This window comes from Lethenteron reissneri, chromosome 25 (genome assembly GCF_015708825.2).
Source record: "Lethenteron reissneri isolate LAM-NWPU_2019-01 chromosome 25, ASM1570882v1, whole genome shotgun sequence".
Classification (NCBI taxonomy): Eukaryota; Metazoa; Chordata; class Hyperoartia; order Petromyzontiformes; family Petromyzontidae; genus Lethenteron; species Lethenteron reissneri.
In genome coordinates this window covers 7,004,575-7,117,495 of record NC_083803.1, presented here as the reverse complement: position 1 = coordinate 7,117,495, position 112,921 = coordinate 7,004,575, and the positions used below count along the sequence as shown (strand labels likewise).

The 112,921-nt window shown below is 43.5% G+C and overlaps 1 protein-coding gene across 4 annotated transcripts; it reads right to left on the bottom strand.

The window, feature by feature from the left end:
- Positions 1 to 852: 852 nt before the first annotated feature.
- On the bottom strand, positions 853 to 110,419 carry LOC133347126 (disheveled-associated activator of morphogenesis 2-like). Of its 4 annotated transcripts, XM_061559116.1 has the most exons (28): positions 109,984 to 110,419; positions 92,626 to 92,733; positions 83,372 to 83,611; positions 69,331 to 69,420; positions 56,102 to 56,176; positions 55,334 to 55,428; positions 46,639 to 46,777; positions 41,029 to 41,223; positions 39,821 to 39,931; positions 38,982 to 39,085; positions 37,797 to 37,863; positions 37,303 to 37,420; positions 35,759 to 35,897; positions 33,065 to 33,123; positions 32,571 to 32,761; positions 31,397 to 31,660; positions 30,980 to 31,087; positions 29,259 to 29,288; positions 27,651 to 27,757; positions 21,134 to 21,218; positions 18,612 to 18,718; positions 15,613 to 15,701; positions 13,633 to 13,801; positions 11,660 to 11,767; positions 11,040 to 11,100; positions 9,686 to 9,817; positions 6,620 to 6,790; positions 853 to 5,878 (listed from the first exon to the last, which is right to left on the bottom strand). In XM_061559116.1, exons 3-28 carry the CDS (start codon positions 83,564 to 83,566, stop codon positions 5,669 to 5,671), a joined length of 3,219 nt encoding a protein of 1,072 aa, XP_061415100.1. In that variant the 5' UTR covers positions 83,567 to 83,611; positions 92,626 to 92,733; positions 109,984 to 110,419; the 3' UTR covers positions 853 to 5,668. The 4 variants fall into 4 exon arrangements, with proteins under 4 accessions (XP_061415100.1, XP_061415099.1, XP_061415102.1 ...); XM_061559115.1 differs by lacking the exon at positions 92,626 to 92,733 and having other exon boundaries at positions 854 to 5,878; positions 109,984 to 110,418; XM_061559118.1 differs by lacking the exons at positions 29,259 to 29,288; positions 92,626 to 92,733 and having other exon boundaries at positions 854 to 5,878; positions 109,984 to 110,418.
- Between the last annotated feature and the right edge of the window lie 2,502 nt (positions 110,420 to 112,921).

Below are 112,921 nucleotides of genomic sequence, written 5' to 3'. Positions count from 1 at the left end.
CTATTTAAGTGACTCGCACCATCGTTTCCACTGCCCGCGCCAGATGAATGGCACCGATTGCAAGTCGACTGTGCTAACCATTACACCACGGCAACAGCCCTGATTAATACTATCACTGTGCAAAGTCATTAGCGGCTTTCATTAGAAAACAACATATCTCCTCGTAGCTATGTTGAATTTTATTGACTTGAAGGTCATCAACAGGGGGTGGGGGGGCTTTGCCTGGGCCGTACAGTGAATTCTTTAAATTTTGGCAGATTTTTTTTTATCAGACCTGTCAACAATGGTCTTCTGGTTTTCGATATCAACTAAAATGCCCTCATCTCACTTACAGACAGGCACTGCTGTGCAGGTATGGAGCTGCATGCTTCGTGAAAGGGTAATACTGTACTCGGAAGGATTCCAGTGCAGTCGACTCATGGTAAGGGGTGGGGGGGGGTCAGTTTTCAATTTGCACGTGGCACAAAAATGACCCAGCGTGGGTTCACCAAAGAGGCCACATTGGGTGCCTCCTATGCAGTTAATGCAATGATTGATGGCTCTTCATACCATTCACATTAACTATATTGGACACACCTGCAGTGCGCGCGCTGTACAGTCCTAGCTGGCTCGGTTTTGCTCCACATGTGGACCAAAAAATGGAGCCCTAGTGGGACTATGTTTATACGCGCTTTGTATTAAGTTAGCAAAACGTAGCCGTGAAAATTGTTGGGTAAATGAAGGCATGAAACGCACGATTGGATAGAGCGCAAGGTCGTTTTCCGTGGCATTGTTTGTGGTGAGAGCCTCGCGATGGTTGAGTGGCTGCTCGACGTCACTGTCGATCATGAGCAGTCGTTGTGAATGCTCGGACAAAAATGTGACAGGCAGCCACAGTTGAATTGTGTACAAGGGCTTTATTAAGCTGACGGGAGTTTAGGCTTCTGTGCCTTAAGTGCGTTAAATAACAGTGTGATATTTACAAAGGCGATCAAATACGAAAATCTAAATTTGCTAGATAATAAACTTGTAAAATACAGAGCAAGGCAGTTTATATATCATTTTAAGTCAAAAGCGTAACATTTAAATAACCTTTTTAACCAAAGGTAAAATGCTACGAACATTTTTGTTCAAACCAGACTTTCACGAAAGCCAGTCTGGCTGGAAGCCACTGTTTTTGTTCTGTGTAGACTACAACACTTTAATAACAAGCATATTAATTTTAACGTCCAAAGTGTCATGCAAATGTGTCTGATAAAACGCAAAGCTATTCACAATGTGTGCTTATAGATGCATCCATTACTTGCAGCAGTTTGGTCTTATTATGACAAGTTTGAGCCCCTTTTACGCGCCTCTGAGCCTAAAACGTGGACAACACATGGTTTGAGGATTTTCATACATTAAGTAGAAATACGACAGCCCAACACCAGCGCCGCAGTCATTCTTCTCAATGCCAGGAGTGGGGTTGTCCTCTGTACACATGAACTGTATAAGAACAAGGATTATCCAAAACTCAGGACTATCCGAAGCTTGCAGTATCCAATGTTAAAAGGTCTAATTTTACGACGATCACTCAGCTGAGCAACATTTACCCAACGTCAGATGACAACATTATGCAAGAAAGGGAGAGTGTCCTGAAGTGCTGGATAATCCGAAAGCTCAACTTGTGCATGAACAAAGCACCATTCAGGCCTGTGTTTACTCAAGGTGGCTTGGCACTGCAAAGTGGTGCACTGTAGACCGAGCCACTGCAGATGACAGTCTGTCAACACAGTGGGGGGAAAACATTGCCACATGCACAGATCAACGTCAACGATGAAAAGAGTGAATTTTACCACCAAAGTGTCCCAGGATCAACAATACCAACGCACTGCGATCATTTTGCTTTATGCATGAATGCAGTGCACAAAGCCAAATCTTGACTTTGCACTTTGTAATAAGCCCAAGTGATGTGATTTCTCCAGTCAGCACCAAAAAAAGATGACATTTTAACAAAGATAATGTGTGAACTGTGAGTTTAAGTTATCATGAGGTCCAGGGATTGATTTAGCTTGAGGTGTCCACCACACCCCCCTTAGTGACTGTCAGGAGTCAGGGATTTTCGGGGGGGGGGGGGCTGAAATATAATCCATGAGAAATGCGATCCCTATGAGATCTGAAATTATGTTTGAATGTTTAGACCTCACGTATGGTTTAAATGTATTTTTTATTATCTTTGGATGCAATAAGAAGCGTTTGCTATTAGTGACAAAAAAATCCACCAGGCCTGACACGAGCCTGTCAAAGTTACACTTCTTTCTGACTTTGAAATGTCACGATATTATGTTTGTTATACATTACATATATGTGCACAATTAGGATTACGTGTGTATGTAATTATTGTAATACTGTTCTTATTTAACGACAGCCAGTCAACAAAATGGCGTATCTCCATTTGAGCGTGAAGACAAGTTGAAATTCATTCGACACATATTTTTTTAAAATACTGATTAAAACAATACTGTATAAAAAAATGCACAAAGACGAAACTTGTCGACTGAACGTGTCTTCGAGTACTATGAATCTTCTAATGAATTTTCAAGTTATGTTAATACATTTTATCCATTTAATATTGAGTCGAATTGTTACCTTTCCAACGAGTATGCAATAATGAACACAATTTTTAACAGCTTGTCATAACTCGGCATTTAAGTAACATTTCTAAATTAAGGATATAATTTAATAATTCACACGTCCATCTGCCTTTCACATTTTGGCAAATGTGAGTTGTCTGCACTCTTGTTTCATGCAATGCTCCGAATATCATAAAAAATATACTTATTTGAAGAATTTCGTAGTTATGACATATATATAATTGATTTGAAGGCATTATTTTCAACCTTAAAACTGAAAATAACTGGCCATAGCTTTCACTGCGAGTGAAAATGCTGAATTACTATTTGGCAAAGAAGCATCTTCTTGATCCAACATGAAAAAGCGTGCTAAGCACACAACACGCATATGGCTCCGTGTTGTAAGTGCTGTGGTTGGAAAGATGAATACAAGATATTGGACAGAGATCGTTATCATTCTCCACATGCTCGCATTCTGTCGGCCGAGCCAGCTCGACACGGAGTTAACGCAAAATTCAATCACGTTCTTCCTCTGCGGCATATGTCACTGCCCTTAATGAAATGAAAATAGGAACACATGCGCGAGCTTTCAGGAAGTCAAAGCACCCTTTCGGCGGAGATAAGGGCACGCCTCGAAGCATTCCTTGTGCCATTTCCATTAAGACCATTATTTACGTGAGTTATGAACATCATAAATTTAACGTTGTGTTTTTGTTCACCGTTTGCCAATGTATATTTCAGATGCTGTCATTTTCCAAATGTTTGTTGCAACCATGGTATTTTTTTGCCTCCTGCTAAGTTGTGTTGCAATCAATAATTGTAAATTTGGTGGTCGTTAAACGAAGACAGGCACTTACTATTCCTTAATTCTCCGTTGTGCGTGCGTGCAGTGCGTGCGTGCGTTTGGCTATGTGTATACACAGTGACACAAAAGGCACCATTAGGCTAGTCCACGCTCACCAACTACCACTATCCACTACAATGCTTAAGGAAAACATCTTTGTATCGAGAATGTTGACATCGCTGCAGAAAAATATACACTCAAACATACAAATTATGTTGAAAAAATAAAAACTATTTCAATGTGTGTTCTAAATGCACTGATTATACAAAAATTTAAAATAAATTGAGATTCACGCACTTTACATACAAACTTTAAAGAAAAAAAACCTTCTTAAGAGTGCACTTTAGCTCAGGTAAATCCAGTACCTTTAGAACATTAATTTGACAGTATTTATTATCACTCTCGAAACAGATTTCCAGGCTTCTCAAATCCTGAGATGCGAGATGAGTGAGCGGTGGAGCAATGTTGCTGTGCAGCCCAAACGAGTGAAGTGACCTTGGCCTCGGTGGTGTGGCCTCGGTCCCAGGACTTGTCTTGACACTGGCATCCGCCAAGAGGATCTGGCCTTGATACCAGCCTCAACCTAAAAGGCTCCTGGCCTTGACCTCGGCCTTGTGGCTTTCGGGCTCGACCTCGGTGTCTTGGATCCCAGCCTTGCATCCAAGACTGTCTTGAGCATATTCCTCAAGCCAAGTGATGCCTTTTATTGTTTTATGTCAGATGTATTTTTCCCCAAGAAAGCAGACATGGCACATACACCTAAATAGGCTATTCTTGACCCACTTGTTGTGGCATCGGTTCCACAACACCAAAGTCCATTTGCAATCCGGGTTTGAAATTTTAAATATAATCTCCTGTGCACCAGGAGAAAAACTATGTAAATCTTATAGAATTGCTGTCAACAAATACTCCATTCAATGCTGGAGGTATGCACATTCTAGCCCTTGTCATAGCACATATACATGTTTGTGAATATCTTGTTATCGAATGAAAATGTTTACACACCACCTATGCCACCTTTTTTGATTGAGAAATAGCAATTACCTCTGGATGCACCTGCTCATTCATGGAAATGTAACAGACAAAAAAGCATGCGCCCCATGTGAAATGGAGTTAACCAACAGCTTTGTTGAGGCCTTGTGCAAAGGCTTCTCTTCATGGCTTTCACACTTTTTTAAATAAAGTGTTATCCTTCTAATGCTTTAGCTCTTAAAATACTTTTAGCAGATAAATATTATTTTTCATAGAGAACATAACATTGTCAATTCAACTACTGTACGCTTACTTCCAATACACTGATCCTTTCAAAAGTTCTTTGGTGTAAAATGTAATAAAGTGGCGATGACTTAAATGAAAACACTTGACTCCTTACAGTGAGGGTCAATTTGCTTCCAAAATTAATTAATGCTAACAGTGTCCTGTGGTCGACGGTGGGACCAGTGAAGAGCAACCTTCCTGATGCAGACTGACGTGCTGGCAACCTTGTGGAAATGAAGCTTGAATTTTGCCCACAAACTTGAGGAACGTTCTATTGTACTTTATTTATTTATGCGTGCAAATCGCATCTTGCTTTTGTTGTTTCGGGAGTCGTCGTACTTGCCCAGTTTAAACAAATCAAGTCTCTTATCAGATGAAGACCGTGGCGCTGGTTTCTTTACGTACAAAGCTACACAAATGGCTATTGGATTTGGCGAAATGTCTTGGCTGAGCTCATGCATACAATGAGACTTGCGTTAGCGGGGTGTCGTTGAAAGGCAGTGATGTACAACAGTATCTTTGTGCTCATTGTTTGTGTTGCAAATACTGCCGGCCAATATCCTCCCATCAATTTTCAAGTGTCCTTTTTGAAGATCTTTTTCTGCAGCATGGTCATATATGTCCAGCATCCAACCACCCATCACCTTAAGTTGGAAGGGTGGGTGAGAGGAATTGGTAAAGGGTGGTGATTACATTAGACAGCAATTGGGCCATTCCTTCCTGCAGCTTCATCTTCAGTTCTCATTTCAAAAATCATCCCTGGCTGCTGTTTCCAGGGATTCTCTTGCAATCATTTCAAAGGCCAGCCTTGGGCAGACTTGCAGGTTCATTCTTTACATCGAAAAGTTATTTATCCACTCTTCAACCTCCAGTTCACTCATGCCCCACCTTGTCAATCTGCTAAAGCCAGCAGGCTTCCTTTGTTTGCTCATCCCACCCATAACATTCACCGCCTCACTCAGCTTAGCAGCAAGCTTTAGCTGAGCTTGGCCAAAGGCCTCTCCCTGCTTGCATCCAGAAGGATGTTCCCCGAGCGCTTGCGGTTGCGCTTCAGCTTGGAGAGGTCCTTGTCGAAGACCTCGCCGGAGCGCAATGCCGACACCAGGTCGTCGAACTCGCCGCCCTCCTCAGTTGAGCCCTGCCGCGCTTTCTTGGCTCTCCGCTCCCGCTCACGCTGCTCCTTCAGCTGCAAGCGAACGCACGCACGCGCGGGTGAGCCCTGTGGACAATGGCCTGTCGGGAAGTCTTCAGAGTGCCAATAGTTTTAATTAAATTACTTGATTTCTTATCTATCCAACAGTATACATGGGTATACTGAAGTTAATCAATCAGCAAGTCACATGTGGTGTGGTAAAAACGAACACACTCCCACCCCTTCCAGGGCATCTGGCTACCATTGCAGAAGAGGTCAAAACGTCCTCTACAGACCCCTCCAGTGAAGGCTCTTCTGCCAGCAGTGAGCATGTTGCAAACAATTGCAGGACTGAACCTTTACCTTTAAAAATATATATGGATCATAACGTTCATTACCTTCCAAACCCCATTAATGCTGTCCATGCACAATACATTTCCATGAATACGTGTGTGTTGTGTGTGTATATGTCTTTGTTTGTTTGAGTTAAAGTGTGGGAGCACACTGCACTACAAACCCGGCAGCTTGAATACAAGTCCCAGCGATGGCTAACATCAATGGCGATTATCCGAACCGGTCGTGGGCCTCTACTAGATCAACTTAACCTTAAATATGTACCTGGTGCAGTACGTGTGTGTTTTTGGCCACAATACCCCATTACGCAACGTACCATCTTAAACGGGTGCTCCCTATCAGAACTTTCGCCACGAATCTGTTAAGGCTATACGGGCGATATTTGTGAGCGAGTGAGAGGCGTGTATCTGACGGTGCACGGTGTGTGTGGCACGAAGCTACCTGCGCCTCCACCCGCGCGCGCCGCTCCTCCTCCTCCTTGCGACGCCGCATGGCCTCCAGCTCCAGTCGGGAGTCGCCAAACGCCGACAGGAACGCGTCGAACGTTCCGAAGAACTCCTCGGGCTGCGTGCGCCCTCCCTCCTCTCCAAAGTGTGACACCGACTTGTTGAACTGAAGACAGAACCGGGAAAATGGACTCTAACTCACAGCCCGAAAGACTCTTCCATTGAGGCTCTACAGAGCTTTTCTCTGGTCGAGGTGCTTCTGCCAGCAGTGGCGCAAGCTGAGCTATTTCAGAACTGCACCTTTACATTTACCCACACGACAAGAACAATGTACTCACATGCCACCCTATGTGCCAACTGAAGACAGAACCAAGCAGCTAACTTTAACTCACAGCCTAAACAAGAACAATTACTCACTGACCAACCCATGTGACCCATTAAGTAAAGGGGCTTTGGGAAGTTTACATGCAGCCAAAACCCAAACACTGTACGAATATTTTTTAACGTTGGTTAATACTTGCATTGTCCCATGATAATGCAATTATGTCATGATAATGCATGAGACCAGGATGGTCTGGGGCATTAGTGTGACCATTTTCAAGAGTGACCTGGAGCATTCGTCTGCTGGTAGGTGGGAGATAATTGCTATCTGTAATCTCAATGGAGTAATTTGCGAGTAATTTTCTCATTTTGGCAAATGTTGGACCCTGATACCCACACAATGGCCTACTCTGGCGAATATTATCATGGGATCTGAAACGTCCACTGTGAAGGAAACAGTGCATATTTTATCATTACGGTAATACTCAGGATGGCTGCTATATTTAAACCGCAAACCTCTGCAACACGTGGCGAACGCTCTACCACTGGGCCACATCACTGCCCAAATGCACTCCAAGTTGCAGTACAAGTGTGTGGCTGTGGCTCTTGAGAATGTTTCACCGAAAGCAGTTTTAAAAGTGTCTTCTCGCATTTTATTGCTGTAAAAGTATTTTATCACGATAAAATATCCACAACACGTAATTAAGGACGAAAATAAACCCACATTTTTGTATGCAAGCGGACAAGCAATTTAGGAAATCCCCAAATCTAGCCCCTAGTCATTCAATCACACTGTAAAACGTAACCCTGGGAATGCCGAATCACAAATGATTACGCAGTCTTGCAAGCGATGGGCAAAATTAACTCCAGAGTGGATACTGACAAGCAGCAATAGAAGCAGAGAAAGTCAGCGAAAGAGATCTCGAGATGAAATCAATGAATTCGGAAGCCACGAATGGACAGAAGCAGTGAATGAAACGTAAGGAAATAAAGACATTTGGGAAGGCCTTTGGCAGGCATTGGGAAGTCATAAACTGACAACAAAAGGGAAGGCTATTAAATGCTCACCTACCTGCGATGGCCACATCCCAAGGAGAAAAAAATGAAAACAACAACAGTCGTGCATCTAAACCCCAGCACATTGCATCGTAATAATCAAATTAATTATATATATTACCATCATAAAAAACACATACATTTTTATGCTACATCCAGACACGGGCTTTTTGGCAAGCGGTTTCTGCTGAGCCGCAGAGTGACCGGGAGTGCACGGGACGCTGCCCGGCTGGTGCACGGCGTGAAAAGGCCAACATTGGTAGTAGGAGGGGGTGATGTTGTGTTTCCCGTGTCCGGTGAAGAGCGCTCGCTGTCTTCCCTGTTAGGATTTGTTTTTAGATTTTGCAGCTGTTGGCTGCTGAAGTCGGGCCCATTTGCTAATCCGTGCTATATTTAATCTTTTTCTTTCACTATTTGCTTGGCCACGTTCCTTCTTTTACGAGCCGCATTTTTTAGTTCCTTGAAAACCAAGACAGTAAATACATTCTAAAAAAAGTTACTGTATAGAAATTTCATCTCACCAAGTATATCCATGAATGTCTAAATGTATCATAAATCTGATGTGGCAACAAATATTAGCTGCTGCCGGGAAAATAGCAATATCCAAAATTGAGAATAAAAAAGACTTAAAGAAAAATGACTTAAAACAAGATACATTTGCCTCCCGAGCAAAATCATTAACCCTCTGTAGCCTGGGAAGATGGTAAGAGTGTGAGAAAGGAATGTGGCTGTCATCACGAGGAAGTAGGGAGGTCTAGGAGTTGGAGATGATGAAGATGAAGGAGCTAATGACAAAGATGCATGAAGATGCGCATGCTTGGAATTACACTGAGAGAAAGGAAGAATAATACACTGATTAGAAAATGTTAGAGACAACATATTAACCGTGAAGAAAAGAAGTGGACCCGTTGCTGGAAGGGATGATGGTCAGAGGTCGAGACTAACAACAGATTGGCAGCCAAAGATGAGGCACAAGAGGATGTCCATTGTGGAGACGGGGCGATGAAATCGGCTCGTGTGCAGGAGCTAGGTGGATTGTTTGATTGTGAGATGGTGGAAATGGCGATGACTTGGGGAGGCCTTCATCCAGCAGTGCATTGGTCATGGATGATGATGATCATGAACGACCCATCAACCACATTATTCATCCTTCTTTATTTAAATTAGTAGATGGAGGGCTTCATTTCTCAGTGAATATATTCGAGGTCATTGGTAGATCAGAGCAGGGATGTATGTGACGATTTTGGGAGGACCTTCACCCAGTGGTGGATAGATCATCGTCAATAGTGGTGAAATACGGATGACAATGTGATTCTAGATTTGAAGCTTTCGTGACTGCAAGGATTCATACTCTTAGGTTTTTTCGGTAAAGTCACGTAGATAAAAATAAATAATAAAAATAATAGAAATTCTTATATAAATAAATTTATACATCACGACGTTTCGGAGGCAACACAGGTCTCCGTCATCAGGTGATACAGTAAATTTGGCTGTGACGGTCCCACCTGATGACGGAGACTTGTGTTGCCTCCGAAACGTCGAGATTTATTATTTTATTTCTATTATTATTTTTATTATTAGTTTTTACCTACGTGACTTTACCGAAAAAACCTAAGAGTATGACAATGTGAGTCAGGGAAATGGGAAGAAGGAAAGGCAATGTCAGAGTCTGCGCTGATCTTGCCTTCTCCCTGGCCTCAGTCAGCAGATCCTCCAGCTCGGAGAAGCTGAAGCTTGCCACAGTGATGAAGTCACTCATGACGGAGATGAAGCGATCGCCGATGGCCGAGGCGTGCGTCCGTTGGAACTCCAGCTCCTGTGCACACACGCGCAGAGGCGGGAGAGACACACGGGATGTTAAATAAAATAGTTCACAGCGAGATTTCAACGTGAGCCTCACAGGGGGGGTTACTGTGTAAAACGTTGTTGTTGTCAGTGGTATTGCAAGGCCATAGCACAAATTATATTTGGGTGAGACACGTGACTACGAATATCAGATGCTGGGCAGGCTATATTACTTAATGATATCACAGTTGTTTGAAACAATTAAGGTTAGTCGATTGTTTACAATTAAAATAATTTTAATATGATCTTGAGCTGGAGCTGATATTTTATGAACAACCAGTTTTTTTATGAATCAAAGTGCCGCCACGGGTCATAAGCCCTGTGGAGATGACTTCGTACAGTCTGGCTGCACTGTCTCCTAACGGGGCATACAGCAGGATTCATGCAAAAAAAACTATTCCAATGCTTTCTGTAAATGATGAGAAATTTTCCAGACAGAAGACTGCGCGGAGGCTGAAAACAAATGAGAGCAATAATATGCACAAAATTTGATTTACATGGTCATAATATTGGCTATTTTAAGTTGGTGGTTTAAAACAAGGCCGTAGGAATTATACACATAGTTTAGTGACGTCACGCGGCATTACGGGAGGATCGATTCGGGATGCATGTTTCGTAAGGATTCACATTGGTGGTAGCGATGTACCCATAGACCTAGCACAGACCAAACTAAATAGTGCCCCATTAAAGTAAAAATAGAATATATGGAGCAGATTAATATTGATTATATACACTTACGAATTATGATGTGACAATACGGTGCTTGCTAAGTGCCCTCTAATTGAAAAACGACATTCTACTGATGCACACATCTTAAGAGTCGTGTGCGTGATTCACACTCGGTAAAAGATAAAGGTGCAGCCCTGCAATTGAATTGCCACTCTTTGCGGTACTGTCGCCTACTCTTCTACAAATCTTGGAATAGGCGGGGAGTACCCACACTTTACCCCACCGCACACGACCTGTTAATCGACTAATTTTGGTGTACCCATTTATACTGCAAGGTGAACAAGTGAGAGGATACTTTTCCATTTGTTTCAACTGCAGCGCCGGGATATTGGACTGGAGAAAAATATTTCCAGCTTATGTAGCATTTCTTGAACGATGAGGTGGGGTCCATTCCGGATGTCACACAATTATTCAACATCTCTGCAGCAATAAAATATTAGCCCTTTCACGTGTGACACACTTACAGCTTCCACGGCTTTCAGCCCAATCTTGATGTTGTTGATCTCCTTCTCCATCTCCGTCAGGCTGTGGAAGACAGGCAACTGACGTGAGACCAACATCTGTGTGGGACTCTGGTGGGGGCAAAGCATCTACAGAGCGTCTGGGGGAACTGCCCCCCGCCCCCCCCCACATATCCCACCCAACCCCTATGCAGAAGTCTCAGCCCCCTGCTGAATTCTTATAATCAAGTAAAAAAGTGATTGTACAAAATATTAGCACAACTAAGAGATGTGCGTCGTAGCGTTTCACCATATACGCAGGGGGCGAGAGCCAGGGCAGAATGCGTCACGAACAAAAGCAGATCAAAATCATAACTCATTATGCCGAGCATTTAATGTTCGTTTAAACATTGTTGAACGTTTCGCTCACTCTCGTAGAGAAAGAACGACTCAAAGATGCTGCAAGGAACCACAGGCAAGTGGGGGAAGGAAGCCATGTGATGAGCCGCCGCCAACATTGATGCCGCCACCCTCCTCTCGCCCGCCACCCCGTTTAAGCAAGGTAACACGCTGCAGCAGGCTTGAGCGACTACACAAACGCAGCATGGTCCGTGACCACGTGGCGACACATCCGTGGGACTCACTTGACTTTGGCGGCCTCGGGCACGTGCTGCAGGTCATCAGATATGCCCAGCACGTCCGGGAACTTCTTCTCCACCACGATGATGAGGTAGTGCAGCAGGTTGATGTTCCTGCCGCACACAGTGGGATGGGGGGGGGGGGGTCACGCGGGTGCCGCTGCCGCCGCCACCACCTTTAATGTGAAAGGTCGATGCACTGAAGAGTGCGGATTGAGCATCGGCGGCGCATGAAACCCACTCGGATTTCACGAGACGATTTTAATGCCCTTTGCTGCCAGATGAGAAATAAAGTGTAATAAAAGTAACTTTTTTCCCTGTATTCAAGCAAACTGTACTATATTACGTCAACCGACTCTTTGTCTCGCGCAATATTTGTAGGCAATGCTAAAGGCTTTACAGACTTATTAAATTACCGACATCAAATATTTCAGTTGAGTTGTAATTTTCAGCCTCTGTTTACAATGGAAGACCCCGCTCAGAACAGGATTGACAATGCAATATGGATATATGCAAACTGACAAACTTAAATCTGCCATCAGATATTAGGTGATAGTAAAAATATAAAAATGTAGCTCTCTCTTCTTGGAACCGAGTAAACCCAAAGTGCAACAAGAAATGAAACACGTATAAATTTCATTTACTACAAAACACGACACCTAATTTAACTTAATCTAACATTCATAAATAAAGGGACATGAAACACATAAATCTGTTTAACAGCCAAGCGTTACGCACGTACTCACACGGACAATGGGTCTCTCTTTTATTTCACGTTCATAAATTTTCACCAAACCTTGCTCGCAATGATAGCAATGTCTCCCCTTGCCCCAACATGCTCATCACCCAGCTTTCTAAGCCACGAGAGGGAAATTCAATACAACCATCAACGCCGAGGCATAAACTCGCTCAGACAAATAGCATCATTAGAAGAGGCATAAGTACGTTCCAAAAAACACTCGCTCGGGCGGTATGAGCATGTCAGCCGAGGCTGACGGAGAGGTAACATGAATTGATGCATTGTTAATCTTATTGTTTACTCTTTCAGACTCATGTGGCCTATGCGGGGACCCAAGCAGCCAGCAATGGAAATTCGTGTCAGATGAAGTGAGCCATGCTTGGCGCCTGGCAAACCTTCAGGGTCCATGTTTGGAGAAGTAGGGCGGGGTTTTTTTTCATGTGGTCTAAAGCTTTGATCATGTGAAGTGCACATTTTTCTAACATGAGGATACCATTTTAGGTAAATTGCTTATACAGTTAGAAGTTGAAAGAAGCTGAAGTAGAACTGTACAGGATAACCAGTGTCATTAAAGAGTTCAACTACCAGGGGCCAAATCACCCTGAATGCGATCGACCTCGACAGATATCGGAAGCTAAGCAGGGATTTTGAGCCTGGCTAGTACCGGGATAGGATACAGCCTGAGAATACCAGTTGTCACAGGCTCAGGCTGCAAGGTGGCCAGAAGATTGCAAAACAGCAACGGTTGTTGAGTTCCTCTGGTTGGTGCGTTGAGTGTTTAGACCCTCATATGCGTGGTGAATTTTCCCCAGGTAATCTAGCTTCCTCCCACAAAGACGTCCAACGCTTCATTAAGAAAATGGCCAAACGTGCCAATACAGGACTCTCCTGAAAATAATAATTGAGACTCGGTGAGGTTTTTTTTATAAACTAATAAAGAGCATTATTATAATTATCCTACAGGGTGATGCATTCATTGATATCCCACGAAAGGAATACGGCAAAGATTATAGAGAAATCAACACTTCATTTTAATGCCTCTGCACGTCTCCCAGTAATCGCAATGCACCAATTACATGTTTTGGGCACTCCCCTATGTGGACACAAAGCCATCGCTCTCTGAATATCAAATTTACATGTTGATTGGAAGTTTACAAGTCACACTGGAAATGAGTGGAGCATCTGTACGTGGATCACCCTGTACATTTTGTTACGGTGCCGAAGGCTCGGGAGTGCTCACTTGTCGGTGCTGGACTTGGTGTCGGCGATCTTGTTGAGGCTCGAAATCTTGAATCCGTAGGCGTTGCCTCGCTGGCCCTTGTTCATGTAGTTCCCCAGCGCCAGTACCAGCTCCAGCAGCTGCCGGAGGCGCCGGCTTCTTGACACCTCGCGTGATGCCAACAGGATGGCTACAGATGTGCAAGGAAGGGGAGGCAGCGGGGCGTGGCACCAGAGGTAGCAGTGAGCTTCAGACTCTAAACAAATGATAAATGCTCAACAAAATGAGTAACGGTATGAGATTGTTTTGTCTCCTGTGAATTCTGCTCTGGCTCTCGCCCCCTGCGTATACGAGGAACGGATGCAACCGCCATCGTTTAATTGCATTAAACTTTGCGTTTTGTCCAGCCTCCTCCCAACCAATACAGTTTGCACATCAAATGAGGCTTGCAAATCAAAAGGATACTGCAGAAAATCAGTCAGCGTGTGTATGTATGTGCGAGCAGTCATTGAAGCTTGTGGAACACAGTCATTATGACACTGTAAGAATGTCGGCCCCCTCCAACCTCCTGCTGATGCTATGGGGCTGGAGAGGCACAAGCAGAGATGCACCCTGGAACGCAACATGATAAATGTTGTTTTATATATAAAGGTAAAGATGCAGCTACGAAATGTCTTGCTCATGACAATGCCAGCAGAAGGGCTGCTCTAGATTAATCTCTCTCCAGGTTGTCTTCCCTCCTCTTCCACACTGGCCTTGGAAGAGGTGGGGCTACCCACACTTTACCCCGCCACATGCCACCACCTCCTGATCAACTAACTGTGGCGTTCCCATTTATATTGTGCGCGCCACACACAGGGAGGCATAAGGCCTTGACAAGAACACAAGCACCGGGTCGCAACAAGACTCGTAATGGAAAAAATATCCGTGCCGCGTTATCAGACAATTGAGTGGCTACTATGTGAAGGATGGATGAAGGATATACTGTGGACCCTAAGCTCATTACACCACTTTCCCTGCACTCGCCGCCATGAATACAGAGATATAATTAAACGATGGCATGAAGGTCAATGGAATGCTCAGAGAATTCCATACGTGCCCTCTGAGATACGTAATAAAAAAGTCAATTTCACAAGACGACTAAATTTACATTTATTTTGCTAGACATGCAGTGTTTATAACCATACTAAACATTCTTGGTAATTTTTCTTCATTTTTCATCCGTAACTCATTTAACCCAGTAAATGTGCACATAATACAATACAATCATAGATTTATAAATAATACAAGATCCAACAAATTTGGCATAGTCGTGGATGGGGCACACACCCCTATGCTCCCCACGACTTGTTTAAGGACAATTTTGTTTGGTAAATTATTTTTCTATTCATCAACAAAAAAGCACTGAGCACAACACATCGATACAGAATCAATATCACTTTGAATGAACGATGCTCGCAGAAGCGTAGCCACTCTCATCAAAGTATTCTTCCAACCACTTATAAAAGGGAAACTGCAGGGAGGGGAGAGGGGGCAATGGGGGCTGGGGGGGGTGGAACCCACTCAATTCGTAAGATCAGCGAAGGATATTTTAAAGAGATTTATCTTTGGAAGACAAGGAATAAAAGATTCATGACTACAGGGCAAATCAGGACATAAGCAGACAGTATGGCAAGAGAGTGAATGAAGGCACTTCATGGAGACAGACAGGCAGTCATCGCGAGAAGAGGAATGTCTTGAGCCTGAAGAACTTGAACAGGGGAAGGTCTCAGCAGTACGGATGGCCAAGAGGAGGGAGGAAACGCATGCAATACAATACATGGGGTTACATCGCAGCGAGCTTGTATGTATGTTGAACTTTTCTCACACGTAGCTAACCGTGCTAACCTGAGGTGCGGGGGAAGGACAACAAACTAAATACAAAAAGCAGTTTTAAAGAAATGAGGCTTAGGAGTACAAGCCGCATCATGAGTCACATGACATCACATGTTTGTGTCTCACCTTCCACCTTCGGCTTGCACTCCCCAAGTCGCTCGGCAAACTTCTTCTTGAAGAAAAGCGCCTGTAACCGTTGCTGGTAATGAGGAATCCTGTTTGTGAAACGGACACACACGAACACGCGCGTGCACGTACAGATAAGCACAACAGCATATAAGGCGTATAAACAGAAATCCATTAGTGAATACAGAATTGTACTGGTGTGGACAGATCCATATAATTAGTTACAAATAATTCTAGATTTGAAGCTTTCGTGACTGCAAGGATTCATATTCTTGGGTTTTTTATTTTACTTTTATTAATTTAAATTTTTTACCTACGTGACTTTACCGAAAAAACCCAAGAATAGTTACAAATAGAGCACAAAAGCAGGGAATTTTTACGCGAGCAGCCACAATAACGCCCAATGGCAAACACGCGCAAACACAGTCGCCAATGACATGGTTCATCACCGCACATCGCAGGGAAACTTCTCAGAGCTTCCAAGTCCGGATACAGAGACGAAAATCCGAGATCATTAGCGTGATAACTATTGACTTCCGATCATAAAGCGGAAACGATTTCCTCCCAACAGAAAATCCCCTGGCCCTCAAACGGTCCAGGTCCCAACCATATCCCCTCCACTCTTTGCACACACCCCCCCCACCACCAGTAAAAAAAAAGTGTATACACATGTGTATGAAACAAAGATGTTCTACCCCCAGTGAGAAGGAAAGTTCGCAGCTATTCAATAAGAATTTGATAATAATCATAATCCAGGCACCATTAACAATTTGAAATATTAATTAAAAAGGTAAAACGCATAAAAAACACACCGAGTTCTATGGCACAAAATGTGAAATAAATTGGGTACAAAACATGCACCTCGACTGGATTTTTAATACAATGCAGGCGTATTCGTAATCCGGTATTTATTGACTTATATTGCATTGGTCGATTCGTCCTTGTCGCTACATTAACAGAGCGTATAAATTCTCGCCGTGTGCGTACGCGTGCGCGAGTGTGGCGTGCGGTGTTTAGTCCACGGAGGCCACAAACAGACCCCCCAGAAAAAAAACACAAACTCCATTGCCAGCAGCCTGGCCAAAAGCAGCCACCACCCCCCACCTCCCGCTCGGCATCAAAAGGGGCCCCCCCTGCTGAGATCAAGAAGAAGCCTTCACGGCTACCGCCCAGCACAGCAGCAGTGCCTCCATGTCAACTGCCGACAGCCGAACACCCTCCCATCCCCCCACCACAACATTTTCTGACCAAATTCACGTTATTTTTGAGTGCGCATTTTTCAGTACGGTGACAATAGCCAGCCGAGCGCGTAGATTTAGAAGGAACGGTGTGGGGGGGGGGAGATACGTCGATTATGCCGACAGTTGCAATCATAGTCATAGGTTTTTACCCTTTCAACTGGTACAAAAACTGACACCTTTATACACCTTACAAAGCTGTCAGTTTTTGTACCAGTTGAAAGGGTAAAAATCTATGACCATATTTTGCCACTGGTAAAGGAGGTCTCATATTGTAAATGGTTGCAATCATGTCGATGAAGAAAACTTCAAATACAGAGTGGGCCCATGTTCGAAGTCAATAGCCAGTCGGTGTGTAGATTTTCTAGAACAATTGCAGTACAGTGGAGCTCCTCTAATATGTGACTGAAGCAGGGGAGGGGGGTGGTGTGAATTTTCCAGATCCTCTTTATAATCTACCCAATAACCACCGGTGTGGTGGGGGCACGTTATAGTGGCCTTGATGTGGCGACGATACTACGATGTATTGTATGATACAAGGCCCACGATATACGTATCTTCTGTCTTGCATAATATCTTCAAGTAGTTGTTCATTTTTTAAAATATCGCATTTTTTGGCGAAATATTTGTGATATAACAGAATAATTACAATTCTGATGGAATAGCCGTGCTATTCAATTCACATGCTTGTTTTCCTGCATGGTGATCTACAGTAAACCGAGGCAATCGCAGATGTTAATTTATTTGTTTATTTCTTGTGTTTCCAACAGCATGTGCGTCATAAGTGTTATAGATTGTAAAATGTATTCGAAGACTCATGGCAGATTTAGGCTGAGAAAACTGCAGCTTAAAAACTGAAGCGACCTTTATCTCTACTGGGAGTAAAGAAATGCACGGAAAAATACATAAACTAAGCGGAATGTAATCACAAAGTGAAGGGAAATTGGTAATTTATTTTGTATTACACTCAATATACAGTACTTATTAATTATACCCTCGTGCGCACAGGGCATGGTAGGCGGCGCCTCAGTCGCGGTGAGTTCTCGGCGCCGGTGTGGCGGGTGTGCTGCTCGGCATAGTTGGTGTGCCGCACGGTGTGGTCGGTGTGTCGCTCTGAGTGGTTGGTGTGCCGCTCTGAGTGGTTGGTGCGCCGCACGGTGTGGTCGGTGTGTCGCTCTGAGTGGTTGGTGTGCCGCTCTGAGTGGTTGGTGTGCCGCACGGTGTGGTCGGTGTGTCGCTCTGAGTGGTTGGTTTGTCGCTCTGAGTGGTTGGTGTGCCGCTCGGAGTGGTTGGTGTGCCGCACGGTGTGGTTGGTGTGCCGCTCAGCGTGGTTGGTTTGTCGCTCTGAGTGGTTGGTGTGCCGCACGGTGTGGTTGGTGTGCCGTACGGTGTGGTTGGTGTGCCACACGGATTGGTTGGTGTGCCACTCGGCGTGGTTGGTGTGCCGCTCTGAGTGGTTGGTGTGCTGCTCTGAGTGGTTGGTGTGCCGCTCGGAGTGGTTGGTGTGCCGCTCAGCGTGGTTGGTGTGCCTCTCAGTGTGGTTGGTGTGCCGCTCTGAGTGGTTGGTGTGCTGCTCTGAGTGGTTGGTGTGCTGCTCTGAGTGGTTGGTGTGCCGCTCGGAGTGGTTGGTGTGCCGCTCAGCGTGGTTGGTGTGCCTCTCAGTGTGGTTGGTGTGCCGCTCGGTGTGGTCGGTGTGCCGCACGGTGTGATGGGTGCGCTGCTCGGCGTGTATAGTTGTTGTGCCGTTCGCTCGGTGCTCACCTGCTCATGTCAAAGAGAAAGCGGTCGGCGCGGGCCATGCGCTCGATCTCGTGCCGGTGCTCCTCCAGCACGTCCACATCGCTCTTCTCCGGCACAAACTTGAGCAGCTGTGAAGGCGATGGCGGCGGCACAGAGACATTGATGGCACACGAGAGAGTTAACTCAGTAGACTCGCAATGATCGGAGCGTAGAAACGCGAAAACGGTGCACGCAGCACAAGCAGTGCGAGACGAGATTATTTAATGGTTCGTGTGAATTGGACACAAATTACATGCTCGTGTTATGTTTCAGCTCAGGAAGTGAATAATACTGCACAGACTAGACAGAAAACACTTAAAATATTTGAGTATTAAATCAAATTGTTACAATGAATAATGTAATTTCATTGTGGGGGGTGAATGATTACATGCCTATTAACTACCGGCAGGGATAGTCACATTGCGAGTGAAGGATTCAAGGTGTCTTCTATCTCAAACAACGCATGTGCATATGTTCATTGGTGACCCTAAGACAGTGGTGTGAATTCCATATTTCCATGAGAGAGGGGCCACTATATCCACGGCCAACCACTCTCACAGCAGTGCTTATGTTAACCACACTGGAGTTGATAATAGCTGAAGGGGCCTCCGATAGGAAGTTGAACTCAGAACCTTCTAATTTGTCAACTGAATAATACTGTAATGGCAGTGTCACCAAGGCTGAATTTTATCACGAAACTAAGTTAAAAAAAATCACGCGATATTATCACTAATGTTTTACTACAAAGCAGTTTCGATTGAGAAAATAATTCTGAGTTGTATTCCACGTGGCTTTGGATAACACATCGTTTTAGTTTTGCTATTAACTTCACAATTGTGTCAAAATATGAATTTTCCATGGCTTAATTCCAGAAGTTAACAAAAAACACAGCGGCCAAGTAATTTGTTATGCAGTGTCCTGTGGTCTAACCAACTTCATCATATTCCCCACAAGTTATCTTAAACTGTGAGCCAACATTTTTTCCAAGCAGCGATGAACAATACTCGTTCTAATCTTTCTCTTTGCTTAAGTTGAGGTTACCCCCACTTGCATGCCCAACCATCTGTCCTTTAAATAATAACCAACATGCACTCAAAGTGACCTAGTGTGCAGATATTCATGTTTGACAACTAAAGCACAGATTATTCGTATAAAAAAGGACAAAAAAAATGTTTTTCTCAAAAAAAATTCTTGGAAATGGGCCAACCTTTAAATTTATATGGCTTTCTAAAAAATGTGCTAAGTTTTTAGCTTTATCGGATGGGAGGGCTTCAGTAAGAGGAAACCGTCAGTATTTTTTTTTAATGGCGAGAGCTTGCCAAGAATTTGGTTACATAAACGGTCCAAGGAACAGCTTGATAAAAACCTAAAGCATTTAAGCCTCCGCACGATGCTCGAGTAAACTTTCAGCATCCAGACTCTGAGCAAGAGGAGCCACGCGGCTTCATTTGTTTGTCTACAGCCGTGTAAAACGGAGCGCTGCATGGGCACAATTAGATGATTTCGAATCTGTACCACATGGTGCCTCTGGTCAACCCCATCAGTGTCATTTCTATTTTGCCTCCCACAGAGAAATACACATGTCGGGTTCCATGACACACTCAAAAAGACCACATGGCCAAAAACGTTGATTCTTCCTTTCTGTCTATTTAAACATATGCTTTTCATATATACGTGTGCACCGTTATCTATTAAATATATATATAAATGTACAAGACATGAAGCACGCTTTGGTTATCCACAGAAACAAACATGCGCTTCTACCCTGCAGTGCCTTGCCCCACTTACTTTCAAAAAGGTTTTGTGGTCAGTTTGGCTTCTAGTTAACACATGCGGGGTCCACGTACCCTAGCAAGGAACTAAATGTACACACATGGGTGATTGATTAACCACTTGCACCAACATTATTTTGAGTTTTTTTTTGAGATTCCACAAAGAGCCCCGGTTGTTTATAATGGTTAGTCTCAACTTTAGCGAGGCTTAAGATGATGGCTTGCAGGAATTCGATGCTAAGTTACGTCACTTGCGACACCTCCGAAGACAGCTTAACATTTAAGGAGATGAATCCAGCAATGGGTAAAGACAGGACAAGGAGGTAGGGGTGGGCTTCCTGACACTGGGATGACTGGGATTGCAGAAATTTCCCCAGGAGCTCTATGTGGAACATGCCATGGTGTCAGTGCTTGACAGCACATGGCGGGGAGGGGGTGGGGGGGTTCACGGCCTTGCACTTGGTCTCAACCTCGTTTTGTGCCAATTTGATGTGAAATTCAGAAATGTCCCTTGGGACAGACGCTGCGCCAAAGACATTGCTTTGGCCGGACATTCACGCGTAAAGATAATGAGAGAACGGCTCCAGACCAACATGAAGGTACATTGTGATTGATGGCGATGATGACAATGGCGACAGAGCATATTATACATCTATGATGGTTACAGTGATTATTAGGATACTGTTGTTGAACTTAAATACCGATTCGCATGTTGACAATGTAAATACAAACCTGCTCCAGCATATCTTTGGGCAGTTCCTCTTGCTCGTCCATCCTCATCAGCGCTCGCTTTATCTCCTCATTGGACATCTTCAGCCTTAAGGACAACAACACATAAGCCTTGTGAACAACATAACCTCCCAGCTATATTTAACTGCTGCTTAATACAGTTAAAAGTACGAGAGCACATACAACACACTGAGGATTTTAAATCCACTATTTACAGTGAGTTGTGAAGACACGTGTGCTTTTTACCAAAAACATTACCGCTATAAAATATTCCACCAAATGAAGTTGTGATATTCAAAACTGCCAGATGAAAACAACATAAATTAATGGTAAAAAATGTAAAGAAGCACACCCCAGCAAGTTCTTGCTCAAGCCACTGCGAGTGGAACGGCCTCCACTGGAGAGAGCTCAAGAGGAGCCCCTTCACATGTATTTGACTTACTCTTCCACACACTGAACAGGCGTTTTAGAAGTGGCAGTACATACTCTTAGTTTTTTCGGTAAAGTCACGTAGGTAAAAATTTAAATTAAAATTAATAAAATATTTGTATTAATATTTTTAAAAAATTAATTTTAATTTCATTTTTTACCTACGTGACTTTACTGAAAAAACTAAGAGTATGAATCCTTGCAGTCACGAAAGCTTCAAATCAAGTGGCAGTATACCCACTTCACCCCACCACACGTGAGCTGCCGAACGACGAACTGTTGTGTACCCATTTATAACTCTGGGTGGACAGAGGCAGAGATATTGAAGGAAACTTCATTTGCCGTGTCAGAAGATCGCACTGGGAACCTCTGGATTGCAAATCAAGGGCGCTCACCATTACACCATGGCAGAAACCCAAATATATTTACTATATATATTTGGGTATTTATATTCACATATAACGGGGGTCGGCAACCTTTCGAAGTACAAGAGCCATTTTTTGGGGTTTTTGTCTTTGACCAAAATATTTCGTGAGTCGCATCACACGCAAAGCTACTTGTCCAAACAAACACAACAGCTGAAGAGTCCGAAGGGGACAGCCAAAGAGTCGCAAGGGGGCAGCCAAAGAGCCTCAAAGGGGCAGCCAAAGAGTCACGAGGGGGCAGCCAAAGAGTCACAAGGGGGCAGCCAAAGAGTCACAAGGGGGCAGCCAAAGAGTCACAAGGGGGCAGTCAAAGAGTCACAAGGGGGCAGCCAAAGAGTCACAAGGGGGCAGCCAAAGAGTCACAAGGGGGCAGCCAAAGAGTCACAAGGGGGCAGCCAAAGAGTCACAAGGGGACAGCCAAAGAGTCGCAAGGGGGCAGCCAAAGAGTCGCAAGGGGGCAGCCAAAGACTCGCAAGGGGGCAGCCAAAGAGCCTCAAGGGGGCAGCCAAAGAGTCACAAGGGGGCAGCCAAAGAGTCACGAGGGGGCAGCCAAAGAGTCACAAGGGGGCAGCCAAAGAGTCGCAAGGGGGCAGCCAAAGACTCGCAAGGGGGCAGCCAAAGAGCCTCAAGGGGGCAGCCAAAGAGTCGCAAGGGGGTAGCCAAAGAGTCACAAGGGGGCAGCCAAAGAGTCGCAAGGGGGCAGCCAAAGAGTCACAAGGGGGCAGCCAAAGAGTCACAAGGGGGCAGCCAAAGAGTCACGAGGGGGCAGCCAAAGAGTCACAAGGGGGCAGCCAAAGAGTCACAAGGGGGCAGCCAAAGAGTCACGAGGGGGCAGCCAAAGAGTCACGAGGGGGCAGCCAAAGACTCGCAAGGGGGCAGCCAAAAAGTCGCAAGGGGGCAGCCAAAGACTCGCAAGGGGGCAGCCAAAGAGCCCCAAGAGGGCAGCCAAAGAGTCACGAGGGGGCAGCCAAAGAGTCGCAAGGGGGCAGCCAAAGACTCGCAAGGGGGCAGCCAAAGAGCCCCAAGGGGGCAGCCAAAGAGTCACGAGGGGGCAGCCAAAGAGCCACAAGGGGGCAGCCAAAGAGTCACGAGGGGGCAGCCAAAGAGTCACGAGGGGGCAGCCAAAGACTCGCAAGGGGGCAACCAAAGACTCGCAAGGGGGCAGCCAAAGAGCCCCAAGGGGGCAGCCAAAGAGTCACGAGGGGGCAGCCAAAGAGTCACGAGGGGGCAGCCAAAGAGCCACAAGGGGGCAGCCAAAGAGTCACGAGGTGGCAGCCAAAGAACCACAAGGGGGCAGCCAAAGAACCACAGGGGGGCAGCCAAAGAGCCTCAAGGGGGCAGCCAAAGAGTCACAAGGGGGCAGCCAAAGAGCCACGAGGGGGCAGCCAAAGAACCTCAAGGGGGCAGCCAAAGAGCCTCAAGGGGCAGCCAAAGAGCCACAAGGGGGCAGCCAAAGAGCCTCAAGGGGCAGCCAAAGAGCCGCATTTGGCTCCGGAGCTGCAGTTTGCCGACCCCTGACACAGAACATCAATGGGCAAACCAATGAGAAACAGGAGACAGCAATGGATAACTGCGATGGAAGGACACAGGGAGCTGAGGCTGCTGTGTGAGTGATGGGCTGTTTTGCCTGCACGTGGATATTAACAATCCCATGACAGACTGCAGAGACAGCACAATACATTCCGTGTCATGGGACTCATAGAAGAGTCATGTTCGCAGTTACAAAACAGTGTCTCCTTGTATGCAGCATAAACAAGGTCACTTTGTAAAACCAAAAGTTGTGTTCTAATGTTAATAACCGTACAGAGGAGATACTTCCCATCACCAACCCACACTGACCAACATGGTGAAGTATGGTCAAACATCCAGGCCTTCATCCCATAGTGGGTAAATTATCGGCTGTACATTTGTATTGTTAATATATACAAAGAAATACATTTTACACTATTTCATATTAGAAAAATAGGAACAGTATTTTTTTTATTACAAAATAAAAATACGTGAATAGTTACAAATAAATTCCCACAGAAAATTGCGGAATTTTTTTTTCAGCAGTCTCTTTGCTCGGTGACTGTGCCATAATCTAGCAGCAAGGCCACATCTGACCAGGACAAAAGTAGCAGCTGCCACTGCTGCCCAGAGTTGGCAAAGAGTTTGAAGTCTCATTCAAATGTGACATTTCTGTACGTGCGCCAGATTCTGTACTGGAGCGCATACAACAATTACTGAAAACTGCTAAACAGTAAAGTTACGTGAAAGAAATGCAAGGATTGAATGCAGTTTTATTTACAATAATATTCAAAAGGTGTCCCCATGCTCAAATGAATGAAGTGGTAATCAACTTAATTTATAGTGGTGAGAGCCATTCTTCTCATAGGACAACCACGTTGCACAAAGTTATCACAATCATAAGCTAAGATCATTCGACTGCAGGTGGCACAAAGTAGCAATCATTATAGCAATCTTCCTAATCTTCTTGGTTCTTTCGGTAAAGTCACGTAGAATGGAAATACCGAAATAACCAAGAAGATGAATCCCTGCAGTCACGAAAGCTTTAAATCGAAACCTTCCAAATGTTAGTATGATGGTGCTCTGCACATAGAGCCACCTGGCTGGAGAGAGCACACGTCTGGATCAGTGACGACTGTAGCCATGCCTCCTGCCACTAAGTGTGAACAGAGTGGCTCTGCGTTGACCTCTGTGAGGTCACTTTGTGCAAACAGGGCTGGGCGTGTCGGCAGACTCCCCAAGCTGCCAAGCAACCAACATCCCATGAGTCGTGCCACAAGGCAGCTCGGTAGCCGGGCCAGACCAGGCCAGACCGGGCCGGGCTATCACATGAAACGTCACGTGCAACACAGCACCCTGCTCATTCTCCCTGCTCTAACACACGTCGTCTTTGTTTCACACACACAAAAAAAAACACAACTTCAGGGAGAAATCTGTCGTTTCAAAAATGGGGAATGAGGAACGCATGTATGATCGTCACAAGTTGGCTCGTCACACTGTGTTTTTGTGAATGCCTCTGTCCAAATGTTTTCTTGGAAGTGAATTCAATATTTTGAGAGAGAGAAAAAAAAAGCCCAATATATAATTAAATGAAAAGTGTCTGTATTTGCAAAAAACAATATTATTTATTTTTTGTACTTTTAACAGCTTGAGTGCTTCACGAAGTTTGGCTGCCAGCACCAGATCAGTCCCACGTGCACAAAGAGTTTACGCAGAAGATCACACAAAATATGTTGACATTGCTTCCTTAAAAACAAGTCCACTGCTTCATTTGGTATTACATAAAGATGGAAACTAGCAAATAGTGCTTGAAACTATGCACAGTAGTGGTGCTCGTCCACTGGGGGCCCTAAGCAGGATTTTGAGGGTGACCCCTTTCAATCTATGTAATCCTAATCAGATGATAGAAAATATGAAGGCAAGCGATATTAATGTAAGATAACATATATGTAATGAGATGAGAGGAGACGCAGACAAGATAGATGTGAGAGAGGATCCTGTGTTTGGTCTGTTAATTCTAGATCTGAAGCTTTCGTGACTGCAAGGATTCATACTCTTAGGTGTTTTCGGTAAAGTCACGTAGGTAAATAAAAATAATAATAAAATAAAAATAATAGAAATAATAATAGAAATTAAATAATAAATCACGACGTTTCGGAGGCAACACATGTCTCCGTCATCAGGCGGGACCGTCACAGCTTAATTTACTGTATCAAGTGAGGCAAAATTCCAAGAGACAAGCTCTTAAATACAAGTTAAGGGGGAGGGGGGGAGGGGCTTATCTGAATGTGGTAGCCAATGAATGGAACGTGTTGGGGGGTGGGTGGGGCTAAAAGAGAACAATAGGTGCACTTGTTGTTGTTGTAACCGGTGTTGGTTGACAATCCAAATACAAAAAGGGGAGTACTGTTAAACGCTGGGGATGTCAACACTCGGTAAAGTAGAATAGTAGAATAGTACCTGTCAAATAATAGTACCTGTCAAATAAGAGTTTGTTCTGTTAATGATCTTGTTATGCTTATAAAGAATTTAGCTTTAGCTGATATTTCTGAAGAGGCTATAACCTCCCTTCTCGTGGCACAGATGATTACAGAGGTGAAACTTTTTTCTATTTTCTAGTTATCCCATTGCACCATTAATCGATGGATTGATTACTCATATAATGGGATAGCCCAGCTGAATTTGCTTAATTTATCACTATTATTATGCTATTACACTTTTTTAGGAGGGTCCTACGAAGTTTAGTAGTAGGAGGCGATGGATGCTGTGTGCATTCCAAATTTAGTAGTCTGCAGGCGATTTTTCAACATTGGGCTGTTTTGGCCAACACCAATTACTATGCATGTTGTTTTTATTGACCATGCGAAGAACATGGAGAGCCTAGAGGAAACCGATGTTGAACAGGGGGAGAAGCATTAAACGTATTACTTATATATAACTGCACACAGAAAGGCACCCCAATCGGGAATCCCACCTCGGCCCTCCTTGCCATGAAGTGTTACCACTTCACCCCTAACAAAGCAATAAAAATAGGTGACTTTAACCCGAAAGTGCCGTGCTTAAAAAAAAATGTATCTAAAGACAATAGACCAACTTCTTGGTTCTTTCGGTAAAGTCACGTAGAAGGGAAGTAATTAGTTTTATATTTATTTTTATTATTTCATTACTTCCCTTCTACGTGACTTTACCGAAAGAACCAAGAAGATGAATCCCTGCAGTCACGAAAGCTTTAAATCGAAAAATACAATAGACCAACGTTGTGAGCTGCTCACTGCAGAGCGTAACCACGTGCCAATTTGGGCAGTGGTGTTGGTGAGGCCTTCAAGACAGTGGTTAATGACTTACGCAGACCTTGCCAGGTTGGCCGGACCTGTGATACGATTGCCATCTGGGCGTCCACTAAATTTAAACCTACGCTTTGGATGTATCCAGATGTTTCAATGAATATAGTTATTTAGGTATATATTTAATACAGTATATATGGGTACAGGTAAGGTGTTGTTTTACAATGAAATATGATATTAAAACAATGTTTCTACTAATGTTATAGTGATTCACATTGACACACTTCAATGCCTTTCACCAATCTGCACTGGCCAGCATCGCGAAATATGGCCAAACAACCCCTCTGATCTACGAACACTGCTTCATGATTATTACTATTAGTTTAATCATGTCGGAGAATAAATCAAATTGAAATCTTCAACTTACTACCATGGCTTTATTTTGGTGATTTCGAAAAGTGTATTGGTTTAGCCATGTTTGTTTGTTGTAGTACAGAGTTAGACTGATGGCCTTAATCTAAGTTGTCTTGTGGTTGTTGTTGGTTGTTTGACTTGCATCCCACTGGAATTTTTGCACACAGCGTTGGTGTACGGTGATTTTTTCTGCAATATTTTGCTGTCTTTTCTTGGATTTTCTGTTTGCACTTAGTCACATATTCACTTAAGATGTTTTCTTGTTCATGTTTTTGTTTTTTGTTTGTTGCGGTTGCACCCGATTCAAGAGCCGAATGGCTCACAGGGCTATACCTAATAAATGAACTTGAAAATGAACTTGAACTTGATGCACTGGTAGTAGCTCCCCCAACTTTCCCAAAGTGTGGCCTGTGCCCCTGGCGCTGGGTGTGACATCATGACGCACGGCACAACACTTACTTGGAGAGCAAGATGACACAGTTCTGAGCCCGGCGTCCGTCGATGACGGACAGTTCTTTGGCTCTCTTGTTGCCGTGGTGAAGGTCCTCGGTTGAACCCAATTCCTTCTGTCATTTCAAATGAAATTCAAAAACACATCAGCTCTCTTCTTGTTGAATTAACAACCTGCTGCGTAGCATCAAAGCTCCATCGGTCAAATTAGGAGAGAGTTTCTTTTGGCCGGTGTTCGCAAGCTGGAAGTACGATGGTTTCTGCACTTGTGAGGTGTATGTGGCTGGCTAACTAGGCACACAAGCAGTGAGGCAACGGCGCATATTTTTCAAGATAGCCGATATAAAAAAAAAGACAAAGCATTACATTTTTACTTATAGTTTAGCATTTTTACGTTTGTTGTATTAGATGGCGTTCAGAAATACATCCATTGCGTGTATGTTAGTTAATCGTATTGATCTTGACAACATTGAGTTGTTTGAAACTAGGTATTTCGTTTGGTCTTTCGCTATTTGATGTTGTTTAATCACGCTAGCCACCAAACATAAACACAGAGATAAAGCAAAGAAACTCATACTGTACTCTCTTTTAAGAAAAATCTAAAATAGACGTCTGCATCGGAGGATAAATCAAGCAAAACATTGCTCGTAAATGCATTTACTTTTAATAAGAATCCAATCAGATAAAAAAATGAGCCTTGTTTGAGGGGCCCAGGAGGTGGTCTTTTTCGAAGCAGAGTAAATTAAATGCAATGTCTTTTGGCAGACTGCACCACCATGCATGGTCTGAAAATTAGAAGCAGTTGTTTTTTTTGTTTGGAGAAAAGTTGTTGATATTCAGATTATGACATTTTTTTGCGGGAGTTAGTGCATTGCACTGCAAGCTACGGTCTCCCACACAAAACCCTGAAATGAGCTAAATTGGCTTCTAATTGGCTCGCGCGCTTGGAAAGAGCCTTTCTTCGTGGACCGTTGGACGGGCAGCATTTGTCCCCAACGTCAAATGAACACTGCTTTTCCTGAAGGCTATTAAATGCATTAACAGGGCATCTGCGGACCCTAAAAATAACGAAACATTTAGGTGTTTTTTTGCTGTGAGCCACCTGTAGTTTTTGCTGTATGATCCCAAAGCACTCACCACAATGTGTACGTGACTAATTAAGAACAAAATATTTCATAGAAAAAAAGGCAATGGCGCAGCCCTGAAGTCGTTTGCTCACACCACTGCTGGGGGAACAGCCTCCACTAGAAGGAGCTCTAGAGAGCCCCTCTGGAGTGTGTTTTGGCCTACTCTTCCACGCTGGTCAGGTGTCTTGGAAGAGGTGGGAGCACCCCACAAATTACCCCGCCACGCACGACCTGCCGATGTGTTGAACCCACTTGTACTGCTGGGTGGACGGAGGCAGGGAGCGGGGGATTTAAGGAAACATGTCCTATGTGTCAACAGCTGTGTTGGGATATGGATGTGCTAATCATTATTCTACCTCCAGCATCAATGTAAGCCCCCCACCCAAAAAAGTAATATTTGGCGATGCGTCTAAAAGGATGCAAGAATAACTATTCATTGCAGAGCTCCGCTTGAATAAAGCATAGCACAGGCACAGTTGGCAGAGCTTACCTGTTTCAGATTATTGAAGGGCAGCAGGTCCTGAGTAGCAGGCCAAGGCACACAGGAACAAGACATGCAGCGTTAGCTTGCAAAGCAAACCGGCAGCAGCGGCGCAGAGAAGCATTCCAGAATGAGAAAAAAAACCTCTGCTGTAAACAGCACACAGGCCTCCCCTGCCAGAGGTATGAGGGCATGATAGCAGAGCGCTCCGGAAAAATAATTTCATGACAGCTCTCTGTTAAAAAAGGGATTCTTTGACACTTGCATTTCAGCCATCGCATTATACAGTAGTTGTGTTAATGTGTTAAATGACAGGAGAGAGGCAAATGCCTCGAGCAGCAATATGCAATGAAGGATAGAAATGCAGCGCAATAAACATCTGCACTGATTCAACAAGCTCCTTACGCTGCATGGCAAACACCGATCGAGTTAAATATCACGCAAGCTGCGATTCTCTTCAGAGCAGTAAGCACGCAGAGGTGTCATTGTTCTGAGCGAGGACAATGCACAGCAGCAAATGTAGGACAAGCACCGGGATAGTATGCGAAGCCGAGGAGACAATACGAATGAGCGAGCTTGTCGCTTATTGACCGCGGTGTTGGAAAAACTTGACGTCCCATGCGTCCTAGATTTGAAGCTTTCGTGACTGCAAGGATTCATATTCTTAGGTTTTTTCGGTAAAGTCACGTAGGTAGAAAATTAAAATTAAAAAAAGTAAAATTTAAAAATAACGACGTTTCGGAGGCAACACAAGCTTCCGTCTTCAGGTGGAACCGTCACAGCACAATAGCTGTATTAATTTAAATGTTTTACCTACGTGACTTTACCTAAAAAACCTAAGAATATGAGTCCCATGCGTCGTGGGAACGAACCGTTTCCAACGACTGCCGATTTAAATTGCTACCATCAAAGAAGGCGGCTGTGGACGCGACGACTAATTCGTGATGTCATCGCACCGGACAATCTGCAGTAAGTCCTGCAAAGCTAACGCCAGCGTTTTTAAAGAGTGCATTCACACAACGTATTATGCCGCTGGGAGTTAATAAAGATTCCGCATTTAAATTTTTGATAAGCTTGAACTTGTCCTGTGTGCACTGGATTGCAATAATATGCAATCACTTTGAAGTTAACTGCAACATACATAATCACATAAACGCTCCGTCCGTTCATTGATGCAGCATCTGATTTTTTTTTTTTACACATGCAAGGTTAAAAAAAGACATTTAATAAACTGGTATATAAACTTAAACTTTTAATTAACACCATACTTTGCTTTAATAAACATGCGTGATTTGTAAAAAGAACTTTTATCTTTAAATGACAAACAATTATGTTGGCCAGCGTGGTGAAGTATGGTCAAACGTGTCTCAAATAAGCCTCCAGTTCAATACGACACGAGGAGGCCTTCCACCAGGAGTGGATTGCCAAAAGGCTGTCTTTACATTATTTAATGAATGATTATTGAACCAAACCGCTGTGACCACAGGGGAGGATTACTTCCTTCACAATCATCACAAAGTAAATAATTCCCTCTAATTGCGAATTGCTCAGTTTTGTATAACAAAGGAATTTGACCTATTTAGCACTTGCATTCTCGTAAGGTGCAGTGCCCTTTTACTTTTAAATACAGTACATCAATTAAAACGGTGAGGTCACGGTCATTTGCAACAGAGAGTTATTGCGTGCCTGTATCCAGCCCCTCTCCTGGGTAAGCGCAGTGCTGCTGTTACCTGTTGCCGTTGGTAGGCCGAGAATACCCTCTCAATGTCCTGGAGGTCCAGAACTCGGAACGCTCGCTGGTCGTCCAGCTCACTCCATATTGTGCCATCAATTTTGTTCTGCAAATCACAAAAGCATTACAGTATTATTAAACCAACCTTGAGACGTCGCAGGATAAGAAGTCCACACTCGATTTCTAAATCAAGCTTTAAATCCAAGACTTTCACACTCCTCTTTTCCATCAAAACATCAACCAGGCATTCAACAATGGACTGATTGTTGTGTATGAAAGAGCAGAAATCCGTTTGGAAAAGTCTAAAACATTTTTATATTTTTTACCGGAGCGGCTGGGATTTGGATTCCGGCCCGCTCACGCTTGTGAAGAAAAAGCCCCAGGGACAGCTGCTTGCGCCAGGCCTTGCACTCACCTCTGGCAGCTTGGCCCAGTTGAAGGACTTGAGCGGGTTGGCTGGCTGGGGAATGTTCTTCTTTTTGAGGACGGGTGCCGCTGGGGCCACTGCAAAGTTCATGCCGAGTGGAGGGGGCCCCGGGGGGAGCGGAGGTGCCCCCGGTGGGGGTGGGGGCGGTGGTGGCGCCCCCATGCCAGGGAAGGGAGGTGGAAGTGGAATCCCCATGAGCGGCGGAGGAGCCGGGGGTGCAGCAAGGCTGGGGAGCGGGCCCGTGATGATGCCCTGCAAGCACGCACACGGCCGCAGGACAGCGCAGCGCCCCAATGGCATCATCTCATTGCACAGCTTTGTCTCCTGAAAGTCAATATTCCACAGGTTTTAAAATTATTTTTCTTCCAAAAATTATTTTATTGAACAAACGATTTAGGACAACAAAGAGAACCTGTCCATGTCATGTGTTTCAATAAACTCTATATCCCTGGTGTCTACTTTCTTAACTCGAATAACCCTCTAGGGGAAGGATGGGGTGGGGGTGCGGGGGAGAAGGAAAATTAAATGGAGGGGGAGCGAAGGGGAGGGGTGGGAGGCGCCTAAATTCCAGAATAAATTATCTTAAAAATCAAAGTTACATTTGTATTTAAAATGTTACTGTTTGGGGTAGAGAGATGGTGCAGAGATTCATGCACTCCGCTACGAACGAGGCAATTTGAGTTTGATTGCCGGATGCGGTTAATGCCATTATCTAAACCGGTCACCAACCTGCTGTATGTATGTTGAACTTCTATCACACTGTACATAGCCAGCCATGCTAATCGGAGGTGACCAGCGTGGTGGAGTATAGTTAAAACAATCTGCTTGACCGACATGGTATATGGAGGCCATCATCCACCAGTGGATGGACAAATGGCTGTATGATTGTATGATTGTTGTTTTGTAGCGTTTTAAGTGCTCTGAGTTGCTGACGATTCATTGATATAAGCCTTCGGGCCTGAGTGCAGCAGCTGTGATAAATGAGAAGATAATGAGATTGGTTGATAGTGCAGAGTCAAACAGACAAGCAGATAGACACGCATATAGGCAAACAAGCAAAGGAAGACAAACAGAGGATACTGCCAGACATACATACAAACATGCAGACAGACAAGCAGGGAGACAGAGAGACAGAGAGAGAGAGGAAGGGGCCGTCTCTCACCGTGTGCCCCATCTCCTGCAGCTTGGCGCTCAGGGCCGCCGTCTGCTCGCGAGCGACGCGCAGCTCCTGAGACTCGCGCTGCAGCTTCTCCTTCATCTTGTTCAGCGTCTTCATCATGTCCTCCTTCTCCTGCGTCTTCGCCTCGCACTCCCGCTCCTTCTTCTCCAGACGGCCCAACAGCTCGCTGTGCTCTGCGGGACACATTGCTCCGTGATTACGGGTGCACTAAAGGGCACAGGTGCCTCTCGCCAAGTCACCCGACCCAGTCGCAGCAGTGGGTGACAGTGCAGCATAAATCCATTGCAGAACTGAATTCCTAAGCGCTCACATCTGTATTCCCCGCCTTCATCGAAGCAGACTGACTAGAGTGGTTAAGTATGGTCAAATAAATGACAAGGCATGGGGAGGCCCTCATCCAGCAGTTGGATGTAGGTTGTGTAAAGGCAGAGGTGTAATGCATCCACTAATCAGGAGTATTTAAATCGCAAGATTACCTTTTCGCATTTTTTCAGCTTGTTCTTTCCACTGTTTGACTTCGTTTTCATTCACCAACCTGTGAATGAGTGATTGGCATTTTAAAAGTGCATAGGAAAAAAAAGTCTTAACAACAAAATCAGTTTTGGTCAATAGCACCGTGTTTAAGACACATATCTAATGCGCTTCTGAAATACTGGATTTTCCTGCAGAATATTTCCGAACTTGTTTGCACGCGAGGAAATAACGTAACGAAGGTTAAATTAATTACGCAATTTTACCGCTTGACTTAATCTTATTATTCGACACATATATTCAGTGCCATTTCCTTTTGCAGTCGTATCCTGCAGCATTGCATAGCGGTGTCTTTGAAGTTGCACTGCTAGACTAATGAACTATATGCCAATCTTCTTGGTTCTTTCGGTAAAGTCACGTAGAAGGGAAGTATTTAAAATAATAAAAATAAAACACAATAAAATAATTCTCACGACGTTGCGGCCACAACGCAAGCAGCCGTCCTCAGGTGAAAAACAGGTCTGTCGGGGAGACAGCGTCTGAATTATTATTATTTTATTATTTCCCTTCTACATGACTTTACCGAAAGAACCAAGAAGATGAATCCCTGCAGTCACGAAAGCTTTAAATCGAAATATATGCCAATCATAGACCAATGACACACTGAGCGACAATGACATTGGCCTCAGACGCTGCTATGTCAAGGACTGGAGGACGTAGCTCCCTCATGAATGGGCTGGGCCAGTCCATCGGCAAGAGGGAAAGAGTTTCCCTCGTTGAGCCGAGAACACGCATCGCAATGCGCCGAGCGTTATGATAAATTGACATTTTGCAAGGTCAGATGTATCCAGCGAGGACGTATGCAAACAAATGTTTGCATGAGTAATGGCGGCATTAATAGAGCGAAGCACATTTTAATGACTTGACTTTTGACATTATCACGTGGGGGTTTAGTGTTGCTTCGAAGTAGCAGCTGGAGAACGTAAATTATTGGAATATTTCTTTGGGTTTTAAAAACATGCTATCTGCATCAGCGATGCTTTCCGCGTGATGTAATCCAATGATAAATGATGAAAGGGGCGGTGGTGGGGAGGGTGAAGATTTCAAGCAAAAAAACTAAAGCGCCTTAAGAAAATTACACGTAAATTGGATGAGTTGAAATAAACAGCGACAAATCTGCTTTAACACGTTTTTATGCAGCCTTAGCCTTTTACCATTTGCCATTCAGCAATTTCCTGGGTTCATAAATTCCCCAAAGTGCATTGAGAAAAGAGGGGCGACTTGGAAGGGAGCACGTCACGGCACACGACGGAACATTCGCGTGCCAGCTGGCATTTGACAAATGGGTTATATAACAATCAAGAACCTTTTAAACTTTGCTGGGCTTAAGCCCAAATCTGTAAACGTGTCCTTGTTGGTTATTAACGTTCTGTAAACTAGTTTTGTTCTTGGACTTTCCGAACAGCTCTAATTGGGAGACCCACGAAATAATATTTTTTTCCCTTTAATGACCAGGGCATGCTCGGACGCAATCCGCAAACGAATAAGCAAACACCCGTTCGCCAATCAAACAATATAAAATTCCTCTCTGCAAGCGCTTACACTAGTAGTTTGACATTCTTGAACGAATTAACTTTCCGTGGAAACATAACTCGTGTAACAGGAACGTTCGGGCAACAGTAACACCATAACAAGTGTTGAGACGTTGGTTCCATCTCCAAATATCATTGTTGGCACGGCGAGTATGCGAGCAGAGCGGAGCAGAGGACGGTGGAAAACATCTGTGGGGCGCGCGACGCGTGCACGTGATGGACAACGGGAAACCTGGCGCTCAGCCTGGACAGGGGCAAAGAGGGGGAGGGGTGCTGAGAGTGGAGGGGGGCTGGGGGGAGGAGGCGGAGGGGCTCGGCAGTGCCTCAGCGACAGGGATACAAGTCGGGGAAGGTGCCCTTCCAGGTGAACGCTTACCCACATGCTAATTGAGGCAGACTCTTAGCTCTTTCGGTAAAGTCACGTAGGTAAAAAATGAAATTAAAATTAATAAAAAATAAATAAAAATTTACCTACGTGACTTTACCGAAAGAACTAAGAGTATGAATCCTTGCAGTCACGAAAGCTTCAAATCTAGAATTAATTGAGGCAGCTTCCTTTGTACGTACGTATGTATGTTGAACATCTTTCGCACCGTACGTAGCCAACCGTGCTAATTAGAGGTGCAGAATAGAACTGCGCATTCCTGTGTTGCTGTACCCCCGTGTTTGCCTTGCCCAGGAAATGTTTTCCCCCCAGGGAAGAATTATTTACAGGTCCTTTGGAATGTCCTGTTGATACGACTGGACTGCCATAGCAATGTGGAACTTTTGACTGCTGGTTCAGGGCTTCTAATTGAGATGAGCATTGTCCTACACCTGTTCAAGCAGTGAAACACTTGGAATGACAGTTAGAAAGAGTTAGAGATGGCACAATCTCTCCTTTTCTTCACGTACGGCGAGTGGACGAAGGGTTTAGAGGCCGTGCAGTATTCGTGACATGGTGTGGCCTCCAGATGGGCACTCCAACACGGTAAGAACCCTGCAGTGACGGCAAGTCAGAGGCTGCTAGCTAGTAACCGCAATTACGCATCCCATCGTTAGCCCAGGAAAGAAGCTGTGGGACGATGAGAAGCACAACGAGTGAGCCAGCTGGCGAGCGAGCGTTACATGCGGACGATGTTCTTGACGTTGAAATTCTCCAGGGGGGCGACGTCGAGGTCGTCTCCACGCTCACTCTGCAGGACGATCTGCTGCAGGATGCGGTCGAGCAGCTGCCAGTGCTGCACCATCACACTGCTCTTCTTGTCTGCGAATGGCAGAAGAAGCGGCACCCTTCAATTAGCACGTGCACGTGATTCGCAATAGATTTTTTATGGTTCCATCACGTAATGATCTGAGCAAATTTGTGCGATTAAAACCATCCACCTCTCGAAGCAGTCAATTTTTTTTAGTTGTCACGTGAGCTAGCGTTTAATGAGGCAATTGTTTTTGTATCAGCTCGATGGTAAGTTGAAGACAAATTCTCATAACAAGATTTAGCAATTAGATACGACTGTTCATTTGAAACTGCATGAGGAGAAGATCCAGCAAGTCACAAGAACAATCCGGGAAGTGAGAATGCACACGTAATCCTGCATAGGTAGGCGCGTTTGCGTAGCACACATACAGAAAGACAAATATCCCCCTGTAAAGATGACACGAACTGTAGGGGGTGCAAGTCCAGTTAGCGAGCACCTTTCAAGGCCAACTAACCTCTTCAGTACTGATATTTACACTCCATACTAGGTACTTATTCAAGGCTGATGGAAAGTCCGTGACTGGTTTTGATATCACATGTCACTATCGGCTGTGGTTCATAGTGCAGTGCGCTAACCACTATGCCACCACTCCAACACAACAAAATATCTTCCACTTAAGCATCTAGACTCTCAAGGCAGGCGGTGTTCGTGACCACCTATTAAGGCGAACACGGCTCATGAGTGCGTGGTGTGGCTCGCACTATTGCTGGCCACACAAATCTGTCACCCTAGTGGTGATGTTTACACATTAGAGGGAGCACTGATTTAAGGCTAAGTCGACCTAATGGCAGCTTAGGACAGGTTCAGATTCATGTTACCATTAACCAGCAATCAAACCCAGGTCACCATGTTTATAGCGCAATGTGCTAACCACTCTGCTGCAGCTCCCTGAATACAGGACACACACACGCACACACTAATGCTAAATAAACACACTCGCACGGGCCCTCACACACGGACACGTGATGGCCTATATACAATGTAAACCGCCCATCTGCCAAGTGTCAGCATGCTTCACTGTGACCTCTGCAACTTTTGTATCCCTGGCAGTACCAAGAGACATATGGAAAGTCGTAATTTCTCCTTCTTGGCGAAACTCAATTGCACATAATTTATTTTAATTATTTTCTGCCAGGGTTTCTGTGGGCTTATTAAAAATGTAGAGCATATGCCAACATTGTTTGTGGCAGCCTTTGACGATATCCATTTTTCAACAACATTTAGCCTCGCTTTGTCATTCAAATATAAACAGCACGCTTTGCTCTGACCACGTTGGGGAATTTAAATAACACCGCTCGATTCTGCTGCTGGTCTCGGCGGTCGGCGCGGCGTTGCAGTCTGTCTGAGCTCAAGGCTGCACATCTCGCCATGCCAAGCCACATGAAGACAAGCCTTTGCCATGGCGGTACCCACATGGCATGTGCAGGCAGTGGTAGAGGATGGACATGAGGTGTGGGTACGCCTCCGTGAACTTCAGCTTCCGCTTGATGACGTCGAACATTTGCCCGGCACTCTTCGTGTCGATGTGCATCTGTGAACGATCCAGGCACATGGACGCACACCGTAATGGGAACTCGCTTTTATTTAGTACCACCACCTCAGGGCCATACATGGGAGGCAAGCACCACCTCAGTGGTCATTTTGAGCAAGAAATCACTTTTTAATTTAAAGCTTTCGTGACTGCAGGGATTCATCTTCTTGGTTTTTTTTCGGTAAAGTCACGTAGAAGGGAAGTAATAAAATATTTTATTATGTTTTATTTTTATTATTTGATTACTTCCCTTCTACGTGACTTTACCGAGAAAAAAAAAAACCAAGAAGATGAATCACTTTTTACTTTGCAAACTCATATTATCCAGTGGCGGGGCTTCTAAACTTGGCGAACAACGGACAGGAGAGTCACTCACCATGTCAAATCGCTTGGCCAGCTCGGCTTCATCCTCGTTCCGGATCATCTCGAAGAAGTCCAAATGTCTGCAGTGATTCGCGCGAGAGAAGCACAAAGTGATTGGCAACATGGGTCTCCATGCTGAGCAGAGCGGTCTCAGGAGGTGTTCGTGTCAGTGCCACAAAAAGCACACGAGCAATCAAGTTTTCAAGTTTCATTTATGAGGTATAGCCCTGTGAGCCATGCGGCTCTTAAGTCGTGTGCAACCGCAACAAACAAAATATGAACACAGAACATCTTCAAGCGACGACTAGACAATTTGTTTGATCCATTGCACTCACATAACCTAACATTACTTGATTTTTGTATCACAAAGTTTACCTAAATGTATAGCGTGTCGTCTAACACTTTAATAATAATAGAGATGTATAAGGTGCCAGTAAACAATTGATCTCAGAGCGCTATACATATACAAGAGGAAACATTTGTGAGAGGTAACCGGGGAGAGAAAGACTAAACAGACAAGATAGGGAACTACAGAGAAAGAGAGAGACGAGGCCTTTTTAAACAGGTGGTGGGGTCTTTAGCTAGGACCTAAATGTCTCAATCGACTGCGATTTCTGATCTTCAAGGGCCAGCGAATTGCAGGGCCTGGGCACCATACAAAGCCCGGCAATGACCTCAAAGTTCTGAGCCTGGAGCGTGGTCACGCTGAGAAGGGCATGGTTGGTAGACCTCAGAGATTTCGGGGACATTTAATTGGCTAAAATACCACGGGGGAACTCATGATGGTCAAATGTCAACATTAGTAGGGCAGTTGCCCACACTCTGTTATCAAAGTCACAGCTGTATGGAGACGGTGCACAGCTGGGACCTATCTGACACATTTCATGCCCTAATAGTGATTAATTTACGGATACCTTACTGATTTCTAATGGCCCGATTACTCGTATCTCAACAGAAAACTAAATAGTGTAAAGTGATAGCTCCATATCTTACAGAGGGGGAGAAATATGAAAATGTTGAATAAGCACATTGAGGTTGGTGTGAGACATGTAAAGGATTTGAAATAAAATGTTGTTTTATATTTAATGTTTCCCTACTATGTGAAGGGAGCATCTATACATACATTACCCTGTATATATGCAGGGTATACATTGGTTATACAAAGGTAATGCCAGGCACAGCCTAAAAATGAGCTTACCGGTCCAAAGTGGCATTTTCATGTGACCTCAGCTTGTCAACCAACGACTGGATCCCCAACATTAAAAACTCGTATCTGAGATGAACTCGGAACTCCATGTTTTCCTACAATATAAAAAAAAAACAGAAAACAAAGTCACCACAGTACACACATGAACGTAGCTACTTACAAAAGTAACCGAGGAAATACGAGTTCTGAAAAATAGATAAATAGATTTCATGTCAGCAGGAAGGGCACAATTAGCTGTGAGGATCTATTTCATGGGCGTACTGCGACGGTACAGATGTTGATCTTATTTACATTCATGGCTTCATCGGTCATAATACAAATAGCAAATATCGGTACGTGCTTTACATTTCAGTTGGCTTCGCTATGCTCAATCACAACAACCACTGACAGAAGTAATTTCTGGGTAGAAAGACATATATTAAATGAGGAATGTCTCAAATGGTTGGCACAGGAATAAACATTTTAATATTCACACTATATAAAAAAAAAATGACGAATGTTAATTAGAAATGCAAACTTAATCTTACAAATACAAATCTAGTTCAGATTTTTTTTTTACAAATGATGAAGCTTCACATTTAAAACTTAATGTATGCAAACTAAGAATCATATAAATCCTGCTACTACAAGTGTTTTGCCCATGAGAACATAATGAGCACCAAAAGATGGCATTGACAAATGTTAACAATAACGCAACACCAATTGGATGCATGTAAATTATTTGTGTATGAACGTGACTATTCAATGGCAACGAGTATTTCATTTCGCGACCGTGGGCACAGGCAGGCTAAGCAGTGCTATCGCTCTTGTGCGTGGCGATCGACACACACCTGTCCCGTTCCAGCGTTGAGGATGGCGTTGATGAAGGACATGATGGCTGTTTTCAGGCTGACCTCGTCACGGTACTTCCCTGTGTTTCTGTCCAGTTCGGTGATCAGTGTCTGTAATAAAAAAAAAAGATTGCCCCATGCACTGGCACACATCGCTCGACTTTTGGTTGTGTTAATCCTTTGGGGTGCAGGCCACACACGGCTATCAACAGGGACGTTTTCACCACTATTTCTAGCATATCAGCATCAACAGTGGCATACCTACTGAGTATGGAGGTGGTGAAACTAAACGGGGCCCATGGGTTAGGAAAGGCCCAGTTACTGGCCTACGAACAGTGGGGAAATTGGAGAAGGTGGGTGGTGCATTTCATTCCTTGTACCAGGGCCCATGTCAACCACAATCAATCAATGTTATTTTAAGACAGGCCTGAATCCCCTTTTAGACAAAGGTTTATTTTGCAAGAGAAGTTTGGGATAAAACGAATATTACATCCAGTTAATTGTGAACCAACCCACTGCTGAATGAAGGCTTCCACATGCCATCATCAGCAATAGGGTTTTTTTTAAACCATAATTCACCAAGCTGGTCAGTGTGGGTTGGTGAAGGTGGGGCTCATAGACGTAAGAGCAAAATACATCACAACAACAGATGTTGCTGCACTGTCTGATGGCTGCAATTGTAGCCCCGCAACAGCCTATGGCACCTGTTAAACTCATGATGGTCGCCCATCCTGGCTCAACCCCAAATTCTGGGTGAATTTATCAGAGGGTCAAGCATGTACAACACTTAGATTCCGAAAGTAATATTGAACAAACGTGAAGTTTGTGCGAGAACGTAGCAGCAAAGGCGAGGGCTGGTGCGAGACGAGTTTTGGCGAGGGGAGCAAGGTGGAGGCCTGGGCTCATGATGTGAGGGGAGGTTTGGCGAGGTGAGGGTATTTGAGGGGAGAGTTAACGAGGGGAGGCTACGGTGAGGGGAGGGCTGGTGATGAGAGGGGGGGGGGGGCGAGGAGAGGGTTGTCGAAAGGAGTGCTGTTGAGAAGCAGCTTGGCGAGGTGAGATTTGGCGAGGTGAACGTTGGCGGGGTGAGAGTTGGCGAGGGGAGGCTCCGGTGAGGAGAGCGTAGGGTGAGGGCAAGGTTTGACGAGCCAAGGATTGGAGAGAGGAGGAGTGCGTTGAGTGCTGGCACGGGGGAGCGAGTGCAGCACCTGGAACCGCGTCCTCTCGGCGGCGTGCTGCTGGTAGTGCAGCATGGCCTGCAGCACCTTGCGGTGGCCGCCTGGCACAAGGCACACGGCGCCCAAGATCTCCAGCACCGCCACCTTGGTGCGCACGTTCTCCGAGCTCAGGCTCTGCGAGATCACGTTGATGCTCTCGGGGTGCGCGAGCACGTGCGCCCTGCCCTGTGAAGACAGCCCACACCCCGACCCAGCGCGTGTGTCAGTGTCCGCGTCCTGCGGATAGACTGGCCCCTGGGAGAGGAATGTGGAATTTTCATCACAGGCTCAGGGCTGGGGCTGGTGGAAATGGGCTCCGCTCCATATTATTTTTTAAGCAAAAGCATTTCTCGTAGGGAATAAGGACATTTAAGGTGCGGTGAATCATTTCTAAGTGTTTACATAGGAATTGTCTGTCAGTGGTGATTTACTTGTTTGATGGAATGACTCTCAGGAGGCCACGAGAGTATTTATATTAGGGTCCTCTGTCTACCTCCACAGAACAGTTCACTATTCAGCACAGGCGTGCGTAAATGTCAAAGTCATGCACGTGCACGTTCTCACAACGTAAACAATATTGCAGGAAAAAACGGACAGTGAAATGTGTCCTGTGTAGCTCAATAGATTTTGGGTACATTATTAAATAGATAACAATTCAAAGCTGTTCACCTTTTCCACTTCTAGATGAAGGCCTCTCATGTCTCATCGGTTATGGGGGTCGTTTGACCATACTTCACCATGCTGGTCCGAGCAGGAAGGGGGGGGGATGCCCAGGACCGGATCAGATATCAATCGCTGCTAGTGTCAGCCATGGCCGGGAATCAAACTCAGGTGGCTAAGTTCATAGTGTAGTGCGCTAACTCACTGCACCGCAGCTCCCCAGGGTAATTCCTGATGATTATTTTCGCCACGAGTATGTACATTTGTAAATTAACAATGAACCTGTGGCTGGCAGCCGTATACAGTTACCTTTAACTGTCATAATGTTCAGACATAACAAGATCCGTTCTGCCAAAAAACACCCGCTTTTAAAGCCATCGCTAAGCAACGCCATCTGTTGAAAGTATTAGGAGATGTTGTTATTCCTCCCGCTGCAGGTTATGGTGTTTGTCAGATTCCCAACTTGCAGTGGTTGAGGAAATGCTGTGCGTGTGCCTCAATGCCAACTGGGTGTTCTCTTCAGAAGCCATGAAGAACAAATGACAAGCAAATATCTTTCATCCCACTCATTGTATGGACTGGTTGCTTACTACACACATTCATAATACAGTACAGTAGAACCCCTCTTTACGACCGCCCCTGTTAACGACTAATCGCTTAACGACAGACCTCCATAGAGCTCAATGTGGAGTGTATAGTGTAGTGTATAGTGTAGTGTATAGTGTATAGTAGAACCCCTCTTAACGACCACCCCTGTTAACGACTAATCGCTTAACGGCGGACCTCCATAGAGCTAAATGTGTAGTGTATAGTGTAGTGTATAGTAGTGTAGTGCCTCCATAGAGCTCAATGTGTAGTGTATAGTGTAGAGTATAGTGTAGAGTAGAACCCCTCTTAACGACCACCCCTGTTAACGACTAATCACTTAACGACGGACCTCCAAAGAGCTCAATGTGTTCGCTTACCGACCATTCCCATGTTAATGATGGGCTGTTATAGGTACAGTAAATATTAATTAATGCATGAATTAACCATGCTTCTTTTAATATTATGTATTTATAATGTTGTTAGTATCTTTATAAATTAATATCAATAGTTTTAATATTATAAAGATGTTCTTTGGGTGAAAACGGGTAACTTTTCCATGCTATCAGAACGAATTAAGCCTTTAATATGTATTTCCTATACTCACTTGACGAACGGTTTCGTGGAACGAATTACAGTACTGTCATTAAGAGGGCTTCTACTGTACACTATTACAATATAGCAATACATTATACACTTTTATTTAATTTGTATGAATTGCATTTCTGCTTGTTTTAGAGCTCACAGTAATGGTGCACTTTATTTGAGTCTGCAGACTTTTTCAGGAGCGTATGTTTAGTTATTTCTGTATGGGTACTCAAACAAACCGACACGTACATTCTAAACTCCATACAGACCGATTCACAGAATCCATTTCTGAACTGCCATCTACTGGCTACAGCACATTATGTATTATTAAGTACCAGTTATGAATCATCATCATCAGCAGTCATGATCAATCCACTGCTGCATCAAAGCCTCAAGTCGCTACCACCCAGCACCTGCACACAAGCCGGTCTCATTGCTCCATCTCCGTGGGGCTAACGTGATATCCGGTCGCTTCTCCTCTTTGGCTGCCTCTGTCTCAGTGGTTGGTCTCAATCGCCAGCCATCATCCCGTCTAGCGACACGTGTCCTGCCCAAGCCAACTCACATTTCTTTACGAGAGGAACTCACATGACGGTGAAAGAATTCACGCGCGTATGAGAAGTCAAGGTGGACCCGACACCATGTATCTCGCCATAAATGTCGAAAGAGGCAGGAGTAACCACAGATTTCCTAATCATTACAACAAATTGCTGCGATTACAGAACACAGTCCACTCCCGCATTCAGAACAAGACGGGGGTCGTACAGCGTGTTGTTCTGAATGATGGAATTTCGGTCGACGTTGCTGGGAGCCCCTTCGGGAACTGACGAAGCAATAGAAGCCACCATCACGCCGAACAACACGCGACAACAGCCTGAACACAGCACATCTCAGAGCGACAACACAGCACAACCGTGAAAACTCACACGACCGGTCAACCTACGTTCGCACTTGATGGGCAGAGGCGGTTGGAGACGAATGATCTTGAGGAAGAGTGTTTTTTTTTAAAACAGCTGCTGATCCCGGTGTCAGAGTTGGGAGTGTGTGGAGTAACCACAGGATTTCTAGCCTAAGAGGCTGGCCGTGGCATCATCACAAGTAAAGTTTGGGGAAAAACCTAAGAGTTGCGCTTCCTGTGCTTCGGCGAATTGTTATTATTTGTACGATTCTGTGACTTCCCCCTCTATCCGAACCTTTTTTTAATGTGAAGTCAGAGACCACGTGAGAGTGTTGTTCGCACGCTTAAATGTTCACAATGCACAGGAGTGAAATCACACCCAGAAGAGATGTATCAATGCATCACGTGCATTGTATCAATGATGCGTTGTTTACAGGCAAGATGTGTACAGTTCGGCGGATTTTCCTGGGCAGTTTATAAAAATCCCCACACTTCTGCTTCCTGAACAAAAAGTTCACAATTACGAAAGCGTTGGAACTCCATGTGTATGTGTGCGACTATTTTAAAAAGAAATACTCAAGCAACCACCCATAGCTTAACTGGGCTCAAAAGTATTGAAACACCAACATATGAGACCACTGTTAATACACTGCTGGATGTATGCATGTTGAGCTTCTTTCGCACCGTACATAGTCAACCGTGCTATTTGGAGGTGTGAGGGCCTCCAACACACCGTGTGGGTTGTGAGGGTTATTTGGCCATACGCTGGCCAGTCTTGTTTGATAAATGCGGGGAACACAGATACGGCAGTATAGAAGTACAGGACAACGATGGCTTTTGCTTCACTGCCATCAGTGTGACAACTCGCTGAATCACGAGTCGGGTGAATTGTTGTACCTGTATCGAGACGACCAGTGATGGTCTGATCAGTACAAACTTGGCTTAGTACCCGCCTCTCTGATTAGCACGGTTCGATTTAAAGCTTTCGTGACTGCAGGGATTCATCTTCTTGGTTCTTTCGGTAAAGTCACGTAGAAGGGACGCTGTCTTTCCGACAGCTCTGTTTCTTCACCTGAGGATGGCTGCTTGTGTTGTGGCCGAAACGTCGTGATAATTTTAATTTTATGATGTTGTATTTTAATTAATTATTTTATTATTTCCCTTCTACGTGACTTTACTGAAAGAACCAAGAAGAAGTTCAGCATACATACATTATGCTGTCTTCCATCGCTGAACTTTTGAACTTATGTACGTGTGCTGTGCCCTCATAGTGTGCACAAGGCCAGTATTTTTTTCCCCAGAGGAAACCAAGGCACTGCTTTCAATTACCAGAATACTTTACTGCATTTTGAGATTCACCTATTACAATCTGGAACTATTCACACACACACAAATCAAAGTGCGGTCTTCCGTAGACCACTGATTAAGCAAGTTCGTGATTGTGTTCAAGCGACATTTAACTTTACAGCATGTCTGGTAAATCATCCGTGTTTATGTTAGGGGGAAGTGGACTGTGTGGAACGGGTGAGGTCTAGTGTCTTCTCTGTGTTTACGTGACCTTTGTAAGATACGTGTTTGGGTACCCCTTTGCTCAAACAGCTCTCATAGCCCAGCTGAGTCGCATAACGCTAACGTTTTAACGTCAAACTCCTCGCGTAGTGTCAACCTGCTTATACCCCACCTTCATTCAAAGCCACGTTTTATTTTCTTATGTATTTATATGATACTCAAGGAGGTTATAAAGCTTGAGAGAAGCCATATTTGTCAAGTTCATCACCATTATCAGCAGCCATGGTTTATTCACTGTTGTAAAAAGGCCTCTCCAAATCGTCACCATCCCTTATATCTCCAGCACCTGCACAACAGCTGATCACATCACTCCATCTCTACAACAGTTGGGCCCTTACCTTCTTTTGGGAATTTAAATTTCAAATGTGCACACATAAGCACGGAGATATACACTAAGAGACCGAATAGTAACACTTGTATTAGGGAAAAAGCACCAATCAAAGACGTAATTTTCATTGTTATGGATCATGGATGGGCTTGGGCAGGCCTCATCATGGCTGAAAGAAACGCTTGCCGATAGATGAGGCTGGTGATCAAATGGTCGCCAAAGGGGAGAATGCGCCTGAGAGAACAATCATTGTGGAGATGGAGCAATGAGATCGGCTCTTGTACAAGAGTGAGATGGACTGTAGCATCGCAGGACCATTGAGGGATGACGATGGTGTGGGGAAGCCTACATCCACTAGTGGATAAAACATGTCTGATGATGATGACAAGAGAAAATCACAGTTACACCACCGGGCACAGGTTACTGGACAAAAAAAGGCCTAAACTGCTTTAAACATGGGGAAATGCATATAAGTAAGCACACGTACGTGACATTAAGAATAAATAATTGCGCATGAAAAGGGAAGATTTGGAACATCTATACAAACTAACAGTTGCAACATGGATGAATAGCTGCACTGGGCATGAGCGTTTAATTGGTCAGGGTGCACATGTGACAGCCGGATATGAGGCACTGCATTTAAAATAGATTGATCAACACACTTCATGGTCACCGCACGAGCTCCAATGCCTGATATGTAAACTCGAAAAGTCTTTTGTGTTTGCTATTCACCATATTTTTCAGACAAAGCAATTGAATGGCTCAATCACTTACAAGTCAAATCTCGTATAGTTGCTCTTCATATGCCATATGAAAGTAGAATAAGGAGTATGGTAACCTTTTAAAACTGCAAACAAACCTCGCGAAGAATGCCATAAGAGAGAAACAAAGCAGGAAGCTCACAGTCGGCTGTTACGTGGGCGACGCGGTGGCGGGGTGGGGTGTGCGAGGTTGGCCGCCTGAGCAGACCCACCTGTGAGTTGTTCATCAGGGCCTTGATGCAGCCGATGACCGATGTGTGGATCTGGCTCTCGGCCGTCTCATAGTCCATTTTCTTGAGAAAGTTCAGGAGGCAGGAGAGGCCATCCAGCTCGATGAAGCGCGTCACGAACCTGTGGCCGGCAGCGGCCCGTGCGGATTAGCAAAGCAGACGGAGGCAACATGTTTAAAAACCTCGCCAAGGAAGTGGGCTCAATACTGGGGTCAAACGTCTTACAACCAACAATCATACTACTTTTTAAAAACAAATCCATGCCTCGAGTTTCCTGGCTGGCTGCTGGCTGGGTTCCTCTCCACCCCAATAGTGATTCTGTTGTTAGTGGCTGTGGGCAGTTGTCACCAAAAACTAGTTTGGTAACTGGCTAAAACAGGATTTTCCGAGCAACAATAATCATTGCATTGAAACAGCGGAAGAAGTTCGGAAGACATAACAGATAGCGACACCAAAGAAATAGGAGTAATGAATATAGAAGACTGACACGGTTCATTTAAAATTGGTCTAACCTTTCAATTTGTGCTCCTTTTAATGTCATTCTTTCACCATAATTTTCCTTAAATCCTAGAGAATGTAAAACAGCTCCACAAGAATATTATCTTGGCCTTTTATTACGTAAAAAAACAGATTCATTTTTGTGGTACGAGTACAGGATTGTGAGAAGAGTATGAAAATGACAACTGTCTCTTGTTTTTCGTTGCAGAGAAACGGTTCTCTCCCTGCAAATTCAAAACTGTTCTTTCATTTCATAGCGAGACTCAATAAATACTACTCTTTGTTTTTTTCGGTAAAGTCACGTAGGTAAAAAATAAAATAAATGAAAACAACTAAATAAAATCACGACGTTTCGGGCGCAACACAAGCGCCCTTCTTCAGGTGGGGACAACGTAGCGAAAGCACAACCGGTTAAGTGTGTCTAAGAGATGGCTGTGACGAGGAATTATATAGTCACGGGGGATGGAGAGAGGGGGGGCATGGTGAGTGTGTGGGCGGGCTGTGGACTGGGAGGCAACGATGTAAGGAACGGGGAGGGCATTGGGAGGCAACGCATGGAGCTCAAACTGAAGCTTTGTGATGCAGGGGGCGGAAGTAGATAAGAAAGCTAAGATTAAGCAGCCTTGTGTTATGCTGCCGGGGGGGCAAATTAGAAATGTGCAAGATGAACACTAACATGTGGTAATGGTGATGGTCGTGTGTCAAGCTGGGGGTAACAGACTGGGAATAAGGATATGATTATGAAAATAAATCTAAACTGGCTGTCTAGCAGTAAACTGCACGGCAGCTAAAGCTTAATTTGGTTAATTACATCCTTCCAATGATTGCTCAATTTGAATCCCTCATCTCGGTTGAAGTTATGTCTATGTTTGTATATCTGGAAAATGGAGATTTAATTGAGTTGTTTTCATTTTATTTTTTACCTATGTGACTTTACCAAAAAAAACAAAGAGTATGAATCCTTGCAGTCACGAAAGCTTCAAATCTAGAATCAATAAATACTGTGTAAGCCAACAATATAAACGTGGTACTCTCATGTATAAATATCCCACTGATTTATAATAAACCTCTTAATTTCTTCTCATCAGCTGATTGAATTTTACAAAGTAATGGCTCCACATCTTAGAGAGGAGATAGCTAATACGATGCAGTCATACTTTCTTAGAGTTATTTTGGTAGGGTTTCTATAATTACATTAAACTGTATTATGAACCCAGCAACCTGAATTTCTCAATCAGAATCTTTATTTATCCTGGAGAAATCTGATGAGCTATGAAGCTCTTTTTCACAGATGTCTCGTAGGGGCGGGTCAGAAGGTTACACAACAATACAAAACAAGTAGAGGAAAGGTAATAAAATGTCTATAAATAAAAAAAGCTACAACTAAACTATATTTATTTTTACCAAATATATATGCATTTTGAACTTCTTTCGCACCATACATCACCAACCATGCTAATCGGAGGTTCAGGAGGGCACACTGAGCTATTGCTCCTCTTACAGAAGCCACTTGGCCACAAACAATAGCTCATCGAAGTGGCTTATCGCGTGAAAATGTACATCAGCCAAATAATCTAAATGCATGTTTCAAAATGTGCATTCCTCGAGTCCTTGCCACAGATAACATCAGTGGCATATAATACGTGCACTACCCGTTACCAACGCAACATTGGCCAGCGTGGTGAAGTATGGTCAAACAAGCCCCCATTACTAACCGAGTGTGGAAAGGCTCCCATCCAGCAGTGGGTTCACAAGGGACTGTCAGTACACTTGGGAGTTCATCAGTGTGGTAAAATGTAACGAAATCAAATGTTATTACGTTATGTTGCTGTTAAAAAACCACTGCATTATTTATTGTCAAGTAGACAGCAGACCTTAAACCGGGCACGAAACACATTCCTATAATGGTTTTATAATATAAAACATGCCTATTATGTTGTACGTTCGAGGTTTTTTTAATCTAAATTTTGGTTTTTATTTTCCTATTGACATTTTTGTTGTAAACTTTGTCAAATTAATACAAACAAAAAAATCTGTTATAAAGCAAACACACACACACACTGATTTTAAAAGTCTTCATATCCCAATTCGTTTTTATCTTTCATCAGATCAGCAATTATATAGAAGAAACATAAACAACGTGTATGGGGACTTTCCAATATCAATAAAGTTGTGTTTAGCCAAGCTGTCATGTGAGGACCTACATTAGTGGAGCCAACACATTTTTCTTCTAAACTGCAGATGAGAAAAATGTCTGCGAGGAGGAATCTGCTTAATCAAAATGGACAGAACCAGCCATGACCTCGATGATTCATCCATTGTTTCTGGAACACATACTTGCGTGCATCATACTTCTGGTAGCGCTCACGTTTGCCTCATTTACTGTCAGATCAGCAACGTTGCTGCGGTTTGAGATACTATCATAAAAAAAAAACTCATTTGTTGCTCATTCAGTTTCAGAGTCCAGGGCAGGCCAAACATGTTAAGAGTGGACTTTGCACAGGCAGAGGCAATGACACGTCATGAGGGAAGGGAGGTTAGTGCCATTAGCCTGTAATCTTCACAAGGTCACATTTTTCGTCAACAAATCTCCCCCAACCACATATCTGTCTCTAGCCATCGCAAACTGCCAATGGTGGCCACGCACACCTATAATACAGCACTGTGGAGGTGACAGGGTTGGGGGAACACACACATTGTACCGTAACTCCCCTCCTATTGGGCTTTGAGGAGGTGCCATAACCTCGCTTTCGAGGAGAAGGCGGTACCAGTAGGTGTGGACTAATGTCATCTGTCCTGTCTATTTGTAATAGATTGTTGCCTCTTTGCATGCGTGGGTTTTCTGTGGGTGCTTCGGTTTCCTCCCGCATGCATAATTGGCTGATGACATCTAAATATAAAACGTACAATGCAGGATCCTCTTAAAAAGGTCTTGGACTCAGTATGTCTTGCTGGGTAAATAATGAATTACATCATGGGATCTCCTTTGCCAATACCAAAATATGAGAATAGGTTTTCCCCTTTTTCTGGCAACAAAACAGATGTTAACATGTTAAAACACCAAACTGAAACATTTTACAAGGAATCATGTCTGCATTAACCATAATAAAGGGAAAACCTATTCTCATATTTTGGTACTGGCAAAGGAGGTCCCATGATGTAGCTGCTAAACCCCGAGCTCTCGTTACTCTGACAATGCTTGTCTTTGTGCTGTACACCTTTTGGCATCCTCTGGTCTAACACTGGTTGAGACTAGGCTCGAAAGAAAGCTGTCTCTGGTGTTGAGCAATCAGTTTCAAGGACAATGCATATATTATTAAAGTATCTTTTTTGTTTGCATTCTGACCGCAAGTATTGTGGTTAATACAGACATGATTCCTTGTAAAAGCTTTCAGTTTGGCGTTTAAACATCTTAACACCTGTTTTGTTGCCAGAAAAAAAGGGAAAAGCGATTATCAAATAATTAATTATTATACATTTACCCTCTCTGTCATTCAAATAAGTACTATATCCCTTTCCATCCACCCAGCCATCTGTCCTGCGAACTCTCTTCCCCCATTGAAGTCTAGGCTCAATACTTTCCTCTTCTCCACTGTTTGACTAGCCCCTCATATAGAAATGTACAGTTTGACACGTAGTAGGCTTTCGCGACCAATATCATCCATAATCGAGTTTTTTGGGTTAGATCGTGTAAATATAAATGTATCGTTCAACCCGTCACCACCCGACACAGCCAATTGGTAAAGGTTGTCACGTAAACAAAACATGCCAATTCGTTACTAGTTCAGCACACCCCTGTGTTGGAAAGTAAAACTCACAACATTTACAAGCCGACTACGACGTTTCACCAGTAATTACTACTAGCATCATCAGGTGGACAACCAGAGTTGTGGAGAAGTCCTCCTGCTTTAGTCTTAAATAAATGTACAGATTTATGCAATTCTCCCCGTTACCAGTGCATTCCACATAGAGAAATGCAGCAGCAGTTAGTGGCTACATACATTTAAATTGTATAATTACCTACTATAATTACTATGTAACACAATTTTTGTTCCTGGGTAGTAAGTGTTATTTTGTAATTGCTTATGCCTCAAAGGTAAAGAAAATGGCTATTATTCCCCAGAAATTTTGCTTTTGTGACCAGGACTTTACGTGAAGAAATGACACAAATGCACGCGTTTTCTCATTCAAAATAGGTACATTTTTAAATATCACTGTCCTGGTCACAACACGAGACCTTCATCCAGCAGTGGACTGACATGTAACATGTGACACGCTACCATTAAGGTTGACTCAATAACTGAGCTCAAGAAACAGCTGTACCGTATTACGACTCCAGCACTGATTCTGCCAATATCTTGGTTTTCTATGGCAATTACAGCCACCCCCGAACACACCCAACGGCTGAGTAGCAGTGACATGGAATCCCAATGCACTCGTAATCCCAAGGCTGCTGGTTTTGTCCTCTATCATCTGCCCACAGCACTCGTTTGAGAAATTGTCACATTTGTTGCTTTATTCATGGACTACGAAATAAACCCACTCTATATTCAAATCAACGCACATAACAGCAAAATGAAATATAGTTATTAGTTTACGACAAAACAAATGTATCGGTTCCCATAAATTAAAGATGAATGAATATAAACGGAAAACACTTCATGAGCGAAATGAGAGTGAACACACACAAGCACACACACACAACAGAAATATACCCACACACGACGAAGAAAAATATGCCCTGTACAGGTATGTAGATTGTTAGAGGAAAGTGCTGTTAACATGCTCTGAAAACGGCCAGCATAAGAGGGGGTGAGGTGACCAGTACCACACCCAGCCAGCCACCTTTGTCTGCTCCAATACTGATGATTACACACCAAACCAGATGCTCAGGTCAAATGAGTACCTCACACACATATACATATACAGTACCAGCATTCATCAATTTGTATAGGAAATGCTATTGCAACTATTCAAGAGTCGTGCAATCTTTTTATACATCTGTAGTGAGTCCAATTGAGTCGCAGACGTTGTCTTGGGAGCAACACTATTTATTAAATAAATCAACATAACGTTAACACAACCTACACTTGGGTGTTGAATGCTCATCTAGCCACGCTACGGCAGAACTAGACACGGTTCGCTATCCCGGCCCGGACCACAAGCTGGGTCCCGGACCGCGTGGCGAGAGGCTTCTTTTACCCGACGTGGATCTTCATCACCAGCAACACGAAGAACCCCGAGCCCCTCACAGGGCCCCCATTATATCTTCTTGGGCTGAGGTTGGCTGCGCCCCTCGCCCCGCCCCTCGCCCCGCCCACCTTCTAGATCTCTCAAGCTCTTTCCCGAAGGCTCCCGAGAGCTCTTTTAGACCACGTGACCGCTCAGGGGCCCCCGTCCACCGGTGGCCACCCTCCAATATCATCCGGTCACGTGTCGGCAGGTCAATCAGCATATCATGCCCCAACGTAACCCTGGCTGGCTGACACTCTCTTTCGCTCCCTCACCAGGAGCCTGCACCGCACACTGTACGTGGTGCCTCTGCGCTGACCAACGCTCACCCAAGCCCCGCTAGGGCTGGTACTACGCCCAGTAAGCGGGCTACACGTAATGCCAACACATTATCCACCGTGACTTCATAAGCCCGGCACCACACAGTGACAATCACAGTCACTACACATCTGTCTATACACAACCCCTGTACGTTAATTTCCTCTCCACATGTAAAAGTGTTTTAAAGGGCTGCCTGGCGTGCACTTCGGGCTTCAATTTGTCGGAACAAGTACATCTTGCTTCACGGTCACAATAAAACACCGTGTTTTTTTTGTGTGACAATAAAACACTTTGTATTTTTGTGATGCAAAACAAATGCATATCTTTTAAATAACAAGTTTTCCTCGTGTACAGTTTCTGCCAATCTATTTCTGAATTTGTTGTGTGTGAACACCGTTCTGCCAAATAATGGCCAACGGCTAGTCCCACGATTCATAGTTTCAGTCGGAGAAAATATGATTTTTTTTGGGGTTTCAGGAGTTATGTTTTTTATTTAAACTGTGGCCTGCACACTGTATTTGTACAATGCATTTTCACTTGTGGTAAGTTAATGACTTACAGGGAAGCTGCCGTGCTATATTGGTTAGCACACTGAATGTGCAAAATTCTTAAACCCCCCCCCCCCCCCCCGCTCCGCTTCTATCCATCTGGCAGTAAAAATGGAATGGATACACCATAGATAGTCGTTCGGCAGGTCCTTTGTGGTGGTGTAAAGTGTAGGTACTCCCACCTTTTCCAAAGCTTCTGGCCAGCATGCAAGAGTAGGCCAAATACTGTTAAGGGGCTCCTTAAGTGGAGGCCCTTCTGCCAGCAGCGGCATGAGCAAAATATTGCAGGCCTGCACCTTTACCTTTATAAAGGCTCACAAGCCACCTGCGTTTGATGTTCACCTCATTCAGCTATGGGGGAAACCAGCCTGAGCAGTGGTTTCCTATGGACAAGGAGCAACAGAACCCTGCCTCGGGTTAGAATGGCCATGCCTCCCCTCTGCTTCAGTGGGTCTCTCACTCCTTCCATCCCAAAAAAACCCAAACCTATTGAGGCACAAAAGTATCCCACAGTCCACCAAGGCAAGGCAGGGCACAGCCTCGTATTGATGTGGTGCTTCTCTGTAGGACACTCGGCCACATAATTCCCCTGGCTTCTGAGGCATCCCTTGGACAGGATTTACTCCGCATTTTACTGCACAGGAACCACTGTCTCCAGGCATCGAGGAAAACAGAGAAAAATACCCCTCCCCTGGAACTTTGAAGGGGTAATACTATTATATTTGAAAAATTGCCAAAGATATGCTTTTTTAAGAGGGTATGTGCGTGCATCTAAGTTGAGAATGAGGACAACAGCTCATGGTGGCTCTATAAAGCAGGGACATTTCCAAAATACCACCATGTCAAATTGTTTTCTAATTTTTAGGGCAGTGTTTTTGATAGATGTGCCAAGTTTTGTTATTTGTGCACCACTGCGAATGCAGCAACACATTTTTTCTAATAAATGAGGCTCTGTTCCCAGTATAGATTTCATGCAATACTTGATTACAGAGAAAACAAAATGTATAATTTGTACTGCAAATAATAAACCATTATAGTATATGTATATGCATATATTATCAACAGAAATCCTTTCTGCTGGATTTCTAAATTAAAATTTTAAGAAGGAATGTGAAAAATGTACTGTCGTTAAAAAATGTATAAATATGGAAATGTAATCAGTGAGCATGTTTGCAAATGTAATAAAAGTTGGATTATTTCACGAATAATTGAGAATAGTATGTTATAATCCAACGAATATCCTTTGGTTCCCATAACACAGATCTGCTCGTGAGAACAGCAGGACTGCAAGCAATACACCTGGGGCTCCGTCTCCATGGAGACCCCTTGCAGATCAGAAGGTCAGGGCCCAACTGTGTTGCGGGATGCTACGCTAGGGACCTCAAATTAAAAATCCTTCGGCACAGCTTTGAAACATGCACCTGGCAGATGCAGAAAACAGATGTTGCGGGGGAGGCATGCAGTGACATTACGACATATTTGTTCCAATTTAGCTCACACTGGCAGCAGTCATGCACGTTGGGTGCCTTGCAAACCCACTGGTGAATGGGCCACCTGCTCAGCGCAGGGTCTGTTTCCCCAATGTATACATATTTAAAATATAGTTTCAAGAGCAATGACTTTATTTTTACCCACATTTTGAGATTTAAAAATATGCTTTTAAATGTGTTTGCTCTACCAGAGGTGTGTTTATAATTTGTGACATGGCGTGCAAATGGAACGTGGGTTATTATGGTTGTAAGGTGGTTTTAAGAAGATGCTTAATTTCACAAGTTATACATAAAAGTGGCAACATTTATTCAAGCACATGATCAAAGGGTGCCATGACATCTACACGGAAACACATCCGACCGCTCCTTTATATAGCAAGTGTTAAGTTTGTGCAAAATGTCAGTGAGTCAATTCATATTCTGCCCGTGCAAAAAAACGGAAATGTTAGCAAAACACTACACAACACGTTTGTTAAAATACCTCCAGCTCCTTTTCAGGCCCTGTTGTTTTCTCTTACCCTTTCCGCCTCAGCCTTTCCTCCTGACCCCTCCCCTTCCTTCCATATTCCACCAGTCTGCGGGCCTTACCTCATGGGCTGGGTGCGCAGAGCAGTCTTCAGGCCCTCCACCGTCTTGTTGCGTGTCTCCACCTCCTCCTGGTTGTACGCAAACATGGACTGCATCTGGGGGGTGGGGGGGGGGGGCGCAGCCACACAAGCTCATAGGTTGTTTCCTCTGCAAGCGTCACCATTGGGAGTCCAATATGAATGTAATCTTGGGGGGCCCCCTTTCACTTCATAAAATACTTGTGAGGTGACATAAAATACGGAGACCAGATATAGAGATTTCGATTTAAAGCTTTCGTGACTGCAGGGATTCATCTTCTTGGTTCTTTCGGTAAAGTCACGTAGAAGGGAAATAATAAAATAATAAAAATAAAACATAATAAAATCATTCTTAAATAATTCTTATTTTATTATGTTTTATTTTTATTATTTTATTATTTCCCTTCTACGTGACTTTTTACCGAAAGAACCAAGAAGAAGATATAGAGATGTTGTAAGATGATGAAAAAAAGTAGGTGAACCATATTGTGTCTCTACGTTAATTAAGTTGTTGTGTTTATTCGCCTTTTTATTTGAGAAGATATTTGATGCATCAATATTGTTTCATGAATCCGGGGCCCCTTGAGCGAGCAACTTGAAATCCTCCGCTTTTGCTTGGTTTGGATATACTTTGCACGCCACTTACCACCAAGGCCAGTAATAGCAAATACCACCGACTGAGGACTGACTTTGCACAGCCGGCGCGTGCCGTGTACGGTAAGCTCTGCTGCTGGATGTGGGCGTTGCTCACCGTTGCCATCTGGTTAAGGCGATCGATGTAGTAGTCGGGCCAGCTCGTCGCCTGTCTATTCGGGTCATCCTGTTCCTGCACTCCACAAGACATGGCGATGCAATCAGTGAGCAAGGACCTTATTGGTCCACAAGCCCAAACCAGATAATTCACTTGTCGGTGCCACCCAAGGTGGCATCACTTTAGTAGTTTATTGATGTGGCCAGCAACAGTTTAATACGTGGTAACTATTTGCAATGAGTGGCTTATCAAAATAACCCACTTTTATTTGCCAAAAAATAAATCAGTGTGACTAAGATGTGGTTCCAATTCCTGCTCTGGCCCATGAACTATATGCACACATTTTACGCACAATGTTCAATATAAATAACATATTTATCTATTGTGACCTTACTTTCTAGATTGATGAATGTCATCATCATCAGCAACAGCAGATATTGCCTATCCACTGCTGTTTTAAGGATGTTGATGATTGGAGAGACACAAAACCAACTCTTAGAGAGCAAGATGTATATTCTTAGGTTTTTTCGGTTAAGTCACGTAAGTAAAACATCAAAATAAAAAATAAAATAAAAAAAATCACGACGTTTCGGAGGCAACGCAAGATGTAACCAGCGTGCATGATGAGACGCAATCATTAGACTAGTGGGGGAATTGAATACTGCGCTTTATAATTGTTTACAAATGAGATGTTAAATAATGGCATCATTGATAGGTGGATTCATAAATAACCATAGTGGAATTTTCCAAACTTGCAAGACAGTCTCGCTAAGTTAATAATCAGTCGATCACGATTTTAATAAATAATGGGCAGCAACAACGACTGCAGTGGAAAACATAAAACTAGTCAGTGAATTATTCAGGAATATTTCAGTGAAGCATCACATTTTTACGCCACACACATACGCTACCCTTAAAATTAATCTTTAAAAAAAGTGAAATATTACAGGAAGTGCGATGTTTCAAGTTGCACGTGAATGAAACTGGGCCATGTTTGTTGACTGGAAGCACTAAAGATTGATTTACAGCAGCTGAGAAGAATGATTAAAACCACACACTGTCAATAGCACTGAGCACAAGTTAATAATGCAGAAGCCTTCTCACGCTTCATCTCATCACGCGGTGCACGTTGAGAGATTTAAACTGAAAAAATGTTCAAAGGGGAAAAAAAGCATACCTAGTAGATTTATTACCGGTATGGTTCTTCCATGCAGTCCCAGCGCAATACATTTCATGCAAGGATTTTATTAATTAAATTCTGTTTGAATTGTAACATTGTGAAGAAATTTAACACGTGAATAATGGTAATCCGCATTCACTGACGTTAGCAATGGATTCTGAGATTAGAAAAATGTAATGTTTCCTTTGAGGAGGGCAAAGTCACACGGCAAAAATGCCCCATTTTATATATCTTTAAAATAGCATACTCTTTTATTCCGTAACAACCATTTGAAATACTTTTGACCATGAATGTGCCCCCTAAGTCTGTTGTCACATAATGAACATACATACCAGTAATACATATGTATACGAACTCTTCATGAATGAGTATGAACAAGAGAGAAGCAAGCTGTGAACAGGAACGATCTGCTCTTACTCGAAATACTTGGCGTTGCGTGCGATTAAATGTTTGCTGTGTCTCAGTGACTTCTATACCTGGCCATGAGCAAAGGTTTTGATGGATATAGTAATTCCTTTCAGCAATAAAACATACGCTTCACAGTTAATATGTACACCTCCGTATGTTCACAACAGCAGCCCTCAGGAGGCCACACACGTGGGGGAACGTCAGCGGAACATTCCCCTTTATGAATGAATTGTTTTTATTCAAGGCAATTCTCTCCCTCCCCTGAAAAGTTCCAAAACCCACTGCACTTCAAAAACCAGGGAACACGCCCCTGAAAATCCACACGCAACATTTTCATGTGCAAGCCATATCCTACGTTTGCGGGAGCCAAATGGAAAAGTGGAAAAGTGGATAACTTAAGACAGAAGTCCATGCCATGGCAACACCAGTATTTTCAAGTCCGAGCCAAAGGAAAAGCTAACGGAGCGTGCTACTGCTGTTGTTGCTGCTACAGAGAACACACTGACAAGCATAGAATGTAGTGAGCACTACGTTATTAAATTATCCATTGCAGCAGGGCTTCACAACTTGCTTGATGCAAAGCGCATTGTGCAGTTTTTTCCAAAAAAAATAAATGCTAGGAAAAAAATACTCACACTGACATTAATGGAGGGCACAGTACAGCAGTGGCAGCAAGGTCTGGGAATTTATTTTTGTGATGGGAAAAGTGGGAGGAAAGTGTGTGTGTGTGAGCTAATATTTTTGTACAGCTTTATTTTTTTTTGTCTCGTTTTTAATGTTTTAGTTTCGCCTGTTAAGGCCTTAAAAACACGTTTTCGCACTAAATATAATATTCGTAACACAACGGATATATATAAAACTGACAACATTTTAATATACAGAATGTAAAATATTGTCATTGGTAAATCAGGCAAAGGGCCTCCTACATTTTGGGTAAAATAAGCATGTGTGTGGTGTGCCGAATTGGAATTTCCGGTGGTTACTGAAGCTGCGTATAGCCTATGCGTTGCATTTTTTTAATATGAACAAAACTTGATTTAAAGCTTTCATGACTGCAGGAATTCATATTCTTTGGGTCTTTCGGTAAAGCCACGTAGATAGAAAAATAATAAAAATATCACGACGTTTCGATCGCAACACAAGCAATCGTCATCAGGCGAAAACATATAGCGGGTGTGCTGCTGAAGCAGGATGTTATATAGGTTTGAGATGGGTGCAGCCCAAGGGTAAGTGGGCAGGGCTAGAGATGGAATTTGCATGTAAATGTAAGACCGGAGCGCTGATATACCTCCACAACGACGAAGCTGTGGAAGTGGCCATTGTATTGAGAGATTAGCATGTCAATCTGTTAATGTAAGATTAGCATACTCTTTGGGTCTTTCGTGACTTTACCAAAAGACCTAAAGAGTATAAATTCCTACAGTCACGAAAGCTTTAAGTCAAGATTTAAGATTAGCATGTCAATGTAAGAAAACCGGGCACCACCCAAGCTGTGGCGGTGGCCATTGTATTGTGAGAGATGAGCATGTCAATGTAAGAAAACCATCGCAACGGTGGCTGTGTTATTGAGACATTTAGCCCGTGCAGTGCATGCTGTATACACCACAGTATTGTAATTATTAATCAATATTCGCCCATGATAAAATCATGGAGAATGCACCCAATCTCAACAGATCTTGGAAGCTAAGCAGGGTTGTGTATATGCTTGGATAGGAACACAATGTAAAAACTGGTCGTCACAGGGCTACATTGTAGGAAGCAGAGGACATTGCGGCAAAATCCTTTGTTGTCATGTACTTCTATGCTTCCACGACTGTGCTCGCCCGCCTTCATCAACCCGCACTGATCAGCATGGAGAAATATGGTCGAACAACCTCCACGGATCGCATGTTGTGGAGAGGCCCTCCTCCAAAAGTGGATTAACAAAAGGACCTAAACATGTACAAAATAGAACCGATGCTTACTTTACAAATGTAAACAAATCAACTTAACGTGATGCACTCACCACACCGCCACCAAGCCAAAGAGACTAAACTTATTTACAGCCTGGCACGGTCACACATATCTAATTTACTGACATACACCTTCTCTAAGAGTTTCTGGGTGTTGACATGTTTAATGCTGTACCTGACATGCACTCTGCTGTGGCAGAGGACACGGCCCCCGTTTATCGCACACACACTCTCCCTGCGGCTCGCGTTGAGTGAGCAATGCGAGGGACGTGCCTCCCGAGAAGTTTGTTTTTTTACGGGCCTGGGTAGCTCAGAGCTCATTGAATAGTTTTCTTTTTTATGAGTTTGCTGGTGAGCATGGATGAAAGCAAAGGGTCAGATTGTTGGCTGTTAGGGAACATTGCCTTTGCAGTTATTTGGAACAAGGTCCACAAAACCCAGAAACTGTCGGGCAACCTGCTGCCAGTGCACGACACGATGAGACTTTAACAAGCTGGTATAACAGTCTATTAAGTGAGCCGCTGCTTTCTAATTTAAAGCAAATTTGGCCAATGCAGCAGTGAGTGGCAGTTTCCCTTTGTTGAAGCACACAGGGAGATTTTAGCCAAGTGTAACATTAAGAGGGCCAGGAATCAAAGAGGGCCAGGAATCAAAACTCGGTCTGTGAGGTTCAGAGCTGCTCCACGGCGTGACCTTAGTTCATGTACACGTTTAAAAACGTCCACCACGGCAAGTTTTTAACTGCATGCATTAATGGAAGTAATATTACCCTTTAGGTATGATTCACAATAAAACTTGAAAAAATTAACATGTTCAAGTTTTCTAAATGTCATCACGTTATGTATAATTACTTGGCTTCAGTTGTGCTACAAGTTAATCTTCAGTCGACAAAACATATATGGTCCCTGTTAGACTTAACCTCGACCTATCCTTGGTTATATTTAATAAAGACAGAGGGAGTTAATCCGGCCCATCGCTGTTCCAGAGCTAAACCTAGACCATCTTTTTTGGATGAATATGATCGTTTTGCTCCCATTTTGATTCATAACCAAACACGTGCAATATCGTTTGTCATGTAATTAAACAAATAACATTATGCCCATTTTTAAAGCAGTCTTTACGAACCCACTCTTATGAAATACGGAGATCGAAGCTTCTATGAACATAATACAAATTAATGAATACGAGTAATATGCTGAACTGTAACGTAATATTCATTAAGTTGTTTGGGTTAGATCACGTGAATGTGTCGTAAACCCACCTCCACCCGACACAGACAATCAGAAAGGTTTGTCACGTGAACAAAATGTGCCAATTCGTTACTAGTTCAGCACACCCCTGTGTTGGAAAGTAAAACTCACAACATTCACAAGCCGAGTACGGCTCACATCGGTGTTTTAGAGAGCAAACCCACAATATTTACAATTAAGTACGATGCTTCGCTGGTGATTACAACCAGCCTCTTCAGGCTATTGAAGAAGTGTGACGATGTCTTCCCGTTTTCACTCTGAAATACGGTAATGCGATGTCATCACTGTGCACCAATAACTGCAGAGGACCAATGTTTTTATATGTAAAAAGATTATGGTAATATTAAGTTGTCAGTTAATCAATATAATCAGGTAATAGGCATGCAATTAACGATGTTTGTGCTGTGTGCAAGGCACGTGTCGTCAGTAATTTTGTACTTATTTCAGTGAAAATGGCTGTGCCGGGTGGAGGTGGGTGTACGAAACATTTACGCGATCTAACAAACAAAAAAAGCATTATCATGAATAACAGTGTTCGCTAAAAGCCTACGTGTTGAATTTGTCACCTAATAGTTTTGATCATCCAAGTCACTTCCGCTGGCCCTTGCACGGGACTTTGATTTTGAGACTGGCGGTGCCTTCGGCCCATTGTGTTCCTCCTGAGGTCTAGTTTGGCAACGCGTTGCCAGAAATACATTCAGACAGTGCTGCCAGGCATAAGCACACCCAGCAGCACCATGAGAAATACTGTAAGGCTTTGTTATTTCTGGATGGCAAATCAGATTTGGTCTTAATTACCGCTGCAATTGCCAATGGTTTCAACTTTCACGTGACCCAGTTTCGCTCCCACTCGTACACTGCACCACTGTTTACCTAATGAGCTAAAGCATCTGTCATACTCAGAATGCAGCAAACTTTTTCACGTGGTCAATTTTACATTGGACTAGAGTTTTGAACATTATTTTTTTAAATCCATGTTTAAATACAGTGCAGTACTGTATATGTAATGCGCGTATTAATGTGAAGCTTTCCATTCCATGTTTAAAGCAATCCTATTATCTACACATTGATTTTCTATAGACTGCTCAAGTTAGTTGAGCCTGGATAGGGCTTGGATGGGTCAGCACCATGCATTCCAGGCTATGGGGCTGTGCTAGGCAGAGGTTAGCAGTATTGCAAGATCCATTGTTGTATTGCCCTTCTCTGCTTCTGCCTACGCTCCCCACCTTCACAACCCACGCTGACGAGTGTGGTGAAGTATTGTAAAATAACCCCCCCACGAACCCACACAGTATGGCGAGGCCCTCCTCCAGCAGTGGATTTGACCAAAATGAACGCACATGTTCTGAAATTAGCACATGCTGCCAAGAGCCATTTCGTAAACAGCATTTAAATTTGTGTCTGTTTCTTTTGGACAGTCTTCTCATCAATGGTGGAATTCAATTCCCCCCCCCACCATGTCCACGAGACTTGACATAAATAAGTATCCAAGCTGTTCGTATGTGTGATGTCCTTTAGGAGGATGCGGGAGGGACAGCAGGTCGTGACCCCCGGATTGGCTACATGCTGCTAATCACGTCACATGGAGCTTTGAAGATCAGCACATGGCACGGGGAAGGCCACGCCCTGAGCACTTCACTTGTCCAGCCCAGACACAGAAACGCCCCTGGTTTAAATCCACCCTGCATTCTTTCCCCCCGAGGGAAGCTTGTCGACAAGGACAGATAAAGGAAAATGCCAGTGGCTGTGTTGACTTGTTCGCCAGTCACATGAGCTGAATGTGTATATTGATTAAACGAATAAAATCATGTGATTAAGCATGTGATGCCACCTTCCCGAAAAAAACGAAACGTCCTGCAGGAACTTAAAAATTACAACCATGACATAATTTACAGACCTCAAAAAAGAAAAGTTGAATTAAATATCAGTTTAACACGTAGGCTTTCGCGACCAACATTATTCATAATCAACGTTTTTGGGTTTAGATCGCGTTATTTATAAATGTGTCGTAACCCTCCACCACCCGACACGGCCAATCAGTAAAAAAGTGTCACGTTGACAAAAGACAAATAGTTCACTGCTTTAGCCCACCGGTGTGTTGAAGCGTGAAACCACAACATTTACAATTTTTGAGTACGACGTTTCACTGGTAATTGCATCCAGCATCATCGGGCAATTCGCCAGAATGGCAGATCTGCTTCAACACCCTGGTGGGCTAAAGCAGTGAGGGTTACGACACATTTATAAATAATGCGATCTAAACCCAAAAACGTTGATTATGAATGAATTAAATATCATTGTGCAAACAATGATGCCAATTGACCATGTTGCTGGATGTGCTCACATTTGGCACACACAAAATTAAGAATTTGCAGACCAAAACTGTTTACAAAAGCAGCATAATAAACTGTTGACGATAGAGTTTGCGTCTCATCTGGTAGCAATATCACAGTATTAAAGCACTCGCATTCAGCAGATAAAAGCGTCCATAAAAGGGCTAAATGGCTATAAGATCAACGCTGCTGCATGACAAGTGTGTAAAAGCAACTCATCCAATGTCACATTCTATTTCATTTGGCAGATTAGGACAGCAAAGCTCCCTGGGCTGTTTTGCATCTTCAAGCAGTGTCGCGTTTGAGATTATAAATATATAAAGTGCACAGCCTCGGACTCTGCACTTGATATTCCTCCAAAACAAACAGGCGCCCTCTCCATTGCAGTTAACCATCTGACATCACCTTCAGCAGTTCTTTATAGCAGATCTGCTGAAATTTCACACTGCTGTCATGATACTGGGAAAAGAATCTGTGGGAACAAAATTGAATTATGCTACTTGGGTTAAGCGTATGCATGGGGGCAAAAAAGCAATTGGTTATGCTGCGAATTTTGCTGTATCAGTTAAGGAACGAAACAGTGATACCCGTGCCTAAGGCATGTGCGGGGCTGGCCTATGTGACCTGTCATTCCATTTACAGCTTCTTGCACGACCCCTGATCTTTCCAGCAGGCAATACAGATACTCAGTAAGTAACCGTTAAGCAGAGGTCCGTGTGCCAATGGAACTATCTCATCTGGAAAAGGCTTCATGTCTTCCAGCTTTATTTCCACCTGCAGATGTATCTCACGTCCAGTTTTGAGAAGCATCACGCCACTGCTATTACTTCCATAATCGCTCATGCCTGACCATCCATACTCTTTTCAGAGGCTAACTATGTATTGAGAAAGATCAGATGCTAGCACAGGGCTTGGGAAAGCAATGTAAGTCGTGATCTGCATGCTTTATTATGTGGAAATGCCTCACCCTTAAGTGAGGGATAATGTATGAAGTTAGTTTCATTATTTGTTAAATATCATGTAAGATCGTTTGTTTTTTGGTTTAAATCTCTCATCTTTGGTTACATTTTGGAAATAATTTTGGGCAAGCAGAATACATTATTAGCTCCACCATTGCACTCAAAATGTCTGCGTGTTTGATTTCTAGCATTATATAAAAATGTTAAATATAAATGCAGCACATTATTTAAAATAATCAAGTAAACAGGCAAAATATACATTGAGTGCCATAAGCAACTGCCAAATTGTCATCTAAGTTTTTCCTTTTTTTTACATTTGCATTCATTACTGTCTGGCTGAAACACACAACTATAACATTGTTGATGGCCACCAACCTACATTAAAACAAACCGGCAGTAATTCACATATATATATTTTTGCCATTCACATCTTAAATTTGTTAATGGAGCTTTGTCTATAACTGTAGACTGGCTGCGGGCCATGCGATTAGTGTGTCTGCCTCAAGCTCGCTAGGTCAGATCACTTTCTCGGATTGGCCCTTTCCCAAGCCAAGCGCCTTCAATTACTGGGCACCGATTGGTGCTCGGTGCAGCATGGGCTTGGGTGCAGATGAAACACGATGCCCCGAACCAACCATCTGCTCAGGTGGTGGCGATGGTGGGGTGGGATGTAGGATTGCCTAATTTAATGTGAATTTAAATCGAGTGAGTGTGAGTTCTGTGTTGGGCTGTGCAATGCTAAGCAATGTTTTGGAAATGTAATTTTAAATACATTCATATAAAATCCCAGCCATTCCCAACCCACGCAATGGATGAAGGCATCTCTTCATTCATTGATGTCCTGCCTGACCATACATCATCAAACTGGTCAAGTTGAGTGAAATGTATTTGTTGACCTGGGTGGAAACTCATGAAGACCAGGATCCCCTTATTTTCAAGAGTGGCCTGGGTCACCGAATCCGATTGGTGATGGAGGTGGAGGGGGAGAGGGGCTGGGCCGGTTCTGATATCACTCGCCACTGATGTTCGTTGTGGCTGGGAATAGAAATACGGTTGCTGTGCACCCGCTCCACATGCGTATACTGTGTGCAATATCAAAACTATGGGCAATTTCAGGTATATAAAAACAATTGGAACTTAACAGTATCCCACTGACATTAGTTTATTTGTGGATTTGACAATGGTCATGACCGATTGACATTATTCACCACATCGACAGCACATTTAACATGATGGGATAAATGTCCAAATAAAAGTTTATGGCTCAATTCTAATCACTTCATAGTTTCTTTATGCGTTGGAATCCTTTCCTCGTGGGCACAAGCATTCCTGCCAAAGTGAATGATTGGTGATTTAAAAGAATGAGGTCAGGCTGATTTTTAAGAAAATTTTTGGCCAGATATTACATTTGTAGCAGAATACCTAATACTTTATTCTACATATATCAGGAGTTCTGCGTAACACAATATTTCCACATTTCTCTTTGAACCTAGTCCAATGGTCAGTATTACCAAGTAACTCAATTGTCCATCAGTGACTTGTAAAATGAGTGTTTGCCACAATTGTACTTATGCTCTGCTGCTCGCTCTCACGCACTGGCAGTTTCTCGGACAACCTCCTTTCTTCGTTGATCTGGCAGGCCCATAAATTTACAAGCGCCAAGCCACAAAGGGGGTAACCGGCAGAGCTTGAGAAGGGACTCTTAAATATCGGGAGCATTACCAAATAAGACCAACTAAAATGTGCAGCCCAATCAAATCAGCTGTAAACACCGGTAATGAAGGAGCTTGAAATTCTTTAAGCGTGCTCATGGGAGGTGGGTTTGTAAGATGCGCACGGCATGGGGATGTAGTTAAATTCCACAGGAAAGAAAGAACGTCTTCCTATGCCTTACTGAGGGGTCCGTTTGTAATGCTGTTGGGTAGGCTGTTTACGTTTACTTGTATAATGTTTTTCTTTCTCAAAGTCATTCATCAAGCTACTCCTGCGTGAATGGCCTCCCCACGGCATGCTGGTCTCCGGAGTTGTTTTTATCATAACTCATCACGCTGGTCAGTGCAGGTTAGCAAAAGGGCATGCTCATGACCAGTTCGTTTATCACTCACCACTGATGTTAGCCATGGATGGGCAATCAAACTTCGGTTGACGGGTTTGTAGCACAGTGTGCAAACCACTGCACCACCGCTTCCTTCCCACATTACAATTTATAATTTATATAAAATATATTTTATTCTATATACCTACAATTTTTTTTAAAATGTGTATTGTATTGTTTACATTATGGTAGCATACATTACGGTTAATATATTATGTGTACATTGCTGCAGATAGGATAACACTTTTTTAATGGCACATAAACACAATGTCTATATCCAAAAGTATTTGTCGGGAGGTCACATTGATGCTGTTCACACATCCACACCATGACACTGGAGGATGAGGCCAGGCCAAAGAGCCGACGTGTTGGGTAGGTGCTGTGCCAAGTTTCCGTAGGCTGCTTGGGCCGTGCTGGATCTGCCCCACGATCCTATTCCACTTTTACTCTGGCGCTCCTCCACTGCGCACCCACAGTGGCAGCCATACAAGGACAAGTGTTCTCTCAGGCTACCAGCGTTGTTGTCTACCAGGCTAATGCACGCAACCTTCCGAGGGAAACAAACTCATCAAGAGAGCTGGACACTAAGGACTATGCAGGCCCCTTAACTTCAACAGATCTTCTTGGTTTTTTCGGTAAAGTCACGTAAAAAACCAAGAAGATGAATCCCTGCAGTCACGAAAGCTTTAAATCGAAATTCAACAGATCTCTATTCTTCACCATCATCAGCCATGGTCAATATATCACCAGATGAAGGCATCACCATGCCATCGCCATCTCTCATGATTCTGCAATCTATGAATGCACCTAGTGCCTACACACGAGCTGAATTGATCTGTATTGGTAATGGCCAAATATATACAGTTGTAGTAGGCTGACGTTTTGAGCATTTGTCCTTCTTGAGGACAGGATAAGAAAGAGCATGCAGACTCATTCGTGATTGACTATGACACTTGACATTGTGGGCCCCTGAGAAAGCTATGCCATTTTAATATGGTTTGTATAAAACCAGAGCCGAGCAGTGTAAAGTGATTTTTTATATTACAATTTCGTTTCCCTGCTCCTTTTCTCTTCACTGTGGAGGGCCACTTCCAAAAGCAACAGCCGACCATATAATATTTTTTCCGTTATTACAAGGCAGTGTCAATGACTAATGTGGTCAGTGTTTTCGAGCTGTACGTTGCATACCACTGCCAACGCAGTACTTTAATTTATTTATTGGTAAGGAGGGGCGGGGGTGGGGGGGGCTTGTTCGCCCGGGGTGGTAGGATGGCTGGACGAGCGCGGGAACGTTTGCGAGAACTGCGCACCGAGTGAAGCCGCCAGAGTCAATCGGCACCACTAGTAAAACACACAGCCTGCTCATTCATTTAGTGCCACAAACTTCGCCTCCTGTCCACACCCAGACACCCGCGGGAGTCTGCCGGGTCAGGAAAATCAGTGTGAAAAAAACACGGCGGTGTTAACACAACTTGTTCTTTGCATGAGCTGTAGTTGTAAGTGCTGCGTAAAAAAGAAAACCCATCATAGTTTCCATATTGAAATTGGCTCTGCAACTGTATTTTCTCGACATTAAAAATAAGGCCATTCATTACTCCCCAGTTTTAATTAAATACAAGTACTATAGCATTCAAATGTACTTTCCTGTGTCCCTGATCGTAGTAATTGACTAAGTGCTTTGTGATTTAATGACAAAAAATTTGTTTCAGGAAACAGTTATAGAATGTAAAAGCTTTTTTTCTCTTGCTGCGCATATTGCGTATGTTATAAACACTTTAATATCAAGGTACTAAACTGGTTAGTCATATAATAATTTTCTCGATATACTGCAATGGGCAGACAGTAGATCCCAATGTGTAAAATAACCTTCAGCTGCTGCGTTTTTATACACGGACAGTATTATATTGGTATGTGTACACATGGGATGCATCTCATAGCAATGGATGAATTACTTAATCATTAATGGTCTCAAAAGTGCTGGAATTGCATAAAAATATATCTAAAAGCTGACAATCCTTCTCTGCTATTGAACAGAGAACAAGCAACAACCCTTTACTGCTGCCTATGAACCTGATTTTACTTCATCACCATCAGCCATGTTCAAACCAATGCCCGGCAGTGGTATTCGTATATAACAAATGTTGTTGCTTAATAACATTATATCCACTTAAAACTAATTTATTACGTACATTAATTCAATCCAAAGCTATAGATGTGACATTTAAAGATGGAATTCATTTTTGTTCAAAAACAATCCAATGTATAATTTTATGGTGTTTACTGAGAAGGAAAAAACTGCAAAAGGTAGCGTCAGATTTTGGAGGCCTTCATTCAGCAGTGGATTGAACATGGCTGATGATGAAGAAGAAAAACAAACGGAAGAATAAACACGTAGCAATGAATCACACAGCCACATATTTTGTTAGCTGTACTGAAAATGAGAAGTGCTCATTGCGACCCGTTAATCCTCAAAACACATGCAGTGTCGAAGGCGCAAAAAAAAAAGAGTTAATTTAATTCATTCATACAGCGTGTGCGTAATTGCCGAGCCATGCTAATTTTATAAAAACGAGTGTTAATAATACATTTTATGAATTGAAAAGTTTAACTGAAATCTAAAGGCTCTCTGAATTTACAGAACGGCCCAGCAAGATAAAAGCTTCGGAGTTAATTTAATTTTGCAGCACTTCTCTCTTTGTGTTGAAAGAGACGATTCCAAGGACACAACGCTCATATTCACTGGACGATGAGGTAAACCTTCCTCGCTCGATGAAAAATGATTAGTTCTCCACCTGACAGGCAATTCTCCATCACCGTCAACACAAGCTACAACACCTCTTCCAAAACGATAATTTAAGGCCCTCTCTCCCGTGCCCCCTTGCATTTTTTTTGTGGTGCCGCAAAAAAAACAGAGAATCCATTATTCACCATTTTATGGGCCACCCTGTGGGGCCTCATGATGCACAGCAAAAAGCACCCTCAATCTTACCCTTGAACATACAAAAAACGGGGACTCTGCCCCATAATGGGAGCCAGATTTCGGGAGCCGCACCTGTTTCTTGCTGCAGTAGATCTGCCACTTCTTCTCTGCAGGCAGGGCGAACATGGCCTCACGGTGCTTCTCTGGGAGGTCCAGCTCATCCTGTGGGGACGACGGGTTTGGGGATGGAGGTGAGAGGACAGAGAGGACGTGATAGGGTTACAATTAACGTTTTTGTTCTCATGAATCTATTCATATTTGCAACAACAACAACAACAGGAAAACACAGCTAATATCCAGGCAACCACGATGAAAATTTGAAACTACAGGTGCCCTTAGCTGTGATCTAGCAAAACGAAATGGAAAAGAAAAGCAATAGAGAGAAAAGTAAGAATTGGAGGATGAGAATGGAGAAGGAAAGAGATAAGGGCAATATACACACAGCAAGGTGAACCAATGAAAACAGCAACAAATCAACAAAAGAAGATCTTTCTGTACAGGATCAATGAACCCTGCGACAGAGTCTTGGTGAAGGTTAAAGTTAACGATTCGCATTTATTAGGCATGTCACTCTCATCTCAACGATTCCAATTCCTTGCTGTCGTCTCGCCTTGGGAACCTCCAGTGACAGATAATCCAGTGTAGTTATAGTTATGCGTTTGCGAAATATACAGAGGGGAAAAGTGAATTAAAATTAAAATCATCAGCCATGATCTCTCCACTGCTGGATGAAGGCGTCCCCAAGCTGATACCATCTCACACTGTCTTGATAGCCTCTGAACACGATGGCTTGGCGAGGCTTTCGTCCAACAGTGGATTGATCATGGCTGATGATGATGCAAATGGTGCTATTGTGCATCGTATGTGGAGATGCTACAAAACACACTCACTGTGTACAGGAGCACAAAAGGACCACCTACATTCCTACTGCAATTGGCCTGCATTCACAGCGCCCATGTAAAGGACAGCACTCGCCACTCACGCCGCACCGGCATCAAGGTGTATTCCTAAACACAGCGAGAGTAATGCGAGGGGTGTGCAATAAATGAAGAGAAGCGGCATATTCAAGCATAAAAAGCACACATGCTCAACACACACACTGCAGCACACTGCAGCGCACTGCGTGTAACTATAATATGTAACATGAAACGCAATAGAATAAACCTTATTCCACTACAAATCCACGAGCAAAAAGACAAAAAGTAATTGACACACTGATGTGTTTAAAAGTTCCATTTTGTTGGGGGGGGGTATTTTCATCACACCTCCTGCCGTTTCCTCATTCTTGAGTTTGTCATGATGATCACCATGATTCGTGGGTGAGCTGCGGGTTCGGCTGATGCACGCGCACATGCACACGTGCTGGCTCACGGCCAAACCTTGCCGAGCCTCCATAGGCATCCTGGAATTGTGTTTCACGCTCTCGCTCCGTAAAGCCACAGGGACTCCCGAGCGGACCCAAGTCCAACTGCCTGTGCATGTAACCTCACATAACACTTGAGCAGTTTTAGGAACCGTCCCCCTTCAAATGCTGTGTAATCTTCTTGGTTCTTTCGGTAAAGTCACGAAGACCTGGTCTTCACCTGAGGACGGCTGCTTGCGTTGTGGCCGAAACGTCGTGAGAATTTTTATTATTTTATTACTTCCCTTCTACGTGACTTTACCGAAAGAACCAAAAAGATGAATCCCTGCAGTCACGAAAGCTTTAAATCGAAAAATGCTGTGTAATATCACAGAGTACAGATCATATCATTCAACGCTGTCAACTGCGAATTTACTCCGCTTTAAATGTGGGGGAAACACCAAGAATAATCATGGATAAGAGGAAGGTTATGGCCGCGACGAAAGGTAGTTTTGCCAAACGCGAAAGCTTCCGTGGATAATAGTAGGAGTCGTGAATAATTGGGTCAAGGATAATAAGGTCATGGATAAGAAGAGTTCTCCTGTATTCAATCACAGGAACGAAAATGTACGTGTTAAAAAAATACTAATCAGATAAAAAGTAAGTATCTTCAATTAATATTAACAATAAAAACCCTGAGATGCATGATGCGCACACGTTATAATTGACTGTCATTGTATTTGAAGCGGCAATAACGACTTGAAAAATCGCTCCACGTTATGATTTTTGTTCTTTCATACGGGTTTGAGTGGTGGCACAGTGGTTAGCACACTGTGTTTAGATTTATTCCCGGCCATAGTTAAAATGAGTGCTGAGAGTGACATCTGCACCGATCTCTTGCGCCACCTCCTTCACCGACCCCGCACTGGCCAGCAAGCTTGGTCAAACATTCCCCAAACCCCACAAGACATGCGGAGGCTCTGACTTAGCAGTGGATTGATAACGGGCTGTGGATTATTAATATTGCTGCGAATATTTTCATCTCTCTTAAAACAATTTAGTAAAGATCGATGAGCTTGTTTTTTGTACTTCAAAGGTTGACGTGAAACCTTCCGTGGACCCTTTAAGGAGGCCGAAAGACAAATGAATCCGTGGCACCTTCGTGTGACGAGGGTAACAGAGGTAATGTCAAAAAAATAAAGTAGGAGCGCGGTGAGATGAAGTAAATTATGGACAGAGCAGCAGGATGTGCCTGAGCACTCGGAACACGGGGCAATTCATTACCCAGGCTGTGCCAGTGGGCATAAAACCCGAGCCCAGATCGACCTTTGGGCCTCACCACACGTCATCTCACCTGGGGGCTTCAAGAAAAACCAGACGCATTATCGTCTTTTAACAAAATGTCATACACCCAAACGTACATACAGTACACATTTTGTGCCTCTGCAGATTTTCATTCAAGCAAAAACATAACGTCATATTTTTCCTCTGCTTTGGGAAGTCTGCTGTAAAAAAAAATGTATGTCGGTTCGTTGCAGGTGATGTTTGCTGAGGCGTGTTAATGAATGAAGTTGGTGCTTGTCTGGATTTCCTCTGGTTGCCGGCCATGACTAACCCACAGCAGCAGTGCGCAGGTACTGCACATAATGCTGCAAAAAGCACAGCACCTAATTAATACAATGTGGAAAACTAATCTTTCTTTACATCACAACCAGAGCTTTGGATCTGTGGCTCAAGATATTACTGCATGCGAAAGAGCGCCATGCTATTTTAAACAACCCCCAAAGCCTCAATTTTTAGGCCTGCCCCCAACTCTCTATTTTTTCTTTGTTCATTTTCCTGGATAAAAAAAAAACAGGAGTTTCATTTTACCAAGCTGTGGTATGCTGCCCAAGCCACCTTCGTTATTCAAAGGTTTCTTTGTCAGTTTGGTGCACCAGGAAAAAAAAAATTGTCATAACCAAAAGAGCAAACATATTTGAAACTTGGTTAGATTTGTTATGGGAAACAAACATTCATATTAAAGTTCAAGAGACATTTTTACATTAAACACGTGTTGTAAAGTCTCCAGTTAGAACGAAGCTAAAATGGATACAATATTTATTTATTTTAAAATGATGCATATATAGCACATGTATAAACAGCTCTTTGATTGAAGAGTTTATTTGAACAGGAGACAAAATTCTATCCTTTGCATTATTGATATTGTATTATTTTATGAGCAAGGAAGAGGAGGCCAACATATCCTTTGGAGGGGCTCTCTAGGAGGGTATAGAGGGCCTCTAATAGTGGAAGCTCCTGGAGTGAAGCCTCTTCAGCAGTTGTGGCCAGACAAAGCGATTGCAGGGCTGCACCTTTATCTCATGATCATACTGCACGCGTATTAAAATGTTGACAACTGGAATGCTGTGGATTACACTTGTCAATGACGTTGCAGGTTCTTTACAATCCATTTTCCACTAGATAGCATGCTTTTTTAACACCTGGTCCAGTGGCAGATGCATTTAACAATCCAGTTGCACCAAAAACATCAAATTCATAAAACTTTACATATTTTGTCAGAATACAAATCAACGAGAAATTACTTGTCTAAACTAAATACTCTTGAAATTCAAGACACTCTTAGGAGTGGAAAAAATATATAAATACGTACATTTTCAAACACGATGTAACACCATATTAGGCATGAACGTCAGGAAATGTTACCGCAAAAAGCAAAGTAGTGAATGCTGTTTGGTCTGCGTGCATGGTGCCAGTTACCGCTAATGGCCAGCAAATGGAAAATGACCAAAATACAATCGATGGCTTTCTCCTGATCCAGGCAGAAACCCACTCGCATGTCTCTGCGTGCTTGCAAATTTTACTGGATGGAGCCCATGTGTGTCAACACATTCATGTGCCCGTAGATGTTTCTTTCCCACACGTGTATTCAGGCCATGCAAAGGTGGGTATCCGAAATCAAAACTGCGTAAAGCATCAACGATCATGTAACAGCACTAAAACCCACACCTGAAACAGATAAGGATGATTTTAAACTACGTGGAAAAAAGACAAAAAAGTTCCCAAAAATAGAATAAAAAAACTCAAAGGAGGTATACAGAAGGCAAGAAAATATTGAAGAACAAGACAAGAAAGGTTTTTGTTTAAGGGTGGGAGGAGAATAAGCCTGGCTTCCTGGGTTATCTGCCTTCAGAGATAAGAAAATAGGGGGCAACTGCGTAGGGAAGAGTTCTCTTGAGGTCTAAGGTTCAGCACTTTGAACCCCTGGCCTAATAGCCCTGATAACGTTCTGAGAGCACACCATGATAAAGCGGCTCCATCTGACCGCTGGAAGAAGTTAAAGTGCATGTCATCACGCTATTCTGAAGAAGGCCCATTGTGTGCAGGTGTCATCGCCGATATATTACCTGCATACAATAAAAAGCGTGGCCTCCTAAAGCAACACAAAGCTGCCTTGTGTAAGCGCTGTATGTCGGCACTAAAGATGTAAAGCTGCAATACGCCCAATGCCATCATTGCTATTACAAAACAACATATGAACTCCATGGAAACAAGAACGAGGCATTGCTCATCTTCTTCTTGGTTCTTTCGGTAAAGTCACGTAGAAGGGAAGTAATAAAATAATTAAAATAAAACATAATAAAATAATTATCACGACGTTTCGGCCACAACGCAAGCAGCCGTCCTCAGGTGAAACCAGGTCTGTCGAGGCGACAGCGTCTGAATGAAACAGCACACGTGCTTGGAGCATATATATAAGCTGGGCTGGAAGGGGGGGGGGGGAAAGGGCGCCTTGACAAAATAATTTGCATATCAAGAGGAATTTAGCATATTTATGGGAAATGCAGGTATGTGATTGCTCATCTTCTTTAGCCAATGCCGAGAATTCCACCTTAGCAGTCTTGCCGTAGGGTTAACCGATGTTAAGGGCGCCACAGTGGCCAGATATTAACTACTTTGCTTGGAAAACAGGAGGCCATGTGTTCGATCCTGACCCTGATGCCTGTATATTTGGAGTTCATATGTTGTCGCCGTGGTCCCGTGGATTTTTCTTTAGGTTCTCCGGTTTTTCCCTCCACATTTAGAAACATGTGTTTAGAGTATTTGACTGCTATAAATTTCCACATGATAAGCCACTTTGTTAGGCTATCATTTGTGGGCAGGTTACTTCTAAAAAAGAGCTATGTTGCTCAGTGGGCCTTATCTGGTAAAATAAACAATAGTTTGGTAGTATAGTTTATAGTTAACTTTCTACAACGTGTATACTCTTTTTATAAACTCTCAAAAGGATAATTATTGGTTGAGTCAACTTCCTACCAGAATTTGAACTTGTGCGAGTTTGAGAGGTCCATCCAATGTGGAGATGGAGCAGTGAAATCAACTCACGTGCAAGTGCTAAGATGGATTTTTACATCGCAGAACCACAAGAGATGGCAAGGGCTCACCATCCAGCAGCGGATTGATTGACGAAAATTAGGATATTGTGTCTAATTATTGAAACGCTGATTGAAAGAAACACAGTCTATATCCAACATTTACGTGGCTTAAAACAAATGTTTTTTTTAGTCAAGTATCACAATTGGACAGTTGACTGCAACCCATGTTCCAGGCAAAAAAATAATAATGAACCCTCGGAATGACAGAATAACAGGTAGGCCACCACCTGCAATGGGTTTTACTATTTTCCTGACTCCCAATGTTTTGTTTCCAAGTCAAATGGGGCATTCAAATCTGACTTCCTTGCACTGTGCTAGTCCCGGCACAAAAACGCCAGGTGCAGACAAAGTGAAATGCCACCCTGACCGAATGATTCATGGCCACAGGATTAACATAATAACGCTGACAATGGTGAGTGCGCTTATGAGCATGTGAATGTGTTATTGGCGAATGTTATTGGGTTTTTTTCTGCAACTTTACCTGGTTACTCATAGTAAAGATCAGTGACGTGGGTATAAGGTCATTATAGTGCTGTGGCAGAAAATTCCCAAAGTATACGGGAGAAATAAGTACTTGTGTATTGAGGAATAAAGAAACACACTAGCACTCAAATAGACCATACTTTTGTTTGAAGAGGAGAGGGAATTGAAAATAGTTTATACATAACATTGCATTCTCAATCTGTGACCAATTTGAGGCACATGGTCAAGCATCTTCTGACGCCATCATAAAATATTGTGGGATGACTGGCAAGAGAGGACATACTTTATCTTTTCCATAACTCATGAGCATTAGCATGGCGAGAGACACCATGCAATCTGTAACATTAATGCCACTTTCCGATTGCAGATCCCATTAAAAAAAGACATACCTGACCTCTGCTTATGGAATGCATTATATGTTTACAAATGAGCATGCATACCTCCTTGTTGTTTCCAAATAAGACGTGCCCTGTACACATTCACCGAGGATATACAAAATCCCAGATACAGTATGGCAAGCACTTCCTAACCACCTCAAGCAAAAGGCCCCCAATGAATCCACTGTTTTTAATTTTCTCCCTCTCCCTTTCCCGCTCTCTCCCCACTGCAATGCCAGATTAAATTGCTTTACTTTGGAATGTCAGAATATAACAGGCCTTTTGTTCTCGTCTCGCCAATGTGTACCCAAGTAAAACAGTATGACCGCAAAGTCTTAAGATTGTGTTAATAATGCGATTCTTAAAATACAAATAATAACAATAATATATTTTATAGTAACGAAATTAATGTTGTTGTTTATTTGAAGTGTAATTATGCGTAAAATTACGAATGATAATGAGATGTGTTCAAATGTATTTTTGTCTGATATGTACGATTTACATAAACCACTATTGGGGGAGCGGTTGTGCAAAGGTTAGCACACCGCACTCTGACCCTGGCGACCCGAGTTATATTTCTTACCACTGCTAACATCATCACTAGTAAATAATACGTGAACCAGGCCTGGACACTCCTTCCTTCACCAACTCACACTCACTATTTTGATCAAGTATGGACAAACAACCACCATGCTCGATCCACATTGCGTCGGGAGGCTTTCATCCAGCAGTAGCTTGTAAACTGTTATTGTTAAACGCTAACGTTCAACCAGTATGCACGAAAGACTTCAAAATATTTTACACATTAAGCGTGCGCATACTTAACATTTTGAAGAAAAAAAATTTTTTGCAAGATTTTGTACGAGCACCTGCACAGGAAGTGTGAACATTTTAATGGCTTTGGGAATATTTTTTATGCTATTGCAGGTGAAAGTCCAGTGGCACTGATCCTCAGAAAAATTATTTCACTCTGGGGCTGAGCTATTGCGAAAGTTCCCAGGCTGTGCTACACATGCAAGGGTGTACTGCCGAATTCCCAGGGTCCGAGGATGAGTCCGTCATTCTGTAACTCTCATCTACAGGAAGGCCAGCATTGGATGATGAATGCGACTCTCTTTTAGACACCACCATCATCCATCTGCTACAAGACTTAAATCAAAATAATTGCCTTATCTTAAGCCACTGGTGTGTGATTGAAAGCTGCCATTATTCAAAATAATGTTTCGTTCTATGTCTTTACATTTCTGCTGTGTTTTCCACGTAACTGGTATATAGAATGTTTTTTTTTTGTGACGGACAGCATTTCAAACTTTGTTATTTTTGTACATACTTTATGAGCAGGATTGACATAATAAAAATGTTTTATGCATTTCATGTCACATTTCTCACTCTGGTCACAATAACGATAAAAGCAGCAATAAATCAAAATTGCAACATTGAAATATTTATAGCAGATCAGTTTAGACAATCCTGGGTGGTTTGGTAAGATAAAGTGCGAGCCAAACCCATTCACCTCCTATTATTCTGACATCCTTCCATAAGACCGTGTAAAATACGGCTTCCAATTGCCTTCCCAATTTCATGCATTGACAATTTTGAAACAATATATCATGAATCCAACGGGAGACTGTAACCTATACCACTTTGAAGGATGTGTACAACCGAGACTTAGGTTGTCCATTTCTAAAATACGACTGAGTGTAAGATGCAGCATTTTAAGGGCAAATGGGTTCCCCTGTGTCTTCAATTAATGAAAAGTATGGCTGGATGTACAAAGAACAATGGATTTGACCTTCATTTCAGTGGCTATATAGCTGCATTCCAATTAAATGCAGCCTGCACATGTGGTGCATCAGAGAATGTTGTACGAGTGGACCCATATTGTAGTCTATTCTTTCCTTTCAGAAGACATTTCATACCCAGTTGCCAGGGTAAGAAAACAGATTAAGCTAAAGCAAATGGGTAAACGTGCTACCCTGCGTTTGCTTGTTCACGCCATTGTTATTGGAAGGGGCTTCACCAGAGTCAGCTCAAGAGAGTTCGACTCGAGGGTGCTTGGCATACTCTTCCTCACCTGTCAGAAGTCCTGGAAGAGGTAGGAGTACCCACACTTTACCCAACCACACACGACCTGGCAATCGACTCAATACAGTGTGCCCATTTATACTCCTAGGGTAGACAAAGGTGGGGGGATTTGAGAATACTTGGCCCATTATTTAACTTTGCTGTGCCAGGAAAATTCAACACGTAACATTTCCATGGTAATTAAGACCTGTATTCCTAAAATAAGCAAATCCAAATAACAAAGGAGGTGAATATGAGCTGAATATTATCACGTACAGACTTTGAAGAAAAGCTAAGAATAGTAAGTGGACTTGGGCACGGCAAGTTGTGAGAAATCAAGATGGCTGGTGGGGGTTAAGGCTAACAACCCTGAGAGAATGTCCACCATTGAGATGGTGCCGATGAAATCAGCCTGTGCACAGGAGCCAGATGGATTGCTACGCTGCAGAACTGTGACAGATGGCAATGGCCTTTGGGATGGTTGCATCTAGCAGTGGATTAATCGTGACTGATGGTGACGATGATTACGATGAGCAGATACAGGGCATACAAGCTCGATCAGGCCGCTGAGACTCATACACGTGAGAACACAAGGGCTTAGAAACAACCGAGTTAAAATCGGACCGCTCGACCCGAGCGTGCCTCTGAGTCATTTCCCTGCCCAGCTCACAGCTGTGCTTTGCAAAACGACAATAGCTTCCCTTTCCGCATACAATAATTTCTTGTGCGTCAGTCGACACATGTGGCCTTCTTCCACTGCTCTCCAGCCAAGGTGCTGGGCCTAGTTCTCTTTCCTCACACCCGCAATACTCGTTGCCAGCAATGGCAGTTGTTTTATTTGACTCCTTGCCCACAACTTTTAAATGGTCTCCATATAAATTAAACCATTGTTATCCTTTGGTTACATTTCATGTCACCTGATGCATTCTACCCTCGAATATAATAATTTACAGCCCTTTGTCAATCCACTGCTGTGTGAAGGCCTTCCCACCAGTGGCGGCTCCTGCAAAATCTCTCAGGGGGGGCAAATGTCTGGATGATTAAGGTCCACCCATGCAATGAATAAATTAACAGCTTAAGCATGTAAAGGCAACTTCACTTCTTTAATATTAATGAAAAATAAAGTGACTCTTACAATACATCTTGTTTGTTTCTATACTCACTATTAAAACAAACCACTCAAGTTTATTTTATTAAAGATTCCACTAGGTGGCCACAAATTATATTGTTGGATGAAACGTGCTTACGTGTGATGACGTAAGCACGTTAGGGCGAGCCCTCCCGGAAGCCATAGAGAATGCATTGCAGCGCCCCCGTTCGAAAAAAATCATCTTTGAATGTAAGTCTATGGGGCCACTCGGGGCGATTCTCAGCCGGAGTGAAATCGCCCAAAAAGAGGCGGTACTCCACAGAACGTGACATGACGCTGATTGTACTATATCCAGAGGCTGCAGTGACGGCTAGCGTGACTGTGGTTCAATGACATTGGTGGTGCGTCGCCCAATCGCCCTAATGAAGAAACCGCCCCTGCTTCCCACGCCATGTCGGTCTGTTTGACCGTACTTCGCTATGCTGGTCAGTGGAGGTTGATGAAAGGGTGGGGCCTGGGACTGGTTCAGATATTACTCACTGCTGATGTTAACCATGGCTGGGCATCGAACTCAGGTCACCGGGTTCGTTGTTTGTTTAGCACTGCGCCACCATTCTTCCCAATACGCTGTGAAGATTTAAAAACACGATTGGAGTCTTGTGTTTTTTTTTAAACCCATTCTACAAATGTTACGTTATATAAATGTGTTCATTGTAAATCTACTACTATAGAATGTTCCAAACTTGTGTGCATGCGTAAGAGTTTTACCTGAAAAATAACACGCTGTTTTTGCTTAAAACTTACCAGAAGCAGCCACTTACAGAATAATACATAAGCGGGGCTGCTGGAAATTATGAACACACGTCACAATAAATTGGGACAACTCCAGCCCTTTAAGAAGCGAGATGTTCACGACTGTAGCAAGGAAGATTATATTCACCATCGGTCCAAAACTCCCCACCGTCGCGCTTGATTTAATGAGTGGGAAAGTTTGTAGACTGTAATATGCTGGATTTTAGATTTTAGATTTTAGATTTTAGATTTTAGATTTTAGATTTTAGATTTTAGATTTTAGATTTTAGATTTTAGATTTTAGATTTTAGATTTTAGATTTTAGATTTTAGATTTTAGATTTTAGATTTAGATTTTAGATTTTAGATTTTAGATTTTAGATTTTAGATTTTAGATTTAGATTTTAGATTTTAGATTTTAGATTTTAGATTTTAGATTTTAGATTTTAGATTTTAGATTTTAGATTTTAGATTTTAGATTTTAGATTTTAGATTTTAGATTTTAGATTTTAGATTTTAGATTTTAGATTTTAGATTGAGCTGTATGCAAAACTGTCCATCCGCAATCTCGCACCCCTGCCATCTCCCCTCTGTGTGTCCGCACACATCTAAATGGTCATGAGTTTCAGACTGTTAATGACTCGTTGCTGTAGTTGAAGAGTTGAATTTATTTCATAAAAAGGTTGATGCGCTCAAATTTGTCATCATGAGTTGCACTTATACAAATAACTTTTATTACACATCCTTTTAAAAGATCTCTTGATTTTTTTTTGTTGGCGTTGTCACATGACTTGACTGTAGGGCTATACCACTGAGTAACGTGATTTCATCTCTATAAATATGTTGGAGATCCTCGACTAATGAACAACAATAGAATTACATTTATAACAGTAGCAGTCTTATGAGCACATTTCAAACATTCTCCACAACTAATAATGAACATTTATACCCCTCTATAAATCCACTGTTGGATTCATCCTTCCCCACGCTGTATTCGTCGTGGAGTTTTTTTGACCATACCTCCTCACTCTGGTGATTGTTTGATCGTAAATGGGGGTGCCAAGACTGATTTAGATATCACTCATAGCTGACATGAGCCATAACTGGGAATCAAACTCAGGATTGCGGGTTCATAGTGCAGTGTAATAATGACTACAACCATCACTCCACCCCTTACAAGTATCAGATGCAGTATGGTTGTATTGCTCAATTGAATTCACAGAGAGAACTAACGAAATTGTAATTTTCAGTCGTGAATAAAACTGGCCCATCGCATGCACATGAACACAACAGCAATAGCAATGCAGTTCTGTTTCCAGGCAACACACTGGTTAAGCCCTCAGAGATCACCGATTTAGGCCACCTTTCCCCTGGGTGGACCTTTTGAAATGAAGGTCAAGCCTGGTAAATGAAACAGCCCTTCACTCAAACAAAGACAAAGACAAAGATCCCCCGTATAGCCTTAACAGACTGTAGGGGCAAGTGCTGTTAGCGAGCACCTATGAAGGCCGGAACGGTACACGAGGGGGTGGGTGGGCCAGCACCACGCCCGACCGCCTTTGTCTCCCTAGCGGCGATGTTTACACACCGCACCAGGTACTCATTTGAGGCTGAGTCGACCTAGGGGAGGCCCAGGACCGGTTCAGATAATCGTCACTGGTGTTTGCCGTGAGCGGGAATCGAACCCGGTTCGCCAGGTTCGTAGTGCAGCGCGCTAACCACTACACTACCGCTCCAAACACACAGAGCCAGACACACACACACTCACAGGGAGTAATTCCCCCTCTTCCCCCAGTCATTCCCTTTATCTTATTCTGATTGCAATCTACATGAGTCTCCCTTGAGTAAAAAAATATAAGAAGGCAATGCACCCGCTCTCCAAAATTGCCATGAAATCCCACCATAAATCCTCAGTGTCTTAACACTGCGAGGAAAAAAAAACAATATAGGAAAATTATTACTGGGGACGGTTTTGCTTTTAATCAAAAACTTTATTGGTTTAGTTTACATTCACCGTGTGTGGCGTTCAAAGACACACGGCCTGGAGATATTACCTATTGTGAACAGCCATGACCTCAGCAAGCACAGAACCGGCAGAGTCACGGCAGATAGAAGCAAGAACTGAAGATGGGCCAAGTAGGACAGTGTGCGACCGTTTTATGGACTCTGCGAGCGATCCCTCCCCGTGTGCGCGCACGGGACCGTGGGTTCCGTGGGGTCACCCGCTCTCGCCTGCTGTGCCTTTCTCACACGTCCCCTCCCCGTAGTCCCCTCCCTGTAGCCGGGGTTCCCACACGCGCGCACGAGCGCCCGTTATGAGCCTCCTGGGAGGTGAGCATGGCGAGAATGAGATCGACCTCCCTCCCCGCCCCCCACCGTGCCCCCCGCCCCCCTACAAACAATGAGTCCGTGTGTCGTAATCATGCGGCGGAGCTCTGTGGAGCAGAATGTTCGCAGTTGAGGGGGGAAATCGTTTCCTGCGTCGGCGACATTTGCAGGAAAGTGATGCTTTACTGCAAGCCAGAAGTGGGATTCAGCAGAACTGGCTGCGAATTCGCATAATAAAATGTATATATTTTTTACTTTACATCAATGCCACTTTATATATTCCGTATTTTATAATGAAATCAACATGCTCAACATTACTGGGCAGTGCACAAAGACACCAAAAGATGTAAACTAGTTCTTTATTTATATCGGATTCTGGTGACTGTCCTGAAGCGATGGGAGGTAATCCATACATAAGTACCACCACTCCAAAAAAAACATTGCGTAAAGGGAAACAATTCCACTAGTCTGCTCTCAATCCTCCAAAGTGACTGTCGGGGGATTATAGGTATGCGGAAAATGCTCGGATTTTCTCCTTGGGGAATCGTTCTTTCGAAAAGCGAAACCTTATTTGCAATTCACCAGTGCGTACATTGTACCTCTGGAAATTGCTCCTGTTGTCGGTACGGTTTTCACATTTGATACAGGTTTAACAAGTGTATAGAATGAGTTCTGCAGGCTACGTATTATGCGCTCAGTTCAGCGATGTCATTTTGGCAGTGTAAAAAAAACGTTAACAAGGGCGTGTCCTCGTATTTTACCGGATAATCGTGCAGGCTGAAGATGAGGTTTTTATTCTCGTACGTACTTATTAATTTGAAAGATAAAATAACGGATCAAATATAATGATGTGCCATTTACACGACGATAATAATAACAGCATAATTTACCTCCGGCATCATCACGGCACATCAATATTTCATCCAGCAGCAGATTGACAAATGGGCTGTACATAGGCAACAGTCAAGTGCGTGGCTCGCAACTGCAAAGCTGCGAGTTTTCAAATCTTGTTTTGGCATCGACTCAACCCATCATCTCTCTGGTGAGGGGGGGGGTGATAAAAAAAATAGTACCAGTTTGTGGGGAGGTCAACCGCCATAGATGAGCACCACTATCAATGCTCATTTGAGAAGGGAAATCACTTTTGTTTCTGTGCACGACTGAAGTCAAGGACAGAGAGGAGGACCGATCGATGGGCTCACCACAAGCTCGGAGAAACGCATGTCCAGCTCCTCCTGAGAAGGCATGGGCATGGGGGCCTCCAGGGCATGGATGGAGGAGACGTGGTCACGGTGCAGCGTGAGGCCATGTGTGATCTGTGGGGGCTCGTCCCTCTGGCACCCGTCGAAGCAGCACAGCAGACACCACAGCCCCCGTGCTCGCTTGCGTGGTGCCATGGCCTGTACTTGGTAGAGCTCTATGTCCTACCATTCATGCCACCCCTGTGGAAGAGAAGGAGGGGGAGAGACGGAGGGGTAAACATTGAGCGGGAGCACGAAGGGGGCGAGGGTATTTAAGTGCCTAACAAAAAAAACAAGTCCTTACCCGTGACACAAATAAAAGAGTGTCTGTGAATCACAGGAGGAGCAAAAAATGTAAACTTCCGCACAGGAAGAGGAAATTGGATATATTTTTTGTTATACTAAATATAAACATGATATATTTATGATAGAAAGGCCTTGACTTGTAATCAATGAGATCTGTAAAACAAAAGCACTGCTTTATATAGAAAATAAATAGTTTGTTGTTTTGAAAGCAGCATATTATGTGCGCAATACTTTTGAAGCAATTACTTTGGTTTACTGAAGCTTTATTTATCAGCCTCGCTTTTTTGAAAACATAAATAGGAATTATAAATTGCGCTTCAGAAAAATAATAAGTGAGTCAGACGTCGGCTCTGATTCGCGTCTGGGGCCTAACAATGTGAAATGCTTGCTTTTATTGTTGTTTTTCTGTCCTACAATTCGCTTGCATATGAATGCTCTTGAGATTATCTAGCTCTTACTGGAGCTGCACATTTGTTTCTCGAGACATTGATTGTGCACACATGCAGACCCCGTGGGGATTTTTTTAGGTTTTTCTGTTTCGGTGACAACACACACAGGTGAGCAGCAGACGAACTCAGCTCCCTTGCCCAGCGTTACACAGAGCCTAGAGAAACAAGCACAGGGAGGTGAGTGTGTGATGCCCACAACACATCTCCGTCTTGCCGCAACCAAGCCGGGAGAGACACTGACATCGCCATTGGCAGTCATCACAAGGAGAGCGCTGTAAACCGTATCAATTCTGTGAACACGATTTAAAGAATCAAAAGAAATGTGATTTGTTTTTTTTGGTACCGCATTGGCAGTGGTGCTCAAGCACAAATAGCGCTAACTTAACAGAATCATCAATAAAACTGCCTGAAAAAGAAAGCATATTTTAAAGACTGTGTGTTTTTTTTATAGCAGAGTGATAAATGTATCTGCTGTAAAGAACAGCCAATGTGTTGAGTTTTTTTTAACGTGGTAGATCTGTTTTAAAACTGTTTACAATCATGTGTGAGCTAACTGTGATGATGCCACTCATATTAACATTCTTATGCATGTTTCCAAGACAAAAATCTTAACGTATTACTCGAATTATACTGACATTTTAACTGTCAGGATGGATAATTTGTGGAATAGCTGGTTGCAAGTAAAAACTTGACACAATAAATCCAGGTATTCCTTCATAACCCATTACTTTACAATGTCCATGAATTTGTTACTTATCAAGCAGGTTACAAAACTCTCCCAAGTACAATGCATACTATACACGATTGCAGTCAATAATAATTTTACATTTCCTCGTCAAATAAAAAAAAATAGACATAACACCTTCCCGCATCACAGGGCTGCTGTGGATCTGCTGCCTTAACTCAGTTGCTAACACCGGCGCGACGGTTAGGCGAACCGACGGGAGAGGACTTTACACCCAGCACATTACAACCACGTGAGCAAAAACAACGGTGCGCTTGTGTGAAACGGCTGTCTAATGAGTGACATTCCTGAAACGCTTGCTGGCGTCTCCATTCTAGTACACACAGTAGGTAGTGTGATACCACACACTGCGCGAGCGTGTGTTGTCCACTCTCACCTCAACTGCGTTGAAATAGGCCACGTGTTTCTAATAGACATCCATTGCCGGCGAAGGTACACACGCGGCTACCAAGTCATTCCTGCGCGTGTTATCTCTGACAGATCCTCCAAAACGAACCGTCACGGAATGAAAATCTCTCTCTCTGGTGGCGTCAGTCAACGAAACATACCACACTTTTAAGCGCAACATGTTGAGTTTTACTTTTCAATTTTTTCTCATGTATTCATTTTAACTTTTTTTTTTATCAAGCTCATCAGATGGAGAAATAAGTATATTTGTCTGGTTGCAATGCAGCAGAAGTAGAATTCATAATATTATGAATAATATTGGTCGCGAAAACTTACGTGTTAAACAGAAGTACAATTGTAAATGTAGCCCACAAGTTAGAATGTTTACAATGTTTTCAGTAGTTTAAGAATCTAAGTATTCAAGTTGAAACTGTTGAGAGTGTAGTGAAGAATCCATCAAACATTTTGTCAGGAAGAGTTTGAGGTGCCAATTATATTCATGGGATTCACTAAACAACACAATGTTTTGCTGTTAGACACACAGCAGTTTGACTTTTTGATATTCTAATGTAATTTCAACATTGATAAATGAAAAGCAGGTGGAGTGGTGGGTGTAGTGGTTAGCGCATTGCACGATGAACTCGGTGACCTGGGTTCATTTCCCAGCCATGGCATCAGTGGCGAGTGATATCCAAACCCGGATTGAGCAACACTGGTGAAGTATGGTGAAAAATACCCCAAGACTGACACTGTATGGGGAGGTCTTTATCCAGCGGCGGCTTGACAAAGGCAGACAAATGAAAAGACCAGCGGCAATGTTAAGCGGGCGTATGGTAAGATGAAGATGGCAGTCTATGAAGTATGTATACGAATACAGTAATACAGGATGACAGGAGTATGTAATGGCCTGACAGCAGCAGGTGTCCGCGGCTCAAGAGGCCCTCGTGGCCTTGAAACGAGCGATGATGGAAATAACTAGAATTGTTTGCACTGGATAAAAACGCCTACAAACGTGTTCCGTTTCCTTGTGCGACCACAAAAATCTGCAACCACCGTATTTTTCCATGGGTTCAAAGGCAACCACTGTCACGGAATTAGCAGATAATGACTTGCTAACATGCAGGGTATAAAAATTGAGGAAATAAGGGCCGATTAATATTTTTTTGCTGGCGAGTTGGCAAAAGACGACACCAGCTTAGCCTTTTCAGGGAGACACAGCGGAAGGGGCAAGATGCCAACTATGTTGGGTATGTGGGGTACAAAGACATTACGACCCATTCACGAGTCAAAACGATCAATTCCACGAGTCTTTCTTTTTTCCTCAACAGAGGAAGACACCAGGGTAGCAGAGGACAGAGGGTGGAGAGTAGGCGGGTAAATTCTAGGTCGGTGCAGGCTGGTGGAGTTGTCCCAGTTTTCAAATCCTGCATTGGGCCATTGCAGGTGCACAACGGACAAGGAGGGGGGGGGGGACTGTGGAAGAAAGTTGAAACAGAAGGGTGCACTGTGCAATTTAGGCCATAGCCATCAGGTGCGCGGCAGGAGAAAAAAAATCAGCACCACGTGCGTGGTTTAACGTAAGTGCACGAACTGTACGCACGTGGATGAAAGGCAATACCGTTTAAATGTTATTTATTTACTTATAAAGATCAAATGAAACGAGCGATACGCTGAAATGCGTAAGTAAAAGTCCACATGCAAGCATTATCCATTGTCCCAAAAATAAAGATTTTGTTAGACCAAGTAATGTGAAGTGTGGCGCTACAATTTTAAATGAATGGATTCAACTGCATCTACGAAATAATATAAAATTATTTTTTTTAACTCTTAGACGGCCAGCAAACTTCAACCAGCTAAGCAAACCCACTTTAAGTACTCGGCTTAAACAGCTGTAGTCTTATATTTATATAAGACCGCGCACATGTCCAATGATGACAATAGTGGCCACGACATCGGCCATTGTATAATTTATGGATACAAAGTTTATGCAGAAATAAAACAAATCTGTGTAGCCAGCGGGGCAGTGAAGCCATCAACTCCCACCTCTTAGCAAATGCATGAACTTCCACGATTTAGGGATGTCATTAATTAAGATTTAATTATTTTCTGTCTCGCTTGTACTTTCTTCTTTCTGTTTGTTTGTACAGTTTTGTTCATTCCATAGGACTCAAATGTTATATTCGCAGATCGTTAAATGAATTAAAGAAACCATTCCTTCTTGCGCCGCACGCACCTTGATACGTATAATAGGAGCGTTAAGAAGCAATGCTAAATCGACGATGCATAGTTACGCCACCGTTAACCAGATATTGTCCCATTACCATCGCATCTCCAGTTCATGTGAGGGAGGCCTGCTAGTGCGCCGAATGAGCTCGGCTACCGCAGAAGCACTTCACAAGAGGCTGGGTGGGCCCCATGTGCGCTTGCAATTTCAGGACTTGGAAATTTGACACAAGGGCGGTAAAAATCAGTTGGGCTCTTATTTGTGGACACGTGCGTGACGAGCGGCCATCTAACCCGGCGACCGCGGTGCGGCGTTTCTAGTGCGGTGGTCTCCCCCACACACCACAGGCATCCAGCGAGGTTTAATATGTCCCCTTGGGGGATAAAACTGAAGGGAAAAAAAAATCATCCCACAACGCAAGCAGCAGCAATTAGATGAGATATAATGTTCTTGGTTGCAAATGTTTGGGGTGGGGGAGGAGGAAGCCAAGGCATGGTCGTTTTAACACACTGCTGCTGCTGCTGCTGCATAGGTTGCGTTGCATATCTCTCCAGGGAGTTATCGGGTCGTACCGCGTGTTGTTCGGCGTGATGTTTTGCATTTCACTTCACGTGCCAGATAGCTACTTCAGGAATGGGACCTAAGCATGTGGAGTGAAACTTTGGATGGCGTGCCGTACCACAAGTGTGGTGCAACCAGAAAACACGTCAAGTAACTTTCTCAACATGCTAAGGAAATAAAAGAGTTTGTCATATTGACAACAACTGCATGCAATCATTAAATTGTATTTTGAACCAAGAAAGACAAAAGTGGGGAGTTTCAAAGAACCAGGTAAAATCAACTCCTGGGATTAAGCCCCACAATTTATAATGTATGAGGTTGCAGTTTAACTAGCACATTGTTGTTTAGGAACATCTGAAATTATTTCCTGCACATCATATTTGTGCTGTTTACAGGCCAAGACAATGTTGTTAAGTATAATTACATATGAGTCAGAGTTGGTTCATGTAATTCTGTCATAACTTGCAAATCTTCTCTAATATCGTATTTGGAGTGAAATATAAATATAGAACTGTATTCTGGGCCTTCACATACAACAGAGATTTGTTTAGGCTATCAGCCTATTGGCTTTCCAGATCAATATTGTCCATCAACATTTATTTAAGCAAGCAAACTCTGGGCCTGTTTTGACCTTCTGGAGCTCATCAACAGTCATGCTCGTGAACAAATGCTTCTGGGCTGCCAAATGTTCGTGGCAATACCACTCCATCTAAACTTTGGGGCCCTGTTCAACATAATAAGCATGTGTGCAATATTACATTGTAGCTGGGACATGAAAGTTTGCGAGATCACCACAAGAGGCAGAATATTGAAAATGTTCTTCCCCATAAATATTTCACCGGGATCCGCAGCTAAAGATGTGACATAGCATGTCTGAAAGGGATCCTTTCAAATCCTTTCCCTCACTCTGACTTCCTTCATATTTAATGCTTCAATCGCCCCCAACAGCTCATTTAAGTTGGTATTCCTTCAAACTTGGCAAATAAATGTGTCTGCAACAACCATCTCTGAAATCCTCCAGTGTCTTGTTAAGACGCAATCTGAAAGATCCTCAACTACGCTCGAGTGACACCAGCCGATTAACGGACGCACATTCTTCGAATCCATTACATTCAAGAGTGCACAGGTCTTGGGTGAAACTCTCCTTTCATGTGGAATGTAGAGCTATCGGCCCTGCCTGTGTAGCTATTGCGTGACGCGTGGCACAGACCCTGGTTCAGCGCATTTCTGATTAAAGGGGAAGTGCCGCTTCCCCGGCAAGCTGCTTGTATGCACACGATCACGCACATGTCTCCGCAAGGTGGTTGCAGTTGATAATGCTTGTCGGCAAATCCGGATAAATTACAGCAGAGCGTGCATTGCTCTCCAGGCGCAGCTTGACAAAAATTGTAATAACACGTTTGTCAGTGACAATGCCGAAAGAGAAAGATCATCTCTCTGCTACGACGAAGGGCCATTGCCTGTGATGTCACCACTTCACGTACTTTTTGTCCTCTTTGGGGCAGTGTTTTTGACGCATGTGTTGAGTTTTCGTTCTTTGTGTTTGTGCACCACTGCCAACGCAGTGATTTATCCTCATTGCACATTGTAGTTGTCCAAATGTGTTACTTGTAATGTATGTTAACAAGGAGATTTTTTTTTACTTTAAAGAAATCAAATGAAGCAATTCTAGGCTCTTGGCTGAGTTTTTATACATTGCCCATGCAGCAATCAAAAAGGGACATGTTTTACATCTTCAACGATCGCGATCTCACGCTACAATGATGGTTATCAAGCGTTTCGGTTTTAATGAGAAAAATATGCACTTTGGAACGTGCGTTCCAACCATCTCGCTTCTCCCAAAGGTTGCCCAATGTTTGGATTCAGAGTCGTATTTTGCAAGGCCAGCACGAGCTGCGAGCAGATGGCTCTAAAGGTCTTCTGGCGCAGAAGCCTGCAGCGGCATAAATAACAATGACATATGGGCCATGTCTGACAAGATCCAGGGGCAAGCGTTAAGTTATTTCAGGCACAGGGTCCACTGCCTTTGTGGTCACACGGACGCATATCAAGCACCACAGCATCAATCGCACGGACAACACAAATATTGGCAGTGGGATCTGGGGCCATTCGGAGCATGCAACCAGTACGGAGGCCCACTCGAGCACAACGGGACTGATCTAACCCGAGGCACTTTAAAAAGACACGCTGTGAAAATTTTACGTGACTTTTATTAGTCTTCAGCCGAATGTTGGTAATCTTTATACGCAAAAAAGCTGCTCCATCCAGACATGAAAGTGCCGATTACAAAAAACACACGCAGAATTAGTAACGGTACATTGCAGTGAAAAGTTAAATAAAACAGCGCCGTCGCCACGCGAACACTTCCAAAGGCGTTAAAATTTGCACACGCCTCAAAATACGATCTGGCCCACAAAATTGCTGCAAAGCAATTTCCTATTCATCATTAGACGAATTTAACAGACACTGCTCTCGCCAGGGCAAATCTGGCGAACGACTAGTGCTGCACCTATGTCCGTGCACAATAGAGCATCAGTGATGCTCTCAAGCACGTGACTAAGTCTAGCTACTTGGCCTTGGTTGGAACCTTCAATTGAATATAAATAAATAATAAACCCCTGGTGGTTTCTGCTACAAGAGTGCCAGGATTCATGTGCTTTTTTAAGGCACAAGAGAAGAAGGAATATACGCACAAGTAGACGCAAAGAGTTAACAAGTGTGCCAAGTGTCCTGCAGGCATTGTTCTCATGAATAGTAGCCATGTAAAGCTCCATGTGACCGCAACACAGGCCTACTGTGGGGGCAGCTGCGTCCATTACACAGATTTGCATCCTCAAAGCTCTGGCTGTTGCTGCTGGCTTTGCCTGGCAGCGCTCGCTGCTTCCAAAACAAAAGAGAAGTAGGGATCATTGAAGACCGCTGTCCACCACTTCATCTTGGCCACACATGCCACGGCTCGCTAGCCAAGGCGTCACTTGGACGGCGCGGAGTACAAGCGGAGAACTTGCGACCTCAGAGCGGGTAGTGCCAGAAAAAGCGCTATTGTTTTACTGGAATCCAGCAGGCATTTCATCTTAACCTTTTACCAAATAAACACCGTGTCTAGCTTTTTCTGGCCGAACCGATGAGGAGGCAACCCGCCACCATGATACGAAACACGTGTGACTTGATCTCTGTGACGGAAAACAGATGGGCGCTGAGAGAAGCTCAGGGGGGGCAATGCTCGACTCCCGTTCATGGGGCATGAGGAATTCAACCTGGGACCGGCGATCCTCCCGAAGCAGGTGAAGATTGCGCTAAAGGTGCTGCACGTGTTGACCAACGTCGTGTTGAGTGCAACAATAACAAAAAAAACACACTAGGATGGATATTATCTATGCACGAGATATACTGCTCAGCCACTTGTATTTCAAGAGTAATGGATCGGCTGCTGAGCACTGGATTGCTTAATTGTTTGCAGATTATCATTCGTAAAGTATGTGTGCAGTGTCACGGACAATTTATGAACAAACATTTCCACGAATGGTAATGGTTTTAAACACATTTTGTACATCCACAAATAGTTCTGTGTTCCCATTGGTAATGTTTTCCAGTCTTTTAACCTTGTATGCTGTATACCTTGTGAATGTGTGAATGTGTTTGTGTCTAAATGCACAATACTGTATCCTGCCGTGACATAAAATTCCCCCACATTTCTGACGATGATGTGGTTTATAAAGCATGAATGTAAAATTTACGTCCGATGGATTCTATATTCAACAAAGCTATATTTACTTGGGACTCTTAGGTACAAATCGTGCCTCAGACCTGTCAATGAACAGACCACTTAATGAATGAGGTACAAATTACGCAAAGTGATTACACGTGCCAGCACTTGTTTTGATGTGGACATCCTTGTTTACCGTGTGGCCATAACACTATCACAATATTTAATTTAACAGAAAGAGCTGAGACGGTAACACCAACACTTACCAAAGTAAGCAAGCGAGACTAAACATTGCCAAGGCAAACACGCCATAACCGGCACTGACTTTGGCAAAGTTCGTGAAATGCTGTCCTGCATGCTATCTATATCAGAGGTTACACTGGCAGAAAGCTATTAAGAAATAATCGATGTTCATTATGTACAATACATCAATAAACACCTTATAAAACACATACATTCTGGAATTATTAATATGGAGTGACGTTGCACTGGTTCTTGCAGCTAGCTGTGAATCCAGCAACCTGAGTTTGATTTTCAGCCACCGATATCCCAACTATTCATCAACCCGCACAAAGCCAAACAGTCCCTAAGATCGGCACAGTGTCAGGAAGCCTTCATCCAGCAGTAGATTGACAAAGGGGTGATATTTATTATTGTCATTACTCTACACTGTATATTACTGACCATAGTAACCCATGAGTGTTAAAGGTCACAATTCAATTGCAGGATAACAAAAGGTGAGAATGCTCTGGCTTAACTGCTGTGGTGTGGGATTCAGAGAATCCACATTTTGTGACAGCCCGAGGACTATTCGAGCCCGCAGGGCCGACTACCTACCGAGCTCTCTGTAGTTCACACGCACTGGAGAGCCGCAGCCACTGCCACCTTCTGCTGCATTTAGCCACCAATCCCGTGTCGCCTGAAATTGTGAATCCGTTGAGAAATCTGACATGGGAATGCACATAATTGGTGTTATTTTTAAAAAGCAGCTGAAGCAGGGCACTGCATGCCGTGCATTCCAGGTTTGCTATGTTTTTTGACGACGCTGCTGTCTTACAGCCTCCAATTCACTCACTGCCAGGCAAAGTGACACCATTATGGACCTTGGTTTACGGACGTGACACATCAGTAGAATCAGATATTGGGTTAATGAGGCACCCAGTGGACTGTACCACTATGCCAGCACTATAGCCGAATAACAAAAGTGAAAGAAGAAAAAAATCATCTTTAGACAGCGCTCAAAAGACAGGGATATAAATGAAGTGAATCACCAATTGGTAACATCTTCAATGAAGGAAGGCCCAAACAAACCCACCCCTCACCTCCCTATCATCCCTCCCCAGTTTACAGCCAACTCGTCGGCAATGGCAAATGCTGCGGTTCACCTCACTTCACGATGATTGCATTTCGTGTGGGCAGAAGCTTTTACAGGAAGTTTTAGAACAGCCTGGTTTTTTATATGGCCCCGTTCCCCCTGTGAGCGAAGATGACCGTTCGAAAATACCTTGTCCCTTTGCCGCCATGTCAGCACAAACAGTCCGACAAACCTTTAAAAAAACCCAACAATGATGAAAAGCAAATGTGTGTGTGGAAAATACTCACAATAAATGTGTTAATGAATGCATCGTGATGAAGCATTCGGTTAATAGGAGCTTGGGTAGAGTGTTTCTTCCGCGATATTTGTACGTTCAGGTCAGTGTGCACTTTAATCAAGTGCAAAGCCTATTAGGTCTCATAAACCAAAACATCATCATATGTTAAAAATAAAAAAAACTAGCGTAACTGCCACTGTTGCTCTGCTTTTTTCTTTGAGAAATATGAGGACTGTGAACCGCGTCCTTCAATAAGAATACAGCTTTCTGCTAAAGTCTTTTTATACAATTATCCCAGATTGTTGCCACATGCGGTCCAGTAAATGGGTTGAGAAGCGTGTCCTTAGCAGGCCCAGGAGTGAGCACAGTGCAGGTTCTGCTCCCAAGATCCTGACATGGCCCCTCAGCTCTCCACAGACGTGGTAAGTGGAAACACATTCTTCTTTTTTTGAAAAAAAATACACGGCACCAACATTTCAGTTTAGCTTGCCAGAGACACTGTGTAATGTAGGAAGGGAAACTGAGAGAATGTACAGACTCGACAGACCTAGAGAAGGAGAGACAGTGAAAGAGAGAGGGAGGAGAGGAAAGAGAGGGCCTTGGGGAAGAGGAAGTAAGAACGAAAGTGAGGAGAGAGATGAGGCAGTCCGCTAGGATAATGCCTCCCAAGCTCCCTTGGGGCCTTCTGCTATCTGGCCTGACTAATGTGCAATAGCTCTTTGGGCAAGGATATGAACACACTTTGTAAACAGTGGTAAACACTTTGGTTCACTTCACTGCTTGCTGATTGCATTTCATGCGGTTTGAGGGCTTTGCAAAATGGTCTATTTTATGTCTTGATGTTCCTGTTTTCTGAAAAGTTAACGATCAGTTTCAATACCATATTTTCTTAAGATGTTATACCATGGTTTTTCTGCCATCATACCAAGTATGGTAGTTTGTTAATAATGTATCTGTAATATTTATAGATGGAAGTCTTTAGACAGTTGCACAGCTTTGGATGCACATTTCGTACATTTTAAAAATGTTGGTGAATATCAGTAAAACAACGATGTGGCTTTTTAAATAGGCAACGGATGCTAACCAATTAGGCCTGCAATTAAGAAAGAAATGTGTCCGTCTTTCTTGATAAGGGATAAATGTTCATAAAATACCATGTCAGACGTACTCAGATAAGAAGGCCACATGATGTAATATTCATCAGTTTTGCTTTTGTGTTAAACCATTAAATTATTACACAAATGAGCCTTATTTTCTAAAACGATTAACTTCTAAAGTATACACATAATGTACTATTCGGATGATTTAGACGTTTTTTTACCGAGGCTGCCTTAAATGTGGAACTTTCCATCTGAGGCTAACATGGCTATTTATAAACTGTTAAATACACATTTGTATTTTGTAGAAGAATACCATTTTTCGTATTCCTCAAATACATGTTTCAAACAATCACCTCCAAATTTTCATCATGACACTTGTCATGAAAACAGAAGCATATTTTTGGACCAAACTATCTGGAATGATTTTTCTTACAGCAGACATATTTGTTAAAATAATCCCCAAATCTCCCTTCGAGTCTAAAGAATGATTGCAGGCTGTGTTACCAACATACATTAACCTATCAATGTTAATTCAAACAAGACCATAACATATGAACAAAATATATGAATCACAGTACCAGAGACACAAAGGTAAGTTGTGGTCAATACGGTAATGTATACCCTCTCCCATCGCCCAACGATCATCTCTATATTTATACCCGGTCAAAGTTAGACCATCACGTGCCCACATCGGTATGCACACTCAAAGGCACGAACTCACACACTCACGTACATATTCTCAAACGTACATTGCTTACAAAATGTACTGCCCATTCTTCAATCCACTGCTGGATGAACCCCCCCCCCCCACTCACATCGTACAGATCGTGAGGGTTATTTGAGCATACTTTCATAATGCTGGGTGGTCGGTTAGGGTTGGTGAAAGTAGGGCAAATAAACGTCTGAGCATAATAACGTACAACAATGGATTTTACTGCACTGACATCTTCTGATAATGAAGCATTTCAGAAGCCCACAAGCACCTGTTATATGAACGGTAGTAGCTGATTCAAGTGCTATCCCAGGCTCAAACCTGCTTAGCTTCCGAGATGTGACATGTCCGAGCAGATTCTGGCCAATTTGATTACTGGCCTACCGCCCAACAATTGTAAACTAAAATATACAATCTGCACAAAGACAAAGATTTCCCGTGTAGCCTTAACAGACTGATGGGGCAAGTGCCCCATCAGGGGGTTTGTGGCCAGCACCACGCCGGGCCGCCTTTGTGTCCCCAGTGGTGATGTTTACACATCGTACCAGGTACTCATTTAAGGCTTAGTCGACCTAGGGGAGGCCCAGGATCGGTTCAGATAATCGTCACTGGTGTTGGCCGTGAGACGGGAATCAAACTCGTGTCTCCGGCTTCATATCGCAGCACACACACGCACACGCATACCCGTGGAGATACAATATCGACGTTGCACTGGTACACTCACACAAACATGCATAAGCATGGGGACAACAAGCCACGGTCGTCATGTGACATTCAACACGTGATACCTTCGATGCAGGACGCCCACCACACGCCCTGTGCATGCCAAGCATAGCCTCACAGGTGCAAGGAACTCAGCCGGTGCTAATTATATCCACAGGGGAATTCATTACAAGTTGTGCAGAAGTATACTGCACAGGACAATAGATCACAGGCTCAACATGATCAAACGTAAGAACTGCCTATAATATTTTAACAAGACATGTATCACTGTCATTGCACAGATAAGTGGTATCCGAAATGTAAACATATTTTGAAGATTTACAATTCAACGTGGGGCCAAAGTTATTCTTTTTTTAGCGTGGAGAGTCATGATGCTGTTTACCCGAACACATTTTTTAAAAGTTCTTTACTCTCAGAAGACACATAAACTACCAAGCTGACATGCCTGTGAATGAATAGGATCTCAAAGGTTGTTGATTGTAAGTTGGAATGCTCCTGGCTTGGCGTTGTTGGAGCAGCTTGGCCATGAGTTTGGTTCTTTGAGAGGTGAACTGGCAATGGATACCGTGAAGATTTTGCTAAAGTAAATAACCCCTATACATGTGGAACTCTCTTGGTGTATTGATCAACGCGTGTGAGGTGTTATATACCGCAGCTGCTATTACTAATTTCAAAGGGAGCATTCCATTGTATTTAAGGGGCACCTCGGTGTAGCAATTGGTACAGCAGCGTATTACAATGGAGGAAATACGCCCAAGAGGATGACTGCCGCAGAGATGAAGTGACGAGAATGGTCCCTGTGCATGGGGCTAGATTGATCATGGAATCGCAAGACTGCGAGAGAAGGCTTTGGAGATTCGTCTAGCAGGAGATAGATTGTGGCTGATGATGAGAGGCTCACCTGTGGATGTGTTACTTGAACATGCATGTGGATTGAACTCAGGCATATACAATACAGCAAGTTTTTGCTAGCTCCTTGGTATTGCAGTTTGAATGTGCTTTTTCAATTGCTTGAGTTTTCTCTAGACACTCGAATATCCTCCTACATAAAAAATATTGATAAAGAAATAGTCAAAAGATCATCAGCAACATCCCACTCTAAACTGATTTGTTTTTACTAATTAACGATGTCGCTGAGAAGAAAACACGTGACATTGAATTTCTCTTTCATGTAAATATATAAAAAACGATTACCATCAACGTCTGTAGCTTTTGCAGGTATCATGTTATCAATGTAACCGCAAGCAATAGCAGTGCTTTCAGTCCTGCCAAACGTTCTCACCTACTGACCCCCGAAACACAACGTACCATCCGCACCCTTTTCCTTTGCGTAAGCCATGATCTCACTGGTGGCCCCTGTGTGCTCACACGGGCAATGCGTATTTCCCGGAGGCACCAGGACTTCCTGTCGGCGTGTGCAATGCCCCCCACTCCCTTCAACATTGCTTTAGCATCGATATTACCCTTTACGTACGTGGCAGCAGAAAAGCGACTGTCCCTTGATAATCACTGTACAGATTTGTGCAATATATTCAAATCTCCGCAGCAAACATGTGACCCCAACGGTAATTCACTCTCGCAATGTCGTGAGCGCTTGTGTATGTGCCGATGACTGATACCGATACAACGCAATTTCCTGCCCAGAAGCTCTCAGCCTCGTTTCACAATCACCTCCTGTGATGAGTACCATGTTTCATATTGTCCGGTTTTTGCCAAGACTCCAGGCAGCATATATTTTAATTGGCAACGTCCATGGTCCCACAAGGATTTTTATATCTTTTTTTTATCTAACGTAAAAAAAATGTAAACACAATACATTGTTTGAGAAAAGACAGATGACAAGCTGAATACCAATGCTCTGTGCATGTGTACCTTTTGGTTTATGGCTGTGCAATTCATTCATACCAAGAAAATCGGATTATGGCGCACGATACTATATTCACAAGGAAAATCACTTTACATCGAAAGACCCGGAAAAAAAGTCAAATCTAATATTGTATCTTTTGCAGTCAAGTGTGTTACCATGGTGGAATGCTGAACGCATTTTTCAAACACTTAGAAATGCTTGTGTTGCACAGAATGAGCAGCCTTATGCAATGATACGGCACACACTGTCCCATTTTATGGCACTGGGGGCCATGCGGCCAGACATCATCATTATTGATGTGGTACTGAATCCCCCCCGGAACACGGACAGCCCTGGATTAATGTGTTCCATGGGTCATTCTATGTCATGGTGGGATTTTTTTTCTTCACCATCTCCACTTACAAAATTCATAACCACCCCCAGGATCCAACAGAGCACACATTACCCCACACTCAAATATCTCCCCCCACCATCTCAAACCCCCTAGCCCCCAACGACTGTCTCTGTAGGGGCGTAACCAGACAAATATAATCTCTACTCGTATGTATATGTTTTGCAGAGCGGAGAGAGGCAAGGAGGCTCAATGCTGTGAAACGTAATTTCTAGGGAGCTGCACGGGCACGCGGTGCAATGTACTGTGTACACACTTGTCCACTGATGCCAACCTTCAATAAGATCTTTATCCCATACACACACACACACAACTTCAAGCTTCAAATATTAATGCTTCTGTAGTTTAATGGTGAGAATCCCTGGACTTACAATCTAGAGCAGTGGTTCTTAACCTTTTTGGAGGTACTGAACCCCACCAGTTTCATATGCGCATTCACCGAACCCTTCTTAATTGGAAATATAAAATATTTTTTCAAATTCAAAACATAGGTATATATTTTACTGGTGCACAATCATGAGTCAGGTGTGTGTCTTAACCTCCGCCGAACACCTGAGACTGACTCACCGAACCCCTGGGGTTCGATCGAACCCAGGTTAAGAACCACTGATCTAGAGGTTGCCAACTGAAAATATGGGTAGCTTTGTTAAATCTCCCCACCTCTGCCCACCCAGCTGTACAAGTGGATACACCAAAGTCGATCGCCAGGTCGCATATGGTGGGGTAAAGTGTGGGTTCTCCCACATCTTACAGGACATCTGGCCATCGTGGACGAGTAGACCAAGATGCCATCGATATGGGCTCTCTCAAGCTCCCTCTATGGTGGAGACATTTCTGCCAGAAGTGGCATGAGCAAGCAATTGCCGGTACTCCGATACATTAAACATTAGCTACTTCTGTTAGCTGAAAGTTCACTTCCTCCCTGTGAATGGGGGAATCATCATGACGCACGGAGCAGACCTTGGGAAAATGATGCTGCATATCCTTCCTAGCTAAATGAAGTAAATCTTGATTTCTCCCACCGCCCCCTAACTGTGAGCCACAGAGATGATTCTCATGTTGGATGTCGGTTTCAGAGGAGGTGGGTGGGTTTGGGCAGAGCTGTGAGGACATTCAAATCTTAGAACTCACGCCAGAGAACCACCCACGCATCACAGTCCACTCCCTCATCAATTATAAGCACTTGCGACCGACCAGAAGTGTGGCTCCAATTCCAGCCTCAGCCCAACATTCTTGTGAATGCGAATGAAGCTCAAGATTAGTATTCAAACAAACTGACGTATGAAAACAAATCTGTACTATGGCATCATCTGCCACGCATGGTTATAAAAACACAAGCTGATGGGTTGTGAAAACACCACCATTACCACACTGCCTGTCTGTGAATAACAAAAACGCACGTGAAAAGGAAGACTTTAATCGATGACATGAAAAAAAACGTGTCTTTAAAATCTGCATCCATTAAACTTGTTCATATAATAAAGCATTACAAGCACAGTGAAATTTACTTCCCAACTTGTCCAATAACTTAAAAGGTTTCAACTGGCAAAGAACCTATGCACCCAGATGTCAACAATGAGGCCAAGATGAACATTCATAAAGGGAAGTCTGTTTGGCTGGTAAACGCAGAGAATGAACCAACCAGCCAGCTGGACAGGTGAGAGAAAGCAGACCACACTCGAGCATAGTCACCAATGTCGACACACGTTCCCGCTTCATCATCGGCGCCTGATATGTCATTCTCTGGGTTAAACACATCAAATGATATATTATGGATACCGACAATGATTACATTATTCATTATGATAATGGCTTCACTCCGCAACATAGGAATGCAGAATTTATGCGGCTCGGAACAGCCAAAAGAGACATGCTGTCGTACGCTATCATTTCAGCATGAATACGCTGACTTTGATTTGAAAGATAATGTTGTTGACAAGAGAGGAGAGGATGATAATGCTACATTGAAATTGATGATAATTATCATCATCGTTATTATCATCATCCATCATTACTTTGGTTATTCCTGCATTAGCCCCTTGCCCCAATTGCTTCCTTCCGTCATACCCAGAATTCCTGGACTCAAAGGCAGACGCTGCCACTACGACAGCTGCACAGCCCCTCCCCACCACCATGGCCTTCTGTGCCCTGTGAGGAAAGGACACTGCTCCAATAATGTTATTGAGCAGCCTGATATTGGCATTTGGAACTCGCACAAGTTACAAATGTTATTCTGAACCACGACCCACAAATCACGGAGCCAAAGCCACACAAACGGGGAAAATGACGCCCAATGGAAGATGTCCACACTGGGTGGACTTGCATTCCATTGACGAGGCAAGCCCATAAATCGTTTGGGGAAAAGCTCACAGTTTATGCAGAAACCCTGCCTGTTTATGCAAGGGCAAATCTATGTAATAACAATCGACTGCAGAGATTAAACTGCCACGCTTTAATAAACACAGGTCACTAGTTTCTTACATAGTCTTCCAGTGCTTGGCTGCAGTTTACAGAGTTTTGCATAGTTTACAAGTTATATGTTTGCGAAATAATGTTTAGGCAACAAAAATGCATGAGGACAATATTTAAATAAAGAACATTACCCTAAATGTACATAGCGTAGCGTATTTGCATACAACTATTTGGTTCTTTCGGTAAAGTCACGTAGAAAGAAAATAAATTAAATAGCAGAATACGACGTTTCGATTGCAACACAAGCAGTCGTCATCAGGTTGAACTAAATGTGAGAGAGAGACAAAACACAGAACACAACATAGACACACACAGAGAGAGACAAAACACAACATAGACACACACAGAGGTCTCTGTGTGTGTCTATGTTGTGTGTCTCTCTCTGTGTCTCTCTCTGTGTTGTCTCTCTCTGCTTGTGTGTCTGTCTGTGTGTCTCCGTGTCTGTGTTTTGTCTCTCTCTGTGTGTGTCTATGTTGTGTTTTGTCTCTCTCTCTCTGCTTGTGTATCTGTCTGTGTGTCTCCGTGTCTATGTTTTGTTTCTCTCTCAAATGTAGTTCAACCTGATGACGACTGCTTGTGTTGCAATCGAAACGTCGTATTCTGCTATTTAATTTATTTTCTTTCTACACGACTTTACCGAAAGAACCAAAGAGTAATTCCTGCAGTCACGAAAGCTTTAAATCAAGTTTGCATACAACTGTTTTCAAAAAAAGATTACTTACACCCACGCGTTCACGTATTATTACCCACTTAACGAAGATTTTTTGTTACATTGTTTACTTGCAGGGAACTTAATAGGTTTAACATTTCTGTAGATTTTTTAACAGTTAATTTTAATGTTATTATTCTATTAACACTGGGGGGGTTCAATGATCAGATAATGAGTACCATACCCGGTGGCATGTTTTTCTTGTCTCCTTGAGTTTTCATTAAGGACGCTTGTATGTTGGTTCACCTTTGCAATGACCTTCAGACTGACGCATTCGTCTGGAGTTTTTGAGGTCATCAGGGGTCAATTCCCATGCTGGCTCTAACCCAAGCACTTCAAACAACCGGGCAGCAAATCTCACAGATGAAACGCATTGATTCTGTGCTAAGAAATTCAAATTAAACGTCTTATTCCTGATGTTGTTAAGTACCTGAAATCAAAAGAACAATAGACCTCATCAGAGCTGAAGTCTGTGGAAGTCTCTGGAACCGTGTTGGATTAAAAACCCACTCCGCATGAATTGTGTATTTTTTTACTTTCTGATTTAAATGGTCCGTTCAATGATGTTTACACTCCAAGTCAATAATCAAGGACATGAAGATATTCCTGGATAACGGATCGTTGAAGCAAATGGGCTTATTCAGTAAGTGTTCTACTGTACAGTTATTTTTGGAAAAAAACGCACCAATTCTCACAACAGGCAAGTAACAATGAATATATTTATCTATTCAAATACATTCTTACGGCTTACAATATATGCATAGGAATTGTGAGTGACAATTGAATATTTGAATTGGTACAGCTCATATTTAACGGATGCAAGCGAGCCCCGCAGCTCGATTCACCATAATATAACAACAAAATCGATTATTGAATCGACTTGCAACCCCATCATTGTGACGCATAATCAAATTACAAGGAGGTCAAGCAGGACAATTGTTTAAATCCCATATACTACTACTAAAATATTTTACTCTATAATATACCACGTTACTAATTTGTTGCATAATGTTAATTAGGAATTGAAATACACTACATTCAATTCATGAATTACTGTGTTGTAAAAACACTGCCCATTTATCAATAAGAAACGACCACTCTGACAGAACGATTGTTTAGCATCACCATGCCTAACGCATTGTGAGGACTTTTCTAATATAATTTGCTTACTTTTAGTGACTTGCTTACCTTTTCTATACTTTGCACTCCTATCGGTTTTTGTTTTGTTGTAACTTTATCACCACCGCCCCTATTGGACATCTGTGATAAAAAGCTTAATATCTAATCGGATTCTTCGAGTTTAAATAAAGAAAATGATTCTGATTCTCATATTGAAATTGTACTCCAAAAGATAATCACGATCTGGCGTATAAGCTGGTGCTACCGCTCCAGTGACCATACATGGCCCCCTTATCTCTGCTCCGGAGCACGCTCGCCCAGCTGGCTGCAATGTCAGCTATTTCCTGCCTCGCGCCCAGCACAGATTCAGAGCCTCATAGCAGTAGCTCCATGCAAGCCAGCACACATATCCCCCACTGTTCTGCTGTCATAGCAACTCCAGCTTGTGCCAAGTGGCCATAAATTGAGGGCCAGAAGGCCTGGAGCCTAAAGGCAGCACGCAACGTTGGCCTAGGAAATATTTCTGGGCGATACAAGCAGCGTTGTTGATTGCGGCAGGCAATTGAATCAATCTGGCATTCCAAAACTTGGTGTAACTCTAACTTGCTCCCTGATTTCTCTGATATTCAAGCCAACTACGGGAACCAGGATAAGCATGTAACACCTCAGATTGATGCACTGCACATGGTAGTGAACATGGACTGCCAATGATCAACAAGCAATCTAAGAATAAATAATTGTACTGCATTTGAAGAACAGTAATCTCCACTGTTAATTACTCATCAAAAAACCTGTAATTTGTGACCATGATGTCAGTGGCCAATTAAGATGTTTGTATTTTTTTAAAAATCTTTCTTGACTCAATTAGTTTTGTTAATTCTTGTAAATAAAATGTTTTATTCTGTATATGCCCAAACGCTGGCACAATAATCAAGTGCAGTACTGTGTTGAGCCCAGTGACATTCATTTGATTCCTGGCCATGGCCAATATCAGCAGTGAGTTTTATCTGAACCAGTCCTGGTCCCCCGCCACCTTTCACCAATGCACACTGCCCAGCGTGGTAAAGTATGGTCAAACAATCCCCATGACTGGCATGGCGTGGATATTGACAAACCTGTATTATGGAAAAAGTGATGTCATGTGCATTTCATAAACCCCTTTAAAATATTTAACAAAACAAGGGCTTGCCCTGGGGATGGTACTTGAGTATCAATTGCTCTCACATCAGTGGTGACCTTCACACAAGTAGGGCAAGCTCTAGGGTTCGTTATCAGGTCTTATCTGGCTGGACCATTGCAATAATAGCAAAATGGCAATGAATAATTAATATAAATCCTCAAATAAATTTTTTTTTCCCTACTGATGACAGTTGGTCCACTAAATAATAACATTCACAGCACAATGGAACTGACATTTTAACACAAATTACAAAGCACAGTACTATTTCAACAACAGAATACGAAGCATTCTGTAAAACACACCACATACAAATGTTCAGTTTGTGAGAAACATTATACTCTAACAAAAGTTATCTACTACCATATATTGCTATGTACATCTTAAACTGATGGCACACAATCTATGCACAAGATCAATGTTTCAGAGTTCATGTCTGTTTCATGGCCGATTGTGATAACACACTGAAAGGCAGACTATGTACCGTGTACACGACAATACTGTACTACTGTGTTCACTACAATCCACACACTATACTACAAAGGGTCTGGTTTATGGTACCACCCACAACTTCCAGCACATGAAATGAACCGTTGGACACCATGCCAGATAACGCACAGTAGAATTAAAAAACACATTGAAGGGACGTACAGCACAACCGCAACAACCTATATGCACTGTGGATACTATCATGCATTATTAAATTCCAAAAATACGTGACGCATGTGTTTTATAATCATGTTCAAGCAAACATAGTCCAGATTTTGTTTTTTTACTCCATTGGCATCTGTGCATTGTGCACAATAAATTTGGACAACAGGCAATGGAATAGATTAGCCTGGAATTTTATTAACCGTGTGGGTGGATTTGTTCCCGTTTGCTTTAATGTTTGTATGAGTCGAAGATGCAGACCTCTCCATATGTACCAATGCATCTCCTAGGAAACCACGCAAAACAGTTGCACATCCTTTTCGCTGTGGTCAATTAAAAAAGGCACTGGCCTGTGCTATAGCACACACATGCCGGAAATGCCAGCAGCTCACAAACCCTTCCAAAAATGCCAGTTTTCCTGGCGTTTTTTAGAAACCTGGGAAATTAGGAATGGCAGATGTCAGGGGAGAAAAAAAATATCCAAAGAGTAACAGTAATAACCCACTCAACAATACAGTCCGAAGAAGCACTTAGACATACCATTCGAGCATTCACACGAGATTTATTACAGGAAATTAGTCGAGAAACAAAGTTGAGGTGAGGGAAAATAGACCTAATGTTACACCACTAAAAGCTATATGCAATTGCACAGCATACAAATACAGTGCAGTAATCAGTTTGGTTTATTGCTATAATCGGTACTCAAAATGTTTTAGGACTATTGCCACACAAGAATATCTCCCAACTTTATCAGAGTCAGTGGTATAGTCGCTGTTGTATGGGCAGACCTGAGTCTAATTCTCTCCTATACCTCCAAAGGACTGCAAAAACACTGTTAGGGGTGTGTCTCCCACTAAATCTCACTCACACAATCCCTGCCAAGTGCATTTCAGCAGAGGAAATGGGTACGTCTGAGAGGAAATTTAAGGACTGTGGCCTCACCCAACATCAATATACACGAAGTACAGTGTGAAAGTTTGATGATATACACGTTTGTTTGAATCTCATCACCGCTCTCAGAAAAAAACTACCATCAAAAGCAACCGAGGCAGTGCTGTTTTTAAATACTGTATTGAGGACAAAATATTTGTTAAATGCAATATTCCCAATTTTTTTTTTACTAAGCCCCGTATAGCACAAGTACAGGATTTGCTACATTTATATACTGTATATGTTGGTCCGAGAGGATGTCAACAGAGGAGATGGAGCTATGATATCAGCTTGAATGGAATGTGCTCGGTGGATTATTGACATCGCACGATCACGAGACATGGCGGTGAGCTTGGGGAGGCCTTCATCCAGCAGTGAACTAACCGTGGCTGAAGATAATTATATGTGAATGTGTACACAACATATGCTCTACTGAACACTGTTGCATGTACATTTATTGTATTTGTCCATGTTGTTAATTACCGTACTAGTACATCTTCTTGGTTCTTTCGGTAAAGTCACGTAGAAAGAACCAAGAAGATGAATCCCTGCAGTCACGAAAGCTTTAAATCGAATTGTATAGTACAGCTTGTGCATGAGGGTGCCACTCAGTAGTGAATGGAAAAGTGAGGTTTTCAGGTGTCTAAGGTCACACCCTCCTCTCAATATCTTACTCCTTCGATACACGATGACTTATGTATGTAATGCAATTCTCAACTGCGTGAAGCAACCAATAAGTATTGAGCGATTCTCTTTAAAGGTGCTTCAGTTGAGCAGGCAAACGAATAAAACCAGGTGTGACCTTGAAAATAACAAACTTTAATGTTGAGCGAACACCTCACTGTGTACGTGTGCTAACAGTCGGCCGGTTGTTTAGTATGAACGCCATTCGCTCCTTCTGATAAAAAAACCAAGGTATGGCATTTCACCTCAATTAAGCCATAATAATAAAATGTATAACATTGGAACATAGGTAAAGGTTGTTCGGCAATAAACTCGGTAATTGCAGACTTATTTTGTATCCAGTCAGAAATACATTTGTAGGCGATGCAGTGTATGGACCAAAAGTGTGCAGACCGACCGCAGCCTACCGCCGTCGTGACAGATTGAGGGTATTGTGATGTTACTAGAAGCACTGCTGCAGGAGTAACCTGATCCCTTTTTCAATTTGCTCAGCCAGTACACATGTGAGAAGGCTCCCATCTCACTGCCTTAGCTGAAGCCAGGTCGAGTCAAAATAGCAGCAGGCATGTGGAAAGGCCAGGCGGAAACACGCACAGGCCGTTCAGGGATATTCTTTGCCAGCGAAAGCTCCTAATATTTATCCAGCTGTGATATGGTTTCAGCAAGCCCGGTAGTTTATTGACATGGGTAGTCATTAGTAGCTCAGTTGGCTTGTCCAACATGACCAGCATTCCTCTGCTCAGGATGGCTGAGGGATGGGGTGGTAGGGGTGAGTGGGTAGAGGGTGATGGCGGTGAGGTAGGAGGGGGGGGCGTAAGGAGGACTTGGGAGTTTGTCGATGGAAGTCTGGAGGGGAGGCACTGGGGGAGAGGGTTTGGGGGGGGGGCAGAGGGTAGAGTGGGTAGCAAGAAGAATTTTACTGCAAACAGCTCAAGTTTCAACATGAAATGAAGAAAGGGGTTACTTTAGAAGATCTATTTATTTTTATGCATATACAAAATGTTACCCTTTAATCACATGGTTTCCCAGAACTCAGCCGTGTAGGTCTTAGGCGCTACTCAATGGGCCGTTTCATCACTCCACACAAGCCTTGAGGTATGAATATTAGCCAAGGAGTTGTTGGCATCAAAAGTAACTCTACAAGCATTTCAATTTCAGGAATAAAACAACTTTAGCATAGGCTAATGATCGGTACAATGGGTATTATAGTCTGTGGCACACAGCTATCAACACAGTAATTGGGATAAAGCATTTGAAGTAAGATTGGGTATAATTATGGCAAGTCATAGTCAACACAGTGGCATGAAAACAAGCACAGAGGAGCTATCTGCTCAGCCACCAATGTCACTGGACAACCAGTCACAATGCTAATTAGACACACAGAACGCAGTTTATTCAGCCCACTGACTGGCCAGTGACAACGATAAGACGAACATTGCTACGCAGCCATTCTGTCAATTTGCCTTCACTCAACAAAGAAACCAATTATGACACACTGGCAGGCAGCCATGCAGCAGCCTATAAAGTCAATCACAATTTTCCGTGGAATTACCAACACTGCAGGTAGCCTCATATACAGGGTGATACGTTAATACGTATATACAGTCAATATGGAGCACTGAAATGACTTGCTTACACCACTGCTAGTAGAAGACATCCACTAGTGGAAACTCTAGAGAGCTGCTTTATATAGGTAGATGGCCTACTCTTGCAAGAAATGTATCTATACTAAAATAACACGGAGACATTACAGACTAAACCAACCTTTATTTTAAAGCCTCTATATGTCTTTCACAATTATCAAGACACGTATTAGGGGACATCGTTTAAGACTCTTCTGTAAGATATGGGGCCATCGCTTTCACCATATTCAATCGCCTAAGGGTCATTACAATTCAATGTGCGAATTGGAAATCAATGGGGTGTCTATAAATGGATCGTCCTGTATTTATGACATATTCACCAGAATTGAAAAGCAGCACTCCCCGTCATACGAGGCTAGTAAGTGGCAGAGCTGACCCCAGCAGAGTTTAAATGGACCAGCGGGGTCAAGAGGTCACACAGCACGCGTCCACAGCCGGGAGCCTCATCACAAGACAGCCTCACACACCAGCAGCTAGGGTTGCCACCAATGAGGCACACAAACCCGGGACATACTAGAAAGAAGAATATCATTTTATAAATGCATTTATACTCGTTGCCTTTATTTGTGTAGCATGGGGCAAATAACATAAACCGATACTTTTAATGGCTCGAGAAGACTTACATATTTTTTGCAGGACAGACACCTCAATGAGAGGACGTTCCTGGGAAAACAAGGGCAGGTGGCAACCGAACCAATTGCAAAAACAGGAGCCCTGCCACACGGTAGCAGAGCAGACCGTGGCCAGAAGTGATCGCCCACGAGCGTGCAAGCACCCCACTGACCAGGGACTCAGTGTTGCCGCATCAGGCTACTTGACAATGGAATTCGGTGCCAGCTGTCTTTGAACCTGGGTTTTAATACGAGAGAAGTATGTGTAAAAGTTGGAGCGGTGGCGCGGTGGTTAGCACCGTGTACCCCGGCGAACATGAGTGGTAAGTGGTATCTAAACCGGTTATCTCGGAGCCTCCCTACACCAACCTCGGCACTGGCCAGCGTTGGTGGAGTATGGTAAAACAAAAATATACGGCGTGGGGAGGATGGAGGCCTTCATCCAGCGGTGGATTGACAAAGAGCTGCAAATCATTGTGCATACTTGATGACGAAACCAGTGTGTGTGTATATATATTAGTGTGGGAAGCGGTAGTGTAGTGGTTAGCGCGCTGCACTACTTGATTCCCGATCACGGCCAACACCGGTGACGATTATCTGAAGCGGTCATTCGACTCAGCCTCAAACTGAGTACCTGGTGCGTGGTAGTAAGCATCGCCACTGGGGAGACAAAGGCGGCCGGGCGTGGTGCTGGCGACCCACCCCCTCGTGTGCCGTGCCGGCCTTCATAGGCACTTGCCCCAACAGTCCGCGAAGGATACCCGGGGTAGCTTTGTTTCGTTATATTAGTTTATTAATTTAGGTTACCGCGTGCATGCCGGCAAATTGCACAACTAAGAGCGGATGACTTGTCAAGTGCAGTCACAGGCATGCTGCTGCATCCGCGTGTTGATGTGGGGAAGTGAGTCGTCGTGGTGCAGTGGCTTTACTAAACTATTGCCCGAAACGTACATTCATCTCATGCAACAGAATGCAACGGCAAGTGGTATATGAACCAGCTCTGAGCCTCTCCTAGGTTGACTCAGCCTTAAATGGGGCAGTATGTGATTATAATCGAAGGCTCCCATACCGTATTATTATAATAGGTGCTCGCTAACAGCACTCGCCTTTTCGGTCTACAAGGCTGAAACAGGTGATCCTTGAATTTATGTATATTTGTTAAATGCATAGCGATCGTCTTTGTATGTTTCTGCGCGTGTGTGTGTGTATGAGTGTGTACGTATAAATGCGTTCGGAGGTGCTAACAGCAATTTCCCCAGCAACCTGTACGGGAGATCTTTGTCTTTGTGCGTGTGTAGCAGTGTGTCGGCGTGAATGTGTACGTATAAATAAATATACGTGCTAGTTTTGCCAACTTTCATGCTTCAAAAAGTGCGAGAGGCTATAACTTACAACAAGCAAAAGACAAAAATAATGACCAGTCTAGGATTAAAACTCCACAAGGAGTTCGGGATATTGTTAGCGGTGGCACGGGCTGGGTTAATGCCAAATGAAAATTTAGCTTAAGAGTCCAATTCCTCCATCATGTTCCAATGGAGTAGAAAATCCCAAAACCGCCGGCAGGAGCAGTTTCATCCGAGCCAACTTTGGGGTAACAAATAACCGGGACGTATCATGGAAAGAAGAGATGTCTACATGTAACAGTCAAAACATTATCGGGGCTTTGAATGTTTAATTGTTCTGGTAAGACTCATAGATTTCTCAGGACAGCTACCTTCAACGAGAGAAACGACTCGTGAAAAATCAGGACAAGTGACAACCATAGGTGTGAGTGATCCTGGATGAGGTGGCTCCACATGATGAAGATGACTTACCGGAGCAGTCGCGATGGACGGATCAGTTTGTTCCCTCTGCCGAGCCGTGCAGTCAATCGATCCCTTCAATTGAGCAAAATCAGCAGCGCAGATTTCCTTCTTTTTCCTCCCTCTTCTTTCCGTGGCAGACCCAGTCTCTCAATGAGCACGCAGCACAGCGAACACCACAGTGATGCGTATATATATATACTGCCGTGTGCATATATAACTCACAACAATAGCTGTGTACGATAACAACGCCGGAGTGCGCACCCACGTATGCCTGTCACCTGCGACTATTGAGGGTTGCCGGTGGTGATGGTATGGTGATGTTGTGATGTGCTCGGCTATACACTACTGCGAGAGAGAGGAGGGGAGGAATTGGAGGCGATTTGGGGGAGGAGGAGGGGGGGTGGGTTCGCTCGTCGGGACAGATCGAGGAGGGAGGTGGGCGGAACGGGGAGAGAGGGAGCAGGAGGGCCCTTGGTTGGGTCGGGTTACCCGGGGCCCCGCATCCCCATCCCCTCCGCCTCCCACACGCTCCGCCCAGCCCAGCGCGCTTGCCTCTGCGCACCACAGCGAGTGGGACTCCTCCAACGCGCTCGCTCGCTCGTGGAGCGGTGGCGCAGTGGTTAGCGCACTGGCCACCAAAAAAAAAATTATCTCCACCGTGATTACTCAATGCAAATCCCACCAGTGGGTGAATGTCGATTAATTACGTTGTTAGGTCTTAATTCGGTGCCAAACTCGACCGTAGTTTTGTTATAAATTTGGATGTTTAATTGTGACCTGCATAATTAAGCTCGAATTCCGGCACAACGGTTGGCTTACTGCGCGATGAACCTGGCCACTTGAGTTCAATTACCGGACACGACCAATGTCACAGACTAGCCTGCTAAATTATGGTTAAGTGCTTCCTCCCTATGAGTGGGGTGGGAGGGGGGGTCTTCATCCAGCTGTGGATTAACATGGGATTGTAATTATTGTATTATGTATGTTCAACTTCTTTCACTGTATGATAATTTTCGATTTAAAGCTTTCGTGACTGCAGGGATTAATCTTGTTGGTTCTTTCGGTAAAGAACCAAGAAGATGTATGATAATTGTTTTTTTCACTGTAATTAACAAACCCATGTTACTGTTTATAGATATATAGATCGTTTATTGTCATTGTCACCAGTACAACGAAATTTAAAATGCTCACCAGTCAGGGCATCATTCATAAATTGCCGTTTCCGTCATCTTATGCTGTAATTGTACAACAATATTTTAGTTTTTTACATAATGATATATAAGGTTTTTTGGAAGGCGATGCCAAATATCCCAAATATTGATGACGAATTATAATAATCGGTGCCATTAACCGTGGGCGTCGAGGAGCTTGTCGTATATCCTGTGCGCGTGGATTTTTTCTCCGGGTGCTCCGGATTCCTTCCACATGAATAAACACTCATCGTTTGGCTAAAAACATCTTCACAAAAAAACAACCAATCTTTCCGAACAAAAATGCACGTTTTTGTGTTGCTCGCCTGGATAAATAATAAAAGTATTCAATTATTATTTTGTCGAGACTCTCAAGTCTGGCGTACACGCGGCGCCCACTAGCGGTGGCCGCGCGTGGCATGGCGATGATGCAAACTGCAGAGGTCGCGACCGGGTACCCGATACCCGTACCCTACCCGATACCCGGCTACCCGTACCCTACCCGATACCCGTACCCTACCCGATACCCGGCTACCCGTACCCTACCCGATACCCGTACCCTACCCAATACCCGGCTACCCGTACCCTACCCGATACCCGTACCCTACCCAATACCCGTACCCTACCCGATACCCGGCTACCCGTACCCTACCCGATACCCGTACCCTACCCGATACCCGTACCCTACCCGATACCCGGCTACCCGTACCCTACCCCATACCCGTACCCTACCCGATACCCGTACCCTACCCGATACCCGGCTACCCGTACCCTACCCGATACCCGTACCCTACCCAATACCCGTACCCTACCCGATACCCGTACCCTACCCGATACCCGGCTACCCGTACCCAGCCGGGTACGGGTGCGGGTACCCGTTTGCGACCCTGGTGCGGCCGGGTACGGGTAGGCCGTGAGTCACTGGTGAGTAACTGTTTGTCACTCATTTCCCAACGTCTTGTCTCTTCTCACAATTCAAGTTCCTAGAATCAACCCACCCGCGCCTGCAACATGGCTTCATCCCAGAAGTCGCAATCAGGTACCCGATACCCATACCCTACCCGTACCCGGCCGGGTACGGGTAGGGTACGGGTACGGCCGGGTACGGGTACGGGTACCCGTTTGCGACCCTGGTGCGGCCGGGTACGGGTACGGGTAAGGAATCAAAACCCGTTTGCGACCTCTGATGCAAAGTGCAGCATTTGATTGCTACGTCAAACTTATTATATTAGAAGTCACGTATGTATTGTCCTTCTAGGACATCATTGGATTTGCACCAGTCAGCTTTCGAGCCCTTCTAGAACACTATTAAATTGAGCACCAGTCACTCAACTTTATATCCCTTCTAGAACATTCAAACCTACATGTCACCCAGTAGATGAGCATTTCCAGAACATCATTCATCTTTCCATGAGTCACACGGCTTTCGAGAACATCATTGGAATGTATGCGCCACCGTGGCGAGATGTTAACACCGACGCCTGGTATGGAGGAGGTGGTGGGATCGATGCCAACCCTGACACCTGCGTGTTTGGAGTTTATATCTTCTCCCCCATGGTCGCATGGATTTTTATCTGGGTCCTGCTGTTTTTACCCTCCACATTTAGAAACATGCGTTTAGCTGTATTTGGTCGCGACAAATTTCTGCATGATAAGCCACTTCGCTGAGCTATCGTTTGAGGGCCAGGTCGCTTCTGAGAAAAAGCTAATACAGCTCAGTGGACTTTACCTGGTAAAATAAAAAAAACTATAGGTTA

Excerpts from the sequence above, each read along its gene's own strand:
- LOC133347126 (XM_061559116.1), bottom strand. The coding sequence starts at position 83,566 with ATGGCACCACGCAAGCGAGCACGGGGGCTGTGGTGTCTGCTGTGCTGC. Across the intron at positions 21,219-27,650 it reads TGTGTCATCTTGCTCTCCAA|GCTGAAGATGTCCAATGAGG; the intron begins GTAAGTGTTGTG and ends GTTGTCCTTAAG. Across the intron at positions 11,101-11,659 it reads CCCGAGGCCGCCAAAGTCAA|CCTGACGGAGATGGAGAAGG; the intron begins GTGAGTCCCACG and ends TGTCTTCCACAG.